Here is a 142,523-nt window from a genome sequence, read left to right as displayed (position 1 = left end):
ATTTTCAGAAGGGAGGGAGGGAGGGAAGCAGGAGGAGGAAGGGGAGGGACTAGATAAGAGGTGCTCTCACAGTTGGAGTCTAATGTTGTCTTGATCCTGTGGGAGACCCTGGTTGGAGAATTGCACCTCAGGAAAGATCAGAGGTAGAGAGCCTGGTCTTTTGCACCCCTTTGGTCAGCTAATTGGCTGATGTTTGCTCAAGTCTCCAGAGAAGGAGCAGCCAGGAGCCGTTGAAGCCAACACTCACAGCCAGTGGAGGGGATCTGGGTGGGGTGTCAGGGGCATCCACTCAGGGTGGAGCCTGAGAGGAGAACAAGCTGCCCTGGGCAAGCCCCAAGTCCTGACTGCTGTCCTTGTTTGGCAATCCAGTCCTCTTTCTACTCTCACTCTCGGCCTCAGCCTCAGTCTTTATCTGTCCTTGTCATGCCTAGTGTCTCCTTCCATCTGTCTCTATCCACCCCCAACACCTGTCCTTGGTTCCTGCCTGAGGCTGCCCTCTCTCTTTTATGGAGAGCTTTTTTTTTTTTTTTTTTTTTAAGATTTTATTTATTTATCCATGTGAGGCACATAGGCAGAGACACAGGCAGAGAGGGAAGCAGGCTCCCTGTGGGGAGCCTGATGTGGAACTCTACCCTACGACCTTGGGATCACGACCTGAGCCAAAGGCAGATGCTCAACCACTGAACCAAGCAGGCCCCCCTCTTTTCTGGAGATTTATCTGAAACTCAAGATGAAATGCTGAGTTTCTTCGAGGGCCTACAGGAAGCTGGGGCTACTGAGTCATCTCTGTTGGCCTCTTCCCTTACCACTGGGTCAGTTGAACTCTACTGCTCCCCTAGGCAGAAAGCTTTGGTGTGCCAGGGGATATTTGAAACACACCCCTTCTCTTGGGCCCTCCCTTTCCTGGGTGTGTCCATCCTCACCACTCCTGCAGAAAGGACAGTTCAGGAGAATTCATTCTCCAGGCTTGACTCCTACGTATACATCACAGGATACATTCTCTGGAAGGGAAGGGTGGGATCTGGGTTGGCTTCCTCAGAAACTTCAGAGCAGAAAAGAAGCCTTCTTTCTCTCCCCCCTCCCAAAGTCAAACAGGGGCTGACAGAGGAAGAGATGATTGTTTCTGCCCAAATGCTGGGAGGTGGATGGTCTGATCTCTGAAACTTCTTTTTCTTCGGCACAACCTGGTTTGTAGAGGTGCCAGAAATCTGAGGCAAAGAGCAAGAAGGGGAAAAAGAGCATTTTTTGAGGATATTTGGTGGCACTCTTACACCCAAAATGACAAAGAGAGGGTCCAGTATCAGGTCCTCCGCATCTCTGTGTGGTATGTCACACCACACACACACACACAAACACACACACACACCCTCATTGAAACCAGAGCTGGTGGCTCCAGGGAGGGGAGTGAGGAAGCAGCTGTGGACAGGTGTGGGTGGCCACATACTTCTTCTTTTGGGAGGTGACACTTCCACTACACCTCCACAGGTTTCATCTGAACCTCACCCTAGCCTTGGCTCTGTGTGGTCAGGGTGGGCACAAGGGATGGAGGAACAGAGCTGGCCTAAATGCCAAAGAGGAGAGCATCCTTAACAGGCCCTTGAAATGCCAGCAGATCAGTAGTCCCAAGAACCAAATCTGGAGGAAACCCAGCTTAAGGAACAGCAATAGGAACCAGGCCTAGATTGCTGGGTGAACTTGGGTGATGGTTGGGAGAAGCTCTAGGGAACACCCATCCTTTGGTATATTGTGTGAAGGCAGGGTGCGGAGCCAGGATAAAGTTGGGGGTCTGGACTGGAGGAAATGACCCTGCATTTGGCATCTTGGAATCAGGCCAAGGGACTGCCTGGCTGGAAGTGTCACCCCCATTAGGCTGGGGCTGGGGCTGTAATTGCTGTAATTCGTTGATGAATGCAATTTGCAGCTGGCTTCTCTCCCTGTGACAGGCCTCAATTAGAGCTGCCAGAAGGATCTGGGGTGGGAGGGGGAATTGGGCTGTTTCCAACGGCTTCTCCTGGTCCCCTCTCAGCCCTCTGCTCCACCCTAAAACAAGAGGGGATTCTTTAGGGTGGTATGTTATCACCCTCCCCTCACTCCTAAATTTGCCCCCAGAGATATAACTTCAGAATGAGTGGCATGGGAGTTGGGAGGGAGAAAGGCATAAATGAAGGACATCTTCCTGCAGGTTAGTCTGGGATGCTACGTGTCTTAAAACTATTTATTTATTTATTTATTTATTTATTTATTTATTTATTTATTTATTTATAAAGATTTTATTTATTTATTCATGAGAGACACACAGAGAGAGAGGCAGAGACACAGGCAGAGGGAGAAGTAGGCTCCTCACAGGGAGCCCGATGTGGGACTTGATTCCAGCATCCCAGGATCATGCCTTGGGCCAAAGGCAGGCGCCTAACCTCTGAGCCACCCAGGCATCCCCAAAACCTTTTTTTTTTTTTAAATTTTATTTATTTGTTCATGAGAGATACAGTGAGAGAGGCAGAGACTCAGGCAGAGGGAGAAGCAGGCTCCATGCAGGGAGCCCAATGAGTCTCAGGACCGTGGGATCACACCCTGAGTCGAAGGCAGGCATTCAACCACTGAGCCACCTAGGCATCCCGCGTCTTAAGACTTGACCATGTTTAATTAAGTTTAATATTTTCTCATTTATTTAATTATTTATTTTTAAAAAGATTTTATTTATTCATTCATGAGAGACACACAGAGAGAGGCAGAGACATAGGCAGAGAGAGAAGCAGACTCCATGCAAGGAGCCTGATGTAGGACTCGGTCTCAAGACTCCAGGATCACGCCCTGGGCCGAAGGCAGGCGCTCAACTGCTGAGCCACCCCGGGGGTCCCTATATTTTGTGATTTATTTTAGAGCTTCTAAAAGTCTTAAAGGAAGGGTTTTGAGCCATAATACTTATTTTATCTGGTAGTCCTCACTCCATTTCACCAAAGGTAAAAAATCCAAATCAGAATGATAGAAAGAAGAGAGAATAAAAAAAAATCAGATCCTCACAAATATATAATTTTAATTTAATTTTTAAAAAAGACTTTATAGGGATCCCTGGGTGGTGCAGCAGTTTGGCGCCTGCCTTTGGCCCAGGGCGTGATCCTGGAGACCCGGGATCGAATCCCACATCGGGCTCCCGGTGCATGGAGCCTGCTTCTCCCTCTGCCTGTGTCTCTGCCTCTCTCTCTCTCTCTGTGACTATAATAAATAAATAAAATTTAAAAAAAATAAATAAAAAAGACTTTATGTGTGTCAGAGAGACACACAGAAAGAAGCAATGACATAGGCAGAAAGAGGAGCAGGCTCCCTGTGGGGATCCTGATGTGAGACTCAATCCCAGGACCCCAGGATCACAACCTGAGCCAAAGGCAGATGCTCAACCACTGAGCCACCCAGGTGCTCCTATAATTTTAATTTTATTATTTATTTATTATTATTATTATTATTTTTTAAATATTTTATTTATTCATGAAAGACACAGAGAGAAGCAGAGACATAGAGGAAGAAGCAGGCTTCCTGCGGGGAGCCCGACGCGAGACTCGATCCCAGGACACCTGGGTCATGATCTGAGCCGAAGGCAGATGCTCAACCACTGAGACACCAAGGTGTCCCTATAATTTTAATTTTAAAGGACTGCAGAGACTCTAGTGATCATTTAGTCCAGTTGTTTTCAGACTTAAAAAAAACCCCACAAACAATGAGCAAACAAAATCTAACATAGAAGCTCAGTAGGAGGAAAAGTCATGGCTGATCCAGTTAAAGTGTAAATAGGGGCTCTGAGCCCTCTGGACTGAGCCTCCTTCTCCCCAAAACCTGCCCCCCCAACTTCCTGCCATCTTGTGATATCTGACTTTTGCAAGTCCTGCATCCCAAGAAATCCCTCAAACATGGGCAAACTGCAGCAGTCGGTTGCCCATATTTGGGAAATGGAGTAGAGTAAAAAAACCACTGATACAATCCTTTTGGTCTACTGAAGACACTGAGGCCAAGAGAGGTGATGTGGCTTGAAGTCTGGGTCATGGGTAGATTTCCCCATACCTTGTGGAATAAATCCTGACCTGTGCCCTGTGCCCCTGTGAGAGGTAAGATTGACTACCTTCAAATCTCTCTTCTCTTTCAAGACCCTTTCTTTTTTTTTTTTTTTAATTTTTATTTATTTATGATAGTCACACACACAGAGAGAGAGAGAGAGAGGCAGAGACTTAGGCAGAGGGAGAAGCAGGCTCCATGCACCGGGAGCCCAACGTGGGATTTGATCTTGGGTCTCCAGGATCGCGCCCTGGGCCAAAGGCAGGCGCTAAACCGCTGCGCCACCCAGGGATCCCTCAAGACCCTTTCTTATGCAGTCTTCCTTGATTCCTCTAAAAAGAGTTATGTCCTCTCTTCTAAGTCTTCTTTTAGAGCCCCTTCGGGTAGTCTCTTTTACTTTGGGTCCTTCTCCTCATTTGGACTTGAAGATCTTGATTCCATGTTGTATTTATTTCATGTTCCTCAGTGACTATTACAGTATAGTACAGCAGCAGGCATTCAAAAGATGTTTATAGATAGATAGATAGATAGATAGATGATAGATGTCTTGAGGGATAGATGAATGAATGGGTAGATGAACGGATGAATTGGAAGATGAATAGATGGAACAAATGAGTGGATAGAGAGATGGATGGATAGAAGGCTGGGTGTTGTGTTGAAGTCCTAGGGATGGAACAATTGGGCAGCTTCTAGGCAAGTTCCTCTTGCATCAATTCCCCTTAAATGGCCATTTGGCTTGAATTAGATTTTTGGAGTATCTAACACACCTATATTCAGATGCAAGGACCAAAGTAGCTTCCCCATCAGAAGTCATTTAAATTGATCATTTTTGGATTATTTGTGCCATTGCTTTCCTTTACAGAAAGTTATGGTTTAAGTACACAAATACAATATTTGATGAAAATACCTCAAATAGGCAGCTGATGGCAGTGACGAATACTGTCTGAAAATAAAACTGTTTAAAAATATCAGACAAGGGAGAGTGTAGGAGGCAAGGAGAGAGGGTGAGCAGTTGGTGAATACAGCGAGCAAGGCAATCAGGACTCAGGACTACAAAGGCTGGAAGACTGATAGGAGGGATTCGAGGTGGGCGTTCGCAGGACTTCCCAATTATCAGGATCAAGAGACAATAGGATAGAAAGTTTTGAAAGGAAAAGGGGAATGTTGTTGATCATGTTTGGAAGTGAAACATCAGGCTAAATAATTATCCAGGACTTTTTCTAGACCTACTATTCATTCAACTACAATTTTTTGAGCATCCATTCTGACCCATGTGTCAGACTTAGGTTATCTCAGCCCACTGTGCCTGTGGGCAGAAAAAGGATGTCTACACATTCTCAGACATGCGTATTCTCCTTGGCCATTTCATCCATATCCATGGTTTTAACCACAGCAGCTACACTGACTCCCGAGTGTTCATCTCTAGTCCAGACTCCTTGAGTCCCGTACTTTACTTCCACTGCATTGCCAAATCTCTCTCCTTGGATGTCTGCAGGTGCCTTAAACTTGAGAGACCTCATGCTGAACTCATCTGCTTCCTGTCCAAACCTCCTTCTTTGCCCATATTCCCCATCCCCATTATTTTGACCCACTCAATACCCAAGTCAAAATCTGGGCATCACCTTCTCCCTGTCCCCTACTCTGTCCCTTCATGCAGGTCACCTCGTCCAGCCATTCTAGTTCCCACATACCTCACAGATCTGTGTCTTCTTCTTCCTCTCATGGGAATGTCCCTAAGTTCAGATCACCATTTGTCACTGGGCTATCACCTTATCTATCCTCCTCAGTGGTCTCCTACTCTCCCAACTTGTGCCCTGGGGATCCATCCCCACTTAGTTGCCAGTGGGGAATTTTTTTTCCCCAAAATTCAAATCTGATCAACCACCTCTTCCTAAAGTCTAATGATAAAAGCCCAATTGTCTCTAATTTTTTTTTAAGTTTTATTTAAGTAATCTCTACCCCCCAACATGGGGCTGGGACTCACAACCCTGAGATGAAGAGTTGCATGCTCTTCCGAACTGAGCCATTGGGCGCAGATGTTCAACCACTGAGCCACCCAGATGCCTCAAGTCCCGCTGTCTATTTATTTATTTATTTATTTATTTATTTATTTATTTATTTATTTTTCCGGCTGTCTTTAAAATAACATCCCAACCCCTTCGCAATTGTGACCAAAGCCCCCATACTCTGACCACTCCTCTCCTTCGCCCTTCCCTAGGCTACACCAAATCATGGGTCCTGCTGGCACAGTTCTGTTAGCTTCATTCTGCTAGCTTCATGCTTCCTGCTGCTTCAGGGTGCCTCTCCTGTCTCCACTGATCTAATTCCTCCTCTTCTTCACGACTCAGTGTGTTGAATGCCACCTTCTAAGGGCAGACTCTCTGCCCGCCCTTCGCTCCTGAGTCTGGGTGAGGTGCTCCTCCTCCGATCTCTTACTATGTCTAAGGCTCCTCTCTCTCTTGCCACTGATTGTGCTACAGTCGCCTTATTGATGGGCCTGTCTCTCCCACTCCAGAGTGAGATTTCCCAGGAGCAGGTATGCTGTCTTTCACATCTGCCTTCCCTGGGCTGAGTGTGTTGCTTGGCACATAGTGTGCCCAGTAAATGTTTAAACGTTGGCTGAACGTGTGACCTCCTGTAGTTCTCTGTAGTGTGTTGCTTGGCACATAGTGTGCCCAGTAAATGTTAAACGTTGGCTGAACGTGTGACCTCCTGTAGTTCTCTGTCATGGGTAGACTTTTGATCTCGTCCTCTCTCTTGGGGAGGCCCACTGGGTACAGTTTAAGATAAGACTGTGAGATAGGGCTCAGGATGTGCTGTAGCAATCAGTACATTCTCTTTTTCTGCCTCCCATCTCTCTCGGATTTTGCTGGTGGCCACACCCTTGGCACGGACACAGACAGCTCAGTCTGCAGAACGTCAGCTGGCAGCAAACAGCTCTTCCCTTCCTCCCTGGCTCTGTCTTTGCTCAGCACAATCATTTTTTCCTTTTTGGGTGTTCAGAGCTCTGATAGCAGAGGGCTGGGTGGGAGGGTGGCAGCATCGGCTGTCTGCAGGGAGGCAGAAAAGGGGGTGCAGGAGAGCCAAGACGTGGGTGGATGCATGCTATTGGGCCCTTTCGAGGGAGAAAGAAAATTGAGTTCTTTGGGACTGACCTGGTTGAGCAGCTGGGATGCTCTTGTCCCCTTTTGCTCCCTGGGAGCTGAAATTGCCCTGTTGATATTTAGACTTCTAACTATTGGTGGGCTTTCTAAGGAAGGAGGGGGGGGGGAGAAAGAGAGACAGAGAGACAGAGAGGGAGACAGAGAGATTTTCAGAACTGGTCCCATACATTCCTTTGCCACCAAACCACAAGACAGAATCCTGAATCCTTGGTTTCTTTTTTTTTTTTTTAAGATTTTATTTATTTATTCGAGAGAGAGAGAGAGAGAGAGGCAGAGAGCCACAGGCAGAGGGAGAAGCAGGCTCCATGCAGGAAGCCCGATGTGGGACTCGATCCTGGGACCCCGGGATCACGCCTTGAGCCAAAGGCAGATGCTCAACCACTGAGCCACCCAGGCATCCCTGTTTTCTTGTTTTGAAGAACACAGGAAAAGAAAATTTGCCACCTACCTCATTCATTTTTTCACTTGTTTCCTGGTTGATGCCAGATGCTGGGGCACAGGGATAAGGTTCAGGGCTCCTGGGGGGTCACAGGTGAAGGGGATGGGCCTATAAATAGATATGTCATAACCCAGCATCCTAGTATAGCCTGGGATGGCTGTGAGAGTAAGGTCTTGGTGAGACGGGAGAACAGGTCACTGTCCACAGAAAGGCAATGGCCAAGAAGGTGACATCATCAGTCCACCAGGAGACATTTCTTGTTCTCACAACATCTCCAACTTCAACTCCTCAGAGGAGACAGTTGAACTCTGGCTGAGGACAGCAGTATTACATATGATAGAAACAGTGTCGGATTCAGAGAAGACAAAAGACATATTTCAGGTTCTGGTTCACCAACTCATCCATCCATCCATCCATCCATCCATCCATCCATTCATCCATCCATCCATCCATCCATCTGTCCAATATCCAAGGGTATTCAGTAAATACCCTTGATCAGCTGTGAGACCTTGAAAAATTGACATTAATTCTCTGAGCTTCAGCTTTCTCATTAATATAATTGGGATACTGCGACACCCACCTCATCATTCTTTCTGGAGGATTATACACACTGCTGTAAGTGACAAAGCTTTGTTAGCTGGAATGTGCTTTGCAATTGTGATCTGCTATTTATCCTTCCACTGATGCACTCATTCGGTGAGCCAGGGACTATGGAATGGCCTCTAGTAGGGTCTAACAAGCCCCTCCTTGAGGCAGGAGCCTGTTCTGCACATGTGGGTGTGTATGCGCGTGTGTGAGGGTCTGTAGTGTGCCTTCATCAGCAACAGCCATCTGTTCTGTCTGCAGGGAAGTCCTAGCTTTGCCAGCCCCCAGCCCTCACCCCCGGGGGTGCAGGCGGAAAGGGACATGTTCTCCTGCCTCTCCCTCTGCCACGGATGCTGGTGAGTGGAGGAGGCCAGCAGGGGCGCCTGACTCACCAGCCTTAGTCACGTTGCCGATGGGGCTTCCCTTCCTATAGGTTGAGGACCCAAAATAAAAGTGTGGCTGGAGAGCGAGGTAATGTTCCAGGCTATGTCTCTGCAGGGCATCTGAGCCACCAGGAGGGGAGCCGAATTCATAATTTTGCTCCTCCCTCAGCCTCCCCACCACTCACATCAGAGGCATCTGGAGGAACCCCAGGGTTGAAGGGTGGTGGAGGAAGAGGCGCTCTGGCTTCGTGGTGGGTGGGAGACTGGAAATTGCTTTCCCACCGCCTGTCACGGTCTCAGCAGATCTAGGTCAGCCACATCATCAGCTCCCATGTTTATAAAGCGATTTCACATACTTTCTCTCATTGGATTCCCACAAGAGGTTGTTACCGGAGAGACCAGAATAGCATAGAGGTGCAGCGTGTGGCCTCCTGGAGTCAAGCTGCCGCATCTGAGTCTGGCTCTGCTGCTTTCCAACTGTGAGACTGAGCAACCCCCTTGACCTCTCTATGCCTCAGATTCTTCATTAAAAAAAATATATATTTATTTATTTACTTATTTATTTGAGAGAGAGAGCACAAGAGAGCGTTCATGAGCAAGCAGCTGGCGGGGTGGAGGGAAAGTGAGAATCCTCAAGCAGACTCCTCACTGAGTGCAGAGCCCAATGCAGGGCTCGATTTGAGGAACCTGAGACTGTGATCTCAGCTGAAATCGAGAATCAGATGCTCAACTGTCTGAGTGCCACACAGACACTCCTTAGGTTCCATTAATTAATTAATTAATTAATTAATTAATTAATATTTTAAATTTGTAAAAAAAGATTTTTAAAAAGATTTAAAAAAATTTTTAAATTCATTTATTTGAGAGACAGAGAGAGAGAGCACAAACAGGGTGATGGGCAGAGGGAGAAGCAGACTCCCTGCTGATCAAGAAGCTGGACACAATGCTCATGGTCTGGGATCATGACCTGAGCTGAAGGCAGATGCTTAACTGACTGAGCCACCCAGGCATCCTATTTTATTTTACCTTTCTTTTCTTTCTTTCTTTCTTTCTTTCTTTTTTTCTTTCTTTCTTTCTTTCTTCTTTCTTTCTTTCTTTCTTCTTTCTTTCTTTCTTTTTTTCTTTCTTTCTTCCTTTCCTTTCCTTTCCTTTCCTTTCCTTTCCTTTCCTTTCCTTTCCTTTCCTTTCCTTTCCTTTCCTTTCTCTTTTCTTTTCTTTTCTTTTCTTTTCTTTTCTTTTCTTTTCTTTTCTTTTCTTTCTTTCTTTTCTTTCTTTTTATTCATGGGAAAGAGAGAGAGAGGCAGAGACATAGGCAGAGGGAGAAGCAGGCTCCCTGTGGGGAGGCCGATGTGGGATTTGATCAACCCACGCATCCCATATTTTTATTTATTTTTAACTAGGTTCCACACAGGAAGCCAACATGGGGCTTAAACTCACAACCCTGAGATAGAGACCTGAACGGAGTTGAGTTGGATGATCAACTGACTGAGCCACCCAGGCTCCTATAGATTCATCATTTTAAAAATGGGGATCATTGGGCACTTGGCTAGCCCTGTCAGTAGAGCATGGGACTCTTGATCTTAAGGTTGTAAATTTGAGGCCAATGTTTGGTATAAAGATTACTTAAAAATAAAATCTTAAAAAAATTAAAAAAATAAAGAAACATATATTGGGGATCAAAAGGGGCACCTAGCTGGCTTAGTGGGTACAGCATGAGACTCTTGCTCTTCGGGTTGTGAGTTTGAGCTGTGAGTTGGGTGTAGAGATTATTTTTACAAAAATTAAAAGTGGGGATCATGTCAGTACTTACTCTATACAGTTTTTTGTTTTTGTTTTTTACTCTATACAGTTTTTGTCAAGATTACAGTTTACTTGTTTATTGTCCCTGTCTCTCCAAATTAGAGCACACATTTTAGAAAGAAGGGATCTTTGTCTTGTTTGCTGAGTGTCTGGAGTGTTTAGGATAGTGCCGGACACAGAGAGGTTCACAAAAGATACTTGTAGAATGAATGAACGAGCCCAGTGCATGGTATGTCCTACATGTCAGCTATTGCAATCAGTTTAGGCTGCCATGACAAAAATGACATAGACTGGGTGGCTTCAATACGAAAATTTATCCTTCACAGTTCTGAAGGTTGGTGAGTCTAAGACCAAGTTGCCCACTGATTCAGTTCCTGGTGAGATCCTTCTTCCAGATGGCAGAGGGGCGCCTTCTTGCTGTCTGCTCAGGAGGCAAAGAAAGAGCTCTTGTGTTTTCCTTTTTATAGGGGCCTTAATCTCATCGTGGGGGCTCCACCCTCATGACCTCATCCAACCCTAATTAATTCTTGTAGGCCTTCAGATACCCTTACACTGGGGACTGAGTTTGGACATTTGAATTTGGCCTGGAGGACATGAACATTCAGTCCACAGCAGCTACTGTAATAGGATTTTCCCTGTTTGGAGGCTGTCGAAACAGACTTTTTTTTTTTTTTTTTTTTAAGATTCTATTTATTTATTCATGAGAGGCACAGAGAGCAAAGCAGAGACATAGGCAGAGGGAGAAGCAGGCTTCCTGAGGGGAGCCTGATGTGGGACTCAATCCCAGGACTCTGGGATCACAACTTGAACTGAAGGCAGATGCTCAACCACTGAGCCACCCAGGTGCTCCAAAATGGACCTTTAGAGCATTGAAGTGAGTTGCCCAAAGTCACAAAGCTAAAACACAGGGGAGCTGGAGCTCAAAGTGGGGCTGGCTACTCCAAACTTAGGGTCTTTTCTCTTCCATGGTCACTGCTTCAACTTCTCCTCCTCCTCCTGCGAGAGGTCTCTTACCTCTCCTCTTGCCCTCCCCAGGCAAAAGCTCATCAAAGTTGGGTTGCTTGAGTTAACCCAGTTCCTTTTTTATTTCTGTATTTCTTTCTTTTTTTTTTTTTTTTAAATTTTTGTTTATTTATGATAGTTACAGAGAGAGAGAGAGGGAGGCAGAGACACAGGTAGAGGGAGAAGCAGGCTCCATGCACCGGGAGCCTGATGTGGGATTCGATCCTGGGTCTCCAGGATCGCGCCCTGGGCCAAAGGCAGGCGCCAAACCGCTGCGCCACCCAGGGATCCCTTATTTCTGTATTTCTAAGCAATCTCTATGTTCTCACCCCATTTCTTTTCTGCAGAGAGCTGTAGAACTTGCAGCCAGTCACTTAACTTCTGTGAAAACAGTTTATTTCTTCAAAGGACAGCATAATAGGACCTACCGATCTCTTCTCTGTCTATTGGCTAAGATCAAGCGCATCATAGAACTCACCTCGTCAGTTCCAGTTTTGTGAGGATTAAATGACAATGTACAGACAGTGACAGGCGCATAGTAATAGCTTGTACATATCAACTGTTTATAATTGTTTTCATTATCTTTTGAGGGCCACTAGGCAGGATTTAAAATATATCTGAGATTTAGACTCATAGAATGTTGGAGCTGCAAGGGATCTTAAGAATAGTCCAATCTTTTTATTTCATATGTGAAAAAATAAAAACCTAGAATCATTTGACTTGCCCAAGGATAAATACTTCTTTAAGAAAAATCTCCCCAAGGGGCACCTGGGTGGCTTTGTCAGCTGAGCATCCAACTCTTGAATTTGGCTCAGGTCATGATCTCCGGGTCATGAGATCAAGCCCTTAGTTGGGCTCTGTGGTCAGCAGGGAGTCTGCTTGTCACTCTCCCTCTGCTCACCTCCTCCCCCTGCGCACTTTCTCTTTCTCTCTCAGATAAATAAACAAAATCTTAAAAAAAGAAATCTCCCCTAGAGGAAACAGGGTAGAGGGACTCTTTTTATTGTTATAATTTTACAACTTTTTTGTAAATCTAAAAATATTTAAAATAAAAACAACAGCAACAAAAAAGCCATTGCAACAACTTCTGAAACATAATCATGGAAATCATAAGGTTGGGAGAGGACGGAGGGTGGGTAGAGGTTGGGAGAGAAGAGGTGGGGAGGCATTTAAGAATATTGTTCTTCAATTGCCTTATTTCGCCCCAAAGAGACTGTGATTGTATTTTAGTGCACTTATCCCATCTCTGCTGTAGCCCATCTGTTAAACTCATCCACTGCTTTCTTATTTTCAGGGTCAATTTGAATTTTTCTTATAAAATAACTGTTTGATTTTTTGTTCTTATTCTGTTGAAGTTCTCCATTTTCATCCATTTTGTAATCTTTTCCTCTATTGCCGGAACAGATATATATGTATATGTTCAGAATATATAATATATATATATTTTTGAAAGGAAAGTGGGGAGGGGCGCGCGCGGGAGTGGGGAGGGCAGAGAGAGAGAGATTGAGAGAGAAAATCTTAAGCAGTCTTCATATCCAGTGAGAAGCCAAACTCGGGCTCGGTCTCACAACCCTGAGATCGTGACCTGAGCCAAATTCAAGAGTTGGATGCTTAACCGACTGAGCCACCTAGGCACCCCTATTTTCTGAACATATTCGTAATAATTATTTAAAAGGCTGTCTTAGGAGCACCCGTCTGACTTAGTCAGAAGAGTGTGAGACTCTAGATCTCGGGGTCATGAGTTTGAGCCCCGTGATGGGTAGAGATTACTTAAATAAATAAAACTTAAACAAAACAAAACAAACAAAAAAACCAAAGGAAGACCTTCAGGAAGATCATTCACAAGGAAATGCCAACCAAAATCATTTATGGGGATGACCAGTATCTTGCTTCCCATGACATTTCCCCTGAAGCTCCAAGACATTTTCTGGTGATACCCAAGAAACATATATCCCAGATTTCTGTAGCAGAAGATGAAGTGAAAGTCTTCTTGGACATTTAATGATTGTTGGCAAGAAACATGGTGCTGATCTGGGCCTGAAAAAGGGTTATCAAATGGGGGTAAATGAAGGTTCAGATGGAGGACAGTCTGTCTATCATGTTTTTTTTTTTTTTTTTAAGATTTTTAAAAATTTATTCATGAGAGATACACACAGAGAGAGAGGCAGAGACACAGGCAAAGGGAGAAGCAGGCTCCATGCAGGAAGCCTGATGTGGGACTCCATTCCGGGTCTCTAGGATCATGCCCTGGGCCGAAGGCAGGCACTAAACTGCTGAGCCACCCAGGGATCCCTATCATGTTCATTTCCATGTTCTTAGAGGACAGCAGATGAATTGACCTCCTGGCTAAGCATATTTTAGGGATAATTTTTCTCTTTTCTAGGCAATGAGCAACATTTGAAGTTCCAATATGTTAAACAATATGCTTATTTTTGCCTGTATGGAGAAATTGAAATACTTAAAAAAACCCATGCATAATAAGGGAATGTTGCATGATTAAAAAGTAAGTAAGTAAATAAATAAATAAAATAAAACTTCTTATTTTATAACTCCAGTGTCTATATCACCTATGGACCTATTTACAGCACATATTTTTATCACTGGATTATTGCTCATACATTCCTGTCTCTCCACATTCTTAATAATTTTTTTTTAAACTAAGCTTTATGCCCAACATGGGGCTTGAACTCACAACCCTGAGATCAAGAGTCACATGCTCCACTGACAGAGCCATCCAGGGTCCTCATACTTAGTAATTTTTGATTGAATGTTAGAAATTATATATGAAAGCATTGTAGAGTCTCCATGAGATGGTTATTTCCCACCAGAAGCAGTTCATGCTGCCTTCCGAAAGACTTGTGGCTGATCCTCTTAATCCAATCAAGATCTCAGCTGGGTCCAGGCTGTATCACAGGTTGGGTGAGCCTTAATATGTAAGAAATTTCTCAGATAGAGTGCTGGAAAGGCTCATGGACTGAATCGCATTAAATAGGATTACAGTTTTTCTTGTCTCTTCTTTCTTTTTTTAAATTTTTTTTGTTTAAGATTTTATTTTTTAAGTAACCTCTTCCTGCAGTTTGAGGCTCAAACCTACAACCCTGAAACCAAGAGTTGCGTGCTCTACCAACTGAGCCAGTCAGGAGTCCTAGGATGACAGTTTTCAAGGTTTATTTGTATACAGTTTTATTTTAATTTTTAATTTTTAAAAAATATTTTATTTATTTATTCATGAGACACAGAGAGAGGGAGGCAGAGATATAGATAGAAGGAGAAGTGGGCTCCTCACAGGGAGCCCGATGTGGGACTCGATCCCCAAACCCGGGATCACGCCTTGAGCCAAAGGCAGATGCTCAACCTCTGAGCCACCCAGGTGTTCCTGTTTACAGTTTTAAATGCTAGTTCACCAAACAATTCTACAAAGACTAGATTGATGATAAAATAACTATTCTTTTGCCTTATATTATCATTTAAATGTTCATAAATGTTTCATGGCTCAGAAAGGCTATCCTGTTTTCTGTCAACTTTTCTAGCTCAACATTACTCAGTGTGGGTCCCTCAGACCGACAGGATCGTTATCAACTTGGAGCTTGTTAGGCCAATTCTTGGGCCAGTCCAGAGACCTAGCAAATAAGAATGTTCGAAGATAAGCCTCCTGGAATCTGTATTTTAATTAGCTCTCTAGGTAATTCTGATTGTCTCTAAGTTTAAGAAACACTGATCTAGGGGCGCCTGGCTGATTCAGTTGGTAGAGCATGTGACTCTAGATCTTGGGGTTGTGAGTTTGAGCCTCATGTTGGGTGTAGAGATTACTCAAAAATAACATCTTAAAAAAAAAAAAAAAAAAAAAAAAAAGCAGTGGGGCGGCCGGGATGGTTTAGTGGTTTAGTGCCGCCTTCGGCCCAGGGTGTCATGCTGGAGGCTCGGGATCGAGTCCCACCTCAGGCTCCCTGCATGGAGTCTGCTTCTCCCTCTGCCTATGTCTCTGCCTCTCTCTCTCTGTTTCTAATAAATAAATAAAATCCTAAAAAAAAAAAAAAAGCACTGACCTAGCTAATACACTGTCCTTATATTTACATAGTTGTCTATTTCTTTAGACCACCATTATGAAGTTCTACAGTTTTTTTTTTCTTTTTGTTCTACAGTTTTTGTATATAAAACTGCCAGTTTTCACGTTGTTAAAGAATTGTTAAAGCATTTTTACCTTGAGACAGTAATTTCAACACATAGGGGTACCTGGCTGGCTCCGTTGGAAGAGTGTGCAACTCTTGATCTTAGGGTCTTGAGTTTGAGCTCCAACTGGGGTAGAAATTACTTAAAATCTGGTGGGGGGGTGCTTGGGTGGCTGAGTTGGTTAAGCCTCTGACTTTGGCTTGGGTCGCGGTTGGGGTTCCTGGGATTGAGGCCCCCCCTACTCAGCGGGGAACGAGTCCCAACTCAGGCTCCCTGCATGGAGCCTGCTTCTCCCTCTGCCTGTGTCTCTGCCTCTTTCTTTCTGTGTCTCTCATGAATAAATAAATAAAATCTTAAAAAAAAATCTTTGGGGGAACCTAGGTGGTTTAGTCAAGTGACCGACTCTTTTTTTTTAATGTTATATTTATTTATTCATGAGAGACACACAGAGAGAGGCAGAGACACAGGCAGAGGGAGAAGCAGGCTCCCTGTGGGGAACCCGACACGAGACTTGATCCCAGGACCCCAGGATCACAACCTGAGCCAAAGGCAGACGCTCAACCACTGAGCCACTCAGGCGTCCCAAGTGACCGACTCTTGATCTTAGCTCGGGTCTTAATCTCAGGATTGTGAGTTCAACTCCTGTATTGGACTCCACATTGGGTGTGGAGCCTACTGTAAAACAAAACAAAACTTAAAAAAAATAATTCCAACACATAGAACACAGAAAGAGATTTTCACTCCAAGTTACACTGGGAATACTTGACTGCATAGAAATGGAATTTTCACACGTATCAATAAATTGGAATGACATGCCCTGCTTGTATTACTGATGGTGTTGTACTGGGAAGATATGATGGCAAAATATGTGGCCACATGATGTCCAATCACATACAAGTTCAAAAATGCCATTGAAGGAGACATTTCACAGTTCAGTCTTCCAAAGGCCAAGAATGTAGCTGAAGCAGAATAGCAATTTTGGTCCTATATTGAGATCAAAGCAGAACTTTGAGGCATCCTAGTAGCTATTATTAACTAACAAGGTGACATCATGCTATTCAGGGGACTGGAGGGGGTTCAGTATTTTCAGCACACCCACCCCTGCCCCGCCAACTCCAGCTCCCAGGGAAGTTGGAGCTCTTCATCTCTAAGTGGCACTTCCATCTATTTAGGTGCCTGAGCCAGAAACTTCTAATTTGACACTGAATTCTGTGAACTTCATGTCTTAACTTTCTTTTTGCTGCATCCATTTCTCTCCCTGAGCCCAGCCCCGGTTATTTCTTACAGCTTTCACTCTTCCCATCCTATAATCTACTTTTCACACAGCAGCCAAAGCCAAAGTCTATATATAAACCAGATCCTGTTATTGCCCTGCTTAAAACTCTCCATTGGCTTCCCATACTTTGAATATGAACTTCAATCTATGTACTCTAGCTTATCAGGCTCTCCTAGCAACTGCCTACCTTGTCCATCTCCCTTGGGACCACTCTCCCTCTGAATCAGAGGCTGAACAGGACTCTTCTGTTCTATGAACACTTCCGAGTGCTCTCCTGCTCTGAGACTATGCTCCCCTCTACTTGAAGGCTCCTCTCTGCTACTCTTCTCTTTGCTGAGTCTTCTTGCTGACTCCTTGCTGACAGGATGGGCCAACATGACATCCTTTTCATCCTTCAACTCTTTGTTAAATGTCACTCCCAGGGTGCCTGGGTGGCTCAGTCAGTTAAGGGTCTGCCTTCATCTCAGGCCATGATCCTGAAGTCCCAGGATCGAGGCCCATGTCCTGCTCTATGCTCAGTGGGGAGACTGCTTCTCCCTCTCCCTAGGCCTCTCCCCACTCATGCTCTGTCTCAAATAAATAAATAAAATCTTAAAAAAAAGTCATTCCCTTCGGGAGGTCTTTTCCTTTTCTGATAATCCACTGTCTCCCCACTTAGGCAATAAGTGCCACGAGGAAAGAAACCACTTCTCTTTTGAGCTTTACTGTGCCTCCAGTACCCAGCCCATAGCAGGTGTTCAATAGATACTTGCTGAATGTTGGAGGAGCCCCTGTCTCCAGCCTGGAGCATTGTGGGTGGTATCAGGCTCTCTGTGGAGACAGTGCCTCTGCTTCTGAGCAGGTCTTCTTTGGGTCTTGGAGCAACATCCCACACTGTTTCAGGTCAAATGCCCCTTCCTCTGAGAGGCCTTCTTCATTATTCTCTGTGATAGTACCTGTTTTTTGAAAGCCTTTACCATAATCTGAAATGATCTTGTTCATTGATTTGTTTATCTAACTTGCTGTCTTTCTTCCCTGACTGGAAGGAAAAGTTTGGCTCAACTTTGTACCCTAAGCAACTAAAATGTAGTACGTGCACATAAGTATCTGATTGTTTCTACATCATCTGACCTTCCTAGATTTTTCTAGGTATATGTAGGCTTAGGGAGAACTACTTTTATTATACTAAAAGTCAACAAAGCCATTCCACTCAGCAAAAGAGGAAGGATACAAAATTGTACACGATAACATACTGTTAACCATGTAACAAACACATAAAAAAAGACTGGAAGGAAATATGCTAAAATGTTAATAGGGATGTTCTCTGAGGGGTAGGTTATGGGTGATTGCTGCCTTTTATTGTTGTTAATTATTTTCTCTGCTTATTCAAATGGTTGAGGTTTATAAGAAAAAAAATCTGAAAAAAATTGAAGTGGATAAATAAAATTAAAAAGAAAGTGGACCCAGCAACAAGTGCGGAGACCTACAGCTATTTCTGCCCTGAGAGGCTTGGGTATTAAGAATCTATTGCTCCACCATCTCAGTGGTGCTTAGGTTGACTCTACTGCCCCAAGTGGGAGTGTCTCCAGGGAGGATGTGCCAACATGACATCAGGAAGCTTGAGGCCAGATATAGGCTCTATTCTGAATGTCTGGTCAATTGGGGCTGGGAATAAAGAAACCTAGGCAAAGCATTTGGTTGGCCCGAGGATAGGTTCAAACTCTATACCCAGCAGCTTTGCTTCTCTTTGGGATGTGTAGTGTTTTTAGAGGAGAAGATGGCTTTGCTAAATGGAAGTAGTGTGTTAAGGGAAGCAGAGGATATTCAGAGAGGCAAGGGAGTAAAGTGGAGGGAGGGTTGGGCTTGGCTCAGGGTCCAGTCATAGATTTTTATTTACTTGTTGTGCAAACATAAGTAGGCATTTTGTTCCTTTGAGCTAGTTTGTTTGAGTTTTTGTTTTTTAAATCTGTAAAATGGGAAAAGTAATCCCTGTTGCAGGATTAATTCATCACAAATGGGAAGGGGATTCTCTGTCTTGATTACATCCCTGACAAAGGGAGGAAGTTCCTTACTGAATCTGTTTAGGATTTCATTTGGTTTATTTCCTCTTGTTTCCTGACCTATCAAGGTGATTCGGAATATTGCATGTGATACCAGGTGTGAAGCGACTTTGTAATCCAAAGGGGATGGGGGCGGGGAGGGCAACCAGTTACCTTTCTATCAGAAGGCATGATCCCAGTGGCACACCATCCACACCTCCCCTTGACCCAAGGACACATGGTGGTTCCTGAAGAAATGCCCTTGGTGGAGTGTTTTGTGGTCAGAATATATTCTCTACACCTTCTCATTCTTTAATTCACTTGTTTGTTTGTTCACATGGCCAACACACCTTAAGTATAACTCTATGTTAGTCCCCATCCTGCGCACTGGGCAGAGTAGTATGAAAAAAGGCAAATGTGCTCCTTACCCTCAGGCAGCAAACAGTCTATGAGACAGAGAATCTCAGAGGATTCCAATGCTGTGTGATTGGTGCCAGGGTAGAAGGACACATTGGGGCTCTAGGATCACAGAATCTTCGTATCAGTCCTTCTCAAATTACGGGTGGGGGTCTGGTCAGCACTGCCTGCCCTAGACAACCCAAGATATCCCTTTGCTCTAGATCATGGGTCCAGAGTGAACAGCAGATGAGGAAGCTCTAGGAAGGCCCCACAATAGGAACCCAAGCTGGGCACATTCCTGCTATAACCCTCCTGCTCAGACACCTGTATTTCCCCCAAGATGTCAGAAAGCAGAGCCAGTCACATCTTTGCCTTCTGCAATTAAGCATTGCGGAGGCTGGGAGATTTGGAGTGCAGCCTGGCCAAGGGATTATTTATTTCATCACTTGAATCACAATACATCTCCAAATTTCCCTTGATTTGGCTAATTCAAGAGATTAAGGCCCAGATGTGATGGGGGCAGGGTTGCCACTAAGTGTCACAAACCCTTCATTTTGTACCAGCTGATGGGAGACCATAATTGCCCAGATGGTAGGAGAGCATGATTTAGTCTTTCTTTTATGCCAAGTCCCAAGGGAAATGGAAATTAATCATGGAGCCAGGGTGGAAGGAGCTCTACTATCTCACTCTCTCTCTCAAGCTGGCAAGAAGGTCCCTAATGAATATGCAGGAGAGGAAGCTGGTCAAGTCTTCCTGCTTAGCTCCAGTCAGGTCTGGCTATATCGCTCAGGATTTTAGCGACTCTGTGCTCAATATAGCTTTTCCCTCCAAGGTTTTTCCCTCTGGCTACATATTTTGTTTCTTCCATTTGCCTGCACACTTCACTTCTTTACCTCCCACTCACCCCTTTCAATATGTTTTTATGTTCTTGGCAACACTCTTACCAAGGTCAAGAGTGACCTCCTACTCACCAAGACTAATGGCCTCCAGGATTGTCCTTAACTATTTGACCTCTCTATAATGTTTGAAGCTGTTGGCCACTTCCTCCTGGGAACTCTCTTTTCTTGGCCCCTGGAACTCCTGCCTCCTGCTTCTCTGATCTTTTCTCCTCCATCTCTACCTTTCCACCCCCATCCTGAAAATGTTGACAAGTTCCCAGTTCTCTGTCTTTGGCCTTTGTCTATTCTCTTGGCTCCTTCAGGGAGAGGCAGATACTGTTGGAGGCCCATTCCACATTATCTTTTCTTCTTGTTCAGGGAGGAAGACCCCTCCTCTCTGCCAGAGGATGAATCATGATTGGCCCCAAAAAAATCACAATGAAAAATTTATCTTTGCACGTGATGTGTTTAAGGGTGACACATGACATAGCCCTGGACAATGGCTCATGAGTAGGAGTTTGGATGGGAGGGATTTCAGGAGACCAACGTGCAAGGAGAAGCAGCCCTTCCTGCTTTTAATCAAGAGATGAAGAAAGGGGCACCTGGTTGGCTCATTCGGTGGAGCATGCAGCTCTTGATCTCAAGACTGAGTTTGAGCCCCATGCTGGGTATACTATTACTTTAAAAAAAATCTAAAAAAAGAAAGATACGAGGGTATAGTGCCTGAAGCTGCAGCATCTATCTTTTGAACTGTGGAGAAGACCCACAGTATCAATCACAGCCATGCTGCCCTGGAGCTGTGATCTAGTTAAGGCAATGAATGCCCCAGTCCTGGCCTGGCCCTGCTAGTCTCGTTTTCAAGCTGCCAAATTATCCTTGACTTATATACTGAGAAATGCTAACATCTCCCATGATGTCAACTACTGGCTTTCCACTGATACCTCCCAAGTTTGTATGTTTAATTCAGACCTCTTGCCCACAGCATCACAGACATCCTCACCTGGATATTCCTTGAAGCTAATGTCTAAAACAAAATGCCATCTATATATCCTTTTATTCTCAGACCAAGACTTTGCCTTCTGTCATCTTGCAGTACTTTATTCTTACTTCTGCTAGAGCACTTCTTCTGTGGGTCTATTTTTTTTTTCTGTTTGTTTTGCCTGTCTGTCTTTCCATCTAAAATTTATGCTCCCAGAGGGCTGATAACTCATTCATCTTTAAATCCCTGGTATCGGGGATCTCCGGGTGGCTCAGCAGTTTGGCTCCTGCATTCGGCCCAGGGCGTGATCCTGGAGACCCGGGATCAAGTCCCACATCGGGCTCCCTGCATGGAGCCTGCTTCTCCCTCTGCCTGTGTCTCTGCCTCTCTCTCTGTGTGTCTCTCATGAAAAAATAAATAAAATCTTTAAAATATAAAATAAAATTCTGCAAATAGGGATGCCTGGGTGGCTCAGTGGTTGTGCATTTGCTTTCCGCTCATGATCATGATCCTGGGGTTCTGGGGTCCTGGGAGTCTCACATCGGGCTCCCTGCATGGAGCCTGCTTCTCCCTCTGCCTATGTCTCTGCCTCTCTTTGTGTGTCTCTCATGAATACATAAATATAATCTTAAATAAAATAAAATATTACAAATATCACTGCAAGTAGTATCTGTGCGCCTTTGATTCCCCACCCCTGCCTCGGGATAAATTCCTAGACGTGTGATTGCTGTGGCATTGGGATTTGCCTAATTTTTAGAGCTTGTGACACAACCTGTCCAGTTGCCCTCCAAGAAGTACAGCAGAAGAGTGGGCTGCCTACTTCTTGCATTCTTGCCAACCCTGGGTGTTAGAATTCCTCTTAATTTTGGTCAGTTTGATAGATTTTTTTTAAAAGACTTTTTTTTTTTTTTTTTTAACTGCAACTGTAATTCCATCGTGTCTCCACTTAATGGTTTGTTTCCACCTCAAAACCAATGTTTGCAGGTCATGGTGTAGAGATACACTGTGGTTTACCAGTCCTTTGTCTCCCAGGCTGTTGCTTCTGACACACTGTAAACCTGCAGTGTGGACAGTTAGATAAACAAATGACTTGATCTGGGTTGTGAGTCCTCAGATTCCTGCTCACAAATTGAGAGTGAAGTATTTGGTGGAGAGTAAGGTAGGAAGATTGCTAGAAGTCTGAAGTTAAATATCCTCTCACTCCTCCTCCAATAAAGGGAGGAAATATTTTGGAACTTACATAAAAACATCTTTGTGATTTTGCCTAAACAAACAAACCCGATTCCCAATTTTAAGTCCAGGACCTGGTGATCCACCCCCAGGGTAGATGTCCTGTCCTTTCACACAGGAAATGGTGCCTTTGTGTGGCTTCCAGGCTCGGCTGGCGATTTGGGAGTTTGATTTGGCAAAGACAGGAACAAAAGACTTAAATTGCTGCCCTTCTATCCCCAGGCTGAATGGCTACGTGATGATGCTGATGAACAATTTGCATCTAAGAGGCGGTTTGGGAGTTTGGTGAATAGCCTATGATTGCAGATAAACACCACCTGCCATGCTGGCCCCCACAGCCCCCCTTCTCCTTGGGAGAGAGAGTTTTCTTCTGGGCAGAAAAGCTCTGCTCCTTTTCCTCCACTTTCCAGTGCTTATATGCTAATGATTTGGAGATCTTGGAGAAAACTGGATTTACAGGAAGTCTAGCCGGTTTGTCTGGGGAGAAGGAAGAGCCGTTTCCAATGGAGGTTTGTCTACATTTTTATTCAGTTGCAAAAGTGGTGGTTGTGAGACCTTTTCCCAGTCCCCAAAGGCCACCTTTGTGTGCTCTGTGGACTGCATGCCTGTAGGGATGCACATCCCGTGGTCCTACACCAAGCCCCAGGTAGGCAGGGGGAGGGGCAGAGGGAGAAGCAGACTCCACTGAGCAGGGAACCTCATGTGGGGCCCAATCCCAGGACTCTGGGATCTTGACCTGAGCCAAAGACAGATGCTTAACCAACTGAGCATCCAGGCGCCCTAAAGCAATGGGTTCTAAATTTAGGTGAGCCTCATAATTACCTGGAGGAGTTAAAAACCCTAGCTCCTCAGGCCCTAACCCTTGAAGATTCTGATTCCATAGACCAGGAATCTGTGTTTGGAAAGTGGGAAGTTTTCTCCCAAGGGATTTTGGGAAGCAGCCAGGTCTGGGAATCACAATCCTAAGGAATATATCAGAAGTGAAATACTGGAGCAGCTCCATCATTCTATAGTATTTGGAGCCAAAAGGCAGGAGAGGAGCCTGAGGTGCTCGGATCCCCTGTGGTGGCTCTTTGCCTACCCTACCTCTTTGACCTGAGCTGATTACTCGGAGTGAGATAGTTGATAACTCCAGAGCCTCAGAGGCCCTCTGCACCAGCGCCTTATGTATTCTTGGGTGGGAACTACGTTCTACAAGCTGGTTTTAGCACTGAGCATATCTGAGCAGGGGGAGGCTATGGGGTGGGCTGAAAAGAGCACTGAACTAAACAGGTAGAAAACTTTCCTTCTAAGTTTGATCAACGCCATGAACTTGGGCAACTTTAGCTCACCTCTCTAGTGGAGTTTTCACGTTTAAAATGAAGATAATAATTACCATTCTATTTTTAAAAAGATTTTATTTATTGATTCATGAGAGACACATAGAGAGAGGCAGAGATATAGGCAGAGACAGAAGCAGGCTCCCTGTGGGGATCCCAATGGGGGACTTGATCCCAGGACCCTGAGATCACGACCTGAGCCTAAGGCAGACTCACACCACTGGATGCCACCCAGGCGTCCAATATTTACCATTCTACACACTGTGCACAATTATTAATATAAGGAGGAATGCAATAATAAGCAGCAGCCAGAAAATGCATGAAATTACAGAAATTTAAGCCAACTTAAGATACCACCACTTCACATATGTGGACAATTTTTTTTTTTAAGATTTTACTTATTTGACAGAGAGAGGGCACAGCAGGGCGAGTGGTAGGAGTGGTAGGCAGAAGGAGAGGGAGAAATAGGCACCCCACTGACCTGGGAGCCTGATGTGGGGCTCCATCCCAGGACCCTGGGATCATGACCTGAGCCGAAAGCAGATGCTTAACCAACTGAGCCACCCATGTACCTCGACAATTATTTTTTTAAATGAAGAGTCCTTGGGGCATCCCAGGGGCTCAGTTGGTTAAGTGGCTGACTCTTAATATTAGCTCAGGTCATGATCTCAGGGTTGTGGGATCGAGCCCCACAGGGACTCCGCTCTCAGCATGGAGTCGGCTTGAGATTCTCTCTCTCTCCCCTGCTCATAGTCTCTCTCTGTCTCTCAAATAAATAAATAAATCTTGGGGGACAAAAAGAAGAGTCCTTAATACTGGTAAAGTTGTGAAATTAGTGCACTCATAGACAGTCAGGAAACAATGTAAATTGGTGCTTATTTTTTGGAAAGTGATAGGGAATTTTGTTCTAAAAGCCATAAAGATGTCCACACACACTGCCTCAATAATCCCATTTCTGGAAATTATCTGAGTAATTAAAGCAGAAACAGAGTTATGTGCATAAAAATGTGTATTGCACATTGCTGATAAAGCAAAACACCAAAACCCAATAAACCTGGAAATTAGCTAAACATTTAGCACTTGGAAGTTTGCTTAAAATTAAAGTAGATCCTTTAAAAATGCTGAAAAAAGATGTTGCTAAGGACCAAAATCATCATGATCAAAGTAGATCAGTGTGATGGAACACTATGCAGAAGACCATGTAGCAACATGGAAACCATTTATAAATTTCAGCTGAAAACAACAGAAGCCCAGATGGTTGCTCTTTGACTATAACCTGTACACTGTGAGAGGGAGTGTGGATAGCGAATGGATGTAACATGCAAAACAGAGTATTTTTTTTAAAGATTTTATCTATTCATTCATGAGAGAGAGAGGGAGAGAGAGAGGCAGAGACAGGAGAAACAGGCTCCATGCAGGGAGCCTGATGCGGAAGTCGATCCTGGGACCCCGGGATCACGCCCTGAATTGAAGGCAGACACTCAACCTCTGAGCCACCCAGGCGTCCCCAAACTGAGTAGTTATTCAGGGAGTAGGATTACGAATATTTTTCGCTTTCCCAAAATTAAAAAAAATAATTTTTTTACTTACTTTTTTCATAATAGAAATGACTAATTTATGAATTGTGAAAGCTGTTGTATGTTTGTGAAGGGCTGTTGGAGGTGAATCTACCATGTATGACTTATATTTTCATCCCTATTACTTTAGGTTGATAAGACTGGACACCTTCATTCATTCAATGCTCAGCCATATCCTGGAGGTGAGGACGGTAGGCACCTTCAGGCTCTAGGCACAATGCATGCTCTACGCTGTGGAGTTAGTACATACACAGATCCTTGGGCCAGTTGCTAGGGGAGGAGGAAAGGAAGACACATGGATTTTAGGTCTCAAGGGGCTCACAAAATAGAGAGGTAGACACCTTTTGGGGGTGTCTATTCCAGTGGTTCTCTACTGAGGTTGGTACTCTCTTCTGGGAGCATTTTGATTGTCACAATGATTGGAATGATTAATACTGGCATTTAGCAAATAGAGTTGAGGAAGCCCAGTACAATAAATTATCTGACCCTCAATCCCCATAGTGCCCCTGTTGAGAAACATTGGTTTAGTCCTATTCCACAGGCAGGCCTACTATATATGGATATACAGGTTGCCCACTGCACAATTCTTTTTTTTTTTTTTTTAATATTTTATTTATTTATTCGAGAGAGAGAGAGAGAGAGACACAGGCAGAGGGAGAAGCAGGCTCCATGCACCGGGAGCCCGACGTGGGATTCGATCCCAGGTCTCCAGGATCGCGCCCTGGGCCAAAGGCAGGCGCCAAACCGCTGCGCCACCCAGGGATCCCTGCACAGTTCTTTAAAAGCTTCATTCATGGGCAGCTCTCAGGGCTTAGCGGTTTAGCGCCGCCTTCAGTCCAGGGCCTGATCCTGGAGACCCGGGATGGAGTCCCACGTCTAGCTCCCTGCATGGAGCCTGCTTCTCCCTCTGCCTGTGCCTTTACCTCTCTTTCTCTGTGTGTCTCATGAATAAATAAATAATCTTTAAAGGGGGGGGGAGCATCATTCACATGGTGGTTAAATATGTGGATTCTGAAACCAAACTGCCTGAGTTTATTATTTTTTATTTTTTTACTGCCTGAGTTTAAATGCAGGAAGTTTCAAAGGTTGGAAGACTTTGGACATCTTCTGTGTATCTTAGTTTCTTCATTTGTGAAATGGCAACAGTAATAGTAATGTACCTCATATTAATAATGATGATGATGATGATGATGATGAAATAATAAACTCATTGGATTAACATGCAGGATTTAGAACAGTGGCTGGCACATGGCAAATATCCAATTAGCATTAGGTGATTATTATTCTCTGAGTTCTAACTTCCCCATCCACTAGGGTGGAGCCCCAGTTTCTACTCCCTGATCTTATATTCCCGGATTCTGCTCTCCTCAAGGTTTACCTTTTCCTAGTCCCATCTGCAATCTTATTGTAAACTCCCTCGTTGCTTAATCCTTGAGTTGGTTTTTGCAATCTGCAACCAAAAGTCTTAATAACTAAAACAGGGAGAGAAGACTCACCTGCATCAAACAACAGTGGATAATACAAAAGTGCCTTCAATTAAGTGTGGGATTACTTCCCCAATAAAGTCCATAAATACCACAGACAATAGCTAATCATAACTGAAATTTCAGTTCAAACCAGTCATTAAGCGATTGGAAGGCTGCTAGCTACGATCTCATTCTCTGTTCTGATCCTGGAAAACAGGATCCAAATGATCAGGACCTGTACAGACACATGCCTGAAAAGTCAAGGGAAAGAGACCCTCTTCTCCCAAACCACCCTTATTAGCATCTGAAATTCTATCCTTAGCCATTCATGTTTTTGTTTGACATCTGGTCTTCTTTGAAAATGTGACTGTCCCTCGGAAGGATGATGAACAAAGCTTGCTACATCCTACTGAGAATGGGTTTATTAAGTGGTTCCTCCCCTCCTCCACATTCTCGTCCCCAACTACCATTGGGGGCAGTGAGAGAGCCTGAGCAGGATGGAGGAGGCATGGCACTGCAGAACATATTCTCCTTGAATTGTTGATGGTCTTATCAACCACATGTTTGTGGAGAGAGCAGTGGCCCTTAAGGAACTGGAAGGAATGTTCTAATTTGTTTCTGTCCAGCTTGTGAACAGAATGGTCTTCCAACTGAGCCAGCCAGGCACCCCCCTAGCAGGAATGATTGCATTTGTTCTTTTGGCCAAGGACAAATCCGATCTGACTTCTCTGAAGTGAATTGAGGGAGAGGACTGACTTTTGGCTCCCTGGAATGATTGTTCATCAAATATTTGCTAAGCCAGTGGTTCTCAAAATTTTTAAAAAGATTTTATTAATTCATTCATGAGAGACACACAGAGAGAGGCAGAGACACAGGCAGAAGGAGAAGCAGGCTCCATGCAGGGAGCCCGAAGCGGGACTCGATACCCGGTCTCCAGGATCACGCCCTGGGCTGAAGGCAGCGCTAGACCGCTGAGCCACCCGGGCTTCCTGGTTCTCAAATTTTGCTACATGTTAGATCACCCTGGAATCTTTCAAAACTCTCAGTACCCACCTTGCACCCCAGATCAATTAAATCACAATGTCTGGAGATGGTTGCCAGACATCAGAAGTTTATAAAGACCTTCAAGTGGTTCCAATGTGTAGCTACTTGGGCAACACTCTCCTAAGCATTTAGTGTGTGAGAAACAAAACAGGCGAGAGCTTGGTTCCCTCCCTGCAAACACAAATGCTACTTTTATTAAATTTAATTAAAAATGTTTTCTGTTGGGCACCTGGGTGGCTCAGTGGTTGAGCATTTGCCTTTGGCTCAGGTCGTGATCCTGGGGTCCTGGGATTGGGTCCTGCATCGGGCTCCCCACAAGGAGCCTGCTTCTCCCTCTGCCTGTCTCTGCTTTTCTCTGTGTGTCTCTCTTTTTTTTTTAATTTTTTAAATTAAAAAAAATTTTTTTTCTGTGTCTCTCTTGAATAAATAAAATCTTAAAACAGTGTTTTCTGTTGGTGTACATACAGTTCTATGAATATTTTTGTCCATATAATTCACATACTATGAAATTCACTCTTTTATGGGGAAGAGGCGGAGAGAGAGAAAGAGAGATAATCTCAAACAGGCTCCATACCCAGCACGTGAGCCTGATGTGGGTCTCGATCTCACAACCCTGAGATCACAACCTGAGCTGAAATCAAGAGTCAGATGCTTAGCTGACTGGGTCACCCAGGTGCCCCTTACCCTTTTAAAAAAAAGATTATTATTTTTAAGTAATCTCTCCACTCAAAGTAGGGCTCAAATTCACAACCTCAAGATTGAGAGTCATGTATGCCACTGACTGAGCCAGCCAGGAAGTCCAATTCACCCTTGTAAAGTACATAATTCAATGACTTTTAATATGTTTGCAAAGTTGTGTAATCACTGCCGCTAATTCCAGAACATTTTCATCATTCCCAAAAGAAACTTTGTACCCTTTAGTATTTACTCCCCATTTATCCCTCCCCACAATCCCTGGCAAATATGAGTCTATTCTCTGTCTCTATGGATTTGCCTGTTCTGGACATTTCATATAAATGGAATTGCACCACATGTGATCTTCTGCGTTGGGTTTATTTCACTTAGCATGTTTTCAAGACTCATCCATGTTATAGCATGTATCAGCACTTCATTCCTTTTTATTGTCAAACAATATTTCATTGTATGGGCATACCACATTTTGTTTATCCATTCATCGGTTAATGGACACTTGGGTTGTTTCCACTTTTTGACTATTATAAATAATGCTGCTATGAACATTTGTAAGCAAGTTTTTGTGTGAACATATTTTAATTTTCTTGGGCATATATCGAAGAGTGGAATGATGGGGTCATATGTTAACTCCATATTTAACTTTTTGGGGAACTGCCACATTATTTTCCAAAGTGGCTGCATCATTTTACATTCCCTCCCTCCCTCCATGTATCAGGGTTCCAATTTCTGTACATCCTTGTCAACACTTGTAATTCTCTTTCTTTTTGCTTATAGCCATCCTAATGGGTAGTTCTTTCTTTTTTTTATTTGAAGGATTTTATTTATTCATTTGATAGAGAGGGTGTGCAAGTAGGGGGAGCGACAGAGAGAGAGGGAGAAGCAGGCTCTCCACTGAGCAGGGAATCAGAGGTGGGGCTGGATCCCAGGACCCTGGGATCATGCCCTGAGAGGAAGGCAGATGCCTAACTAACTGAGCCACCCAGGTGCTCCAGGAAGTTTCTTTCTTTCTTTTCTTCTTCGTCTTCTTTTTTTTTAAGTTTTATTTCTTTAAGTAAGCTCCCCAACATGGGGTTTGAACTTACAACCCCAAGATCAAGAGTTGAATGCTCTTCCAACTGAGCCAGCCAGGCACCCCCCTAGTGGGTAGTTCTATAAATTTTGACACATATATAGATTTATATAACCACTACCAAAATCAGGATACAGGATTGTTTCATTGTCCCCCCAAACTCCCTTGTGTTATCCCTTTATTGCTGCTCCTCCCCTACCTCTATCCCTTGGCATCTCCTGATCTTTTCTCCAGCCCTCTAGTTTCACTATTTGAGAATGACATGCAAATGGCATCATACAGCATGTAACCTTTTGAGGCTTGCCTCTTTTCCTCAGCATAAATGCCTTTGAGATTCATCCAAGTTGTGTGTACCAAAAGTTTGTTCCTTTCTATTGCTGAGTAGTATTCTATTGTTTGGATGTTCTACAGGGTTTTAAAATCCATTCAACCACTAAAAGACATTTGAGTCTTGTTGTCAGTTTTTGGCAATTATACATAAAGATGCTATAAATATATGTTTACAGGTTTTTGTGTGGACATAAATATTCATTTCTTCAGTGTAAATGCCCAAGATTGGGAATATTGGGTTGCAGGGTAAATGTATGTATGCTTAACTTTATAGGAACTGCGAAACTATATTCCATTTTGCATTCTCACCAGCAATGGAGGAGAGAGCTCCATATCATTGCCAGACTTGGTTTTATCTGTAGTTTTTATTTTAGTCATTCTAATAGTTGTCATGGTTTTAATTTGCATTTCCCTAGTGACTAATGATATTGAAAATATTTTCATGTGCTTGTTTCCCATCTTTATAATATCCTCTTTGGTAAAGGATTCATGTCTTTTGCTTGTTAAAAAACAGATTTATTTATATGTATATATTTTTAAGATTTTATTTATTTATTCATGAGAGACAGAGTGGCAGAGACAGAGGCAGAGGGAGAAGCAGCCTCCACGTAGGGATGGGACTCGATCCCGGGTCTCCAGGATCAGACCCTGGACTGAAGGCGGCGCTAAACCGCGGAGCCACCGAGGCTGCCCGATTTATTTATATTTTAGAGAGAGAGAGAGAGTGTGTGAGTGGGGGAGAGGGGCAGAGGGAGAGGGAGAGAGAGAAAGAATCCTCAAGCTGACTCTTTGCTAAGCATGGAGCCCAATGAGGGGCTTGATCCTACCACCCTGAGATCATGACCTGAGTGGAAATCAAGAGTCTGCCACTTAACCAATGGAGCCACCCATGCACCCTTATCTTTTGCTAAATTTTATTTTATTTATTTATTTTTTTCTTTTGCTTAATTAAAAAAAAAAGATTTTATTTATTTATTTTGAGAAAGAGCATAAGCAGAGAGAGGGAGAAGCAGGTTCCCCACTGAGCAGGGAGCCTGATGAGGGACTCAATCCTAGGACCCTGAGATCATGACCTGAGCTGAAGACAGACACTTAACCAGTTGAGCCACCCAGGCACTCCTCTTTTGCTAATTTTTATTTATTTTTTTAAATTTTTTACTTATTTATGATAGTCACAGAGAGAGAGAGAGGCAGAGACATAGGCAGAGGGAGAAGCAGGCTCCATGCACCAGGAGCCTGATGTGGGATTCGATCCTGGGTCTCCAGGATCGCGTCCTGGGCCAAAGGCAGGCGCCAAACCGCTGCGCCACCCAGGGATCCCTCTTTTGCTAATTTTTAAATTGAGTTGCCCTGTTTGTTCAGTTATGAGAACTCTTTATATATTCTGGATACAAATCCTGTGTTGGGTATGTGACTTGTAAATAATTTTCCCCGATCTGTAGCTGAGACACAATCTTCTTTGTACATATGTCTGAGTGAAGAAAGGAATGGTGTTAATATTTATTGAGCACCTACCACTTACTAGACTTTGTACTGGGTTGCTGGAGAAATGGAGGTATGAGTAAGTCCTGGGCTCAAGGGACCTTTCTCAGGTGTGGGGGCGGAGAGGTGATGCTGGGACACCACCAGCCATACCACAGGTACAAATGTCTGAGCCACCTGAGAGCACAAAGTGAAGCAGAAAAAAGAAATGGGAGTGCCTAATGGCTCAAAGCGAGGGCTCCAGATTCAGGCTGGTCCCAACTGCACACTTGTCCCCTGTGTGACCTTGGGCAGGTTACTAAACTTTCTGTACCTCGGTTTCCTCCTTTGCAAAACTAGGGCAAGTAATAACGCCCACCTGGAAGGGCTGGAGGCACTAAACGAGATGATGCAGGTGGCATGTGGGAAATTCTCCACCAATGTTAGCTATTCTTTCTTTTCTTCTTTTTTATTTTTTTAGAGAGGGAAAGAAAGAGAGAGGGAAAGAGAGGGAGAGAGAATCCTAAGCAGGCTCCATACCCAGCACAGAGTCCGACTCAGGGCTTGATCTCACCACCCTGAGGTCCTCACCTGATCCAAAATTAAGAGATGCTTAACCACTGAGCCACCCAGGCACCCCGCTGTTATTTCTTCTTGTAGCAACACGGTTCTGTAGCAATCAGTGAAGTCTTCCTGGAGGAAATCCTTCCCTCAGCAGCCTCAAGGACAGGAAGGACTTCCAGAAACGGGGATGGGATTGGTGAAATGTGAAAGCTGCATCTTGAAACCACATATTTTGTCCCAAAGCTTCTATATCTTCTCTTGGTCGATCCTCTCCCCTCCCTCCTTTGCCTACCTCTACCCCCTTCTCCTTCTTCCCCACTGACAGCCTCTGTGGGCCACGCGCTGGTGTCCTTGGCCTCATGAGGTCGCCAATCACTGGACTGCTGCTCTGAGGCTGCAGGGGCGCCTTTGACCTCTTGATGGGGACCCTGCACCCCCACTGCAAAAGGAGGCTGGACACTTTTGTCCCTGTAGCCAGGGGCTGGCACTCAAGGAGACATGGATTTAGCCCTGGGTCCGGTCCAGTACAAATCGTTGAGCAGTTTTCCATGTGGACGTCAGGCCGATGTTGGAACAACAGCTGTACCAGCTCAAGCTTGTTCTGTTAATAATTTACTGCTGGGGAAATGGGAGTTAAATGAGCCAGGAGACATATTTTGTGTGAACTTTGAAATACCTCTGACAGCAATTTGTGTAATTTTTCCAGGAAGATACTAAAGCTGTCTGAATCCTAATGTTCGGTCTGCCACACTGACCCTCTGGATCCATTTTATTAACATGGTTGGTTTTGATTTATGTTTATTTTATTGCTTTGGTTTCTCTTCTGAGCTCATGACCATGGCAGCAGTGAGCATGGAAAATGACTCTGTGAGGATGTATATTCCCAGGTGTCCTTGTTTGAGGAAACCTACTAACAGCCATGGGGTTTGTCTGCTTTGCAGGGCTGGCTGGCTGTCTTGTGGCAAAACCATCCCCTTCTTCCATGCTTGATTTAATGTTCCACAGCTACTCCTTTGAAATTCTTAATATTTTATGAATAAAGAGTCAACATTTTATACTGGGTCCTGAGAATCATGTATCTGGTCCTACTTGTGTACCATGTTTTTTTTTTTTTAATATTTTATTTACTTATTCACAGAAAGAGAGGCAGAGACATAGGCAGAGGGAGAAGTAGGCTCCATGTGGGAGCCCAATGCAGGACTCAATCCAAGGACCCTGGGATCATCGTCTGAACTGAAGGCAGCCGCTCAACCTCTGAGCCACTCAGGCTTCCCTGTTTGTTTGTTTGTTTGTTTGCTTATTTAAAAGATTTTATTTATTTGTTCATGAGAGACAGAGAGAGAGAGAGAGAGAGAGAGAGAGGCAGAGACATAGGCAGAGGGAGAAGCAGGCTCCATGCAGGAAGCCTGATGTGGGACTCCATCCTAGAACTCCAGAATCATGCCCTGAGCCCAAGGCAGACTCTCAGCTGCTGAGCCACCCAGGAGTTCCTGTTTTTTTATTTTTTTATTTTTAAGATTTTAAAATGTATTCATTTGAGAGAGAGAGAGAGACAGCGTGAATTGAGGGGGGTGGTGCAGAGGGAGAGGCCTGACTCCCCGCTGAGCAGGGTGATCATTGCAGGGCTCTATCCCAGGATCCCACCATCATGACCTGAGCCGAAGGCAGATGCTTAACTAAGTCACCCAGGTGCCCCTATGCCATGGTTCTTGATGTTGAACTCAAGTGACCCCCATCTCCTGCCTCTGGGAACATCCTGAAATCATGATTGTGGAAGACGCTCAGGGAGGCTATGGAGACTCTGTCCAAGAATCTTACAGCCCCAGGAGACAAGGTTTTTTTAACACACACACACACACACACACACACACACACACAATTTGTTTAAAAATAAGTAATGTATGGGGGCACCTGGGTCATGCAGTGGTTGAGCGTTTGCCTTTGGCTCAGGGTGTAATCCCAGGGTCCTGGAATTGAATCCCGCATTGGGCTCCCTGTGGGGAGCCTGCTTCTCCTTCTGCCTATGTCTCTGCCTCTTTCTCTGTGTCTCTCATGAATAAATAAATAAAATCTTAAGAAAAGAGTAAGTAATGTATGGGTAGATTTCAAAATGCAGAAGGTGCAGAAGGGTATACATTGTGGCACCCTTGTAATCCCCAATTTTCTTATACTCCTTCTGTAGAAACAAGCACCTTCCATGGACATATATGTACATATCTCTATATCTCTTTCTTTACCAGAAGGTGGGATCATTTGTACACTATTTCAAGCCTTCCTCTTTTCACCTAACTACGCATCTTGGAAGTAATTCCAAATCATAATATAGACCTACCTTATTATTTTTTTGGTAATAATTTCCTATGGCTTGGGTTTACCATAATTTATTTAAGTCCCCTGTTGATGGGCACTTAGGTTGTTTCTGAACTTTTTCTCTTACAAACAATGTTCTTTGAATTTTGTCAGAGAGCAAATTAAAATACAGCCTTCCCAGTTAAATTTGAACTTTAGATAAACAATGAATATATATTATTAAAAATTTATTTGTTTGTTTTATTTTAGAGAGAGAGAGAGAGAGAGCAAGAGAGAGAGAGCACGTGCATAAGAGCAAGCACGGGCCGAGGGAGGGCACAAACGAAGAGGGAGAGAAGCAGACTCCCAGATAAGTGAGGAGCCCAACCGGCCTTGATCCCATGACCCTGAGATCACGACCTGAGTCAAAATCAAAAGTTTTAACACTCAACTGACTGAGCCACCCAGACACCCAACAATGAATTTTTTAAAAATGTAAGTATCTCGGGGATCCCTGGGTGGCGCAGCAGTTTAGCGCCTGCCTTTGGCCCAGGGCGCGATCCTGGAGACCCGGGATTGAATCCCACGTTGGGCTCCCTGCATGGAGCCTGCTTCTCCCTCTGCCTGTGTCTCTGCCTCTCTCTCTCTCTCTCTGTGTGACTATCATAAATAAATAAAAAATTAAAAAAAAATGTAAGTATCTCCTATATTTATGCCCTAAGAAGATAGGACACTGGGACATAGTTATACTAAAAAAATATTGTGCTTATCTGATGTTCAAATTTAACTGGGCAGGGGCACCTGATTGGCTCAGGAGGAAAAGCATACGATTCTACATCTTGGGGTCATGAGTTTGAGTCCTTCTTTGGGTGTAGAGATTGCTTAAATGAATAAACAAATTAAAACTTAAAAAAATAATCAACTAGGCAGCCTGTAGTTTATCTGGCAATTCTCTCCTAGAACAATGCCTGGCACAGAGGAGGGGTCAGTAAAGATTCATTGGCAGGATGAATTAATGTTTTCCTCTCTAGGATGAAAGCTCATGAGGGCAGCTATTTTGGCCTGGTTCCTACCATATCCTCAGTGCTTAACAGATATTTGTTCATTAATAGATATTTGTAGCAATACAAATGCGATGATGACTGTCTTTGTGAATGTTTCCTTTGGCCCAGGAGAGAATATATTTGCAGGACAAATTCAATTCCTTTAAAAGTCTGGTAGATTCTGCCAAATTGCCCTCCACAGACCTCTGAGACTTCTCGGCTGAGTTGTCTCATTGTACTCCTGCTCATCACCTAAAGCCATTTAACCTTAGGAGAACTTCCCCCTTGAGGTTGCCCTAAATGGAGGTCAGAAAGGAGCTGAAAGTACCAACCTCGTTACATCACCCCTTTATGCTTCCTCCATCAATCCATGCCAAGAAATGAGGAATTTTAAATGTAAATGGCGGTAGATAACATCTGGCTCATCAGGGTCCCCGGGCTGTCGGGTCCCCAGAGACATTGGAGGAGTCCATCGGGCCCTGCCAGCAACTAGTGATGGATGACTCTCATTGGTTGGTCTGTCCCTGAGGCACTCTTGGGTTCACAGTCCACCTGCCTCCCAATCTTCCAATCTGTCACCAACACAGGACGATTTAATCATTGTAACAAGGCTGTCACTGAGGATGCATTGCCATTTCTCAAAGCCAGGTCCATATCTTCTGTGGCCAACCCAAGCACATGTGGTCTCTGTCTGCCATCCTCCAAGATCTGGGTGAATCTGAAGTTAATTGGAGCAGAGAGGACAAGGTGTTAAGATTTTGGAACTAGGAATCTGGATGCTTGGATCTGTGGCTCTATTTCACCACTTCCTGAATTAGCTGGGTGACCTTGGCCAAGTTACTAAACCCATCTGAGAATCAGTTTCCTCTGAAGTAAAAAAGGAGCCAATAATCCCTACCTATTACCTGATGGGTTTGTCATGAAATTCAAATCAGTAGTTTATGGGGGAAGGGGAGTGAAAATGATGATGCACTTTGTAAATATAAAATATTTTGAGGTTGGCAGTGTGGATGGCAAAGGGTCAGAGTGGTTTTTGAGTTATTATTATTATTATTATTATTACTATTATTATTATTTTAACCAGCATGGCTTCAAAATTTCTCTCCAAGAGGGATTAAAGGGCAACCACATGGACAGTGGGAGTAGGGGCTTGCCCTTTAGAAAAGACTAGAAAAACAGTCAATGTCAACATCCCCATCAAGACCAGGGAGCAGAGCAAATCGCTAACAGGGAATGGGTGAAGCCTCCCTAAGCTGCCCTTTGGGGTCCCCACTGTCTCCTCCTAGGACTGGGATCTGGGGTGCCTGTTCCTCTGGGTTCCCTGTTTCTCTATGTAGAAGACCGACTCAAGTTTGTTCATCAGGATAAACGACACTGACTCTGCCATACTCTAGCAACTTGCCACTTCCAGAAAGGCAACTGTCCAACCTCATCTCAGATGGAGCTTCTTCGAAGTTCCTACCTTGACACCTCTCAGTTCCTGGCGGCAGCTCTTGCAGGGCCAAGAAGCCAGTTTGTCAGCACTCTGAGGTTAGGAGAGTCTTCCCAGAAGTGACTGAGGAAGTGCTGAGCCCTGGGGCAAGGGAGGGTAGTTCATTCTTACCCCAGGAGGAGTGAAGTCCTGACCCTCCCCTCTCTGCCTGCCAGCTCTTGGTTTGTGTCTCTGAACTCGTTTTTTTTCCTCTGAAGTAAAAGGTGGCAAATCACAGTGCGTGTGTGTGTGTGTGTGTGTGTGTGTGTGTGTGTGAGAGAGAGAGAGAGAGAGAGAGAGAGATGCAAAAGGCATTACTGCTCTGGCCCCTTACCATGAGAATCAGCGACTTTTGTTACCGTGTGAAGTGCCAGTGAACTGCAAATTAAGAACGATTTCCCACATCTACTTCCAGTGCAAATTACCCCCCAAAGCACCATGTTACACCTCTGAGGCTGTCCTTGTAGGGATGCTTTTCTTTACCAGTTGTTGGGCCTGACAGCCTCACACCCTGAGGTGGGAAATCCACGAGAATGAAAGTGGGTTTGTCCAGGCCGCTTGGGGTGGGGGCGGGGGGATTTCCCCGGAGAAAGCAAACCCCGGAGCCGACCAAAGTGCCGCTTCATCTCACGTTCAGCACCTGGGGGCAGAAAATAGATTCTGCACTCTAACAAAACAGAGAAGTAAGAGGTGACTGGCACTTGGATGCTGGAAAAATCTAGTCTAACCATTATAGCACTTGTCCTGGTGCCTCCATTCCCTCCAGCAAGGGAGGTGTGCATCTGGCAGAGGGAGTCTCCCAAGTTTGGAGAGGGTGATTGGGTCCTGCCTGGTGGGTGGTGGCCCAGCAGTGTTTCCTCACCGGAACTCTTACTTCCTTGGGAGTTCAGATTAGAAGGCTGGATGAGTCCCTTTCAGGGTTGTGTTCCAGGCAGAGGGAAATGGGCAAACGGAAGAAAGAAGTGAAAACCTTCCCATCCTCCAAACCCGTTCCCATAGCCGGTGTCTCAGGGCTCTCCCGCCCACCTGTAGTTCTGAAGTTTGGAAACCTGTGGACTTTTCCAGAAAGTGTCAGTTCCCTCCTGCTTTGCTTCAGCTTCACTGACCTCCTTTCTCTTTCTGAAAGCTGCCTATCTGCCTCAGGGCCTTTACATCTGCCGTTCTCCTGCAAGGTTCTTGGAGAGACTTCCTTTTCAAATCAAAAGTCCCTTAAAGAGTCTTTCCCCTGACCATTGCTTCTAACAAAGGATCTCTCCTTTTATTCCCACACTCTTTATCCTCAGGAGCTGGAACTTAATGTCCGTTGGGTAGGGATCTCTGTCAGGTTTTGCTCATTGACATATCTCCAGCACCTAGCAGTGCCTGACCCATCCCACGTGCTCCTATGTCTTGTCTGAATTGAACACTAGATGAATTGATCCCCCTGCTTTATATTTCCCATAGCCCTTATTTCTATCAAACATCTTCCTGTTTACTTATTTATCTGTTTGCTTGTGTGTTGTCCACAGGCACTATTATTATCTCACTTCACAGATGACAAAGTTGAGGCTCAAAGGTGTTAGGAGAACACTTGCAGCAGCAAAGGAAGTAGCCGGCCTTTGGGAGGGAACGGGGATGTAGACCTATACCTTTTCTTGGCTCAAAATATTTTTCTTTTTTCTTTTTAAAAATTTTTAAAATATTTTATTTATTTATGAGAGAGAGAGAGAGAGAGAGAGAGAGAGAGTCAGAGACACATGCAGAGGGAGAAGCAGGCTCCATGCAGGTTGCCCAATGTGGGACTCGATCCTGGAACTCCAGAATCAGGCCCTGGGCTGAAGGCAGGCATTAAACCGCTGAGCCACCTGGGCTACCCTCAAAAGATTTTTCAAAATGTTTTCTCCTTATAATTTTTCTAGAATCTCTGAGGACAAAAGCATTTTTTCCAGACCTGTAGTCTACCCAGATTTGAACTGGAAATCAGGACAAGGACTGAGGAGCCAGCCTTCCCCTTTCACTCACCCAGCATCTTACTAGCCTGCAGTTAGTAAACCTGTCTTATATGCAGAACCTGCCACATGTCCCTGGTTTTCCTGAGTTAGCCAGAGTCAGGCATCTCTATGTGACAAGGTGAGGCAATTGGATGCTACCGAGTGACTGAGGAGCATAGGGATTACCTGCAGGAGTTGCTGCTGGGATGTTTCTGCTTACATCCTTCTGGGAGGGCTACTGTCTCATTTTAGGCATCTTGGTCCATTGTTCATCTGTCACCCTCAAGGGCTCCCGATTAATTTTCAACTGTCCTGATGCTTTACAAGAGGGTTACAAATGCCTCCCTTCCTGGTGTCCTGCAAAAATCTTTCCTTTTTAAAATAGTACCCTGTCATGGAGAAAACAGCTCTTTAGAGCCGAGTAATAGATGAAGGACTTTTTGTTTTGTTTTGAGGAGGGAGAGGGTCTAATTTACCAAAATTCCAATGGCTGTTATTGATTCTGCTTTCAGATTGAATGCCTTCCAAAGTGGGCATTTGTTTTTGTTTTATGTTCTTGTTACCATTTAAAAAATAAACTGTGGGAAGCCTGGGTGGCTCAGCGGTTGAGCACCTGCCTTCAGCCCAGGTCATGATCCTGGAGTACCGGGATGGAGTCCCACTGTTTCTCCCTCTGCCTACGTCTCTGCCTCTCTCTCTGTGTGTCTCTCATGAATAAATAAATAAAATCTTTTTAATAAATAAATAAAAATAAAAAATAAACCATGATCTGATGGCTGCGTGAAGCATAATTTAGTAACTTGTGGTTAAATGCACCTAGAATCAACCATCTTAACCATTTTGAAATGTAAGGATCAGCGGCAGTAAATATGTTCATTGTGCAACCAGCACCACCATCCACAGAACTCTTTTCACCTTGCAAAACTGAAACACTCTACCTGTTAAACAATAGCTCCCCATCCTACCCCCACCCTTTCTTTTGACAGTATGTTTTAAGATGGTCAGAAGGAGTATTAACAATGTGGATTTGTCCCCCTTAATTGGTTCAGGTCTCTTGTTTATCACTGTTTCTAGGAAGAAATGATTGTACAACCACATGAATCACCCACCTATAATGGGGTCAAATGATTGAACATTTTCCCCTTATAGATGTGGCCAGGGAAGGGACCTCGGAGTCACAATTCACAGAAGCCTATCAAGTTCAATGGCAAGCTCACTGGGAAATTAATGGTCCAGACAATGGTCAGGTGGGACAGATGCTGGGCTGACATCATTCTGAAAAAAAGACCGAGGAATAGAATATATTAAAAAAAAAAAAAAACAGTTAAAAAATTTAAAGATAATGGGAGGATGGGGTAACTGGGTGATGGGCATTAAGGAGGGCACAAGATAGAGCACCTGAGTGGCTCAGTGGTTAGGTATCTGCCTTTGACTCAGGTCGTGATCCTGGGGTCCTGGGATCAAGTCCTGCATAACGCACCCCATGGGGAGCCTGCTTCTCCCTTTGCCTGTGTCTCTGCTTCTCCCTTTGCCTGTGTCTCTGCCTCTCTCTCTGTGTCTCTCAATGAATAAATAAATTAAATCTTTTAAAAAAAAGAAAGGAGGACATGTGATGTGATGAGCACTGGGTATTATATGCAACGGAGTAACTGAACTCTGTATCTGAAACTAATGATGTACTATATGTTGGCAAATTGAATTTATTTTTTTTTAAAGATTTTATTTAGGGCAGCCTGGGTGGCTCAGCGGTTTAGCACCGCCTTCAGTCCAGGGCGTGATCCTGGATACCTAGGATCAAGTCCCATGTCAGGCTCCCTGCATGGAGCCTGCTTCTCCCTCTGCCTCTTTCTCTCTCTGTGTCTCTCATGAGTAAATAAATAAAATCTTAAAAAAAAAAGATTTTACTTATATATTCATGAGAATCACACAGAGAGAGGCAGAGACACAGGAAGGAGGAGAAACAGGCTCCCTGTAGGGAGCCCGATGTGGGACTTGATCCCACGACCCTGACATTATGCCCTGAGTCAAAGGCAGGCGCTCAACCACTGAGCCCCTCAGGTATCCCAGCAAATTGGATTCAAATTTAAAAAATTGGGGGTGCCTGGGTGGCTCAGTCAGTTAAACATCTACTTTCAGGTCATGATCTCAGGATCCTAGGATCAAGTTCCACATCGGGTTCCCTGCTCTACGGGAGCCTGCTTCTCCCTCTCCTTCTCCCTGCTGCTCCCCCTGCTTGTGCTCTCTCCCTCCCTCTCTGTCAGATAAATAAATAAAATCTTTAAAAAAATTAAAAATAATGCTCTAGTTTAAACTGAATACAAGGATATCGAAAAAATTAGTTGTCCTTTCTTAATTCTCTCTCCTGTTTCCTGTGCTTCTTTCTAGATTAGATATGTATAAAAACATATGTTTCTAAGTGTGTTTATATCCATCTGTATCATCTATTCTTTAAGAAAGAAAAAAAAATGATGGTATCATACCCCTCTGCCAATTCATGGCTACTCACCATATGGTTGTACTGCAACTCATTTAACCATTTCCCTGGTGATGGGCATTAGGGTTATTGGTAGCCTTTCACTATTCTAAGCAGTGGGGCCATGAATATCTTTTGCTTTTGGAAATGTAGCCTTGCATGCTTCTGTGCACATGTCTATAGGATATATTTGTAGAAACACGATTTAAAAATTATTTGGATATTGCCAAATACTGAAACAATAAAGTTTTTAAGAGAACCGCTGACCTTTTGAGAAGCATTCCTCAGGACCTCAGGACTCTATAAACCTAAGAGATCCTCACCCAGTAGGTCAGGACCATCCAACTGATACAGGTACCATGTGGTCCAGGCACCTGCATAATTTCAGACTGGAGTACTCCTAGCACTGGGAAGGTTCGTGCTCATTGTAGAGGGTCAACTCTGGCCTCATTAGGTCAGTCTCTTGGTGACTTCAGTGAGTATTTTTTTTTTTTTAAGATTTTATTCATTTATTTGAGAGAGAGAGAGAGAGAGTAGGAGTGGGTAAGAAGAGGAGCAGAGGGAGAGGGAGAAGAAGGGGCAGGCTCCTTGCTGAGCAGTGAGCCTGATGTGGGGCTCCATCCCAGGATGCTGGGATCATGACTTGAGCTGAAGGTAGATGCTTAAGCAACGGGGACACCCAGGCATCCTGATTTTGGTGAGTATTAATAAATTCTCTGGATGCTGTTCACCAACGTAGGTGGACCAATGCCATTTACAATCTCCTTCCTTCACTTGAGGTTTGAGGGGGTCAACCACAGGGTAGCTGCACTGCTAAAGCATTTATCCTGCAGCACTCAGTTGCTTTGCTGCATTGCTGGCTTGAATTATGCAGCGCCTGGAACTACCCTGGGACCTGTGATAAGTCTGAGTGCTCATTTTCTCCAGAGCCCAAGGGAATACCAAGTTGATTGTGGCTGACTGACCTCCAAAGAGGCTGCCTTAAGAAACAAATCATCTTCCTCTGGGATTTATTCTATTTATTTCCTCGGGATCGGGTCTAGTTGGAATCTAGCCAGGTACTCTGATTGTCCAAGACAGATTTGAGTTGGAGACTCACACCCAGCTGATCCTGGCTGCCCAGGGAACAGAAGCATCTGTTGGCGCCGGGGGAGTCAGTGACAGATGGCTCCCAGGGGGTGCAGGAAGAGATTCTGCAACTTCAGCTGGGGGAGACTCCCCAAGTGACAGCAACGCCTTCATCTGCATTTAAATTTTGATCTAATTTTTGCATGTGATTTCTGAACTGATATTCTTCTGGTGACAAGGGAATAAAGCAATGACAGGCCTCAATCATCTTCACGTGCTCAGCAGGAGAAATCACGTTTTCTGCTTCTGGGATTGCCTACCATAGAAGGGCAAGGTTTTCGCCTCCCTTTTAACACAACTTGGGCAATGGAATGTCCTTCTGCCTCCTCGAATTAGCTTCGCATGCCACTGAGAGTAGCAGAAAGGGAATTGGGACTGCATGCTGATCCATAAATCACTCACTAGCTCCTACAGTAATCGCTCTTTTTTTCTTGAGCATTTTTGTGCTGCAGTCTGAGGTTTCTGAAACAGTTTGCTTGGGAAGCAAGACCTTTCAATGCTAGGAGGTCTAATAATGTCTACTTTCTGTAGGGCTGGCCAGCCTGAGAAGTAACAAATGGCACTGCCTCTCTCATGCTAGTGGATAATTAAAGTCTCTGAACTCGCATTACATGAATTCATGAAGGGTGTAGAAATGCTCACTGCATCTTGTAGTCAGATGCAGAGCAAGGCAACCCAGGTTTCAGTGTCTCCTCTGCCCTTTATTAGCTGTGGCACATTGGACAAATGACTTCACGCCTTTGTGCTACATCTTTCATTCATCAAATGGTCACTGAATATCTGAACATCAGTAGCACATGAAGTGAAGGAATGAGTTTAATGAACACCTACTATGCTCCTGGCACAGGAGTACATATCTTTTCATAGTCTTCTTCTCTGTCAAGTGTAGGTTAATATGCGCCTGCTCTCTATCCCTCTTGGGTTGCCATGGGACCCAACACAAGATGATGCGTGGGAAGGGACTTTGGGAGCAGTAAAGCATATAACCATGGAGAGGCCTGTTATCTTTGCCTTTAGCTCACATTTTCTACTTTAAAAATATATTTTATTTATTTATTTGAGAGAGAGAATGAGAGAATATGAGCAAGGGGGAGAGGTAGAGGGAAGAGGGAGGAGGAGACTCCTCCTGGAGCAGGAAATCCCATGCGGTACTCGATCCCAAGACTCTGGGATCATGACTTGAGCTACCCAGGTACCCACCTTTTCTGCTTCCTTTATTTTCCCTTCCCATTCTTTCAAGCCTATATGAGTTTGTCTGGGTGTGGCTCCAGAGGGCTGATTATTCACCAAGCCACCCAAGTCCAGTGTAGACACATAGCTAGGAGTATAATATTTCCTTGTGAGCCATGCCCTTAGGTGAACCTGTCATTTTTAAAGGTACAACATCAGCGGGAATCAGTGTGGGCTTCCCCCACACTGTGGGAAACTGAAGTTGAATATGTGTACGAATCATGCAAAGCTGAAGGTCTGGGTTTGGTGCCTTTGTGCTGTTGATTCTCACATTGTTTAGGGACAAGATCTGAACAATCGAATGTACTTGATCTACTATAGCAAACAGAGCATGGGCTCAGGAGTCAATCTCTTTGTTACTCACTAGTTACCAGTTGCATAAAGATGACTTGACTCAGCTTAGGCAAAAAGGAGGAATTTAGTGGAAAGATCCCCAAGCATCTAGAAGGGGATAACTGGAACCAAGGACTTAAATGGCTCTAGGACACTCTCTCCCATGGATTTCTTTCTTCTTCTCCTTCTTCTTCTCCTTCTTCTTCTTCTTCTTCTTCTTCTTCTTCTTCTTCTTCTTCTTCTTCTTCTTCTTTCTTTTCACCCTCTCTAATGTGTTTGGCTTTATTCTAGTAGCTCTTGTGTCTCATGGATCATAACTTTACCATTAGAGCAGGCCTGGTCTCTTTTCCCTATTCCAATACCAAATATCCTAGAAAAGAAGTCTGATTGTCCTGGCATGGGTCAGGTGTCTGGTGCTAGACCAATCAAATGTGGCAAGGTTGGGGATGGAGGGTGTCAAGCAGCAGAGACAAAACCATTTCCAGAGATCTGGGAGATTCACCATGAGCCTGGCTGATAACTCAATGGTGCAGTTACTTCACCTCTGAGGCTCAGTTTGCTCATGATGTAAAATGAGACCTGTCATACCATCCAACACCACATTGACATTTTGATGCTTCCATCCTGCCCTTAGATCTAGCTAGGACTGGGAGCAGTAAAATAATGAGACAAACCAGAAAATGTATTAATATAAAGAAATCTGATGACATGCAATATTTACTTTCACAATCCAAAAGTATGCAAAGCAGTTACTTTAAAAAAAAAGATTAAAAAAATAAATAAAAAGATTTTATTTATTAATGAGAGAGAGCATAGAGGGAGAGGGAGAAACAGACTCTCCACTGAGCAGAGAGCCCAAGGAGGGGCCAAATCCCAAGACGCTGGGATTCCTGGGATCATGACTTGAGCTGAAGGCAGATGCTTAACTGACTGAGCCACCCAGGTGCCCCTCAAAGCAGTTACTTTTAAACAAATTATTTCCTGGGCAAGACCTAAATTCTAGAATTCAGTGATTCAGTGTCTAATTAAACAATACCTTTTAAAAATAGGGGATCCCTGGGTGGCTCAGGGGTTTGGTGCCTGCCTTTGGCCCAGGGCGTGATCCTGGAGTCCCGGAGTCGAGTCCCGCATTGGGCTCCCGGCATGGAGCCTGTTTCTCTCTCTGCCTGTGTCTCTGCCTCTCTCTCCCCGTGTGTCCATCATGAGTGGATGAATAAAATCTTTAAAAAAAAACAAAAACACAATACCTTTAAAAATGGTGGATGAAATTCTGTAACTATTAATAAATGCAAACTAATCTGAAGTGTATTATTACAGAATGGACAAAAAGACAAAAAGCACTGGTGTAGGTGTAAAAGAACATAACTGACTGAAAGTGAAATCTTTCTGTTTTATGTTAACCAGATTTAAAACGAGTAAAGGTGGGCGGGTGGCTCAGTGGTTTAGGGCTGCCTTCAGCTCAGGGTGTGATCCTGGACACCCGGGATCGAGTCCCTGCATGGAGCCTGCTTCTCCCTCTGCCTGTGTCTCTGCCTCTGTGTGTGTGTGTGTGTGTGTCTCTCATGAATAAATAAATAAAATCTTTAAAAAAACCAAACAAACACGAGTAAATGTTAAGGTAAAATGTAGAAAATTATAGGGAAGGGACGCCTGGGTAGCTCAGTGGTTGAGTGTCTGCTTTTGTCTCCAGAGTTCCAGGATTGAGTCCCACATGGGCTCCTGCACAGAGGCCTGCTTCTCCTCCATCTGCCTGTGTTTCTGCCTCTCTCACGAATAAATAAATAAAATCTTTAAAAAAAGAGAAAACTATAGGGAATAGTTTTTTAGTGAATCAGAAATTTAATTTTATATATGCAATTTAATTCATATATGCAATTTGTAATCTATAAGAATATGTGCCATTAATCAGTCTTTCTTTCATATTCATATAAATAGCTAGTGATACCCAAAGAGCATCTTCCCTTGTTCTCTGGAGGAAGAAAGGTCTCCTTGTGAGCTGGAGTGATAATAACATGAGCTCCGTCTCCTAAGTGGCCAAAGGGATAGTTTCTTGATCGCAAACTCAGCTGGAATTTACGTGTAGCTCTGAATGACTAGTCCAGACCAAGGCAATTGGGGCAAATGGCTTTTAGAAAGAGTTGGAAAATATAGTTCAAGGCTTAAACCAGCCATGCTTAAATCTGCTTCTAAAAAGCAGCGAAAATTGGAGGCTCCATCATTTGAAGCCTGGCCAAATGGCCCTGCTGCCTGCCTCCCCACTTTCTCATATCTTGCAGTCCCTACTTATCTCCCAGGGCTCTGATGATAACCACTGGAGCATTTAACCACATGCCTAAGTAGATACTCAATGAATACCAATTCTCTTTCTTTTTCTATAGCTCAAAAATCTTTAAAAAAAAAAAATCTTGGATACATAAACAAGGTTGGCTACAGCATTCAATTGTAAAAGCAGCCATATGGCTCAAATATTGATTTTGGTATCTTCTGATTTGCTTAAAATTGGCCTAGAGGATCCCACAATGATTCTTTTTTTAAAAAGATTTTATTTATTTATTCATGAGAGATACACACACAGAGAGGCAGAGACATAGGCAGAGGGAGAAGCAGGATACCTACAGGGAGCCTGATTTGAGACTTGACCCCAGGACCCTAGGATCGTGATCTGAGCCAAAGGCAGACACTTAACCACTGAGCCACCCATGTGCCCCCCATAATGATTCTTAATTTCAAAAATATCTCAGTATTCTAAATACTCCCTGGCCTACAAAGAATTAGGCAGGCTTGAGCATGTTTGGGTGAAGAGTCACATCTACTCCATGAAAATACATGAAATGCTTATATTGTATCTTGTATTACACAGACACACGAATATAATTATAGTGCATGGTATGCCAAAGGCTGAAATTGGCAGAACATTTATTTAAATTGTAGTTTAGAATTTCTCAAATCACTACCTTTTCCTAAGAAAGCCTGTGTCCTCATGACATTTTCAGCCCCATAAAAACCCAGGAAGTTGTCTATCATCTGAATGTGCAGTTTCTATCATACAGCAAAACATTTCTAACTAAATGTGTGGCTTTGGGCAAGCCACTTGATCCCTTCAACTTGAGAAACTTTTTTGTGCCTACCACATGCATGTCTTTGGGTTGGACTTCTGTGGGATGACTCAGATGTGCCTTTAAGATTTGGAGCCCAAGGGACGCCTGAGTGGCTCAGCCGTTGAGCCTCTGCCTTCAGCTCCAGGGGTGATCCCGGGGTCTGGGATCCAGTCATGCGTCGGGCTCCTTGTATGGAGCCCGCTTCATCCTCTGCCTATGTCTCTGCCTCTCTCTGTGTGTCTCTCATGAATAAATAAGTAAAATCTTAAAAAAAAAAAAAAAAAGATTTGGAGCCTCAGTAACTTGAAGAATGGGATGCCTTTTAAGCAGCACTAGCGAAAATAGCAGGACAAGTTAGTGAGAGGTTTAGATATATAAAGTTAAAGATCCTAGTTGGGTATCCAGCTGCTACTCCCTATAGATAACTGAAATGTGGACTCAGACCTTGGCAGAGTTGCAGTGGCTGGAGACAGATCTGAGAGTTGCTGGGAGTGATAGTTGAACTTGATTGAATCTGTTTTGATTAGGTTGCAGGTTCAGCTGATGTAATAGTGACACCCAAATAATGGTAGCTTAAGCCAGACAGAAGCGTATTTCATTTTTTTAAGATTTTATTTTCCAGTAATTTCTATGCTCAAAGTGGGACTCAACCTTACAACCTCAAGATCAAGAGTTGCATGCTCGAGAGTAGCCAGCTAGTCTCTTTAGAAGTGTATTTCTCTGTCACATAACAATTTAGGAGTAAGCAGTCTAGAGCTGGTATGATGGCTCTGGGAGGTCAGAGAGTTAGTCTTCTTCCATCTTTTTGCATCAGCAACCCTGGAGTCATGACCTTGTTCATATGATCCAAGAGGACTCAACACTGCCACATCTGCATATCCAGCCAGTGGAAAGGGGAGAAAGTGGAAAAAGACATGATCCAGTATTATAGTACTATAGGACCAGTCTTTAGCTAGACATGGCTGCCACAATGAAGGTCACATTTCTTATCTCCCTTGCAGATAATTGGTTAAGAGAGGTGAGCAAAAGACATGTGAGCAACTTCTATGTCCACTCTGTAAACATGTTTTGAATACAAATATGTCCTTATACTGAGTCAGAGGGCAACATTGAGAAAGCCAAATTAAGGAGAGTCTTCTTAGGGAGGGTTTTTACAATGCTACCCACCGGTCAAGGAGGGTAGGAGCTGAAGACATTAGGGGGGTGGCTCTTAACCAGACTGATTTTGCTCCCTAGATATTTGGCAATCTCTGGAGACATTTTTGATTTTTGTGAATGAGGGGCCGGGGATGATATTGGCATCTACTAGGTAGAGGCCAGAGATTCTGCTAACCATCCTACAATGTGTTGAAAAACCCAGCAACAAAGAATGGTCCTGGCCCTAAATATCAATAGTGCTGAAGTAGAAAAACCTTGCATTAGGAGATTAAGGCAGTGGTTCCCAAACTTTGCTATTTAGTAGATGCATCTGGGAACTTTTCACACTCAGACCAATTAACTCAGTATCTCAGAGTGAGTTTGATTACATTATTTCTTAAATCCCTTCCAACTCTAAAATTTCATGAGTAATACAAATGATTGAATACTGCATTTAAATCCAAATTTCTGACTAGCTGACCGGGTGACTCCAACTGCTCTTTGTCCCATTAGGTCCAAGTACATGGGGATAAAACAGAATGGGGATTTCTGCATGTGCTCAGTGGTGAGGATGACCAATCAATATCAGATCTCTATGTCTTTCAAAAAGGTTCATATAGGGCAGCCCCGGTGGCGCAGCGGTTTAGCACCGCCTGCAGCCCGGGGTGTGATCCTGGAGACTTGGGATCAAGTCCCACGTTGGGCTCCCTGCATGGAGCCTGCTTCTCCCTCTGCCTGTGTCTCTGCCTCTCTCTCTCTCTCTCTCTCTGTCTCTCATGAATAAATAAATAAAATCTTAAAAAAAAAGAAGCTTCATATAAATTCTACTCACACCAATATTTGACTTATTTTTTTTTTAAACTAGGCTTCACACCCAGCATGGAGCCCAACTCGGGGTTTGAAATCACAACCCTGAGATCAAGACCTGAACTATGATCACAAGTCAGACGCACAACCCACTGAGCCACCCAGGTGTCCCCCTCACACCAATATTGGAGTGTGGGCTGTGGAAGTTAAGGAAGATCAGTCTTTCTGGGTCATGTAAAGGCAAATATATGACTAAGAAGAAAAAATATCTTTGCCCCACACATACCCATGTGATAGAGGTTTATCCTTACTTCCCCCTTCCTCTCTCTCAGAGATTTGCAAGAAAAGAGGGTAAAACAGCTGTCCTGGAACAAATGACTTTGAAAGGTGGAACCACAGGCTTGTGTTTACAACAGGACTAGGGGCGCTATAGAGGGGCAAAGGGGATGCCTGTTAGGACTTGTGATCATTATTGAACCAGGCAGGGGAACCTGGACCCCTGAACTCTGTCCCGTTCTGCTGAGCTCTGAGAGCAGGAGCTCAGCTCTTTAATTGCCCCATATGCTCGTTTTATTTGGTGGCTCAGCTGGGTGGAGTGAACTCTAGGAAGAGATGCATTCATTTTTAGTTACCTCACCAGATTGCTAATTTTCACTCCAGAGGCATAAATCACCATAATTGCTATAAACCCCAAATGGAGAGGCAGCTCTTCTGACACCAGGGCAGCAGCTACTGCTCTCATCAAAGCTCTTTTACCAGAGGCTCAGCTTCTGGGGAGTCAGGGAAGGAGTCTTGTACGGCTTGCTCTGCCAAGCACTCCAGGTTTTGGATGGAAGCCATGCTAGAAACTCATCCTCCTTATTTTGGGGGAAGAAGTGGAGTTTCCAGAGGAGCAGTTCCTTTGAGTTAGTGGCAAGAACATGCAGATTAACCCAGAGTTTTGGTTCTGGACTAACTGGACAGCTGTTTACATGCTTGGCTTGCAAACGGAATGTCAACCCTTTTATTCTGGTCTCTTCTCATCAATACACTTCTTGGCTGTGCTTGTTTTTTCCATCTCTTCTGAGGAAAGCCTTTAAAGTTCCTAAAGAATTACCTCAAACAGAAACCAGAGGCTATAAAAATCACCAGAGAAAAAAGAAGTCTTTTTTTTTTAAAGATTATTTATTTATTCATAGAGACAGAGAGAGAGAGGCAGAGACACAGGCAGAGGGAGAAGCAGGCTCCGTGCAGGGAACCTGACGTGGGACTCGGTCCCGGGTCTCCAGGATCCGCCCTGAGCTGAATGCGGCGCTAAACCACTGCGCCACCCGGGCTGCCCGAGAAAAAAGAACTCTTAATGTAACTTGTCACTTTGTTGCCCATATTTGTAATATTCACTTATAAAAATTTCTTTTGGGGTGCCTGACTGGCTCAGTGGTTGAGCGTCTGCCTTTGACTAGGGTCATGATGCCGGGGTCGGTCCTTGCGTCAAGTCCCACGTTGGGCTCCCTGCATGGAGCCTGCTTCTCCCTCTGCCTGTGTCTCTGCCTCTCTCTCTCTCTGTTTCTCTCATGAATAAATAAATAAGACCTTAAAAAAATAAAAAATAAAAAAAAATTCTTTTTAGGGGCGCCTGGGTGGCTCAGATGATTAAGCATCTGCCTCTGGCTCAGGTCATGGTTCTGGGGTCCTGGAATCGAGCCCTGCGTTGGGCTCCCTGCTTGGCAGGACGTCTCCTTCTTCCTCTCCTTCTGCATGCCGCTCCACTTGCTTGTGTTCTCTCTTTCTCTGTCAAATAAATAAAATCTTAAAAGAAAAGAAAAGAAAACTGACCTAGGAGTGCCTGGCTGGCTCAGTCTGAAAAGCATGTGACTGTTAATCTTGGGGTCATGAGTTCGAACCCCAAATTGGGTGTAGAGATTGCTGAAAAATAAACAAACTTAAAAAAAATAAAGAAAACCAACCTAAATTAAGTTTAAGAAGCAGGGTCACTTAAAGGATGATTAACTCATAAATAAATATGTGAAAATTCCTTACCATTCTCACAGAAGATAAGGATGTGGAGATGGGAGAATTTTTTTTTTTTAACTAAGCTCACATTATAAGGGTGTTTGGGTGTCTGGTTTTTTTTTTTTTCTTTTTTCCTGATATTTTAAAGATAGCCCTGAAAGTGAGGAAGGAGGAAACCTGATTTTTTTTTTTTTTTTGGGAGGGGGAGAAGCCTGTTGAGAAGAAATATTTTTTGCCTAATACTATAAAGCTTTGGAGAATTTGTAGCCAAAGCATGCATTATTACTGATGGTAGGTTGATGGCCTAACAAGAGATGGAATTTCAGGTCAGGGGCATTTAGGGCAAAATTGAGGCTTTGCCTGGGCATAAAAAGATAAGGCTGACAAATAATAGATTGCAGCAGGAGAAACTGCCCTGTGAGATGGCTCTGGCCCTGGACAGCCACCTCCCCTCCCCCAGCAGCCCCCAGATGACAGGGAGCAGACCTGCTTTGTTTTTGTCTTCCAATCACCTGCCCTCATGTTTAGGCAGCAGAGAGCAGAGTTATAAACACAGCTCTGCCACCAGCTACGAGTGCAGCATTTTGAGTATTCTAGTTCTTTCCTGATAGGTTTCTACCACCTTCCAGATCCCTGAGGGTCCTTTCCAGAAACTACTAAAGTGTTGAGACCCAAAGTAGATGTTCCATATGCATTTGATGAATTGATTCAAATTTGGAGAAGAATTTGTGGGCAAAATCAAAGAGGTGTTTCACTACCTCGCTTTTTCTGGGGTCCTGTCCCTATCTGAGAGGACCTCAGATGAAAGGGTTTATTAGGCCATTTTCATCAATGTCTTTAGACTAGGTCAGGGCTCCAGTGGAGCAGTGAAGAAGGTGCCATTTTTTTCCCTAAAGTCCCCCTGCATTAATAACAATAATAGCGGGATCCCTGGGTGGCGCAGCGGTTTAGCGCCTGCCTTTGGCCCAGGGAGCGATCCTGGAGACCCGGGATCGAATCCCACGTCGGGCTCCTGGTGCATGGAGCCTGCTTCTCCCTCTGCCTATGTCTCTGCCTCTCTCTCTCTCTGTGTGTGACTATCATAAAAAAAAAAATAACAATAATAGCTGAGTTAATATGTTAATTGTTAAGCAGTTAATATGCTTAGAAGCAGGGACACCTGGGTGGGTCAGCGGTTGAGAGTCTACCTTTGGTTCAGGCCATGATCCCGGGATCCTGGAATGAAGTACTGTATCAGGCTTTCCACAAGGAAGCCTGTTTCTACCCCTGCCTATGTCTATGCCTCTGTGTGTCTCTCATGAACAAACAAATAAAATTAAAAAAATATATATATATTTTGCCTTCCAGAGCAGAGGTGCTTCCCCTAAGATTGGAGTTTTACCCCAGTAGAAACAGCTAGGACTGTCTTGATTGCAGCAATACCATTTTTGTGTGTGTGTGTGTGTGTGACAGGAAGTCCTGTGATTTTCTCTTCCCAACTTCCCAGAGGATGCCACCTTTCTGCTTCACACACTTAGGTGATTTCTGCCCTCCTCCATCCAATCTGGGGTTGCTAAGGGTTCAGTACTTTCTTCTCTGCTTCCTACCTTCCCCCACTTCTTATCCAAATGCCAGCAGCTGTGACCAGTTTGGGGACAGAGCAAAAATAATGTGGGGACTGCGGTTAGGGCCGGACACATACATCAGTCTAGGAATAGGCATCAAAGCAAAGTCCTTGTTACAACAAAGAAGGTGGTGGAAAATCGTTTCTTACCACAATGGGTGGTGTGGGTGGTCACTAAGCATAGACTATGTGTTTTAATATATTTTCTGGTGAAGGTAAATTATTTACTGGGAACTGTCAATGGCTGTGTTACAGGGGCCACATGGAAGCTATCCAAGGAAAGCAATAAAATAATTACAGGCAATTAATTGTATCTCATATAATATTAAAAAATATATATATTATAACTAAAAGACCATTAGAATGCATTCACTCTTGGTTCACTCTTGGTTATTCACTCTTGCATTCATCGGAGCCTGCATTTAATTCAGTGTCTCTTAAGGGGAGAAGAGGATTCCATGTGCATCCATGTTTGGGCTGTCAAATTATCCATTATCTATGCTTTTATTTCTTTTCCCTTGGCTTCAAAACATTCCTTGGTGTTATAGGAAATATGTGTATTATGTAACAAACTTGGACTCCTGAAAACATTTATGTGTAAATAAAATTTAATAAGTTTTGCTGTTAGTATTTACTATTAAGTTGTATGTTCAATATTTCCCCAAATAATACTAAGAGTGTTAAAAGTTAAACTTTATTTTTAATTTAATTTTTTTGAGAGAGAAAGCACGCTTGGGGGTGGGGGTACAGAAAGAGAGGGAGAACTTTTTTAAAAAAGATTTTATTTATTTTTTTAGAGAGATAGAAAGCACAAGTGGGGTGGAGACAGAGGGAGAGGGAGAAACAGAGCCCATACCCAATAGGGAGCCTGATATCCCAGGACCCCAGGATCAAGACCCGAGTCAAAGGTAGGCACTCAACAGACTGAGCAACCCAACCACCCGGATCCTAAGAGTTCTTACGGTACTTACTGCTACTACTACTACCACCACCAGTTGTAGTTCTAGAGCCTTTTCCCCGATAGCTTTTTTTTTTTTTCATAGCACTTTTAAGACAAAACAAACTCCATGTTTCCCTTCCCTTCCAGTTAAATACTGGAGAAAAGCAGAATATAAATGCAAAAATTTTATTTTATTTTATTTTTTATTTTTTTTGCAAAAATTTTAAAGGCAAAAAAGCACAGAGAAAGGAAGTGAAATGGGATACATCCCTAATATCCTAACTCCACACTCGCCAGTTGAGCACATTGAGTCAAGAGCAGGATTTTCCTTTCCATTCAGGAGGAAGAAGAATCAGTGCAGTACTGATTCCTTAGGAACCTGGAAACATGGAGCTCTTGGAGTCAGTGGGAACGACTGCTCAAGGGGTTTCTCTGTCATTTTTTGCAGTCCATGGGGAGATGAGGGAGGGACAGAGTCCAAAGGTGCAGCAGCGTAGCCTGAAGGTAAAAGCTAAAGGGTCTGATTTCCTCTCTTTTGCTAGATTGGAGGGCCACTCACTCTGGGGTGCCTTCGATTCCTTATTCATCACACAGCAGTGCAGCGTGGGAAAATTCCTCACCTCACCTTAGGGTTGTCGCAAAGGAGAAAGGAGATCAGAAGCGGAAGTTGGGAGACCCGAGCCTAGGGCCCTAGGTTCACAGCACCGGGGCTACTTGGCGGGCACAAGTTCTGAGGGTACTGGCACGGGAAAATCCGGAGTTGAGAAGCCGTCTTCACAAGAGATGAGCCACGTAGCTCCCTGGGATCTCAGACTGAGGGGATCTGTACCCGACAGACGAATTTTACAGTGATCATTGTCTCACCCTTAGGATGATAGTAACTGGCATTTATAGCATGTTTACTATCCCAAGGTTTCTTGCACAATTAAAAAAAAAAGATTTTATTTACTTATTCATGAGAGGCACACAGAGAGGCAGAGACGCAGGCAGAGGGAGAAGCAGGCTGCCTGCAGGGGAGCCCCATGTGGGACTCGATCTCAGGACCCCAGAACCACGACCTGAGCTGAAGGCAGATGCTCACCACTGAGCCACCCAGGTGCCCCAGATTCCTTGCACAGTTATCTTATTTAGTCATCACCTAAACCCAGTTACATTATCCCAATTTATAGATTAAAAAAACTAAGTCCCCCCCAAATTAATTTGCCCAATGTCACTTAGCTAGATAGCCGAAATGTCAGTTTCCTCACCTATACAATGAACTACTAACAGAACTAGACTATCGCCTGCTGGTTTGTCACAGAATCGCTCGAGATGGTCACGAGCCACGAAGAAGCAAAAAAACCCGGGGAACAGAGTGAACCGCTGTAAAGCCAGTTCTGCGTTTCCCAGGATTGAATGGAGAGTCCTTCTTCAAGGCGCAGGCGCAGGCGCGCCAGGGGTGGGGGGGTGGGGGCGTGGCCTCCCCGGCGCCCCTTGCGCAGGCCACGGTCGCCCTCTGCCGACGTCGGGCGGGAGAGCGCGAAGACGGAACGTTCCCGGGTCTGAGAATCGACAGAGAAGATTGCCGGCCAGTAGAGGACGCTGCCGGCGTGCAGCGTAAACCCCCTTGGCCGTCCCTTCCTTAAGCACTTCCTGTGTGATCTCTATGGTTCTTCGGTTGCGTCACGGGAAGTTCCTATAGTTTATAATGTACTGTAAACAGAAGGGGGCCTGCGCCGACCCGGAAGTGGAAACCGGAGCAGGCCCGGAATAGCTCCGAAGGCCGGCAGTCAAGTAGGGTGGCGGCGGCTGTAGCCATGGCGGTGGCGGTGGCCGTGGCGGGAGCCGTAACCGGCACAGAGCTGGGTCCCGCGGAAGAACTCGCCAAACTTGAGTATCTGTCTTTAGTGTCGAAAGTTTGCACCGAGCTGGACAATCACCTGGGGATCAACGACAAGGATCTGGGTAAGCCCGGAGAGGCCCCTGCGAGTGGAGGAAAGCGGAAGCAGAAATGGGGTTGATGGGCTGAGTACGTGTGTCCCTGTGAGTCTCTTTCTCTCTCTGTCGCAGACACACGGGCCCAGGGAACCCGCGGCCGTGGCCCCACATGAGGACTCTCCGGGCTGAACTGTTAGAAACCATTGCCCAGAGCTCTCGGTGAAACCGAGCGGCTATCGCTCTTGCGCTTTCCCCTGTCCCCGTCCCAACCTAGTTAAACAGCGCTAACAACAGCAGCCGCCGCCGCCGCCGCATCGTAATGATGATAATAATGGCCGACATTTGTTGACAGGGCAGATATTCTGCACAATGCTTTACTTATATTATCTTACTTGGTCATCACGCGACCCTATGAGATGGTTATTATCTTTTTTTTTTTTTTTCGGTGAAGAAAACAAGACTGATTAATCCCTCTCAAAATTACATCTCAAATGTGAGCCTGATCTGGAATCCAAGTCTTTTGAAGTCAGCCTTTAACTGTTCTCAACCACTTTTTAGGGGTCTGGGGACAGAAAGTTCATGTGGAGAACCCACGACGAGGAACTGAGAAAGGCTAGGGGCCCAGAGCTAAGGCCACAGGCAGGTGGAGTCCTTGTGAAAGCAAAGGGATAGATGGAATCAAGGGTATGAGTGGAGGGATTGACCTTTGATAGGTAAAGGGATGCTTGATCCATTTTAATAGGAAGGAGGACAGAGAATGTGGTTGTAGATGCAGATAGGTTTAGGAATTGGTGGTAGAAAAGGTGAGGGAGAGACTTCCATTTAATTGTTCTATTTTCTAAATGAAGATGAAATCATCAGCTGGAGGGATGGAAGGAAAGGGCTTGTGATGAAAGGGGTCAGGGAGGTTAGATGTGTGACCTTGAGTAATTTCTCTGAAGCTGTTTTTCTCATCTGTGGAATGGAAATGATGATTTTTTTTCTTGGGGTTACCATGTAGCATACAGAAAGATGCCCTGCTGCCGGTATGTTTTAGTTCATTCTTTTCTTGCTTCCCAGTCAAGATACGTTTGTCTTGTATCATTTTTCCTTATTCTCCTTCTCTTTTTATTTTAAAGATTTTTAAAATTTATTTATTCATGAGAGACATACGGAGAAGCAGAGACACAGGCAGAGGCAGAAGCGGGCTCCATGCGGGACTCGATCCTAGGTCTTCAGGATCATGCTCTGGGCCCAAGGCAGTGCTAAACTGCTGAGCCACCTGGGCTGCTCTTCTCCTTCTCTTTTAAATGGTGATAAGTGACACTCTTGTCGTTTGCTACCTAGGTTGTCTGTTCCTTCATTCAGCAAACACTTACCAAGCCAGTGTTAAATTGTTTTGATGTTAATCTCATTATATACAAAAATAAAGTGAGGTATAAACTCCAAAATTTTCTAGCTTGTGTATAAAGACTCCATTTAATTTGGAAGTAAACCACAAATAATGCTTTTTTCTGTTTGTAGTTCTGACACTATTTATTTATTTATTAAAAATATGTATTTAAGTAATCTCTTTTCTTTTTTTTTTTTAAGATTTTATTTATTTATTCATGATAGTCACACAGAGAGAGACAGAGAGGCAGAGACACAGGCAGAGGGAGAAGCAGGCTCCATGCTGGGAGCCCGACGTGGGATTCGATCCCGGGTCTCCAGGATCGCGCCCCGGGCCAAAGGCAGGCGCCAAACCGCTGCGCCACCCAGGGATCCCTGTATTTAAGTAATCTCTATGCCCAATGTGGATCTTGAACTCACGAACCTGAGATCAGGAGTCTCATGCTCTTCCGACTGAGCCAGCCAGGCACCCCTGACACCAGTTATGATGTGTTTTTTCCAGTATTGCTAAGCAGTGCTATGACACTAACTGGTACTACATTGAACTGTGGTTTGATACTGTCTTCCTGAAAATAGCATCAGATGCCCCAGGTTAAAGACTCAGACATGTAATACTGCCCCACCCCAAACTTCAGTTGCTATTTGCAAGATCAGGTTGTCAACTTGTGCTGACTCAAGTCACTGTAGATCAGAGGTTCCAATGACCCTCCCCCCTCCTTGGGTTTGATTAATTTGCTAGAGCAGCTAACATTTTACTTCCTAGATTACCGGCTTATTATAAAAGGATATAACTCAGGGACAACCAAATGGAAGAGAGACGTAGGGCAAAGTATGTGGGAAAGATTGAGGAGCTTCCATGCTCTCTGAATGCCCCACTATCCTCAAATCTCCATATGTTCACCTACCTAGAAGCTGACCAAACCCAGTCCTTTTGGGTGTTTGTGGAGGCTTTGTTATAATAGGGATAATTGAAAAAAAACTGGCATAGTTGATTAAATCCTTGGCCATTGGTCAGCGAACTCCATCTCCAGCCCCTTCCCCCTCTCCAGAGGTCAGGGGTAGGGCTGAAAGTTCCAGTCTGTAATCTGCTAGTTGGTTTCCCTGGCAGCCAGCCTCCAGCCTCACCCTTATATAGGGGCTTTCCTAAAGTCATCTCCTTAATGTAACAAAAGACCTTTTTCACTCTCTGCACTGCAGAAATTCCAAGTTTTAGGAGTGCTGTGCCTGGAAAGGGGATGAAGACCAAACACATATTTCTTCTTACAATAAATCACAATATCACAGTGTTGAACATAGAATTATAAAATCAGTAATGTTAAAATTACTAAAGTTGGAAAAATGTGATAGTATTGTTCTGTTGAAACGAAATTGCCAAAGTGGATTTAATAACAAAAAGGTATATATTTGCTACTTTTTTTTTTAAGATTTTATTTATTTATTCATGAAAGACACAGAGAGGCAGAGACATAGGCAGAGGGAGAAGCAGGCTCCATGCAGGGAGCCTGATGTGGGACTTGATCCTAGTACTCCAGGATCATGCCCTGGGCTGAAGGGAGGTGCTCAACCACTGAGCCACCCAGGCGTCCCTATATTTGCTACTTTTATATTTTATTTATTGACTTCATTCTTTTGATTTTGGTCTTAATATGTTATCTTTTTAAAATTAAATTTTTTTTTAAGGGAAATAAGAGGCAGAGGGGAGGGAGAAGAGACTAAAGAAGCAGGCTCCACACCCCCACGTGGAGCCTGACAGGGCTTGATCTCACCACCCTGAGATCATGACCTGAGCCAAAATCAGGAGTCAGATGGTTAACCCGAATGAGTCACCGAGGCACCCTGATGTATTATCATTTACATCGGTGTCATTATTGTCCCTGCTTTTCAGCATTGAACTTGTTTTTAATCACTAATTGATCTTTGGGGCACCTGGCTAGCTCAGTTGGTAGAGCTGTGTGACTCTTGATGTCCAGGTCATGATTTCTAGCCCCACGTTGGGTGTAGAGCTCGCTTAAAAAAAATCTGACTCACTAATTCATCTTTGATAGTTCAGTTAATTTAATGATGTCCCCTTATAATTCTGAAAATTTAAAAAAACCCTGATTAATGACAGCTGCAGTATGAATGTGCTGCTGATTGCTTTGGAATAGTCTCTTGAGGGGCACCTGGGTGGCTCAGTGGTTGAGTGTCTGCTTTTGGCACAGGGTGTGATCCCGGGGTCCTGGGATCGAGTCCTACATCAGGCTCTCCGCAAGGAGCCTGCTTCTCCCTCTGCCTATATCTCTGCCTGTCTCTCTGTATCTCTCATGAATAAATAAATAAAATCTTAAAAAAAAATAAAATCCAGATGAAATCAGTAACCATTTTCTTGTGGGGTTCACCATGTGAGGCTTATCTCAGCCCTCATAAAATGCACTTCTCTCCCAAAAGTCTCTTAATAAATAGCTCAAATATTAGAAATTTCAGACACTGGGCAGGTTTGTAGAGAAAAATCTGGGGGGCAAGTGAGTCTTTGATCCACTTGGAGATTGTACCATCCAGCAGCTGCCTGGCTCTCGTAGATGGATTGGGTCAGACCTACCTGAAACTGTAGAAAGCATCCTACTGTGTGCATCCATGGCAGTGGGAGGGAGAGGGCTCTTGCTTTTGGGCATTGATACCTCTGGAGTCTGTATGGCAATGCACACAGGTAGTAGTCTCATGAGAAGAGTACGATGATCTGGGACAGGGAGATATTTCTCCCTTAGATGCACTGAAGGGCCCACTGAGCCTTTCTGTATTAATATCTTTGCATTTCGAAAAATTAACTGGAACATACATAGATAATCTTGGTACTCTAAATTCTCTTATTTGACTCTCACTTGATGGGACTCTTTGGTTTTTATGACTGGTAGATAGGCTAATTGGTTTTGCTTTTAATGTACTTGAAAGTAATTTTTTGCTTGTCTTCACTCCAGTTTTAATTCCTTTTCTCCTCTGCAGCTGAATTCGTGATCAGTCTGGCTGAGAAAAATACCACCTTTGATACTTTTAAGGCTTCTCTGGTCAAAAATGGTGCTGAATTCACGGTATGTGTTCTTGGAGACCCCGGTTTCGTTTTAATGTCACTATTGAATTTAAATTTTGATAGGATTTCACATAGGATTTTGATGGAAAAGGGAGATAATTTGTACATACCAATCAAAGAAACCATTAAGTGTGTAATGTTTCATGCCACTGAGCAGTGGTAATATAACCGGATTTCCTGTGACACTTTTCTAGGAAAATGGGGCAGGATTTCCATCGTTAAGCCTTTTATGAGTGTTTATATTCTTGTTCTATGAAGTCAAAAACAAAAGAGTCTAGGTTTTGGAGGTAGTTCTAAATGGTGGAAAATAAAAACGGTTGACTGGAACTAAATTACTTTCCCCTCCCCCAAAGAGTCCTAAATATTAGCTTTCTCTGAAGCTACTTTGCTAGGTTCATGCCTATCAAGTTGAAACTCTGTGTTTCATTGTTTCAGTTGCCTCCATTCAGGTAACAATCACCTTTTCTTAGTTGGTTTTTTTTTTTTTTTTAAAGATGTATTTATTTTAGAGAGCACTTGAGCTGTGTGTGTGTTGGGGGTGGGGTGGGCAGGAGAGGGCCCCCAGGGTTAGAGAGAGAGAGAGTCTTAACCCTGTGTTGAGCATGGAGCCCAGCATGGGGCTCAGTCTCTCAACCTTGAGATCATGACCTGAGTGGAATCAAGAGTCAGGTACCACCCAGGTGCCCCTTTTTAAAGTGTTTTTAAGCACTGATTTAAGGGTTGATAATTTTTGTTCTGTTTCTTTTCAAAGGATTCTCTTATTAGTAACTTGCTGCGCCTCATACAAACCATGCGGCCTCCAGCAAAGCCTTCTACTAGCAAAGGTGAGTAGAACATCTGGCTGTGCCTAGCCTCCAGAATGGTTTAGAATGTGAGCATCCTGTAGACTGTGTTCCTTTTTTTTTTTTTTTTAAGATTATTTATTTATTCATGAGAGTCACAGAGAGAGGGCAGAGACAGAAGCAGAGGGAGAAGCAGGCCCCCCACAAGGAGCCTGATGCAGGACTTGATCGACCCCAGGATCACACCCTGAGCCGAAGGCAGACACTCAACTGCTGAGCCACCTAGGTGTCCCTGTAGATTGTGTTCTTTCTCTAGCAGCTGCTGGGCCAAGTATACAATCTAGTAAAATTTTCCAAATGATTTAAAATTAAACTCATGAATTCTGATGTATCCCCTCCACACCCCCCACCACATGTGCAGATAGTTTGTTGAGGGTTTTGTCATCAGTGTTATTTTTAGGAAATTAAATTATGTTTATAGTAATGTGTATGAATAATATGTAGAAAAATGTCATGTTCAGTTTTTAGTTGGATGCAAATCTGATATTGAGGTTCTTTGTTTAAAATATTAAATCTTTTTTTTTTTTTTTTAACTTCTTTATCTTTGATGAAAACAAGATCCAGTTGTTAAACCCAAAACCGGAAAAGAAAAGCTAAAGGAACTCTTCCCGGTCCTTTGCCAACCAGACAACCCTTCTGTCCGGGTACTGATCCCATTTTGAGAATCTCTGCTATCACTGGGTATTTCTCCTCCGTGTCCCTTTGCTTTGTCTCATTAGTTCCTAGTTTTAAGTTTATGTTCATTATATTTTTCAAACTAAAAGTGTTGGGCTGTTCTCTGAGCATGTACTATGTTCAGAGAATGATGTTTCAGGGAAGTGGTGTTGAGAATTGTGGGAAGCCATAATTAGGGATATGGAATAAGTATGAGACAGCTTAAGGTACTAGAACAGATACCTGATATGTGAAATTAGATTTTTTTTCTCTATTACATGTTAAAGGGTCTAATTTTTTAAGTGTTTTGATTTTTATTTAGCAAAATTATTTATTTATTTATTTGGCTAGTGTTCTTCTTTCATACCTGTGATGAGCAGAATTTCTTTTATCACTGGGGATTTTCACATATTATTTTTTAAGATTTTATTAATTTGAGAGAGAGCTAGTGCACTAGCCAGGGGAAGAGCAGAGGAAGAGGGAGAAACAGACTCCCTGCTGAGCAGGGAGCCCAATGTTGGGCTTGCTCCCGGGACCCTGAGTTCTGACCTGAGCTGAAGGCAGATGCTTTAACTGACTGAACCACCCAGGCACCCCTTAACATTTATTTTCAATTTATAATCATCACACAATGCTTTAACAGGAGAGGTGATAGCTAATTGCCCTCTGTGAGCTTGTATGAAGGCAAAGGGAAATTTGCTAAATGTAGCAGTGACTTCTAAGAGCCTTTGCGCATTCCTTCCGCCTCTCTCTCAAATTGTGTTGGAAATTTCCACCTGCTTCTGCTTCCTTCCCATACGTGGTTAGTGATATAGGGGCTGTCAGGTTTGTAGATGGACCTAGAGTGCAGATTCTCACATGATCATCTTCTCTCCTTCTAACTTTGCTGGCCTCTGCTGTTGTAGACCATGCTGGATGAAGATGATGTGAAAGTTGCTGTGGATGTCCTGAAAGAACTGGAGGCCTTAATGCCCAGTGCAGCGGGCCAGGAGAAGCAAAGAGATGCTGAGCACCGGTTTGTCCTTAGTGTCTTATCCTTTGGAGGTTTAGGGTACTGTAATAGTTGAATTTTGTGGACCAGCTAAGCAAAATTTTGGGCAAGTTTACAGAATCTAGGCTGGCCATGTACCACATAGTTAGATGTATTTCATTGTTCCCTGCAAAGAGTACTTAGGCAGGAGATGCCAAGTCATTCATAAGATAGAAATCTGGCTTGAAAGAGGCTGAATATGTTTGTGACCTCATCTTTTACTGGCCTGTGGGGGTTGTTGTAGTTAGGGAAACTCATTCAGTTCCACACTTAGTAGGTACCTGATGTGTGTGGCACTGTGCTAGGTGCTTGGGGATGCAGAAATGAAACTGCACTGGTGTCTTTTTCAAATAGTTGTTTGTTGATTTGTTAGGGACAAGGCAAAGAAGAAGAAGCGGAGCCGAAGCCGCGACCGTGACCGAGAGCGGGAGCGAGACCGTGATAGAGAACACAAGAGGAGACACCGGTCCCGCTCTCGGTCGCGTTCCAGGACCCGGGAAAGGAATAAAGGGAAGTCGAGGTATCGGTCCAGGAGCAGAAGTCAGAGTCCCCCCAAAGACAGGAAGGACCGGGACAAGTATGGGGAGAGGAACCTGGACAGATGGCGGGATAAGCATGTGGACCGTCCTCCCCCAGAAGAGCCTGCCATCGGGGACATTTACAATGGCAAAGTTACCAGCATAATGCAGTTTGGATGCTTTGTGCAGCTGGAGGGATTAAGGTAATGGCTGGTGCTCTTTCACACCTGTGATGGGCAGAATTGCTCTGATCACTGTGGATTTTCACATTATTATTATTATTTTTTAAGATTTTATTTATTTGAGAGAGTGAGATAGAGAGTGCACATGCACAAGCAAAGGGAGGCAGAGGGAAAGGGAGAAGCAGACTCCCTGCTGCACAGGGAGCCCAACATGGGGCTCAATCCAAGGACCCTGCCATCATGACCTGAGCTGAAGGCAGATGCTTAACCGACTGAGCCACCCTGCCTCTGGATTTTCGCATTCTAAAATGTTATGATTAATATTGCTTTAATCAAATCAACCATATCAGGTTGTTAGAATTTGACCTTTTTTTTTAAAATAAGATTTAATTTATTTTTATTTATTTTAGAGAGAAAGAGTATGTGTACAGGGTAGGAGGAGGATGAGGATGAGGGGATGAGCAGAGGGAGAGGGATAAGCAGACTCCATGCTCAGTGTGGAGCCCAACACAGGGCTTGATCTCACAACCCTGAGTTAAGAACCTAAGCCAAAATGAGTCAGATGCTTAACTGACTAAGCCACCCAGGTCACCCTGCTGTTTTATTTTTTGACCAGCTTTGGGTACTTTCCTCTCAAATTTTTGAGTTTAACACCATTTCCTTTTGTTGAGTTCCAACAAGGGTGAAAATCCATTGGGGAAAAGGTATTTTAGGCATGCTCTAGATGTGTGTGACTCTCCCTTAGGAAGCGGTGGGAAGGCCTGGTGCACATCTCTGAGCTCCGACGAGAAGGTCGTGTGGCCAATGTCGCTGATGTGGTAAGCAAAGGCCAGAGGGTGAAGGTCAAAGTACTGTCTTTCACTGGGACCAAGACCAGTCTGAGCATGAAGGTAGGTGAGATATGCAGTCTGTTTCTACATCTGTTGGCCAAAGAAACAAAAGAGGGCAGCAAGTGAGTTAGTTCCCTTGTTTATATATGTGCCTTAGGATGTGGATCAAGAAACTGGAGAAGATCTAAATCCCAACCGACGACGAAATCTTGTTGGGGAGACCAATGAGGAGACTTCAATGAGGAATCCTGATAGACCCACTCACCTCTCCCTCGTCAGTGCCCCTGAAGTAGAAGATGATTCACTGGAGCGCAAGCGCCTTACCCGCATTTCTGACCCAGAGAAGTGGGAGATCAAACAGGTTGGGGCCATTTGCCATGGTGTGCTAGGCACTGAGTAGATGCTAGGCTACTGAGGCAAATATATCAGGGTGCCTTACTCCTGAGGAACTGAGAGTCCAGTGAAGGAGAGGGATGGATACCTAATTGTCAAAGTTGGATATTATGTAATCTGGAATATGCACCATGCTGGGAAATTCTCTGGTGTCCTGGTAGCACTTCCTGGGGTGAAACCCTTGCCCTGAGTCCTGCTTGTAGGCACCATGTTGTGCCCCCTAAGAATGAGATGTGTGATGTTTGAGGCCCTGCAGTCCCAGGTTAGAAGACGACAAAACCTTGGTTTCCTATGTGGAACCTCTGTATTAACTCCTGTAAAACAAGGGTTTCTACCCTAGCAGGTTACAAATGCTGCCTTCTCTCTTTTCACTAGATGATTGCTGCCAATGTCCTTTCCAAAGAAGAGTTTCCAGACTTTGATGAAGAGACTGGCATTCTCCCTAAAGTGGATGATGAAGAAGGTAACTTACCACTTGGATCAGGCAGGATCATGGATTAGGACAGTGGACAAGTTGAGCAGTTGGATAGGGTGGTTTATTTTTTAATTTTTTAAACATTTTATTTATTTATTCACGAGACCCAGAGAGAGGCAGAGACACAGGCAGAAGGAGAAGCAGGCTCCATGCAGGGAACCTGATATGAGATGGGACTCGATTCCCGAACCCTGGGATCATACCCTGAGCCAAAGGCAGATGCTCAACCACTGAGCCACCCAGGCATCCCGGATAGGGTGGTTTAGATGTACTTTAACCTACATCTAAATCTGAGTGGTTAGATTTAGCTCATTTGTTCCTTAGGGCTTACCACTCATTATCTCTGAGAACCAGGGTTCTTCTGGGATGGAAGCAGAAAATGCATTTTCATTTCATAGACATTTGTATATTGTAATGCTTTTTGGTTATGATACTTAAAAAAAAAAGATTTTATTTATTTGGGAGAGAGAGAAAGCATGCACACACAAGTACGGGGAGAGGGAGATGGGGAGAGAGAATCTCAAGCAGATTCCCCCTGAGCATGGAGCCTGATGCAGGGCTCAATCCCAGGAGCCTTAGATCATGACCAGAGCTGAAACCAAGAGTTGGATACTTAACAAACTGAGCTACCCAGGCACCTCTGTGATACGTTTTCAGGTTATAAGAAGCTGTAATTGTATTTTGGGTAGTAAGTTTCATCTCATGTTCTTAGTAATTGTTCTGAAAACCTGGGATACAATTAGATTGCCTCTGAGTTGCCAAGGAAACCATTTTTAACTTGACCTATTAACAATTTCTAAAATAAATTGAACAATGAGACTTAATTATGTAACAGTAATAAATGAATGCTCATGTACCTACTACCTGGGTTACATATAATTTTATCTGTACATTGTTCATTGTTTTTTGTTTGTTTTTCTTTTTTTTTTTTAAGATTTATTTTTATTTATTTATGATAGACATAGAGAGAGAGAGAGGCAGAGACACAGGCAGAGGGAGAAGTAGGCTCCATGCCGGGAGCCCGACGCAGGACTCGATCCCGGGACTCCAGGATTACGCCCTGGGCCAAAGGCAGGCGTGAAACCACTGAGCCACCCAGAGATCCCCTTTGTTTGTTTTTTTAAAGTTTTATTTATTTATTCATGAGAGACAGAGAGAGAGGCAGGGACATAGAGGGAGAAGCAGGCTCCTCACAGGGAGCCCGATATGGGACTTCATCCTGGGACCCCAGGATCACGCTCTGAGCTGAATGTAGGCACTCAACTGCTGAGCCACCCAGGTGTCCCTTAATTCCTTTTTGTAAATCATTGTTTTGATATTTGTCTATGATGATTTTTATTGATTTTTGTTTTCACTGCTGTAGTGTTTTCTGTATATAAACTTCCTGTTATTTATCCATCTCACTTTTGATAGGCATATAAGATATTTCTATTTTGCAGATGTCTTTTTCTTTATTTTAAAAATTTGTTTATTTATTTTTTAAAGATTATATTTATTTATTCATTCATGAGAAACACACACACAGAGAGAGAGATAGAGAGAGGCAGAGACACAGGCAGAGGGAGAAGCAGGCTCTATGCAGGGAGCATGATGTGGGACTCGATCCTGGGTCCCCAGGATCATGCCCTGGGCTGAAGGCAGCGCTAAACCGCTGAGCTGGGATCCCTGGGTGGCGCAGCGGTTTGGCGCCTGCCTTTGGCCCAGGGCGCGATCCTGGAGACCCGGGATCGAATCCCACGTCGGGCTCCCGGTGCATGGAGCCTGCTTCTCCCTCTGCCTGTGTCTCTGCCTCTCTCTCTCTCTCTCTCTGTATGACTATCATAAATAAAATAAAAAAAAATTAAAAAAAAAAAAAAAAAAACCGCTGAGCTACCCGGGCTGCCCTATTTATTTTTTATTTTTAAAGATTTTATTTATTCATGAGAGACACAGAGAGGCAGAGACATAGGCAGAGGGAGAAGCAGGCTCCTTGCTGGGAACCTGATGTGGGACTTAATCCCTGGACCTGGGATCACATTCCAAGCCAAAGGCAGATGCTCAACTGCTGACCCACCCAGGCGTCCCTTTTTTCTTTATTTTTTATTTTTAAGATTTTTATTTATTTGAGAGAGAGAGCATGAGCAGGGGCAGGGACAGAGGGAGCCCAGACTCCCTGCTGAGCAAGGGCTTAATCCCAGGACCCTGAGATCATGACCTAAGCCTAAGGCAGACGCTTAACTAACTGAGCCATCCAGGCACCCCCCTTTTATTTTAAGATTTTATTTACTTAGAACGTGAGTGCCGGGAGGGATAGAGGGAGGAGGAGAATATTAAGCAGACGCCATACTGAGCACAGAGCCTGACAACAGGACTCAATCTCATGACCCTGAGATCATGATCTGAAACTAAATCAAGAGTCAGCTGCTTAACTGACTGAGCCACGTAGGTGCCCCTGTTTCTTGCTTTGTGTTTACCTTTATGGACAATATTATTAGGAAATTCCTATACCTGTCTCCTAATGCACACGTGCAAGACCTTCTCTTTTCCCTGTATGTATAAGAAAAGAATGGATAGTAGGAAATGTGTATTTTCAAACTTAGCAGGCAGTCCAAATTGCCTTATAACATTTTTATACCAATTTACACTTTAAGATTTTATTTTTAAGTAATCTTTATACCCAGCATGGGGCTTAAACTCACAACCCCCAGATTAAGAGTCTCATGCTTTACCAACTGAGCCAACCAGGCGCCCCTAATTTATATTTCTGTCATGAGTGTGAGCTCCTGTTGATCCACATCCTTGCTGATATTTGGTACTATCCAGTTGTCCAATTTAATTTTTTTGCCAGTCTGTTGTGGGTTAAGTTACACTATAATGAAGCTGATGGCAAATACCTTAGTACCATTTAGAATGTTAGACTACATTTTTCCACAGGCTTAACTTCTTTTGAAAGTAGCTCCCCCGGGATGCCTGGGTGACTCAGTTGGTTAAGCGTCTGCCTTTGGCTCAAGTCATGATCCCAGGGTCCTGGGATCGAGCCCCATATCAGGCTCCTAGCTCAGTGGGGAGCCTGCTTCTCCCTCTCTGCCTGCTGCTCCCCCTGCTTGTGCTCTCTCTCTGTCAAATAAATAAAATGTTTAAAAAAAAAAAAAAAAAAAAAGGAAAGAGGAAATAGCTCCTCTGATCAGTTATTGAGCTGGACCATAAATGCCCAGAAGCATCTAGAGGGCAGGGGAAACAGTCCTCTTCATTGGAGTTTCATTTGAATTGCTGTCTTTTTTTGACTTTGGAAGGTGTCTTTGTGTTTTTTTTTTTTTTTTAATATTGTTTATTCATGAGAGAGACCGAGAGAGAGAGAGAGGTAGAGACACAGGCAGAGGGAGAAGCAGGCTCCATGCAGGGTGCCTGATGTGGGACTTGATCCTGGGTTTCCAGGATCATGCCCTGGACTGAAGGCGGTGCTAAACCACTGAGCCACCGGGCTGCCCAGGAAGCTGTTTTTTTTTTTTTTTTTTAATTTTTATTTATTTATGATAGTCACAGGGATCCCTGGGTGGTGCAGCGGTTTGGCGCCTGCCTTGGGCCCAGGGATCATAATGATAGTCACAGAGAGAGAGAGAGAGGCAGAGACACAGGCAGAGGGAGAAGCAGGCTCCATGCACCGGGAGCCTGCTGTGGGATTCGATCCCGGGTCTCCAGGATCGCGCCCTGGGCCCAAGGCAGGCGCCAAACCGCTGCACCACCCAGGGATCCCTGGAAGCTGTCTTTGATAAGGATCGCTGGTGCCCATGGAAATCAGTTGTTTTGGTGAAAATGATTGCTTATTTCTCTCCTGTATTTTTGCTAATTCTTCTTTTGGGGGGACTTTTAGATGAAGATCTTGAGATCGAACTGGTTGAAGAAGAGCCTCCATTCCTAAGAGGGCACACCAAGCAAAGCATGGACATGAGCCCTATTAAAATTGTTAAGGTGAGAAATGCTGGGGCTCTAACCTGGATGTGTCAAGTGAATTTTTTTCCTTAAAGTAACTAGTTCAGCTAGTTTCTCTGAGTAGGTTATTACATCTGTGGAAGCAGAGCTCAGGCTAGAAGGTGTATTGACTGTTGGTCAGGGTCTAGAATATTTTTGTTTTAAAGGGTGATTGACTTGGCTTTGTTAATTTTTAATTCTTTTGTTCTCATTCTGCTGCATTTCGGGACAAAAGACGGAAATGGAGTGTTTGATATATTACCACTGCCTTTGCTCTTGTCTTAGGCTTGAATCATTCATTACCTTGCAGATTCAAAGGCAGTTTTGAAGGGTTCACTTCATCAGTTGGGACTGACCTTCACTAGAAAGCTGTAGCACTGGGTGCTCTGGAGGCCAGAGCTGTGAAGAGAAAAATTCATGGAAAATTAGGATAAATTATTAGGTTTGGAAAAGGGTATTTTAAAGGTCTCCCAGCCCAGCCACCCATCATCGCTTATAATTCACTCATGTGTCCTTCTGCAGCACTCTTTCCCTGTGGTTTTCTGTTTGTTTGACCTTGTTGGTAACAGTAATTCACCAGCCCTTAAGGAGACCCATTCCATCTTCACGGGGATCTGATCATAAGCTCTTCTGTAGTTGGAGCTAAAATCTCTCTTACTGAGGCAGCCATGTTAGTCTTAATTTTAGTTCTTGGGATCATCTAGAGGAAGTCTTACCCTTTTCTTGTGTGTCCCATCTCTCTTGGGGTTCTCATCTCCAAGCCAAACCCCTCCAATTCTTTTATAGTCTGGTACATGGAGATGAACATCCTTTTAGGTGGGTCTCATTTCTTAGATTCAAGAGGTTTAACCTCTGCATTTTATTTTCTGGACATTTAACACATGGTGAGATCTCATTCTGATGTTGCATGTCTTCTGTTGCACTAGAACCCGGATGGTTCCCTCTCCCAAGCAGCAATGATGCAGAGTGCCTTAGCCAAAGAAAGGCGGGAACTCAAGCAGGCCCAGCGGGAAGCTGAGATGGATTCTATTCCCATGGGGCTCAACAAACACTGGGTTGATCCTCTGCCTGATGGTAAGACCTTGGGTGGGGTGTGTGGACTTTTCAAAAACAATCTGAGCTTTCAGTGGTGTGTTAAGTGTCCGACTCTTGATCTCAGCCCCACATTGGGCATAGAGCTTACATAAAAGAAAAAAAGAATTATTATTTTTGTAATTTTAAATATTTTATTTTTAAGCAAGCTCCACACCCAACATGGGACTTGAACTCACAACCCTGAGATCAAATCGCACACTCTTCTGACTGAGCCAGCCAGTTGCCCCAAGAATTTTCTATGCTAAAGATAATACAACTTTGAAGCTTCTTTTTTCACATAATTCTTTGTGCAGTAAATGCTAAGTCAGTGCTAGATACAGTCATAACGAGTACTTAGTAATTTGGGTGAGGCAGCTGGGGAGCTTGAGGCATGCTGTGAATTAAGTAGATGTGATCCCTTCTCTTATGAGGCTTGTAATTTAGTAGGGAAAATGAAGATTAATGAAATAGTTACCAGCTAACTAACCACATCATTACCAGTGCAGTGTGAAGAAGTACAGGTAATGTGTGTCACTTCTCTGAGAAGTTGAAACCTGAAGCATAAATAGGACTTTGTCAGAGGGGATGGGGAGTCTGACAGGTTGTCCCAGACTGAGGAGTAGCCTGGAGTAGGGATGTGAGGTGGAAAGCAAGTCTGTATAGCTGGAATGGAGTGGTGGGCCGAGTGGTGGGCATGAGGTGTGGGGCACCCAGGTCTTAGGAATTGGAACTCCATTCTAGAGTTCACTCAGAGGTGTTGCCAGGTGCTAAATGGGAGGGGCACGATCAGAGTTGCATTTCCAAAGGATTGTTGAGCATGCCCTGCAGAATGGATTAGATGGGATGAGTGTAGACACGAGCTGACCTTGGAGGCTTTTCTGATATAGGAGAGAGGATGGTGACTTGAACACAGAGATAGCAGACAGGAGGGATCAGTTGGGGAGATGGGGTTTGTTGAATGTTGGGGGTGGGGCACTGAGGTAGCTGGAGGGTAATACTGTCCCCTGTTTCCCTTTGCAGCGGAAGGCAGGCAGATTGCTGCCAATATGAGAGGTATTGGGATGATGCCCAATGACATTCCCGAGTGGAAGAAGCATGCCTTTGGGGGCAACAAAGCTTCTTATGGGAAAAAGACCCAGATGTCAATCATTGAGCAGAGAGAGAGCCTGCCCATCTACAAACTGAAGGAGCAGCTGGTCCAGGTGAGAAGCCTCTTTATGATGTACTGGTATGGCAATAGTGGTGTTTTCTAAAAGAAAGATGATGGGCAGCCCAGGTGGCCCAGTGGTTTAGCGCTGCCTTCAGCCCAGGGCGTGATCCTGGAGATCCAGGATCGAGTCCCACGTCAGGCTCCCTGCATGGAGCCTGCTTCTCCCTCTGCCTTTGTCTCTGCCTCTCTCACTCTGTGTCTCTCATGAATAAATAAATAAAATACCTTTAAAAAAATAAAAGAAAGATGATATGTTTGAATTAAAATTAGCTGGACGGGTATGTGTACGTTTGAAGTGGCTTTTCCAAAGAGGATAGGAAAAAACAACATGTGCAAGTACTTTAAATAAATATATATATGTACACATATACATATGCACATATATATATGTTAGTATATACATTTTAAAAATTTATCTGAGTAATCTCTATACCAGTGTGGGGCTTGAACTCATGGCCTTGAGATCAAGAGTCCCATGTTCCACTGAGTGACTGAGCCAGCCAGGCACCTCTACATTTTTTTTTTTTTTCCAGTGAGGAAATAAATCTGAATGAGGAGCTCCTGGAGTGGTTCTGAGTGGGCAGGGGTGTTATGTTGCACAGAGCAGCATCTCCTGCCAGTAAGAGAAATGGGCATGCTTGGCCAGGGATCCCATATGGGCAAGATTTTGCTCTGGGTACTTATTTCCATTTTTTAGAGATCGGATTTGAAGACCAGCAAACTTTCCCTAGGCAACCGAGTTTACTAGTGCCTAGTGAATCTTTTCTGTGCGATCTCAACCATACGTAAGCAAGTACAAATACATATGTACACACATACATAAATGTCATGTCTTAGGTATACTGTATATTTCTAGATGGCAGCATATGATGCATATGTTCTGCATCTTGCTTTTCCCCTTAATGATTTAGCTCAGAAAATCTTCTCTTTTTTTTGATGGTGCTTCATTATGTGGATGTTTTCTGGCTTACTTAACTAGTCCCGTATTAATAGACATATAGATTATGTCAATCCTTTGCTATTATAAATGGTGTAGAAATAAGATGACTTTTGGGTAAAGTACTAGAGATTTGGCAGTGGAAGGGATTTATTTTATTTTTAAAAATTTTATTTATTCATGAGAGACACAGAAAGAGAGGCAAAGACATAGGCAGAGGGAGGAGAAGCAGGCTCCATACAAGGAGCCTGATGTGGGACTCAATCCCGGGAATCTGGGATCATGTCCTGAGCCAAAGGCAGGTGCTCAACTGCTGAGCCACCCAGGTGTCCCAAGGGAACACTTTATGTACCCTTTTTATTTACTGTTGAATTCTTTAACCACATGCATATAGTACTTAAAATATATATATACATAAAATCAGTGATAGCTGGGTGGTAGTTTATTTATTTTTAAAGATTTATTTATTTGAGAGAATGCACGCACACAAACAGGGGGAGGGGCAGAGAGAGAGGGAGAAGCAGACTCCCCACTGAGCAGGGAGCCTGATGCCCATCTTGATCCCAGGACCCTGGGATCATGACCTGAGTCGAAGGCGTCTGTTTAACTGACTGAGCCACCGAGGCGCCCTTGGGTGGTGGTTTATGCTTGTAGCATTACCTTTATGTTTTTATGAATGTGAGAAAACCAATAACATTTTAAAAAATTAAATTGAGTCAGTTAAAAAAAGAATACCTGTAAAATTTCAAGTTTTTGTTTTTTGTTTCTTTTTTTTTTTAAGATTTTATTTATTCATGAGAGAGAGAAAGGCAGGGACATAGGCAGAAGGAGAAGCAGACTCCCTGTGGGGAGCCTGTTGCAGGACTTGATTCCAGGACCCTGGGATCACAACCTGAGCCAAAGGCAGATGCTCAACCATTGAGCCACCCAGGCACCCCTCAAGTTTTTAAGTTATACTTGCAGTTCAAATAAGGAAGAGCATTGCCCATAGAAAATCACCAGTAGGGACGCCTGGGTGGCTCAGTGGTTGAGCATCTGCCTTCGGCTCAGGGTGTGATACCGGGGTCTCGGGATTGAGTTCTATGTTGGGTTCCCTGCAGGGAGCCTGCTTCTGCCTCTGCCTATGTCTCTGCCTCTCTCTCTGTGTCTCTCATGAATAAATAGATAAAATCTTAAAAAAAAAAAGGAAAAAGTTGCACAAATTAAAAAAAAAAATCATTAATATTTTTTCTTTGCATGATTAAAAATAACCTGGTTGTAATTTAGCATGTGTACATTATTATATCCCTTCTTTCTTCTTTATTTTTTTAAGTTTTTATTTTATTTATTCATGAGAGAGAGAGGCAGAGACACAGGCAGAGGGAAAAGCATGCTTCATTCAGGGAGCCCGATGTGGGACTCGATCCTGGAACTGGGATCACACCCTAAGCCGAAGGCAGATGCTCAACCGCTGAGCCGCCAAGGTGTCCCAGCCCTCTTTCTTCTTTAGCATTAGAACGTAAACATTATTTTCCTTTTGAGTAATGTGTGGGAAGTTTTAATGACTGTATTTACATTCTGTTGCTTTCAGGCTGTCCATGACAATCAAATCCTGATTGTTATTGGAGAGACAGGATCTGGGAAGACAACGCAGATCACCCAGTACCTGGCAGAGGCAGGCTATACTTCCCGGGGCAAGATTGGATGTACCCAGCCCAGAAGAGTAGCAGCCATGTCAGTGGCCAAAAGAGTGTCGGAGGAGTTTGGATGTTGCCTGGGCCAAGAGGTAAGTGAGTAGTGAAGCTGTTCTCGAAATACCTGCAGAGAGTGTAAAGGCTCAGATCTCTGTACAGTGGGAATAGGCTTGTCTTTCTTCAGGTTTCTCTTGAGGGGCAGAGGGTTCTCGTCATCAGTGATCCACTCAGGATCAAGCCCAAGGCAGATTCACTGTGAGGAAATCACTACGAATCTTGGTCAAATTCTTACCTCTTAAGATTACAGGTAACAGTCTGACCAGGCTGAAGTCTTGCCTGGTGATTGCAGAAGGAGAGGTTTGTGTCTAAGGTTTTCAGCTTCACCTCTGCTTTAGGTGGGCTACACCATTCGATTTGAGGACTGTACCAGCCCAGAGACCGTGATCAAGTACATGACAGATGGGATGTTGCTCCGCGAGTGCCTGATTGACCCCGACCTCACACAGTATGCGATCATCATGTTAGATGAGGCTCATGAGAGAACCATTCACACTGATGTGCTGTTTGGATTGTTGAAGAAGGTAACTATGTTCTCTTTGGTTGCCCTTCCACCTGTCGGGGACTGAATCCTGGGAATCAGATTTGAGGTTCCTGTGCCTTTTTGCTTAGTCCTTAGTGAACCACATTGCATTTCCCTTTAGACGGTTCAGAAACGGCAAGACATGAAGCTAATTGTCACCTCAGCCACATTGGATGCAGTGAAGTTTTCTCAGTACTTCTATGAAGCCCCCATCTTCACCATTCCAGGTCGAACATACCCAGTGGAAATACTATACACGAAGGAACCTGAGACAGATTATCTGGATGCCAGCTTGATCACTGTCATGCAGATCCACCTAACAGAACCACCAGGTAGGAAGAAGGAGCATTTTCCCCTCTTAGGCTGAAAGTCCTGATGGGGGTAGCTTTTCTCTCATCTTTTAAAAAATGCCTATTAAGGATCAGTCTCTCTGTAAGCCTAAGTCTTGTATGTTTGAAGCAGCAGTAGAGATATAAATAATGGTGTACAGGGTTTAATTGTACTCTATTTAAGCATGGAGACACACATGCAAATAAGAATGGACACAAACTTTTAAAAAATAAAAAAATATTAAAAATAACACTCTAAAAATGAAAAACCAGAATAAACATGGACAGATGAAAACCTCTTGATTTATTAAGGATTGGAATAGAGTATGTTTTCCATCATCTGGCATTCTTTTCAGGTCTCTGTGGCCTTTGTATAGAATGCGCACACAGGAAGTAAATGTTCTCTTCTTAGGTGATATCCTGGTCTTCCTCACTGGTCAGGAGGAGATTGATACTGCTTGTGAGATCCTATATGAAAGAATGAAATCCCTGGGACCGGATGTTCCAGAGCTGATCATCCTGCCAGTGTACTCTGCTCTTCCCAGTGAGATGCAGACCCGAATCTTTGACCCAGCTCCACCTGGCAGCAGAAAGGTAACAGTGGGCAGGGATGAAGCTCCCGTGTGCTCTGGAACCACACGATGTATGTACCTGGCCCTAACAGGGATTGCCTAAGGTGCACACACACACTGTGTTTTCTTATGTCTTAGAAAATAGTCCAATCAGTTTGTTAAGGAATAAGGATCTTGTATGTAGCCCCTGCTCCTCTTCCTCTCCTGTATTCGACAGATATTTTTTCAGCATCTCCCAGGCTTTGGGGTACACAAAGCTGCAGTGTGAGGCCAGGCCTCTCTCTGCTGTGGGGCATCCACCAGTAAATAGGCCGTGAACATATGGTATGAAAGAGCTGCTGGGACTGTGGATACCCAGGAGGGGAGCCCCATGCCCAGAATTCTCAGAGGAAGTAAGGATCTAAGCTTGTCCTAAAGAGCATGTGGCTGTTCCTCTGGTTAAGAAGGGCTGGAGGACAAGCATTCTGAGAGGACAGCATGTGATAACCTAGGGACAAGAGAGTGTGGCCATTTCAGGGAGCTGCCTACTTCTGTAGCTGGAGCTAACTGCATGGGTATGCATGTAAGACAGTGGGAGAGGAGACAGATGAATTTTTTTTTAAATAACGGCCTTACCAAGATACAATTTACATACCATACAATTCATTTTTTTTTAAATTTTTATTTATTTATGATAGTCACACAGAGAGAGAGAGAAAGAGAGGCAGAGACACAGGCAGAGGGAGAAGCAGGCTCCATGCACCGGGAGCCTGACGTGGGATTCGATCCTGGGTCTCCAGGATCGCGCCCTGGGCCAAAGACAGGCGCTAAACCGCTGCGCCACCCAGGGATCCCAATTCATCCCTTTAAAACATACAATTCAGGGGGCAGCCTGAGTGGCTCAGTGATTTAGTGCCACCTTCAACCCAGGGCATGATCCTGGAGTTGTGGGATCGAGTCCCATGTCAGGCTCCCTGCATGGAGCCTCTTTCTCCCTCTGCCTGTGTCTCTGCCTCTCTCTCTCTCTGTGTGTCTCATGAATAAATAAATAAAATCTTTAAAAAGTAAAATAAAATACACAATTCAGCGGCTTTTAGTATATTTACTGGATTGTTTGACCATTAATTGCCATTTTTCATGGGAATTAATCATTAACCATTAATCACTATGGTTAATTTTAGAATAATTTCATGACCTCTAAATGAAACCCCGTACCCTTTAACAGTGACACCCCCCCCCCCATTCAGCCCTGTGCTCAGTCCCTGGAAGCCGCTAAACTACTTTCTGTATTTCTGTATTTGCTTATTCCTGACAGTTCATATAAATGGAATCCTAACGTGATCCTAGGTGACTGGTTTCTTTCACTTAGCACATTCTCAGGTTTCATCATGTTGTAGCAGTTTTAGTGCTACTTTTTTTTTTTTAATTGCCGCATAATATTCTATCATAGAATGATATTCTATATCCAGAATGTGGATGTACCACATTTTGTTTATCTTTTCCCCAGTTGTTGGATATTCAGGTTGTTTCCATGTTTTAGCTATTATGAACAATGCTGCTATGGGCATTTGTTTACAAGTTTCTATGCGGACATGTCTTCATTTCTCTTGAGTATATATACCTAGGAATGGAAGACTTGGATTTGAATAACACTGAAGAGTTAGAATGGACAAGACATAGTGGGTAGTTGGAGGGGTAGGAAAGAAGGGCAGGGAGAAATCAGAGTGACTCCCTGCTTTCTGGCATGGACAGCTGGATGGAAGATAGTGCTGAGAACAGAAACATGGAGGAGGAGCAGGTTTTCGGGGGGCTGGAGGGAGAGATGGCAATTCCTCCTCTGTTTTGTTCCTGATGATTGGACTTCTTTTTAAGAGGGCTCTGCAGCTCTGTGGCAGGTGGAAGCCTTTCAGGGCCAGTGAGATGCTGGCATGATGCGAGATGTTCTGGTGCTTCCTCGCAATGATTTTTCCAAGCAATTGTGTTTTATTAGCTGAACCTCTGGGTGGAAGAACAGTGGTAGTGCCAAGCCGAGACCAATAATCTTCTAGATCACACATACTGCTACATACACACAAACTGTGAAATTCCTCTGCCGCCTCGTTCATTTTATGATCAGAAAAAAAAAAAAAAAAAAAAAACCACACAACAAAAACATCTCTCTCTTGTTCCACATACACTAACAGCCCATTTTGTAGTCCAGATGTCCCCATGGGGGAAGAAAAATCTCATTTTGCACTGGCACATGTGATGCCAGGAAATCTCTGCTTTCCCAGGGTGCAAGAAAATTAAAATTGTAGTAATCAACGTTGGATCTAGAAAATGAGATATGTGGCCATTAGCACCAAATGAAATTGGCTTTGATTGGCCTTTGCTTTTTCCTGTTCTCCTTCTCCTCTCAGGTACCGCTACCTTGTCCCCAATTTGACCTTTAAGATGAAGGCACTTCCCCTTCCACCCATTTGAGGCCAGATTAAGTGCTATCTAATCTAGAGAGGGAGAGAATGGCACAGTCCTTCGAGAAGATGTCTGAAGTCAGATGTCCTGATTCACACCTCAGGGCTGAGCCTGGGCAGCTTAATCCAGCAGTGTCCCTTTTGTCTGCAGGTCGTGATTGCCACCAACATCGCAGAGACCTCGCTGACTATTGACGGCATCTACTATGTGGTGGACCCTGGGTTTGTGAAACAGAAAGTTTACAATTCCAAGACTGGCATTGACCAGCTTGTGGTCACTCCGATTTCTCAGGTATGGTGGCTTCTACCCACAGCTGTCCTGAAAATCCTCGTTAGGGTGTCTAAATTTTTTATGGTTTGGTATTTTGAACTTCATTGTTTCTTTTATTTTTTTAAGAGATATTCTTTTTAAATATTATTTATTTGAGAGAGAGTGAGTATACAGGCAGGGGGAAGAGCAGAGGTAGAAGCAGAAGCAACACTCCCTGCTGAGCAGAGAACCTGATGTGGGGCTCGATCTCAGGACCCCAAGATCATAACCTGAGCCAAAGACAGACGCTTAACCAACTGAACCACCAAGGCACCCCTGAACTTTATTGTTTTCAAAGAGGATCCTTTAAGATAACTGGGTGCTTTTGTGAGATAAAGGACATTTTGTGTGTAGTTTGTGTTCAATCTTTTGGATAGTGTTTCAGCATTAAAAAGCTTGCTAAAACTGGAACTTAAAAAAGTTTCAATTCTAGCACCCTAGATTATAAAACTTATAAGGACATATTTTAAAAAATATTGTACTTATCCACAGACATCTGAGATAGTAATAATTCATGAGATGTTAATGGATTTCTTTTGTAATTGTGTAATAATTTCCTGCCCAAATTATATTTAAAAATGAATAACTTGATCAGCCTTTTTGAGGGCATTTTGGCTACAAGGCATCCAACATTTAAAAGTTCATTTTTTGAAGATAACAGTTCCACTTCCAGGAATACATCTGAAAGTTTAGCAAGCATACATCTGAAGGTAAGGGAAAAGGATGTTCGCCAAAGTATTATTTATATGAAAGGAAACCTGGGAAAATTCTAAATGAACTCCAAAAGGGAAGTCGTTTAATAAAATATGGTATATGCACGCCATAGAATGTTGTGTGGCATTAACATGGTGGTGGGCATCTATATTTAATGACATAAGCATATAATTGTGATATATTATTTGAAAAAAGTAAACCGAAGCATAGTATGAATAGTAGAGTCCAACTTTTGTTTAAAAATAAATGGTGCATGCTTGTGTACAGCATATGTGTGCATGCCTGAGACAGAAAGTGTAGTCGGCATGGTAGTTGGGGTTACTTGTCGGTGGAGCTGCTGGTTATTATGCTGAGGGGCGAAGTGCATTATTTTCTTTGGCTTTTACATATTATCTTAATATTTTATAAGAGGGATGTGTGATTTTCATAATCCATAAAAATCATAAGGCTGTTGTCATTTTGGGCCTTAAGAGATACCAGCTACCATTTGCAGAGTGCTTACTAAATGCCAGTCACTAGGTACTTGCACATACATGAACTCATTTGCATTCTCTCATTCATTCTTAGTGGTAGTAGATGTTGCTGTTTTCACAGATGAGAATGAGGCACAGAGAGGTTAAGAGACCTGCCTAAGGCTACACAGCTGGTGGAGCCAGGATTTGAAGCTGGGCAGTCTGGCCCCTGCCTGTGTGCTCTGTACCATTTCTTGGGGTGGTGCTTGCCACTTTCAGTGATTGAGAAATAAGCTACATTTGTTCTCCCTGATTTGGAGAGAGATGTCTGTAGAATGCTATATGTGATTGCTGCCTGCCTTAATGTGGTTAGTGACCTTTGATACTCTCTCCTTTGGTTTGGGACTGGAAGAGGAATTTGTAAAATCCTGATTTGTAAGACAGATGGTTTTGTCAGCAAATGGCCGTCTTCAGATTGCCATTCATGGTTTCCTAGCAATCTATGGCTAAACTACATGTATTTTTTTTTTTTTAATTTAAAAGTTAGTTGTATTTAACTAATTCAGAGTGCTTCCTGGTTTGTTGGAAGAGGGTACGACTCATGATCTCAGGGTCATGAGTTTGAGCTCCACTTTGGGTGTAGAGATTACTTAAATAAATAATTTAAGAAAGAAATTTATTCATCCCTGGGTGGCTCAGCGGTTTAGCGCCGCCTTCGGCCCAGGGCGTGATCCTGGAGACCTGGGATCGAGTCCCACATCGGGCTCTTTGCGGGGAGCCTGCTTCTCCCTCTGCCTCTCTTCTCTCTGTGTCTCTCATGAATAAATAAATAAAATCTTTAAAAAAAAAAGAAAGAAAGAAACACTTGAAAAATTAGCGTCCCTCTCCCCTACGTAGTGTAGAGAAGTATTATATTATTTTGGGGATAAAGAAGAAAAAAATTTAAATTGCTCATAATTCTATTGCCACCACTTTCTCATTTTGATGCTTTTCTTGCCCATCTTTTGTTTGTTTCTTTCTTGTTAGCAAGTCTAGTAGTCTTGCTAAGTGTGCAGTTTTGTGCATTTTTTTTGTTTAAACATTTAATTTTCTTGATTATTAAGGTATAATACATGTTCAACACCAGATATTTGATAAAAGTAAATAGAACTGATCCACAAGCCTACCATGAGAGTTAGTCACAGTTTTAGCGCTTTTTGTTCCCAGTTTTTCCTTCTGGTAGTTTTTTTGTTTTGTTTACAAAATTAGTATTGTTCTGTATCTTGCTTTTTCACCTATGTACATGAACATTTTCTTCTGTTATTGAGAGTTCCGAAGCTGATTTGGGAGGGGCGCCTGGATGGCTCAGTCCGACTCTGGCCTCGGATTAGGTCTTGATCTCAGGGTCTTGAGTTCATGTTCCACTTTAGTCTCCATGCTGGGCCCTGGAGTAAGTGGAGCCTCCTTAAAAACACACAAAAGAGCTGCAGAGTCATCACTGGTAGGATCAACACTACATTTCTTGGGTTCACTTACATTTTTTATCCCAACTGTGGGGATGGTGTTTCTCATTTTTTTCTTCTTTTTTAAGATTTTATTTATTCATGAGAGAGAGAGAGAGGCAGAGACACAGGCAGAGGGAGAAGCAGGCTCCCTGCAGGGAGCCCGACATGGGACTGGATCCCAGGTCTCTAGGGTCAGGCCCTGGCTGAAGGTGGTGCTAAACCGCTGAGCCACCTGGGCTGCCCATTTCTCATATTGTGTTACGCTTTTTCTCGTATATTGTGCCACACTATTTTTAAATGTGTATTTCTGCGATCTTTCAGTGTTTCTTCCATTCACATTGCTTGTATCTGCCTCACTTGAACAAACTTTCCTGAAATGCCGAGTTTTAGAGAGGGGATGATAAGAGCCTTGATAGTCTTGGAAATGGTCCTAAAGGAAGTGAAATAAACCCCATTTCGGGTTCTGCCAGCTGCTAAGCGCCCCCCTTTTAGCAGATTTCCTAAATCTGGTAAAGCTGTTATGCAATGTTCAACAGATATGTTACTTTTATATGCCCTCCCCTCCAGGCTCAGGCAAAGCAACGAGCTGGCAGAGCTGGGCGGACGGGCCCAGGGAAGTGTTACAGGCTGTACACTGAACGTGCCTACCGAGATGAAATGCTGACCACCAATGTGCCGGAAATCCAGAGGACCAACCTGGCGAGCACGGTGCTCTCGCTCAAGGTAGAGATCACTGTCTTGTTAGGATGGGCTGGTGGAACAGTTTAATCGTATGTCCATAGTAAAGGAGTATCGGTTTTATGAACCTTGTTAAATATTTTAGTAACCTCGTGGAACTAGTCCCTTTGAATGGAATGCAAATGGCTGTGATAACAGCCTCTCTGCTGCGGGGCTAGGGCTAAGTTGGCATGTCTACTGTGAGCACACGTTTTTTTTCTGACCATAATAACCAGCAGGATATTTGGTTATAAAAGATTTTGGTTAGGGGCATTTTCTAAAAGGATATTAGAAAAATCTAATTCATGCCAAACCGTGGACAGGCAGTCACACTTCCTTCAACCCTGATCCAAGTCTCTTTTAGAATGGAAGCGAAACCCCCAATCCAAAAAACGTTGCAAGGGAACTATCAGTACAGGTTTCAGACTGACCCTCAGGGGGGCTGGGTTTTCATTCTGAATCATTGCTCTTCCTCTCTAGGTCCCCAGTGAGGACCCTCATTCTCTTTTGGCAGGGGGAGCTGCATGAATAATTTCCCAGCTGATGGCATCCCCACCCCCTGACACTGATGCTGCCCTGGGGCCCTGGCACTCTCACTCTGCTGGTGCAGAGTGCTCTGTTGTAATTTATTATTCATTCTCTGTAAGAGAGGCTAACACAGAGCTTCAGAAAAAAAATCCTGCTTTAGTCTCTGGAGTGAGAACAGAGAGGCATCTGTGGCTCAAAGTTTTGCTCTGAGCTCTATGTCCTTGGCAAATTTATCTGCTCAACCGGCTTTTCTATATTCTCCTTTCTAGAAGTGGGCTATTAATAGTATCTATTTTGAAAATAAATGAGATAATACAGGTAAAGGCCCTTGGCACAGTACTCGCTGATTGCTAACATAATTCCTTGTAGTTATTATTCACACAATAAGCATTTATTGGACACCTGCTGTGTTTATAGTCACAATCACTTTAGGGAAAAGAAACAGAAGGCTTAAGTCCTACCACATCCCCCTTAAACATGCTTGGATAGTGCATCACTCATTTGTTTCTTCAATTCATCAAATTAGCCAACACATTGGCTATCGAATATCGAATGCCAACTCTTTGCCCGGCATACAGCCTGCACGGTGTTACTGGTGTTTTGTGTATCTCACCATTGTGAACTCTCTGGGAGCCAGGCTATGTCTTAGTCATCTTCCTATCCCTGCCACCTGATGCAATATGAGGCACTTCCTCAATGCAAGGTAGAAATTATGTGTGCAAGAGATAGGACAAGCTGGTATGTTGTCCTTTTTAAAAAATATGGTAAAAGACACAACCTATTATTCTTGTAACCTTTTTAAGATGTACAGTTCAGCAGCAATAAGTACTTTCCCAATATTGTGCAGCCATCACCACCATCTATTTCTGGAACTTTGTCATCATTCCATAGAGAAACTCATTACATGGCACCATCCTTTATCTCCACCACCACTACCCCAGCCCCCATGACCATTATTCCACTTTCTGGTCTCTCTGAGCTTGATTTCCATACCAATGGAATCATGCAGTGTTTGTCCTTTTGTGTCTGGCCTATTTTGCCCAGCATCGTGTTTTCATAGTTCATTGTGTTATATAGCATGTGTTAGAATTTCATTCCTTTTTAAGGGTGAATAATACTCCTGGTGTGCATATACTGCATTTTGTCTATCCCTTCATCTGTTGATGGATATTTGGGTGGTTTCTGTCTTTTGGCTTTTGTGAATAATGCTGCTATGAAAATTAGCGTACCAGTATCTGTGTCCTTCTTTTCAGTTCTCTTGGGCATATCTAGAAGTTGGAATTATTGGGTCATATGGTGATGTATGTTTAACTTAACAAGAAGTCACCATTTAACATTGCCACTGACATTGCATAAAGGTCCCTGTTTCTCCACATCCTGGCCAACCCTTGTTCTGTTCCTTTCCCTATTATAGCCATCCTAGTGGGTAGGCTATAATCTTGTGCTTTTGACTTGCATTTCCCTGATTACCAGTTCCGTTGAGCATATTTTCATGTGCTTTTTGGCCATTTTTATAACTTATTGGGAGAAATGCCTCTTAATGTCCTTTGCCCATTTTTGTTTACTTGTATTTATGTTGTTTTTTTTTAAAGATTTATTTGTTTATTCATGAGAGAGAGAGAGAGAGAGAGAGAGAGGCAGAGACACAGGCAGAGGGAGAAGCAGGCTCCATGCCAGGAGCCCTCCGCGGGACTCCATCCCGGGACTCCAGGATCGCGCCATGGGCTAAAGGCAGGCGCCAAACCACTGAGCCACCCAGGGATCCCCGTTGTGTATTTTTTTAATGATTTATTGATTGATTGATTGATTGATTGATTTGATTTGATTTTTTTTAAAGATTTTATTTATTTATTCATGATAGTCACACAGAGAGAGACAGAGAGGCAAAGACACAGGCAGAGGGAGAAGCAGGCTCCATGCACCGGGAGCCCGACATGGGATTCGATCCCGGGTCTCCAGGATCGCGCCCCGGGCCAAAGGCAGGCACCAAACCGCTGCGCCACCCAGGGATCCCTGATTTATTTATTTAAGTAATCTCTATACCCAATGTGGGGCTAGAACTCAACCTTGAGGTCAGAAGTTGCGAGGTCTTCCAACTAAGCCAGCCAGGTGCCCATTTGCCCATTTTTAAATTGTCATCTTTTTGTTGTTGAATTGTATCTGTATTTACTTTGAAGGCGCCATTTTTAAAGTTTCCTGAGAGAGTATATGCTTTCTACCAGTCTGAGTTTTGTGTGACTCAGCCCTGGAGATGACTGCTAATCTTGTTGATGACTTCCTCCTTGTAATAGAAGAAACAGGAAAGAAATGGACAGGTACACTCCCTCCATGTTAACACTAGCAGGGCTGACTGTCCAATCACATGCTTTCTTTCCTTCTGTTCTAGGCCATGGGCATCAATGACCTGCTGTCCTTTGACTTCATGGATGCCCCACCAATGGAAACCTTGATCACAGCCATGGAGCAGCTCTATACGCTGGGGGCCTTGGACGATGAGGGCCTGCTCACTCGTCTGGGCCGCAGGGTAGGAGCCAGACTGAATTTCCTGTTTTTTTAGTCCCTGGCTAGCCTTCCATTCTCTTTGTTCTGTGCACAATTAAACTCTGAGGCCCTCAGTAGGGGCCTACTCTACTTTGAGTAGAATTCTAGATGCCTGTTTTATTTTTTTTTATTTATTTATTTATTTATTTATTTATTTATTTATTTATTTATTTATTTATTTTTAGATGCCTGTTTTTTTTTTAGATGCCTGTTTTTATTTTATTTTTTTTTAAAGATTTTATTTATTTATTCATGATAGTCACAGAGAGAGAGTGAAAGAGAGAGAGGCAGAGACATAGGCAGAGGGAGAAGCAGGCTCCATGCAGGGAGCCCGACGTGGGATTCGATCCCGGGTCTCCAGGATCGTGCCCTGGGCCAAAGGCAGGTACTAAACCGCTGCGCCACCCAGGGATCCTAAGATGCCTGTTTTTAAACTGGGTTTTCCACTGTCGCTTAAAACTATTACTACTTTATTAGGAAAACAGATTTTATCCATAGTCAGTTTTATTTCAGGATGTATTATTGAGTCTAGCCTTAATTTTAAAAGATGTCTGCAAAATTCTCATCCACTCCTGGAGTAGTTAACGTTCTTGGTCACATACATTTTGTTGAGGTTGATTTGGGAAAATAAAAGACAACATTCTTGTGATAGAGACCGGCGCTCACGTTGTTGCGCTCAGGTGAACCGTCCTGTAGTGTGTTACCCACTCTGCTCAGTGTCACTGGCATACAGATGGGTCTTCTGAGGGCAGCAGCTGTAGTCTCCTCTTCTCCCTCTAGATGGCAGAATTTCCCCTGGAGCCAATGCTGTGCAAGATGCTGATCATGTCCGTGCACCTGGGCTGCAGTGAGGAGATGCTGACCATCGTGTCCATGCTGTCAGTGCAGAATGTCTTCTATAGGCCCAAGGTAAGGAGTTCAGACTTGTTCAGGTACAGGCGTGGCAAAGTTGGTAGAATCAGCCTCTTGCCACTGCAGTACTTCACATAACCACTCGACAGGGCCAGTTGGGACTCCCCGGAACTGCTAGGCTGTCACTTAGGAGCCACTGGACAGAGAGTGATCCTGTCCCACCTCTTGGCAGGATAAACAAGCCCTCGCAGATCAGAAGAAAGCCAAATTCCACCAGACCGAAGGGGACCACCTCACCCTGCTGGCCGTGTACAACTCCTGGAAGAACAACAAATTCTCCAACCCATGGTGCTATGAGAACTTCATCCAGGCGCGCTCCCTGCGCCGGGCCCAGGATATTCGCAAGCAGATGTTAGGCATAATGGACAGGTAATGTCTGGTGACTGGCCCCATGTTTGAGTTGAGTCTGCCTGACTATCCTGTCTGTTCCTCTTTTGGTGTACCTGAGAGGTTATAGGCTTCTCACATAAGCCTTTTCTGTCTTTGTTATAGCTCTCCCCAGGCAAGGGTGGAGCTGAGAGTCACTTCAGAAAGTTTCTAAGAAGTTTACTTATTAATAATAGAAAACTGCTTTGTTTATAAGCATCTGGAACATTACAGGTTGAATTGAATAAAATCTCTGGCTCTTCCTGCATCCATCCTGCCTGCGATGGAGCTGCCCCTGTGGTACATTTAGGGCTGGGAGAGGGGAACCCCAGTCAGTCTCTGGGGACCTGAAGTGGGGGTGTGGGGTACCATCATTCTGGAAGATAGAACCTCTGAATGCAGAGGTGTCTCATATATTTATCCTCTCTCAATCTGTTAGACACAAGCTGGATGTGGTCTCCTGTGGCAAGTCCACAGTGCGAGTGCAGAAGGCCATCTGCAGTGGATTCTTCCGAAACGCTGCCAAGAAAGACCCACAGGAGGGCTACCGGACACTGATCGACCAGCAGGTGGTCTACATTCACCCTTCCAGTGCTCTTTTCAACAGACAGCCCGAATGGTAGGTGGGCCGATTGAGGTCTGGGGGCAGTCGTGTACAGAAAGAACCTGTAACTCTCCTAGGCCTTAGCATTTGGGTCTTTGCCCAGCCCAGCACTTTCCTCCAACATTGCTTCCGTTTCTAGAGCAACAGAAGCCTGAAGTAGGCACAGTATCAGGCCCATTTGATAGAAATAAAGTCCTAGGGTTGGGAGCCAAGGAAGATCTTAGAGATCGTCTAGTGAGATGGTTTAAATGAGTTTTTTTTAAGTAGCACTTAAAAAAAAATTGCAATCTTACACACTGTAACACCAAACTGATCTAAAACCACACAGTGTTGTCATACTAGGAGGGGTTGGAGATGCAGAGCCTTGCTGGTTGGCCTTCCCCAGTGCCTTTGGCAGGCCCCAAAGCTCTTCTTTCAGAGCCCCAGAATTTTGTGGAGACAGCCTTAAAAACCACCCTCCCAGTCCACAGAGCAGGAAACCCAGATCCAGAGGTGTTACTGGCTTCATGTTACTTAACTAGTTAGAACCAAGACTAGTTAGAGCAAGGACTAGAATACATCCTGACAGCTTTCTTATAGTTAGAGGTGTGCATACTCCTCAGTATGGGAGTGTGGCTCATGAACAGAGACTGCAGCCTCCTGAATGGTCACACAGGGGAGGTAAGGGGGTAAAATGCAAGTTCCTGCGGCCCGCCAGGGACCATGGGGACTGTGAAGTGAGGCCTGCACAGGTGGCTTGAGCCTTATCTCTGTCCCCCACCTAGGGTAGTGTACCATGAGCTGGTGCTGACGACGAAGGAGTACATGCGTGAGGTCACCACTATTGACCCCAGGTGGCTTGTGGAGTTTGCTCCAGCCTTCTTCAAGGTCTCCGACCCGACCAAGCTAAGCAAGCAGAAGAAGCAACAGCGTCTAGAACCCTTGTACAACCGGTACGAGGAGCCCAACGCTTGGAGAATATCCCGGGCCTTCCGACGGCGCTGAGAGGCAAGACTTATCTGCCTGCCTCTCTCCTGCAGTGGTGGCCTAGGGCCTGGACTCAACTCTTAGCAAGGAAAAGCTGGTCCTGGGGATACAGCTGTCCAGTGACTAAATATCTTCACTGGCCATTTTCTAAACTTGCCTCTTAACTTCTTCCCTGGTGGTAAAATAGAAACAGGGATTTACGCCTGGTTTGACCAGAACCCGCAGCTCTGACCCCATCAAGACACTGTGGCCAGCTGGGGCTCACAGCTAGTGTGGGAGTACAGGGCATTGTCTCCACGAGACGGACAACTCATGTAGCCCTAGGACGGGAAGAGTCGTGAGCATCTGAACCCAGATGTAGTGAGGGCCTGATGCCCTAGCTGGGACTCTGGAGAAGGGAACCATGAAGCTCATTGACAGTTGGCCCCACCTCCTGCCCCTGTCCAGCCCCTGTGCTTTTGTTTAACCTCCTAGAAATATTTATTTTCCTATGGAAACATAAATGGTTTTCTGTGGCTGTTTCTTCTAACTGAAAGGTTAGGATATTGGCCTGGGCTCAGGGTGGGTGGGGAAATTGGTGGCTTTGGTGCACATGGTAGAGAGTCCCCTGTAATCAGAGCTCTGGGGCTCTTTGGTTTCGGGGGTGACGCATAGGCCAGGCCTGCAGTCCTATCTGTTGACACCCGCGTGAGCCCAGCTCTGCCGCATGGCCCCATGATTAACCACATCCACTGCCCCTGTCTGGGCACTTGAGTGGTAACAGATGCAGCATATTGAATACAGAACGCTTTCCCTAGCTCCCTCCTCTGCATGCCACACAGTGTGTAGCATGCCCCTTTTTCCTTTTGAAACATGCAAGGGTCATCACAGCTTTTGTTTTTATTCCTCCCACCCCCACCCCCACCCCCAGGTCTTCAATGGGCATCCACAGAGGGTTTTGTTTTTTTTTTTTTTAAGATTTTACTTATTTATTCATGACAGACACACTGAGAGAGTGGCACAAACACAGGCAGAGGGAGAAGCAGGCTCCCTGCATGGAGCCTGACGTGGGACTGGATCCTGGGTCTCCAGGATCACGCCCTCAGCTTAAGGCGGCCCTAAACCGCTGGGCCACCAGAGGGTTTTTATGGTCAAAGCCTCTTGTCCCCCACCACAAACGGAAAACCTATGGAACCCCTCTCAGCCAGTTGGTGCTGCTATTGCCAAGTGAGTTTCTCATAGCATATGGTTGGAGAATAGCCACCTCCCAGTGGCCCTCTCACAGTTCCTCAGGAAGTGCTCAACTCAAAAGAACACCAGACACATGCTGCCCGGCCAGGTTGTGAAGCCTCTGGAAAGTGGGTCTGGGTGTGGAGCTTCTAGAGAAGCCCCTGGGGGATTGGGCACATCAGATATAATGGCCTCCACTGCCTTTTTCATCCCAACTCTAGTAAGTTCTGGAATGATATAAATACTAGAACTATGGAATGGTACACCAGATGCTAAAAGATTCTAGGACATTCTAGGATGTAATAGAATGTAGGCGGTCTTTGGGCAGCAAACTGACCACCCTAAAGACAGTTCAGAGGATCCAGCCCAGAGGAATAAAGGCCAGGACATCTGCTGACTGAGGTCCCTGCCCCTTCCATGGGCTGATTTGTTCAAGTGTTCCTCAGGAAGCCAGGCCAGTAATTATGGGCAGGGGATCTTTGTGTGTTTACCTTTTAAGGCCTTATCAGGAGAGAGAGGCAGGGGCCTACAAAGGAAACCCAAAGTAAAGCAGAGGCTGGGCACACAGCTCCCCAGTCTCCACTTCAGGGACAAACTCAAGGCTTGGCAGCCACCTGCCCCAGCTGAGTGACCAGCCCTGGAGGCATCGGCCCGTAGGAGGTTGTTAAGGCAGTGGGGTGGAGAGGTTTGGGATTTGAGCTGAGGTTGAGAAGAGTGAGAGAGAGCAGGCCTAGTCATCTTTGGTGGATTAGTTGAGCAGAAAAAAGGACACTAGCTCTATGGGTGTTCCTTGAACATCTACCCCATGAGCTGGGGTCACTTCTCTGCGCTGTCAGTATGGCTAGGGTCTGACCTTGAGACTGTCCATCAGGAAACAGCATGTGGGCAGCATTATTGAGCCTGCTCAGAGGGAGAAAAGGCCTAGATTGGGAAGGAGGACTTGCCTGCTGCTCCCACACAATGGGGCCCTTGTTTCTCTTCCTTGAAACAATATTTCCCCGAGATTGAGTGACAGCCTAGGAGAGGATGTGGATCTCCTGCAGAGAGCTGGAATCTTCTAGGCCACTCACCACAGCCCTGCAGGAGCCTCGCTCAGGAGTTTCCTGCCCCTGTACATGTGCTGAGTGTGCTTGTGTATGTGGGGGAACCATCCCAGCAGGGCTTGTGTAAACTCTCCAGCTGCGTCAGGCTTCTCGGTCCAGGGTTCACCTTCATCCAGCCTGGAGCTTGACTGCCTCCTCCCAGTAGTGGCCCTCCAAGGTTAAGGATTTGAACAAAGAGCTGTGAGGAGTGGCGTGTTAAACACTTGAGAGGGTAGAGGTCATATGTCTCAAGCTGTGGATACTGCTTCTCATCCAAATCTCTGTCACCCCTTTATGCAAGACTCAGGACCTCAGGGTTTCCACTGACTTCTCCAGCTTCCCACTGAGATAGCCTGGCTTTAATGTGGAATTAAATTACGTATTTAAAAAATTTATGTATTTTTAAAAAACATGTATATTTTTGAAAACTTGCATTTTAAAATGTACTTGTTCCTTGCTCTGAATTTTAAAAGTAGGTTGATGTTTTCAGTTTCTAAGAAAACAATGTTGCCTTTTATTTGTGGGTAGTGGTTGACAGGCATCCCTTCCTTTGAAGGCTCGGACGCTAGGGATCCAAGCTGGTTAAGTCTTCATGAGGGCTGGGCCAGCGCAGCCTCCGCAGGGCTGCGGTTCTGTTAAGTGGAGTGCATTTTCACCGGAGCCTTCCATCCTGCCCCTCACACCTGAATCCCTTGTGAGGTCTATTGTCTCCCTAGGTGTTAACTGCTTTCTCAACCTTGCCTTTCCCACTCATCCACAGAGAAGGGCCCCAGCATTTAAATCTGGGGAAGCAGCACATGTTTTTCTACTCCCCTTTCCCTGAAGATCCAGTGCCCTCTTCCTTCATTGGCAGAACACAGGGCTTGCTCCAGCCTCTCCCTGCACCCCCTTGCCCGGGTGCCTTCTCCCCTCCATTCTCCAGACCATCTCCATTATAAACACTTGTTCCCAGTTTCAGCAAAAACAGAATCCTGGAGTCCCAGCAGAAGGGGGGGCAGGAGGGCAGCCCAGGTGGCTCAGCGGTTTAGCGGCCGCCTTCAGCCCAGGGTGTGATCCTGGAGACATGGGATCGAGTCCCACGTGGGCTCCCTGCAAGGATCCTGCTTCTCCCTCTGCCTGTGTCTGTTCCTCTCTGTCTCTCATAAATGAATAAATAAAGTCTTAAAAGGGGGAGGGTAGGACACACAGTTGGGGTGTAGACCTAGGTAGCTCAGTCGTGGGAACAGCAGCACAGAAACCACAGGCCAAACTCTGCCTGAGGGAGCCTCAGAGGGCCTCAAAGCTCAGTAGCCAGTGGCCTGGGAGCACCAGAGGGGGAAAGAACAGGTATCACTGAACCCATTTTTCAGAGGAAAAGTCCAAGGTTAAGTTAACTGGCTTCCCAGATCCATCTGGGAAGTGTCAGGGCCAGACCCCAACCCTGGTCATCTGTCCCAAGGCCAAAGCTCTTTCTGAACCTCCGGGTCCTTCTCCCATGGTAGTAAAAAGGACACAGAACAACTAAGAGGAGAAGCAGGGGCCTTTATTGGGGTCTGGCAGATGTGGTGGAGGTGGAGGTGGAATCCTAGGCAGAGAAAAGGCAAAGGGCCCTAGAAGCAGGAACCCAGCCCACCTGGCCTCCACCCTGCAGCCCCTCCCCTACCCCTAACCCCTGACTCCAGCCTCCTCCTGCCTCTCAGAACACGGAGCACCAAGAATGGACAAGCAGGACCCTCCAGGGCCACAGCTTGGAGCGGAGTGCAGGATGCAGGCTTCTGTCTGCCCACCATGGAGACTCTGGGAAGCTTAGTGCACCCCTTTCCACCATGATAAAGTGGAACGCTCCTTCTCTGTCACCCAGAACAGAGTGAACTCTCGTCCTCTGTGTTGGGGGAGAGGAGTGCAGCTTGGGCTTCTAAGCAGGGCCTGGGAAGAGGCTGGAGGCGACACCCCCAGAGGAGCTCCTGGACCCCACCTTTGCACTTGCAGCGTCTCCATTTTTCCTTCCCAACGACTCTGGTGAGCAGCTCAGAGTCTGGGCAGGGGCGGCAGGTGGGCCAGTGGGGATCTGCTCCAAAGACATCTGTGGGTTTCAGAGTGAGGGTTTCCCCAACACCAAACGCATCTATATGTACACAAGATAGCACCCACCGGTGGCAGGGGAGCAGCGGCCAGGCCTAGTAAGAGTAGCCACCCTTGGGGCCAAAGGGCTGGGTGGGGCCAGCTAGCTCTGGGAGGTAGGCAGGGCTCTCGTCCAAATGGGACAAAGGGACTGTGTCCTCCTCACTGACTGGCCGGTCAAACTCAGCCTTCAGGGCTGGACGCTGATTGTCCGGGAAAGCCAGAGAGAAGAGGGCCTCGGGCTCACACACAAACTTGTACACGTAGCGCTCGCCGGCCACCTGTGGGGAGAGAGGGGCTGGGTGGGCCTAGCTCACCCTGCGGGTCAGCATGGGGTGGGGGACACAGCACCGGGCCAGGGTGGGGCAGATGCGGCGGGGGGGGGGGGGGGGGGTGCAGTTCTCGTGCTCCCATCTCACTGCCTCCACGCTCAGGCCTTTCTGGTTACCGTGTGGCACTTTTTTGGGAGCAGGAAATCTTGTCCACTACTTCTTGTTCCCTCTGACAGGTTCATTACCTGCTCCCACAGACTTGCTGGGAAATGCTCCCCTGCCCCCCTGAGGCCCCCATCCCTGGGCCCGCAGCCCCCACCTTCTGCATGATGCCTTTCTCATAGTAGTATCGGAGTGAGCGGCTCAGCTTGTCGTAATTCATGGCCGGCCGGTTCTTCTGGATGCCCCAGAGCCTGGCGACCTGGAGACAGGACAGAGTTTTGGGACAGTGGTGCTAGCTTAGCAGGAAAAAAGATAGGGGCAGGGGAGGACAGGTCAGAAAGAGCACCTGAGTTACTTGGAACAAAATGGTGAGCTGGTCCTGCAGTAAGCAGCGGCCCAGAGACCCAGGTCTGACAGGAGTCAGGTCCTGGGAAAGAACTCCGATGGGAAGGCATCTGCCACGACCCCAGGTGCTAGTGTCTCCAGGCCCCGGAGATGCGGGGAAGAGAGGTACGGACATCTGAGAGGCCTACCTCCTCAGGCTCGATTAGTTTGAACTCCATCCCCCGGCCAGTCCAGGCAATGAAGTGGGCGTTGGTTGGGTCATCCAGCAGGGCCACCAGGAACTGCCACAGCTGCAAAGCCCCCCGGCGCTGGTAGGGCGGTCCCTCTCTGAACGCCCCAACCCCTTCCTGCTTAATGTCTCCTGGGGAATGCAGAAAACAGGACGTGTCAGGTTTGTGCCTTCTGGTCCCCTAAGCAAGCCCTTCTCTCCCCAGGGGTAACGGGATCCCAGGGCTGGGGGCAGGTGGAGGGACGTGACCACACAGAGGGCATGGCTACGACCCCGATCCTCTGATGAATAGTCCCTTCTCTGACCTTCGAATTTCTCCGGGACGACGCAGACATCATCTGGGAATGGTCTCAGAGGTTTCTCGTAGCCATAACCTTGAGGAGGAGGTTGGGGGCCACTCAGACCTGGGGTGGGGAAGCTCACTGCTATGAGCCCCCAGAGTCCAAAGGGACTTGTGGCCGAGAGACCCTCCCTGACAGCAGGACTTCCCCCATCCAACCTGGAGGGCTCGGTAGAGAGGAGGGGGTGGCCTTACCCACGGTCCTGTCCCCTGGAGAGTGCCCAGAGAAACCCTCTGTGTGAAGGTACATCGACGCACACCCGGGGACATCTGGGACCGGAGGGAAGAAGAAAAGATGGGGTTGCAGGTGGCTGCTATGGGGGTGGCAGTCCTGCCCACACTTAAGAACATCTTCCTGCCACCCGCATTCCGGTTCTTTCCCCAGCTGCCTGCCAACCACCAAATCCCAAGGCAAGTTCACCCAGAGGGAGCGCGAGGCTGGAACCGCGCAGCTTGTTGGGCCAGAGGGCACGGGCCGCAGCAGCTGGCTGGGCAAAGCTGTTGCACAAGGCCCAGGATTCCAGGCAACAGCTGTTTCCTGTGAGTTTAGGGAGGGGTTGGGGGAAGGATGAACCTCCGGGGAAAGAGTTCAGTGTCCACGCCTAAGACTCCCTTGGAATGGGCTAACCTCCGGTGGGCAGGTCAGGTTCCTAGCCTCCTAGCTGCGGGTGCACGCACGTGTGTGCGTGTGTGTATGTGTGTAGGGAGGGAGAAAACGGAGGTTGGGGGCTGGAGGAAGAGCACACCAGAATGTATCTGTATTTGGGGAAGAGGCAGTGGGCACTGGGCCGTGAGTCTTCAGATCTGACACCAGGGCGCCTTCGCTCCCTTTTCATTCGGTTCCAAGGGACTAAAATAGCCGCTCTCCACCTGGAGGGCCCGGGTCGGCGACGCGGCGCGTTCCAGTTCCAGCCCCTTCCCGCCCTACCCCCTCCACTCCCACCTATGAATGAGATGGTGAAACCCGACACCTCCGGGAGGAGGCGGGAGGGTGGGCTCATTCATGCCTCCATTTTGTGAATGGAATTCCTGACTCCATTGAGAGGAAGCCGAGGGGGGAGGGGGAGTTCAAGGGCATGTAACCAGATCTCCTCCGGTCTACAGCCTTTGAAGGTCAGCAGCAAGAGCGTTTCCCTCCTCTTTCCTCCACCTCGCTGCCAGGCTTGGCTCAGTTTAGGCCCCGGGTTGGAGAGGCGCACCCTTGTGGTTCTCACTTGGAGGTGGGGGGGGGTGGCTGTTCACCGCTGCTGCCCCCAAAAGACTGGACATCAGGAATGGGAAATCCGGAAGCTCTAGCCAGCTCTGCGCCTAGTCTTATCTAAGTATTTTTTCTCACACAAGCCTGCAGATAAACTCAAATTTCAGGATGGTAACAATGTAACTGAAGCCAAGGTTTTCTGGGTCCCTCTACCCTCTGCACTTCAGGCTTTGAATTATAGCTGTTCTAGAATATGGCTGAGCACACCTCACTCCTGTCAACAGGAAGGTGGAACTAGAATTTAAAAAGCAGTCTTACTTCCAAACCCAGTTCCAAATCAGCCTGGAGGCTGGAACAGAATGTGGAACCGTGCATTCCAGTTGGAAACCAGGAGCCTGGCTTGTTTCAAGTTTGTGTTTCTCTTCATTCAAATCTGATATTTTTTAAAGCTTCTGTGGGGACTGGGATCAATGACATATCCTATTCATCTTTGTGTCCTCCAACTCCACAAGACTCATGCTCTTAGGCCAGCACTTGGGTCTCAGTAGGTAACACTAACCTCAAACACTTGCTAAAGAGAAAAGGAAGAGATACTTCAACTTTCCTATTAAATCACAAGCTGCCTGAGGACACCCCCTCTCCTTATCTGCTGAGTTTGCTAACTGAAAAATGACAATTCTGGGGCACTTGGGTGGCTCAGTTGGTTAAGTGCCTGCCTTTGGCTCAGGTCATGATCTCAGGGTCCTGGGATGGAGCCCACATTGGGCTCCCTGCTCAGTGAGGAGCCTGTTTCTCCCTCTCCCTCTGCCCCCTACTTGTGCTTGCTCTGTCTAGTGCTCTGTCTCTCTCTCTAATAAATAAATATTTTTTTTAAAAGAAAGATGACAATTCTTTTGAATCTATGAAAAAAAGCCGAGTAGTTGGGTGGGTTGGATGTATGAACTGGTAAATGGGTAGGAACGTAAAAACCTTGTAGGTACTCATTCTCGATTTAATGGAATGGTTCATGTGAACACATGCCAGCCTCCCCAGCAATCCCACCAAAGATCCTCCAACCCGTTCTCCAGGAGCATTTCTTACCTGAGTCGTAGGCGAAGTCCGTCTGTTCCTGTTTGATCACCACCCCCGCCCCTGGGTACCTGTGCCCATTGGCTCCACCCTGGCCCACTCCTGGCTGGCTGGCCTGTTCGTACAGGGGATCAAGGTACTCCTGCTTGAAGCTCTGCTGGGGGTAGGGTGGGCAGGGCTCCGACAGCTGGTGTGGGTAGGGAGCTGTGAGGGGTTCCCGGCCCCCTCCCTGGGAGGATGTGAACGAGTGACAAATATCCAAGGGTTGCTGGAAGACGGAGCTGGATGTGGTTGGACAGAGAAAGAAGAGAAGATTAACTTAAGCCATCCCTGTGCCCACCACTCCCAGGCTTGCAGAGTGGGCTCTGGTGTGTGCGTGTGCATGTGTGTGTGGGGGGGTGTCAACGTCCCTTCTTCCCTACCTCCCCTCACACCAGGTCTCTTCAGGGACAGCTGGAGAACACTCAGGGATTGGGGAAGACCTGGGCCCACAGGTTCTGTGGATGTCCTTACCTCTGCTCCCCAAGGTACCCATGGCCAGGGTGGGGCTGGGAGGTGCCAGAGGATCTCAGGAAACTCCGTTGTTCTGCCCGGGGGAAGGGCTGCAGGGGCGACTGTCCAGGGGCACCGGGGGCAGGGGACTTGATGGCGATTTGTCTAGGGGGGTCATAGGCACTGGAGTTGAGGGGGAGACGGGGGTGAGGGGGCAGAGAAGCTGGGCGAGCATCTTTGAACCTTTTATCCTCAGAGAAGGAAGAACAGAGCGTGCAGGGAAGGGAACAGTAGGAGTGACAGGGCCCCAAGGGAATTTCTCCTTTCTTGTCAATCTGGAGAATGGTCGTGTAATCCTGAGAATGCCTCTCCCCAGCCCAGGGCAACTGGGCTGTGCTCTGTGGCCAGCAGGCCAGTGGCTTCCTCCCAGTGGGAGGCTCTACCCAGGCCTTCAACACACACCCCTTGAACCCACTGCTGTGGTCTCCCTCCCAACCACTCAGAGGGAAACCTGAGCTGTGCGGCAACCTTACAGGGGCTCAGAAACCCTTTTCGCTGTCTAACTTACGTCAAACTGCTGCTTTTGCCTGTCCTTCCTCCTCCACCCTCCCCTCCCCCAGGGCCGGGCTGGGGCTCACCTGGCATAAAGGCACTGCTCGCCATGGTGGTAGGGGAGTGGCAGCTTCCTGCTGCAGGACAGGGCCGGGTCTGTGCGGGGGCTCTGGGGCTCCTTCTTGATCCTGGTGGTGGGGCTGTGGAAAGCTACTGCAGGGTGGGAGGAGGCAGAGCAAGGCCAGAGGGGGTCACGGAAGAGGCAAGGAGAGCTCCCTGCCACCTTCTGCTCTTTGAGGACCAGCTGGGTGATTCCCTGGGTCTCAGTTCTCAGAGACTCAGGTGCAGACGCTTTTAAGGACAGTTTGGCTATTAACACACGTCTAGTTTTATGTCGGGCTAGTGTCAATGTCCAATATTAACCAAAGAAACTGTCTAAAATTCCACATTTACTACAACCCCAACACCTCCCCCCCAACACCTTTGTAGGAGAGTGAGCACCTCCAGCCTAGGGTCTGTGGTTTTCCTGAATTTCCTGTATTTCCAGGAATTTCCTGGAAAGTTCCAAGGGACAGACATGTTTTCTTCTTGGGTACTCTAAAGAATCTTTCTTTTTCTGGTTCAGGTTGGATATTAGCCCACTTGCACGTCAGCGGACTAACATTAAGCACATGCTCCTAATTATCTGTGAAGAACATGGGTCTTTCCTGTGGCCCCTGCTGGGTCCACAAACCCCAGTCACCAGACCAGAAGGAGCAACAGAGCTGGTTCCCAGCGAGTGTGAGATTCCCTCTTACTGCATTGAGTCCAACACCAACGACTAACTGTTCAGTTATCTGCTGTTTTCCATTATTTGTGCCCTATTTCATTTCAATGGTGAAGACAGTTGAGAACAGAGGATCTAACATTTAAAGCAGAGTTTCTCAACAGTGCACTGAGGACCTTTGGGCCAGATCATTTTTGTTGTTGTTGGCGGGGGTGACTGTCCTGAGCATTATAGGGGGTTTATAGCATCTCTGGCCTCTACCCACTAAATGCCTGTAGCATCCTCTCAGTGTGACAACCAAAAAGGTCTACAGACATTGTCACGTGTCTCCTGGGAGGCAAAATTGTCCCCTGCCCTTTAGTTTCATGAAAGTAACTTAGAAGGATAGAACTGGACCTTGCTGAACTGGTCCAAACCCCTCATTTCAGAAATCAGGAAATGAATTAAGTTAATAAAATAAAATAAAATAAAATAAAATAAAATAAATCAGGAAATGGAGGGCCAGGGAGAAGAAGCGTCCACTCGCAGGTGTGTCCACACAGAGAGGACGAGGCAGGCTCTGATTTGAACCAAGGTCTCCAGCTCCCGGTTACTGGCTTGGCCTTGGGAGTCCAAACCCAAGAACCGGGAGCCCCGGTTCTTCCCCCTTTTCTTTGGGAGAGAACAAGTTGATCTTTTGTGATTCTCTATCCTTATGACTCATTTCCTGCCCTCCCCCACTCCCCATTCCCTCTACCCAGGGCCCTCCACTCACAGTTTTCTGAATGGAAATCAGGAACAAAAGGCTCATCACTGTCGGGTACCTGGGCTGTGGAGAGAGTTCAGAGGTGAGTCTGGGTGGGAGCCCTGGACAGCAGCCCCCGGGAGACACCGGTATTACAGCCCTGCAGATTAGCACCAGCCCAAAGGGAAAACTAGTCTTCCAAGGACCGATAGCAACCCCACCCAGGTCTTAGCGCCCTCCATCTCAGGGCTCTGAAGACCCTCGAGGGAACACTCCAAGTTCCCAGAACCTGTCTGAGCAGATTCCAGCATCTTTTCCTAGATGCTTTGTCTTTACTCCCTCTGTTTTCGGAAGTGAAGGCAGCCCTGCCCCTCAGAATTCACAAAGCTCCCTCTGAGAGCTCCCAGCAGTCACATCTGGGATTGGCAGGAATGACAGAGACATCCTATGGACCTAGAATAACATAGGGAGGAGATTTTGAATGCAGGCTGGGCCCAGGAATCCGTGTTTTATACAACTTCCTGGGTGAAATCCAGAACACGGGAAAGAAGATGGAATGGAGAAAAGAGGGTGGCTCAAGGGAGGTGAATAGGATGACAGTAGGAGAGGATGTGGCTGGGGACAGGGACAGGTCACCCTGCCTCATGTCTTCAGCATGTAGCTAGGAGAGAGGGGAGAGAGGGGAGAGAGATTCCCAAACTTGGAGGTCTGAGAAACACTCCCAGGGCGCCAGAGGGGGCGGGGCTGGGTTTGGGGGTTAGGCTGGATTATCAGTTCATCCGTGGCCTCCAACCTGGACATTCAGGCTTTATTTCTAGTGTTTTTCATGAAGAGGGGCACGTGCAGAGGGTGAGGGAGAAGCAGACACCCCACTGAGCAGGGAGCCCAACACAATGTAGGGCTCTGGCTGGATCCCAGGACCCTGAGATCACGACCTGAGACAAAGCAGACGCTTAACCAACTGAGTCACCCAGGAGCCCCTTATTTCTAGTTCCTACCCTGCCCTCTCTAACTCCTTCAGGTGGGCATATAGCTAAGTATCTCCCCTGACTCCAGGAACTTTGGCCACTATTGCCCCTCTCTCAAGAATAGATCAAAGCAGGAATGGGAAGGGTAGACAGCAAGAACTTCGGGATAGTCCAGGAAGAGAGTGGCTTGAAGCCAAGGAGACTGATCTCGGAGTGGACAATGGGGAAACTGATGGATAAAACAACCAGAGTTGAGAAAGGCGGTAAGTATGAAGGACACAAGGAGATGGCTGGGGAACACCTCCACTCATAGCTCTGCACACACACACCCTAGCCTTGACAGGTTCCCCAGAGTCTCCAAAGTTTCTTCCTGCGATTTCAGCCAGAGCCTCTGTTGGAACTCCCTCCTTCCAGGCTCACCTCCTACAGCAGGTGCTGCACACAGCTGTCAGAGTGGTCTTTCTGTAAGAGAGGTCCACTCCCTTCTCTCCTTGCTTAAAGCACGAACCCCAAATTCTTCCTCTTGGCTGGCCTCTGAGACCCCACATGGTCTGGCCTGCCTCTCCATGCCTTTCCTCTCCAGAGCTCTTGCTTCCTCTTCCCCACACTTTTGCCTGCCTGTTTTTCTGGCCACTTTGTCACTTTCACAGATGTCTTCTCTGACCACCCACACCAAAGTGGTCCCTCCTGGCTCCTATCTCAACCCATGTTTATTTTTGCCCTAGTATGTGTATTTTACCTGGATGCATTTTTTTTTTAAGATTTTATTTAGTTATTCATAGAGACACACACAGAGAGAGAGAGAGAGAGAGGCAGAGACACAGGTAGAGGGAGGAGCAGGCTCCATGCAGGGAGCCCAACGTGGGACTCGATCCTGGGTCTCCAGGATCACACCTCAGGCTGCAGGCAGCGCTAAACCACTGCGCCATGGAGGCTGCCCTGGATGCATCTTTTAAAAAAACATTTTATTTATTTATTTGAGAGAGAGTGAGAGTGAGAGAATGAGGAAGGTGGAGAGGCGGAGGGAGAAGCAGAGTCCTCATTGAGCAGAGAGCCTTATGTGGGGCTCAGTCCCAGGACTCTGGGATCCCAACGTGAGCCAAAGGCAGATGCTTAACTGACTGAGCCACCCAGGCACCCTTGGATGCATCTTATTTATTTAAGCATCTTATTTTTTTTATTTAAGCATCTTATTAATATGTTTTCATTTATGTGTTTGCTGTCTACCTTCTTTACATGAAAGTTAAGCTCCCTGAGGGCAGGGGCTTTATCTGTCTGGATTCCCTAGCACAAGGAAGTAGGGTCTACCTCCTGGGAGTCCTCTCTGGTGGACTTGGGAAAAGAGTGAAAGAGATCCTAACCAATCAGCTCTTCCCTCTCCCTGGGGGCTTTCCCCCTCCCACACACAGGGTCACCATAGAGCAGTTACTCCCTCCAGAGAAACCACATCTCATGAGAGATACTTTAGGCTGTGATCAATTGCTTGGCAGGATTCTTCATCAACTTGCTTTGAATAACAGAGGTATCAAGTGCTTTAAATACACATTCATAGGTAGCTGACTTCTTGACAGAGGGATTGGACTTAGGGGTTTAAGAATCAGAAGCCACCAGCAGCTAAAGAACTCACGAAAAGTCAGCAGAAAACTATTCTAAAGTGATTGAAAAATGAGTAGGACACGAAGTCCCTTGGCAAATACACACAGGCAGCTCTGTTCGGAGCACGACCAAAGCACAAAGGCAACCATTCCCAAACTGACCCAAATCAAGAATCCCTAGGATGTTGTTAAAAAGACACATTCCTGGGGCATCTGGCTGGCTCAGACAGTAGGTGGAACATATGACTCTTGATCTTGGGGTCATGAATTCGGGCCCCCCACTGGGCATAGAATTTACTCAAATAGAACACACACGTTCCCAGTCCCCACCCCTGGAAGTCTTATTCCATAAGCCTGGGTTGGGGCCCAGGTATCTATACTTTTAACAAGCACCCCGTGTGGCTCTTAAGAAGAGGCAGGTTTGGGAGACACTGGATAAAGCAAAGGAGCAAAATCTGCTCAGGGGCACAAAGGCCAAACTCATCCCTGATGTGCCCTCTGACCCAGCCACAGGCGATACCCCCTAAGTTAGCAGGATGGGGGTGATGGGAGCAGGATGAGCAACATTTCCATTGCTGCTACCTAGGCAAGGAGGGTCCCGAGGGCAGGGGAGGTGTAGAACATGGGGGAGGCTGACGCATTCTGGGCCCCCTTTGGGGCTTCATTAACCGCCAGTTTCCATTGAGGTAATGGGCTGGGGGCATCTCCTGCTGGCGTCACAGGCCAGTCATAGGCCAGTTCACATGATGCTACAGAGCCCTAGGGGTCAGCTTCCCTTTCTTCCCACCTCAGGCCTGAAGGTTTGACCAGAACCCCCACACCCCAGCAGTCCCAGAGGAGGCTATCCCCAGCACACAGATCATACCCTGTAAGAGGGTCCATCCTCTTCCCAGGGCCAGGAGAAATCAGCCAAGACAAAAATGGGCTGTGGTGTGAACTCCAATCACTGCTTGGCCCCTCCCCAGAACACACTGGCTTCTCAAACCAAAGGGACAGGATAGGGCCTCACTCAGAGACTGCCAACAAGAATAGAGATGGGAACAGTAACACCAAGCCCCAAGTTCCTGGAGAGCAGGAGAATTTCTAATTACCATGTTCGGTCTTGAGAATATGCCACTCTATTTATTTGTTGACTTGGCTAAGTTCTGGCTGCCAAGCTAGTGTGCCAGGGTCTGCCCCCGACTCCATCCTGGCACTGAGGTGGAGCTTATCTGCCTGGGGACATGGCAGATGATTTAGGAGATGGGGAAAGGGCCACGCCAGCATAATGCTCAGAGAGAGCATTTTAGGGAGCCTCCCAAGCTGGGCTTCAAAAAAAAAATGAGAGGTTAAAACAGCCAAGCAGCTCAGCCCACCCCAGGCTGGCCATCTATCTACACCATATATGCCTCATCACCTTCTCCCCTTCCTGGGGTCCAATCACACGGTGAAGGGGCCTCTTTAGGAGTCCACTGGAAGCGGCGGGGGAGGCATTCTCCAGAGCTTCTGCTCCATTGTGTCACCACTGGCCTTGTCTCTCACCCTTACCCTGCCCCCACCCTGGCAGTCTCTGTACTGGAAGGAACCAGTTCTCTATCTATGGAGGGACATTTGTCCCCAAGAGCCTTCTGGAAGGGGAGGAGACAGAAAGATGTAGAAGGAGGCATTGTAGCTAGGAAAAACTGGGGGAGGGGATTAACCCCATCTCGTCCCACAGACATGCTGAGGCACCAGCGTGCATACACACGGATCCACACACACCTACTTGCTTTTTACTCTATGGCAGCACACGGGTAAAACATATCCTCCGTGAACACCCTTCACACACCAGCTCTCTCTTTGGACTTGTAGATGTGATGGGGGTGGGAGTGGGGGAGACCAAAGGGCAAAGGGACTGGAGACCTTGGAGGAAGATTTGGGAGCAGTAAACCTTCTGAAAGGGGGAACACAGACCCACTCCTTTAAGAATCTCATAAAACCTATGGATCTTCTCTTCCTCAAAAAAAAAAACACATTCCTTTGTGTATGGTGCACCCCTAACAATTTCCACACAATATCGGAGGGCGGGCATAAGGACCCCTGCAACCTACCCACAGAGCTTCTGTGAATCCAGACTCTACGTTATAGACCCCAGCCTCATACAAAGGACGTACATGGCCCAGACTCAATGTTCCTTACTACCAAATAGATCAAAGTCATTGTCCCTGAGGGTTCCCAAGGGCTCCCAACAAGCCAGAAGAAGCAGCACATTTTTGACTCTAACCAGACACAGCTTGAGCTCAGCCAGCCTGAGCTCCGGTCTCCCTACAGCAGACTGATCCTTTCTGTAGCAACTCAACAGATCCCAGGCACCCGAAACAGACACACCCTCTTAGCCTTATTTATACCCCCCCCCCAACTATCTAGAAAAACCTCAAACCCAAAGATGTCTAAGCTGTCTACAAAGCCCCACCGACACTCACCCCTAAATAAGTCTAGGCACCAGACTGAACCTACAACCCCATCCTTGTGGATCCAAACTGGCACTTCCCAAATTCTTCACAGCCCCACCCACACTACAAGAATCCACTGCTTCTCTCCAAACTGGGGCTTTTAAAAAGATAAAAATCAAACCTGCGGTGGGGAGGTTGGGTTCCGGCCCCCATTCCTCCTGATGCACCCCACCACTGGCAAGTTTCCAAAAGAACTAGTCCCCTCCCCACCACCCCAAAGCTCCCTCTGGGCCGTGGGGATCACTGACCTGGTGGGAAGAGGCAGGAGAGGAGGCTGGGGTGGTGCTGGGATGGTGCAGGGGGACAGGGCCCCGGCAGCTGCATCTGTCTCCGCAGAGAGAGTGAGAAGGAGCGAGTGGCCTCAGCATCCCCCTCTCAGGCCTGGCCATCCATCGCCAGCTGGGAACCTGAGCTGCTCCCTCAGAAGGAAGGAGAGGGAACCAAGGAGATCCCCACCCCCACCTCCCCACCCACTGGATTTAAATGTACAGGGACTCCCAGGGCAGCAGCATGAAACACACACACACACACACACACACACACACACACACACACACACACTTGCCCTCACACCCCTCACACTGACACATGCGGATAGACACACGTACAATCTCCAGACCCCCACCGCCAAGGGGTGGGGCTTCCAAGGTGGAGAGAACGTTTTTCACCCCCTTCCCATTCCAGACCCAGGCAAAAATGGACCAGCTGCTGCCAACATGCCAACCTCAGCCCACCCCTACATCACAGCCCTGGGAGCTGCCCACTGTGGGAAGCACAGGGACCCTCCGCTGACAGACAAGAAGCCTGGCAAGCCGGAGAGAAATCAGGCATTGGGAAAGGAAGTCTTTGAGAGACCGTGGAAATTGACACCTCTGCGTTCTTCAGCTCCAGCCCGGTCCGGAACCTCGGGAGGAGGATGGGCAGACTGGGTATATACTCTGTACCTAACTCAGAGCTGGACGCCCAGGGCTTGCAGAGTCGGGGAAGGCGTGTGCAATACCCCCCGGATCCCCAGATCCCTCCGGTACCCATATAGCCAGCCATTTGGTCACGAATTTCACAACATGTCTTGAGCTTTTGCTCTATGCTAAATAGTCATTCTGCTTATATACATATTTTGGGGTTACCACGGTAGTCAAGACAGATGGTCTTACTCTAAGGATCTAGTCAGGGGTCTTTGCCTTCTACCTCCTGCTTTTAAATTTTAAAGATGGTTCCAGAGGAGCTGGGTTTGAGCTTTAAAAAATGACCAATGATACCCAGGTGGAGGGATATCCTTTACGGAAATCCTAAAGAAAAGCCCTTAGAAGGGGGTTCCTAGTATAGTGGTTTCTAGGTTTTCATAGTGTTTAAATAAAGGGATCCTAAGATGGGGGTATTAACCCTTCCCTCGCAGACTGTCTAAACATAAGCCTTCTACCTGCCACCCCACCAGCGACACCCTGAGGCCCCACCAAAACGCACCAAGGGATCCAACCAGAAGACCCTCAGAACACAGCTCCCTATCCAGAGGAGGCCCCACTCCAGACTCCACCTCAGCCAGCTCATGGCTAACCCCCCAGCAAATACCCTAAGCCAAAGTAGGGGGAATTTGCCTGGGGCAGAGGTATTCGGGAGAGAAGGAGGGAGGATCACTTGCCATCAGAATTACAATCAAGGATATGTGGGGGGGGGGGGGGCGAGGGGTGAGCCCAGGGCCCTCTCTGCCAAAGCGCTGCAAAAAAGAATTATTTAAACTTTTGTTGTGCTTTTGGCTCAGACAGTAAATTGTTTAGCCCTGGGGGTTGAGAAGAAGAGAAACCAAGGGGGTGAAAATCAATGTTTTGGCAGCTCCTGAAGATAGGTTACAAATTAATTGCTCTTTCTCCTCATCCTCCTGTCCCTTATCCGCCCCCCTCCCCAACCCAACACACCAACACACACCTCGGCCTGGCGGCTGCAGCCAAACAAACTTTGCAAATGAAAATTTCAACCAGGAAAACCAGGAAAACGGGCCTGGGGCCAAGTTCCATTCAAATAAGCAAATACCCCACACAATGGTCTGATTCATCCCCAGGCCTAGTTACACAAGCCTGGCTCAGGGCAGAGAAAATAAATATCAATATAAGTGTCCACATTGGGCGCTGGGGAGAGAGGGGAGTAAGGGGGCTGGGGGGGGTCCTTGGAGAGCTCCTTTGGGCAGAGACAGAGAAGTGGGTTAGGTTGGAACATCAGGGGTAGAGAGCATCCCCCACCCCAATAATAGAAAAGGTCACAAAACTACTCACCTTCAGCAAGCCACGTCTCCTGGAAGTGACTGAGATCCTGGAAGAGATCTGAGGAGTGAATAATGGAATTGGAGGTGAGATGAAGGAGATGGTGAGAGGGAGGGAGCCCTAGAGAGCCGGGTGACCCTCCCACACACACTCCTTGAGGGTAGGGGCCCAAGAATAATCAAGAGTCCCTTGGAGGGGAGTCTTTTGGGGAACAGGGCGGTGGCTCCAGGATCGGCCCTCGGGGCGTGTGAAGTGAGGAGGGTCACGGTTTTCTCTCCGGCTCTTTACCTTCGGAGTCGGGGGGCGGCAGGGAGCCCGGGTCCATGAGCTTCCCCTGCGGGACCATCAGCGCTTCGCGCAAGCTCCCATTTCCGGGCGATTTCTGCGGGGAAGGGGAAGAATGCCCCCGGGTCACCCTGAGGCCCCCCGGCCTGGGGGGCGGGGCTGGGGTCCCGGGGTGACACAGAGGCCGGGCAGCGCTGGGCCCCGTTGGGGCCGCAGGGCAGGGCTGGGGGGGCGGGGTGCAGGGCGGGGGCGGGCGTGGAGGCCGGCGCGGAGCTCACGCTGCAGAAGGTGTAGGGCACTTGCTGGTCCAAGTATCCGCCTTTCATCCTCCGCTCCATCCGGCCGCTCCCTCCGGCCGCACCGCCCGGGCCCCGCGCGGGGGCAGAGACCTGGGGAGGGGGGGCTGCGTTCGCACACCGTCCAGGGAAGGCAGCGGGGTGGGGGCGGGTAAGGGCAGCGGGGAGGGGCAGTCCGGGGCTCCGGGTCCGACAGCAAAACTTCTCCGACTCACTCAGGCGCTGGGGAGGTTTCCGCCTGCCGAGCTGAGCGCCGTCACCACTCCCCTCCCGCCAAAGGAGGTCCCACCTGCTCCTGGGCGCCGGGCTTGCCGATTCGGCTGCTTTCTGCAGCCCTGCTCTGCCCAGGCTCGGTTACATAAGACGTGTGTGTGTGTGTGTGTGTGTGTGTGTGTGTGCGCGTGTGTGTGTGTGCGCTCGCGCGCGGAGCGGGTAAGGCGCGCACCATTCGCACGCCCACAACTCCCGCGCCCCCTCCAACCCCGAATCCCAGCGCCTCCCACACCCCCCCCGCCCGCCCTAGAATCTGCGGAGGCGGCGGTTAGAGAGCGCAGCGTGTGTCGGCGGCGAGGCGAGGAGTCTCGGACGCTCTCCCTCCCTCCCCCTCCCGCAGCCTCACCTGAGGCCGGGGCGTCTGAGCTGGAGCGGCGGGGGGTCGCGAGCTGGCCCCGGGGCCTCACCGAGGGCCGCGGGGCTAGGCCGGAGCGAGGCGGCCCCGGCCCCGGGTCCCCCGCGCACCGGCTTGTTTTCCGGGCGCCGCCGACAGTTGTGAGCCCGGGGGAGCCGCTGATTGGTGCATTTCCTTGCCTCCCTCGGCTCCCTTACCTCCCCCCCACCACCCCGTTCCCTTTGTTTCATTGACTTTTGTGAATGAAACCCTAGGGCCGGGCACGCCCGCCAATCCGGAGACTCGCCCGACCGGGCCGTGGGGGGGCGGAGTTTCCCAGAGGCGGGGGCCAATCAGAACGCAGGGGCTGGCTCCCGGCTTCATTCACGGCTCGGGCTCCCATTCATAAAAAAATAAACTCCTCCGCGGCCTGAGTTCATTCATAAAGAGCTGAGAGAAAAGGAGCGAAGCCGAGGGCCCGACGGCTTCCTCGCGGGGCTCCGCCGTGTCCCTGTGCGAAGCTCGGCGAGCTCCTCGGGCTGGCCCGGCTGGCGTCTGCACACGTCTCTGCATCTGCGTGTACGTGGGAGTGTGAACATGTCTGTGTGTGCGCCCTGCGGGGAGGCGAGCGGACTTGTGCCCAGAGGAACAATAATAACTAGCATTTATGAAGCGCTCCGCTTCCACGTGCTCATTTCATTCCCATAACCTGGCGAAGTGATTCTATTGTTTCCATTTTACAGAGATTGAGAAGGAAAACTCAGGGAAGGGTGGTGACTTGGCTGCGGTAACTCAGCGCAGCTGGAGTTTACAGCCCCCAATCTCCCACATCCCCCCGTACAGCTCTTTGAGGCCACAGCTAAATGAATTAAGGCTTTGTGACAACAACTGATACACAGTAGGCCCTCAATAAATGTAAGTTAGCACGGAATCCAGGCTTTTCCTCAAGGGTCTGCTCTGCGGAGCTGTTCTGTGACCCACTTTCTGTTGATTGCCGCAGAAACCGGAGGGCCCCGCATGGACCTCTGAAAGCGCAATTCCCGCTCAGCCATCTTTCCTCTTAATCTTCAGAGCAAACATAAGATCTTAGGGAGAAAAGCCCCAAGGCATCTGATGACCTGGGGGTGGGACTCAGTTAAAGAGCTGGTCACAGGGACTCCTGGGTGGCTCAGCGGTTGAGCGTCTGCCTTCAGCTCAGGGCGTGTGATCCCGGCCCAGGGCATGATCCCGGTCCGGGGATCGAGTCCCACATCGGGCTCCCTGCGAGGAGCCTGTTTCTCTCTCTGCCTGTGTCTCTGCCTCTCTCCTTGTGGGTCTCTCATGAATAAATAAATAAAACCTTAAAAAAAAAAAAAAAAAAAAAAAAAAGAGCTGGTCATAGGCTCTGGTCCCTCAGTCATTCACCAGTTTGGTCAATAAACATTTATTGTGCCAGACACAGTGCTGGGTACCCCCAGGAGGCAGCTGTGACCAAGGCAGACACCTGATAAGAGCTGGGCTGTTTAGGCTGTAGTCATGCGGGCACACAGGACATGAAGTACCCCCCAGGCCTTCTTTCTGAGATGCTCTCTGGATCTACAGTGCATACACTCCTTTGAGGAGAGCCTGAATTTGTCCCCTGCTTACTTGTGGTGCACACTAGACACTAGCTGAACCCCAGGCCAGTTGGGGTTGCTTTCAAAAATCATCTAATCTGGGGCGCCTGGCTAGCTCAGTCTGGTAGAGTGGGGCTCTTGATCTTGAGGTTGTGACTTTGGACCCTATGTTGGCTGGAGAGTTTATATAAAACAAGGCACAAAATTTGTCCAATCTAACACCTCCTCTTTACAGATGAGGCAGCAGGGTTTCAGAGAAGGATATTATACTGGTAAGCTCTTTTGGGTGCTGAAGATTAGAAGTGAGACTAGAACACCAAACCTCTAGCTAGCACCTAGGGCTATTTATTTTATTTAGTGCTCATTCCAGATCATCGTGGGCTGATGAAAATAAACTTCTCTGAGGAATTATTCTTTGAGGCTCATGTCTATTATCCCTCTGCTCCAGGAAGCCTTCCAGATAACCTGAGTCAGTTCCTTAAGAACCACACAACATTCTTGCCTGTATCTCTGTTGTAGGTGTCTTTCATGCTGCCTCAAGGTATAGTCATCCCTAAGTATGGAGAATTCTCCCGGTCCTGAGGGGGGTCTCATTTGTCTCTTAAAATCTTACCCAGCTGTTTCAAGCTTAGGAGGGTCCTGTGAAATACTAGTTCAGTGAATAGGTGCAATAAAGACCAAGCTAATCGAGCTTAGCAGGAACCCTGCCCAGAAAAGGAGAGACAAGCCCCAGCAAATCCCAGCTTTGGGCTGGATGGCACCAGTTTAGGGAGGAGCTTGTGTCTCAGGGCCCAAAGAAGTGGGGGAGGAGGACAGAAGATTCTTCAGGAAGGCCACTCCTTTGCAGTCTCCATGACGATGAAGAAGATTCCTGTGGGTCCCAGAGCGGGCACTCCAGGTGGGGGCTCTCTTAGGGGTGTCCTCGGGTTCTGAGCTTTAGCATTTCTCTGGAAGGCCTCTGGCTCTCTGAGGAGTAAGTGTTCCGTTTCTATTCCCCATCCGGGGTCCCAGCTGAAAGCCCTGCCCCTCGTCTTCCTCTGGCTCAGCAAGCTGACTGAGAGAAAATGCCACTTGCTGCCGTGGGCTCTGCTATCACTTGGCCTCTGATTCAACACCCAGGCTGGACCCAGGAGCAGCGACATCTCCAGCGGGAACATTCCAGCCTCTTCCAAGCCTTGAGATTGTTAGGGAAAGGAAGGAATAGAGGGGCCAGAGGTTTCTGTTGGAAATCACATCATGATAAGCAACATTTCCTGAGCATGTCCAGTGCTTGACTTGGAATTAACTTTCACAGTGGTCCTGTGAGGTGTCTTCTCCACTTTACAAATGAGGAAATTGAAGACTTGCAAGCACACATCTTTTAAAAATAATTTTTAAAGTCTTTTTTTCTTATGACTTTATTTATTCATGAGAGCCACAGAGAGAGAGAGAGAGGCAGAGACACAGGCAGAGGGAGAAGCAGGCTTGATGCAGGGAACCCGATGTGGGACTCGATCTTGGGACCCCAGGATCACGACCTGGGCTGAAGGCAGGTGCTAAACCGCTGAGGCATCCAGGCGTCCCTTTTTCAATTTTTTTTCCTTTTTAAATTTTTTTAAAATTTAAATTAAATTTGCCAACATATAACACCCAGTGCTCATCCCATCAAGTGCCCTCCTTAGTGCCCATCACCCAGTTACCACATTCCCCCACCTACCTCCCCTTCTGCAACCCTTTGTTTCCCAGAATTAGGAGTCTCTCATGGGCAAACACACATCTACTCCAGGGGTCCACTCAACAGACTGAGGACATCCCCAACAGACTCTTTGTCACAGAGACTATACATTGAGGGAACACAAAACAGGTTGGTTTGAGGACTCTCCTAACCCGGACAAGGACACGTGGACACACCCAGATTAAGGATATTTACAGTCATCTCTTGGACACATAGGTGGTTGACGAAGCACAACATAGTTCCTGGTGCTCCCCCAACACACCTTGGGAAGGGGTTGCCCAGGTAAATGCTTCTTTCTAGTATATTGGGGCTGGACTCTGACCTGTTTCCCAGGAGTCTAAGTTATAAAATGTCAATGTGGGTTTTAGATATGCAAATATTCATATAAAAGCACCCTGGGGCTTGGTCAGAGAGCTACACTAAGCTGCAAAGAGAAGGGAGAGGATCAGATAAGGAGGCCTAGGAACAATCAGAGTGTAGTGGTGGGGCACTGGGTGACCTGTCCAACCTGTGAGGGGAGGAAAGAAATGTCTTCAAAAGTCTGGCTTCCTCAGTGTCTGGAAGAGCTTAGAGTCCCAATGGCATAAAGGGTAGAACCTAGAAGGTAACCCAGGGAGACAGCTCCATAAGGCCAGATGGATGAGATAAACAAGGTCAAGTGGTGTCCTCTGTCCCTTTAGTGTCTCTTAGACTAGATCTGTCACCAGGGTTACTGAATCAGATCAGGGTCAGGCAGTAGGGGTGGGAAGTCATGGAGTCATCCTCATGGGATTGGTGGGTCAAGATTACCACCAACAAAGTGCCACTCGTGGGCTTCCTTTTGTCCTTTACTCCCAGGCCCACTTTCACATTGCTGCCTCAAAGCATAGGAGTTCTGAAGCCAGGGTTTATGACTGTGTTCGCCTCTGAAGCCAGCTGCCTGAATCTCTGTGTGCATGCATGTATGTGCTTTGCTGAGGAGAGGGGCCATGGCTTTTTGGGGGTCATCCCAGAGCAGGTCTGTGATCTCCCCACCTCCTCCACCTTTTAAGTCAAGAACCACTGTGCTGGAATGCCTGGGTGGCTCAGTGGTTAAGCGTTTGCCTTTGGCTCAGGGCATGATCCAAGAGTCCCAGGATCGAGTTCCGCATCAGGCTCTCTGCATGGAGCCTGATTCTCCCTCTGCCTCTCTCTCTCTGTGTCTCTCATGAATAAATAAATGAAATCGGGATCCCTGGGTGGCGCAGCGGTTTAGCGCCTGCCTTTGGCCCAGGGCGCGATCTGACTGCGATCCTGGAGAACCGGGATCGAGTCCCACGTCGGGCTCCTGGTGCATGGAGCCTGCTTCTCCCTCTGCCTATGTCTCTGCCTCTCTCTCTCTCTCTCTCTCTCTCTCTGTGTGTGTGACTATCATAAATAAATAAAAAAAAATAAAATAAAATAAATGAAATCTTAAAAAAAAAAAAAAAAAGAACCATTGTGCTAATTGCCTTCATCATAGATGGTGTCTACAAATATCTTGCCAGGGCACCTGGGTGGCTCAGTGGGTTGAGTGTCTGCCTTTGGCTCAGGTCATGATCCTGGGATCCTGGGATCAAGTCCTGCATCAGGCTCCTCACGGGGAGCCTGCTTCTCCCTCTGCCTATGTCTCTGCCTCTCTCTGTGTCTCTCATGAATAAATAAATAAGGTCTTAAAAAAAAAAACATCTTGTCACTATATATTACCTTAAAAATGGTTGGAAGGATTTTTGGAGGATATATTTGGGGGGTGGTGTGTGTGCAATTGCTTCCCTTGTTCATATCTACCTTCCACTTAGCCTGAGACCTTTCTTGAGACTCCACAGAAGAGGGAGCCCTACTTCTAATCATCTGGCTGGGAGCATGTCGGGCTAAAGAGGAAAGGTACAGGTAAAGCTGATGTCTTAATTCCAGAGGGCACCCTGGTAGAAGAGAGCTGTCTCAGGAGAAATTCCAAAAGATGAAGTCTTAGAAGGGTGTTTTGGGTGGTATAGTTGGCTAAGCCTCCAGCTCTTAGTTTCAGCTCAGGTCCTGATCTCAGGGTTGTGAGATCAAGCTCCGCATCCAGCACTGTGCTCAGTAAGGAGTCTGCTTGGGATTCTTGCTCCCTCTGTCTCTCCCACTGCTCACACTTTCTCTCTAAAATAAATAAAATAAATAAATAAATAAATAAATAAATATCTTTTTTTTTTTTTTTTTTTTTTTTTAAATGAGAACTTGGAGACCAGGCCTCTCTTTCTCTTGGGTATTGTAGAGTGGGTTATACTCAAGAACCTTGGGAAAAATAGAAGGTGATCACACCAGCCTGACTGCCAGTGTTGGGGCATGGGAGTTGGAGGGGGGAGATGGAGCTGGCAGTCAGGAATTTGAGGTGGGAGATTCCAGTTTCCAGGAGAGAATTTTATCTCAGTGTAGCAGCTGTGATATTCTCAAGGGTAGAGAGATGGACACAGTGACTTCCATGAGGCCAAGCCAATTCCTGGGAAGGGCTGATTTTAGGATTCCTCCTGGGGAGCCATCTTTTGGGGAGCTGTATAAGAAGTTGTCAGAAATCCAGTGAAGAGCATTTCAATTTTATTTTTAAGTGTTTTTAAGTAATCTCTACACCCACTTTGGGGCTCAAACTCATGACTCTGAGATCAAGAGCCGCATGCTGTACCAACTGAACCATCCTGGTGCCCCACCCTGGCTTGGTTTGGTTTTTTTGTTGGTTAGATATATATAATATATAATTATAAGGATCACCACCAACAAAGTGCCACTTGTGGGCTTTCTTTTGTCCTTTACTCCCAGGCCCACTTTCACATTGCTGCCTCAAAGCATAGGAGTTCTGAAGCCAGGGTTTATGACTGTGTTTGCCTCTGAAGCCAGCTGCCTGAATCTCTGTATGCATGCATGTATGTGCTTTGCTGAGGAGAGGGGCCATGGCTTAGTATTTTATTAATATATTTTATTTTATTAATATATGATATAGAATTAATATTATATAATATATTTATATATATATATAATATATATTTTTAAAGTAAGCTCTCTCTATATATTTTTTATTTTTTTAGCTCTCTGTATTTTTAAGTAAGTTCTCTCTCTCTCTCTATATATATATATATTTTTTTTTTTAATTTTTAAATTAAAATTAAGAGTAAGCTCTACACCCACCATGGGGCTCAAACTCATGACCTTGAGAGCAAGAGTCACATGCTCTACTGACTGAGCCAGGCAAGTGCCTCTAACATCTTTTTTTTTTTTTTTTTTTAAGATTTTATTTATTAGAGACACAGAAAGAGAGACACAGGCAGAGGGAAAAGCAGGCTCCATGCAGGGAGCCTGACGTGGGACTCGATCCAGGGTCTCCAGGATCATGCCCTGAGCTGAAGGTGGCGCTAAACCGCTCAGCCACCAGGGCTGCCCTCATCTTATTATTATTATTTTTTTCATCTTATTATTTTTAAACAAGGCTGAATACATGTGTCTTCCTTTCATCTAGAATACTGTCCCAGGAAGAAAGGTTGAGCCTGATGCTGGGAAGAATCTGGAAGGCCAAAGAGAGACCCACCGGGCTCTGAGGAGAGTAGTTTTTATTTTTAGAAGGTGCTGGTGCCTTCAGCTTTTCATACTTGCTGCCTGCAGCCACTTGGGGCTTCCCCAAAATGCAAAACCTTCCTTGACCTATTTTGTCTCTTCCCCTATTAATTTAGCTTTCAACCCTCTAGTTACAGACCAAGTGCCCCAGCTCAAGTTCAGACCCTGTCTGAAAGCAGCAGGGTAGAAGACTGTTTTTCTCTTTTGATTCCCCCCTGCCTTTCTGTCAAAGAGAGACAAACAGACAAATGTCAGCAGCCTAAAGGATTAGAATGGAACTGGTGCCAGTTGAGCAGAGTCCAGGATGCTCCCCTTTTTAATTAAGTGCAGACTTGAATTATGAGGGGCCGCAGCTCCTACTGGGCAGGGCTCTACCCAGGAAAGGCAATTTCTCTCTTTAAAGACTAAACCCCCTTATTTCCCTTAGTCTCTCCTCAGTTCGATGCAAGTGTCTCTATTTGCTCTTGTCATCACGAATAATGGGCACCTGGGGGGGATGCCCCGACTGGCTGCGGCTGCGGCAGGGAATGCCCCAGCTGGCAGAGGCCTAGGCACTTGACTCACTCTGGACTGTTTGGTGGGGGGGAAGAGTGGTGGCGGTGGGGATTCCTGATTTTATTTCTGAGTGTTTTTGGTTTTCAAAACAAATTCCTCTGTCACCCCCAGCCCCTGACTGCCCTCCCACACCCCCGCAGGCATCCAAGGGCTCCCTGTGACTCAGGGAGCCCTTGCTGAAGATTTAATTCTGTTGATGCTCATCTATCCTGCTGGTGACCCCAGCCCAGAGTTATCTGGTAATTTACAACCATATTTGTTAATTTATGGTCCCCCAGACTGTGGAGCCCAGAGCCCAGGAAATGACACTCCCCCCCACTGGGTGAAGCTCAGCTTTCTTCTCTCTCTCCGTGGGGATCAAGAGCCTGGGTGGAGAAAGTGCGTGGCGGGGAGGAAGGCTGGTAGAGCATGCCGAGAGGATGTGGTATCTAACCAGAGGGCACCAGGCATTCTGGATCCCAATTTGAGTTTCCAAAATACAGTTTTTGCACACACGCTTTACACTTTATCACTTTCCTAAGTGTTTTAGGATATATTCTCCTACGTTTGCCCAGCACTCCCTGAAGTTGATTTTTTTTTAAGATTTTATTTATTCATGAGACACACACACACACAGAGAGAGAGAGAGAGAGAGAGAGGGAGAGAGGCAGAGACACAGGCAGAGGGAGAAGCAGGCTCCACGCAGGGAGCCTGACGAGGGACTCTATCCCAGGTCTCCAGGATCAGGCCCTAGGCTGAAGGCGGCGCTAAACTGCTGAGCCACCCGGGCTGGCCCTGAAGTTGATGTTTTTAGGTCCCTGTAATAGTTGAGCACTCTAAAATTCAGAGAGCGATTGGCCAAATGTCACTGGGGCTGAGGACCAAACACTCCCGGCTCTGGAGTCCCCATGCAAGCTCCACTCAGTTCCCAGGGCTAGCTACTACTTCTGAGGGGAGAGAGGAGACAAAACCAAGTTGTCCCTAGCCGCTGATTTCTAGTCCTTCGTACCCTGACCCACTTGACCCTCCCTCCCTGACATTTCCTTTTTATGTTCTTTTTTTTCTCCCTACAAGTCCCACTTTCCTGATAAGAAATACCTGTTAGGGGCTTGTTAATCGTGGATCTTCTTAGGGGGTGTTTCAGCATTTTCTTAAATTGTGCATCAGACATGAATGTCTCCCATGAAGGGAAAACTGATAGGGGGGTTGCATTTTGCTCCCTAGAAATTGAGAATGTAAAGTATATTTAATTAAAATGATAAATCTGATTTTCAGTTTTGTTTTTACTACTGCTTAAAACTAATCTATTTTATGCACGTTTGCAGAAGGCTGCAGCCATCAAATCAGAGAATATTAGAGCTGTGAGGCACCTGGAGATCTTTCTGGGCCAAACCCTTCATTTTATAGACAAAGAAACCAAGTCTCAGATTGGCGAAGGGTCCCCTGAAGTTCCAGTGATGTGCGAGGGGCTGGTTCTCCATGGCTCCACCTTCTTCCCCTGTTTCGACTTCCTGGTGTATCTCAAGGGCAGGAATCACCGGCTGGGCTCCTCTCTCTTTAAATGTCTCCCCCCCCTTCCCTCCCCCACCCCCACTGCCAACTTACACTGGGAGGGGCTTGGCCTCCAGAGCCCCCTCCCCCGCCTCCCTACTTGGTACCAGATCTCTTCTCTGCCCAGTTCCCTCCCTCTCGCTTTCCTGGCTTCCCCCTCTGGATCCTCATTCTGCACAAATCTCATTTGCTGAGCCTTAAATTGTATTGGGTGCTCTGTATTTTTCTCTCTGCATTGCTACGAGACAGTTACCAGATTTTTGTTTTTGTTTTGTCCCAGGTATGTCGGGAGAGTTGAACACAGAAGCTACTGGATTCACATTTTATGTTGTTTTTCCTTAAAACGAGGTTGTAAACATTGCAAAGCACTTATTTATTTATTTATTTGAATAGGTAAGACATCTCCATGGTACAAAATTCCAAAGTCATATAATATTATCTGGTGAGATTTTATAATCGCTTCCCTGGCAACCCATTTGGCCTTCCTAGAGGCAGCCAAGATGTTTAGTTTCTTGGGTGCTCTGGGTGGCGTGGACCATGCGTATCTATATACAACAAACACAGACCTCACACACGTGCATTCATCTCCTCTCCTTTGTTTACACAAATGGTGTGGGACTGTGAGCACAGGAGGCCTGAATGTATCACGAGCCAAATAAACTTCATCCCTGACAGAGCCTGGCACAACCAGGGAACAGGTAGTTCAAGAAGCAATTTGTGCAGCTGGACTAGAATTTCTGGAGATTGTTCTGTGTATCGTTAAGATGGTTGTGCCCGGTGTCCCACCTGCCATACAATTAAAAATACAAACAATAGAAACCATAAAATAACTTAGAGGAAGTCCAGAGTTGATTTTTTTTTATCCTGACTACCACTACCATAGTATTTTTTTATTATTTTTTAAAGATTTCTTTATTTATGAGAGAGCATGCATGCACGTGCACATACGCAGGTGCACGAGTGGGAGGAGCGGCAAAGGGAGAGGGAGAGAAAGAACTTCAAGCTGACTCCCAGCTGAACCAGGTGCCTGATATGGAGCTCCATCCCAGGATCCTGGGATCACAACCCCAGCTGAAACCAAGAGTCTGCAGCCCAACTGACTGAGCCACCCTGGCACCCCAATACCTAAGTATTTAAAAGAAAAAAAATTGGTGTCTCTGCTTAGGCCCATGGGTTTTGAGATAGGCCCAGATCCAACTCCTGGTTGTGCCTCTGATTGGCTTTGTGATCTGGGTGAGTCAAACAATCTCTTTGAACATCAATTTCTTCATCTGTACAATGGGGATAATAAGATCTCCCTTGGCTCTTGAGGTCAATGACCTTATGTAGGAGCGAGAGCATTAGAGATAATGTGTTGTGATGCCAAGTTAACAGGAACAAGCCAGTCTTTGTATGTTTGTGCATATATATGCATGTGGCTGTCCCCTTTTCCTTGTACACCCTCACTTCACTGCCTCCTCCACTTCAGGCTCCCAGTGTATGTATGGGCTGATTTTTGGAGAGGCAGCATGACCTGTGGGCAGTGGTGGGCTAGCTTTGGGGTCAAGGCACCCAGGGTGGGAGGGGCTGAGTTCTAGTCACCTGAGAACTCCTCTCAAGGAGGCCCGTTGGCCTTGGCAGGTCTCTTTTCAGCCCATCCTGACTATTCCTCCCAGTTCTGCATGCTGTTTGGGAATACACCAGTAGCTGCTCAGCCATGGTTCTGGTTTGCTGGCTTTGAGGGAGTGACCTGTCTCATTCACTGGGTGTTGGTGGCCAGGCTTATTTGGATTCTAGGAAAGTTGGCTTTGAGGCCCCCAGAACCCAGTGTGCTATGGCTATTGGGATATCTAAGGGACTCTACCTTTTTTGACAGAGAAGTGGAGGGCCCAGTTAAGAGGTGAGAGGTGATTGTCAGAGAAGGAAGGATTATGGATCCTCATGTATGTGCATGTGTGTACACACACAGCGATTATAATAGTTGCTGCTTCCCTTCTCATTTTCAAGACATTGGAAGGCTGCGGGCAGCCCGGGTGGCTCAGCAGTTTAGCGCTGCCTTCAGCCTAGGGTTTGATCCTGGAGACCTGGGATCGAGTCTGACGTCGGGCTCCCTGCATGGAGACTGCTTCTCCTTCTGCCTGTGTCTCTGCCTCTCTCTCTCTCTGTGTATGTCTCTCATTAATAAATAAATAAAATCTTAAAAAAAAAGAAGAAGAAGACATTGGATGGAAGGCTGCAATAATTCTTCCAGAATGAGGAGACTCCTTTGAGACTTTTCGGTTGTGCCCAAGACAGTTGGCCTGTTCCCTAGGAAATGCCTTCCTGGGGTCTGGGGCTCTGGAGGAAATAGAAGGAAAAACACAACCTAGTTGGCTCAATTTCCATCCAATCTGTCAGCCTCGGGGTGCCTGGGTGGCTCAGTTGGTTAAGTATTGGAGTCTTGATTTCTGTTCAGGTCATGATTTCAGGGTCTCCATGCAGTGGGGAGTCCGCTTGAGGATTCTCTCCCTCTCTCTCTGATCCTCCCCCGACTCACACACGTGCGTGCTCTCTCTCTCAAATAAATAGATAGATAAATAAATCTTAGGGATGCCTGGGTGGCTCAGTGGTTGAGCGGGTGCCCCGGGAGTCCTGGGATCGAGTCCCACATCGGGCTTCCTTCATGGAGCCTGCTTCTCCCTCTGCCTGTGTCTCTGCCTCTCTCTCTCTCTGTGTCTTTCATGAATAAATAAATAAATAAATATATTAAAAAAAGATAAATCTTAGAAAAAAAATCTAGGGCACAGTCAGTTAAGCATCCGACTCTTGGTTTTGGCTCAGGTCACGATCTCGGGGTTGTGAGATTGAGCCCTGCTTATTGGTTTACATATTGACCGATTGCTTTCATGCTACAACAGAAGGGTGGAATAATTGTAGGGAAGATGGCATGTATGACACTCAAAGCCATATCTACTCTCTGTTCCTTGACAGAATAAAGTCACCGAGCCTTGCTCTAAAGTGTAGATGGGAAAAAAATAAATAAATAAAAAAATAAAGTGTAGATGGAGGACTAATTCAGAGAGCAAGAGTCCATATTGACAGTTGGGCAGCCCAAAGGAGGGGGCCAAGCATCTCTGCGCAAGTCAGGGGCAAAAATACCCCATGATCCATCTTCCCAGCAGGAACCCTGCCCAGGGGATTGAGAAGGACCCTTGCAGGTGTATCTTCCCTAGGTCAGGAAAGCTGAGCTGAGCAAGGGGTGGGGGCTGGGGAGAGTTAGGTGACAGGCGCAGGAGCTTTGGCCAGTTCTCAGCTTCTCCCCAGAGCCCCTCACCCTCTCCCGTGAGTATGGAGGAATGGGGAACCTGCACAAGGTGAAGAAAGGGCTCCAAATAACACCATGTTCTTACTTTCCTAAAATCTGACATGCAGATGAGATGAAGAAGCAAATTTGAGAATCCTCAGGGAAGAGCGCTGCCCATCACCAGAAGCTGGATTCTGAGGCCACAGGATGAGAAATGACAGCTTCCCTCAGGGTAGGACTCAGCCACCATGTCACTGGAGTCAGGGCCGGCCTGCCCTCCGCCACCTACAAAGAAGGGGTTCAAGCAGGGTGCTCAGTGCTCCCCTCCTCATTCCTGCACCCACATGGGGGAGGCCAGGCATCCGGAGACACTTGAAACACTGGCCTTCAAGAACTGCCAACGGGCACAGTTGGTTAAGTATCTGCCTTCAGCTCAGGTTCTGATCCCAGGGTCCTGGGATCCAGTCCTGCCTAGAGCTTCCTGCTCAGCAGGGAGCCTGCTTCTCTCTCTCCCTCTCCTGCTCCTCCTGCTTGTGCAACTGTGCTCTCTCTGTCAAATAAATAAATAAAATCTTTTTTAAAAAATAAAAGAACAGGCCAAGAGTCAGAGAGATGAGCAGAAGACCCTGTGCCTGAGTGACACTTCCTCGGGACCCGCAGTGGTCACTGTTTGGCTCAGCCCCGGCAGATCACCTTGAGCAGTGCTGGCAGCAACTCTCTGGAACCCTCTCACCTGTACTGTCAGCCTGTCCTTCCCCATTTGTTCATATGTTCATTCAACACACATTCATGCAGTTCCTTCTGTGGGTTGAGTTTACCCTCTGGCAGGGAAGATCGACAATCTCCACTAAGGGGAGGGATGTTATAAGTAAAATAGAAACAGCTCACATTTAGTGAGAGCTTACTAGGTGCCAGACATTACTCTATGCTGTATAGAATAATTTAATCCTCGGGAAAGCTCTGTAGGGGAAGAGGAGGGTCTGTCATTATCCGCTTATTACAGATGGGAACACACAGGCTCTGTGAGGAGAGGGAACTTGCCTGAGGTCGCCCAGCTGGGAAGGGGCAGAGCCGGCCTATTAACCCAGGCTTGTCTGATTTCAGAAGCCAATAAATATTTGTGAGCGAAGGAAGGAAGAAGTGAGTGGGTGCTGGGGGAAGGGGTTTGTCCGTGGAGATGTAAAACAAGCCTCTACCTGCCAGAGGCTTCCTGTCTGGTCGGGGAGGTGGGTGGGGAGTGGCAGCATAATGTTATAATAATAACATTTTTCATAACTCAAGTTTGAGGCATGAAAGGCAATCCAGGCAACTATATGTCAACATGAGGGTGGGGAGCCACTCTCAGAGGGGGCATCTCCAATTCTAGCCCGAAGAGGATCTGAGCCCCCTGTTCTGCTCAATAGTGGCCTTTCCTGGAGGTCCTTCAGGGGCCACACTGGGACCCTCCACCCATATTTTGGGGTGTCAGGCCCCATTTGGTCTTTGCTGCACTCAGCTGAGGAGGGAGTAACTTTAGAGCCACACTGATCTGTATGTCTGTCCTCCCTGGGGAGAAAGGAGGGGGCTTTGAGATGTTGGGGCCCCCATGTTCCTTCTCTAGGAGTTGTTCAGACAGTACCGGAGAAGGAAGTTGTGCCTTTTGTTCAAACCCAATTCCGGCAAATGCATTGGACAGGGAAGTGTGGCAGCCCAGAGCCACACTTACGGTGCCTTGTCACATAGGTCCCCCTGGTAGGACAGTGTCTGTCCATGCCCTCCAAGTCACCCACCTCTCCAAGGCCAGGGTAATGGTGGTGGCTCTGTATCCCACCCCTCTTCTCTGGTCCCCTCAGTATCTCAAACCCCGGAGACCCCAAGGTATTTAGCTCTGGCCCCGCCCTACCCAGTCTCCCAGGGCAGGCAGCTGTCACAGGGAAGGGGAACCATCAGAATAATCTCTGTGTGGCTTTACATTGCTGAGTCTCACCCATCAGTATCATACCACAACCTGGGGATTCAGAGAGGGTGAGTGACTTACCCAATGTCACACAGCCAGGAATGGTAATTGGAGCCAGAACCTCTCTGATTTTATCTAGCCCTTTTTCCCTTATGTGAATGGACTCAACAGACGGAGAACAGGAAATATGCAGCCTGAACCAGACACCTCCATCCTGAGGAGCAGGGCAAGGAAGCAGAGTGCTGATCATAACCAGAGCCAGAGAAAGGAAAGTGAACAGGAAAGGATGGCTGGTGGCAAAGCGGCAAAGCTCTGGGTTCTCCAAATCTGGAGGCAGGACATCCTGGACAGTGGCCCATGCCTGTGGCTCCTGGCTCAGGATGCCCTCTGCTGCCTGGTTTATGGAGTAGAGGAGGAGTGGGGACTTGATGTTAATTTATGTGGAACCCTGAAGGCCCTGCCCCCTCCCAGAGGAAATACCAGGCTAATGGAAACAGTGAAGAGATCCACCGTTGGGGTCCCAAACTTGGATGCACAGCAGCATTTCTGGGGCTGGACGGAGGGGAGAGAGTAAGGGGGTAATTAATTAATTAGATATTTTACCCATTTTATTTATTTATTAAGCAACTACTGCAGGACAGGTAGTGTGCCAGGAGATGGGAATCCATGGATCACGACAGCCAAAAATACAGCCAATCTTTCTTTTGGTGCTCACCCTGTGCCAGGCTAGACATTTCATGTGTGCTGCTCACTTGTTGCCCATCACACATGTGGGGTTCAGAGAAATCAGGTTTCTGAGGTCACAGAGCTAGTAAGTAGCAAGGGGAGACAAAGGAGTAAGCTCATGCCAAGAATACAGCAGCAGGGTCAGGCGTTCTTCCCAGAGAAGTGTGTCCCCAGTGTCCTAGGAGGTCTGGGGGAATGGAGAGGCAGCCCTTGAGCTGGGCCTTGTGAAATTGCATCCAGAAAGGAGGGAGAATGGTTCAAGGTCGAAGAAACAGCATTGACAAAGCAGTAGAAGCCCGAAAAGAAGTTTGTGTCCCAGGGTAATGGAGTTTGGGGCATTAAAGATGGGGCTGGGGAGTGTGAACATTCCAGAAACTTTGTTAAGGACCTTGTATCCTTTTTTTTTTAAAAGATTTTATTTATTTATTTGACACAGAGAGCACAAGCAGGGGGAGTGGCGGGCAGGAGAGGGAGAGGGAGAAGCAAGTTCCCTGCAGACCAAGGATCCTGACTCGGGGCTCGATCCCAGGACCCAGGGATCATGACCTGAGCTGAAGGCAGATGCCTAACTGACTGAGCCACCCCAGCGCCCCAAGGACCTCATATCCTATAGACAACATGGCATCACGGGGCAGTGGGGGTGTGGAAATGTGGGGGATATTAAAGCGATTCTGAGGATCAGACCTTGGGCAAGAGGGGCAGAGGGAGAGCACTGCGTTGGAACCTTCCAGAGTAGCTCATCCCTAATCCTGTCCTCAGAGGCCTCTACCTCTCCCATCTTGCCACATAAGCCATGATGTCATCATTCCACTCAGCCGGTGGAGGCATTACCACGGGGCAGATGAAAGCGTAGACTTTGGAGGCCGACTCTTCTTGCTCTGCCACCAACAGGCTATGAGGACCTGAGCAAGTGAATGCCTCTTTGCCTCAGTTTCCTCATCTGTTAAAGACTGGTTAGTAATAGTACTAACTTCAGAGAGTTGGGTGTGAAGACAAAATTTGATGACCTAGGGGAACCCAGTGTCAGGCTGTCAGTAAGCGTTCAATAAATGCTGGTTCTTTTTAGCAGATGTCGCCTCCCCACCCTGCCCTGGTCCAGTCAGCTTCTTGGGGTCCTGACTGTCAGGAATGTGTCAGGTCTGATCTAAATCCCTCTCGCTGGAGATGGATTCCAGCTTCCCTGACAGCCCTCAGAACCGGGAACATTCTGTGTTCAGTGCTCCTTTACCTCATCCCGCCCCTCTAATCTCGGCTCTTCCCCTCTCCCCTCCCCTGTGATTATCACAAACCCCCTGGAGCTAGCTAGCAGGCAGGCTTGGCTGGGCCCCATGCCCCTTTGAAGTCCGAAGCCAGGTTCCCAGTCCCACACACTGACTTCTGAGAAAGCTGCTTCCCATCAAATCGTACCGCCAAAAAGACTCCCCCCTTAGGTATTCCTGCCAACTCCGTTTTATAATCTCAGTGCTGGGGAGGGAGGACAGACAGTACAGGCACTTTGTGCGCAGGAAGGAAGCAATTAAATTATTAGCACTTTGAGAAATTAAACGACATAACTTATGGCGGAATAAGTTTAGCAAAAAAAAAAAAAAAACCCTTGTAATGTGAGAAAACAATTAAAAAGAATTATATAAGGTTGGGCTCGCTCCTTTATTGCAATAGAGTTAGCAGTTCATTGATTATCGTCTTGTTATAATGCAGGAGGATGGTGCGGGCTGCCACGCAGGCAGCGACATTCAGGAAGCAAGGCGCTTAACTGGGTCCTGCAAGAGGACACAGAGGAGGAGCTGAAAGGTTTTCTACAAGGGAAGGGGGAGGGAGCCTGGGGTCAGGGGAAGACCAGGACAGCCACTCTTCCTTCTCCTAGCTTCTGCTTCGGTAGAACCTGTCCGTTTCAGCCCGCCCAGATCCTGGGCCTGGGTAATTCTGCTCCTGGGTATTCCTCTGGGGGAAGCGTACACACAGCTCCATAAGGGGAGGTGGAAGAGGAGGGTCGTGGGGGCATCCCGTGTTGTCCCTTGCTGGCAGAATGGGAAGGTAAAGTGGATATGCCATGGAGCAGCAGTGAGAAGCAACAGACAGGACGCACACAGAGCTGCGTGGCTAGATCTTAAAAACTAAGTGCCACACGGCAGTTAAAAAGAGCAAACCACTGCTACCCACACCACAGGTAGGTATCTCCCAGACAAGTGGAGCGAAAGAAGGACAGGAAAGAAGACCCACCAAAGGATTCCATGTAGATAAAGTTCAAGAACAACCTGAACTACTGGGTGGGGACAGAGGTTGGAAGAGTGGTTATCTCTGGCAGCAGATGGGGGAAAGGGTAACCAGGGAAACTTCTAGCTGGAAAAATGTCTTATTTTGGTGTAGATGGTGATTATACAGGTATATTCATGGATAAAAAAAATCGAGTTTTATACTTAAGACCATTACACATTTTACCTTATGCATGTTATACCTGGGCAGGAGAGTAGAGAGCAAAGTGTATTGCCAAGGGAAAAAGAAGACACAAGAAGAAATGACATATCATTTAAATAAATAAAAAAACCAGACACATAAAAAAACACGACTCATTCTGTAAGAACGCAGCAAGCAGAACGATAGACACTATCATATGGACTTGAGCTATGGGGATAAAATAGAATGAATGAATGAATGAATGAATGAGGCCAAGAGCATGGCCCTGCAAAAACTTATTATGATAATGGGCCAAGAACAGAGAATGGTTAACGCAAATCAGAAGGTCTTTAGGCTGGATGTGGTATGTGTAGCATGTTGGGGCGTTTTCATCTGAGAGATGTGTGTAGATTCAGACACTGATGACTGCCAGGAGGCTAGGGAGGCAGCCATCTCACGTTCCCCTCCTCTGCTGTTGGCCAAGCAATGCCATCATGCCCACTGCCTTCAAGGGTCTGGCATATGGCAGGTAACTCCCTGGAGTGGGTAGATTGGAGCCAGGTGCCTACACTTAGCTTGGACCTCCTGCTCTCAGCTGGGCCCCTGGTAGTTTTCTTAACTGTTCTGTATCTCAGGTTCCTTATCAGTTACGTGGGGACGATCAAAAAGAGTGCCCAAGGTGAGGGTGGTTTGGAGTAGGGGTCAGCAAGCTTTGCGTATAGAGAGACAGATAGTAAATATTTTCAGCTTCGTGGGTCATGAGGTCTTTGTTACAGCTGCTCTGGAAACAGTCATAGATGTAAGTGAATGTGCATGGCTGTATGTCAATAACACTTTATTTATGGACACTAAAATTTGAATATCATAGTTTTCAAGTGTCACTAAATATCATCCTTTTGATTTTTTTTCAAGCCATTTAAAAATGTGAGAATAGTTCTTAGCTTGTTGGCTGTATACCACTAGCCGAGGGGCCAGATTTGGCCCACGGGCCACAGTTTGCTGACCCCTTGTCTAGAAGATTAAGTAGGTTGGGGCAGTGCTTGGCACCCAGCAAGTGCTCATGAAAGTGTAATTATTATTATTCTTACCCCTTCCTGCACAGGGGAGAAAACAGACGTGCAGAGAGACAAACTGGCTTGCCCAGGGTCACCAGAGACTTAGGGGCAGAGCTGGGACTCTGGCCCAGATTTCCTGAGTCTGCATTCCTGTGTAGTGGTTTCAACCCATTTTGAAAAATGTCCAAGGAGGGATAGATCTGGTTGTACCTCGTGTCTTTTTTTCTAGGGCCCGTGTCTTACAGCAGATCTGACTTTACTCTGAGCAGCTAGTTTTGCCTGATCGGTCAAAGAACCCCTTGCATCAGTGGATTGCATTTTTACTTTTCAAAACCTTTCCTAATTCCTTTTTTAAGTGGTTTGACAAATGCTACTCTGTATACCTGTTTCCTAATCTTCTTTTGTCCTATTGTATCAATGTTATGATTTTTTTTTAATTTTTAAATTTTTTAAAAACAGATTTTATTTATTTATTCATGAGAGACACACACACAGAGAGAGAGGCAGAGACACAGGCAGAGGGAGAAGCAGGCTCCAGGCAGGGAGCCTGAAGTGGGGCTCGATCCCGGGTCTCCAGGATCACACCCTGGGCCGAAGGCAGGCACTAAACTGCTGAGCCACCAGGCATCTCTAATTTTTAAATTTTTATTTAAACTTTACTTATACATTTTTATGTATGTGCATATGTATGTATGTATTTAAAGTAGGCTCAACGCCCAACGTGAGACTTGAACTCACAACCCTGAGATTAAGAATCAGATGCTCTACCAACTGGGCCAGCCACGGGCCCCCTGAATCTCTTGATGTGGTTGTCATGATGGAGTGTCAAAGTGAACTTCTGATTTCATTTATATAAAGTTCAAAACCAGGAAAAAAAAAGTTCAAAACCAGGCAAAGCTAATCTAGGCTGTTAGGAGTCAAGAGAGCGGTTATCCTAGTGGAAGAAGGGATATGGGGGCCTCTGGGATCAGGAAATGTTCTGCCTCTCTCTCTCTCTCTTTTTTTTTTTTTTTTTATGTTCTGCCTCTTGATCCAAGATTGGTCTTAGGGCAAAGGCATCAAACCTACACTTGTGATCTGTGCATATTTCTGTGTAGCTGTTCTACTCCAATAAACTGCACATAAAATAGCTCCAGTGGCATCTTGGGACAAAGAACGAGCTTTGGTGAGTCTAGCTGTGGGAGCAGGAAGGCAATGCTCCCATTACCCAAGCCCTATCCAGAGGACAGATACTACTGAGCAGACTGGAAGTTCACCGGCTCGTACACACCTTTCCCTCTGACGTATGAGGTGCTAGTGTTGTTTCCCTGGAACACAGACAATGCGTGAGCGTATGTGCGCACGTGTATATGTGTTGGCATGTGTGGCTGTGTATATGTGTGAGTGGGTGTGATTGTGCTTATCAGCGTGTGTATGAGGATCTGTGTGGTGTGAGATGTGTGTGTATGTGCACGGGGTCACGTGGTTTGTGAATGCATGCGCAGAAGGTGCGTGTGTGTGAGATGCATGTGTATGGGAATGCATGCATGTGTGGTGTGAGATGTGTGTATGTACAAGTGTTTGTGATTGTGTATGAGCAAGTGTGTATGTTGAGTATGTGTTGTTACGTGTGAGATGTGTGTGAATGTGTGTACCTGGATGTGATTGTGCATAAGAGATGTGGTGTGAGTGTGTACCTGTGCATGGCTGTGATTGCCGGTATGTGTGTATGGTAGACATGTGAGATGTGTGTATGTGTGAGTGAGCATGATTTTTGAGCGTCAGTGTGTGAGAAGTGTGTGTGTGAGTGTGTGAGCACCACCTTAAAACAAGGCCCAGAAGCCGTCCTCTCTTCGGAGTGTGGCTCTGGGACTTAGCAGGTGCCTGTGTGAACACACGCGTGTGGCATGTGCCATACGTGGAGGGGCTAGAACTCATCTCTGCGGCGGGAGTGCCTGGCAGGCGCCCACTGCTGCCCCCCTGGGGAACAGCCTTTATGTGTTTTTGTAAGGCACGTCCCTTGATTGCTGCAGATTTATGCGGACCAAAATGAGTTCTGGTAACCGGCCGACCCTTTTAGCTGTTGCTCATTTGGGTGGATCTCAAGCTCTCTATTTGTTTCTGGAGGGTTTGCTGGAATTCTTTCTGAAGTGTGCCAAGCTTCCTGCCTAGGAGCAGAAATCTGTTTAATTTATTAAATTCAGACGACTTAATTTTTTCATCACAGAGAGTAAAACACAGATTCTGGGGCACCTGGGTGGCTCAGTAGTGGAGTGTCTGCCTTTGGCTCAGGACAGGATCCCGGGGTCCTAGGATTGAGTCCCGTGTTGGTCACCCCGCAGGGAGCCTGCTTCTCCCTCTGCCTGGGTCTCTGCCCCTCTCTCTGTGTCTCTCATGAATAAATATATAAAATATTTGAAAATATTAAAAAAAATAAACCCCAGATTCTGCAAGATAGGGGTCTGAAGGAGAGAGAGGGATGAAGAGGATTGAACACAGTGATTCTAAAGCTGAGGAGAACTTCTCTCCATCAGAAGGAGCTTCACAGACATAACGGCCTGTCGTTGGGATCTTTCTGTAAAAAGAGCTGATCTTGTTGGCCAGATTTGAGGAATAACATTCTTGTCCTTCCACCCAATGTGCCCCTTCTGTTCCCCCTGCTGGCAGAGCTTCCCTGGTCCCCACCTGCCATCCGTAGCAGTCCCTGCCCTCTGCCATCCAACCCTGCCCACCTCTCTCCCTCCCTTGAACCTGACTGTTCTGGTTCCAAGAGCACCAACCATGCCCCTGCATGTTTCTCTCTACCGCCTGGAACATCCTCCTTCACCCTTGGCCCACTCAGTGAATGCTTATTTGTCCAGAACTCTGCTCAGAGGCTGTGTTTTACCAGACACTTCCCTGTCTCCTCTCCCTTGCAAACATCTTGACCGTGAGGCTCACCACCGCGGCTCTAATTCTTAGCACATGTGTTTTTCTCCCGCATTCCACCATGGATGTCTCCTGGGTAGAGACAGTGCCTGTTCATCTCTGAATCACCGGATCCCAGGACAATGTTTGCCACAGAGAAGATGCTGGGGGAATAGAAACTTCCCGAATGACAGAATGAGCACACAAGTAGGGGAATGGACAGGAATAATTCCATGGGCCTCAAACACAGACACACAAACACGTTCACGGTCCCTTGTGTGCTGAGGCTGTCACTCAAATGGTTACCCATGCAAATACGTGCTCCCCCCCACCTGACTCGTGGCTTTGCAGTTGGATCTAATTGATCAATTCTTGTTCTGCTCATCTTGGCCTTTTACTTTCAGAAAGACTCTGGGTAGCAGCCGCTGTCCTTCCAGACAAGGTCTGTCTGATTCCAGGACAGGACAAGCTAAGAGTGAGAGATGGCACTGGAGGGGCATTTTGATTGGGACCAAGATCAAACTGGGGGATTTGGTGCTTTGGGGTTCTGGCTGGAGAGGGGCTGCTCCAAATGGGGCCACAGGCTGGGGTGGGAAGGCCTATGCAGGGGGGAGAAAAGGTTAGGCCAGTGACCCAGAAGAGAGAAGGCATCTCTTATCTGCCTGGATAGATGCCATCCCCACATGAATGAGGATTACCACAGGTGAGTGGCTCTTCCTTTGCACTCAGGTACTTGCTCACCACATAAGCTCTCATGAGAACACACACTAGTGCCTGACATGGAAAATGAATGAATGAAAGACTTTATTGTGTGGATTGGGCATGATCCTATATCCCTGGGACTTGTTCTTCTTTACCTGTCAGTTGCGGGGTTTGAACCAGATGCCTGCTGGAGCTTTTTCAGTCCTGTTCCTTTGTGCTCCACCCCCTACTTTGTCTGTTAGTGACACATGCACTGCACATACATAAATAATCTTATACTTACATTAAATATTAACTTCGCCTTATACCTTTGGGTATCCTCTTGGGCTCTTTGCATAGAAGGATGGAGACTCTGGAGTCAGACAACCGAAGGCTTAGTTCTGAGTTTGCCACTAGCCAATTGTGTGATTTAGGGCAGGTTTCTTTGGCCTCTGGTGCTTTATCCCTGAAGTAGGGGTAATAATCATCTTACTTATGGCTCAGATTGGTGAGCATCAAGTGAGATAATAAATCCAAAAAAGTTTTGCAACCTGTAAATGTTATGAAGGCATTATTTATGATTAGCACACATAGCAGGTACTCAGTAAATGCTCAGTAAATGAACTGATGACTTTCTGGATTTGGTTCTATCTTTATTCAAGCCCTTGCTAACACTAATTCCTGTGTGTGTGTGCGCGTGTGTGTGTGATCCTTATCTTAATGCCTCAGAGATCTTGAGGCAGTACAGCCAGAAATTCCCTGTTACTGCATAAAGCTCACTACCCTAGTGCTCCAACTTTGTCCCTCTGTCCCTCTCCTAAGTCAACAGAACAAGTGGGGGCTGGGAGGGGAAACAAAGGAGCTGTTAGCAGGTAGGAGCAAGCTGGCTCATCTCTGTGCAAGTCACCACCAATAAAACCTAATCAATGCAGCCCCTTTTAAGTTGGTTGGATCAGTGACCCAGAAGATAGCTCCCCTGCAGAAAAGGAAGTGATAGTCAATAAAGTGAGCCGTCAATGGGAAAAATCTATTAAAGTGAGTGAGATATCAGGAAACCTCTGGTGTTAACGGAGACCTTTTGGAACAGAGCCATGGAGGAGAGTGGGTTTTTTAACCCTCTGGAGGCTGGAGTCGCCTCTGCCCCAATTCAGGCAGCAGCAGAGCTGGGGGCTTCTGCAGGTTGGCCTGGCCCTGGGTCTCCCCAAAGGGCGAGTTTTGAGGAGTCCATGCTATGCTGAGCTCTTGGTGCTGCTGGCTCTTTGGGGGCCTGTGTGTCAGTTGGTGGGGAGGATGCTGCTCTGAGGCTCTGTCTGGCATGCTGCCCTTAGAGATGACACCTCTCTGGCCTTCCAGGGGAAAGAGCTGGAGGGGTGGGTCTCTGCTCCCTGAATCATAAAAGCTGCTCCGACCTGGACATGGGGAGTCAGGGGGCAGCACTTCACCCCGACACCATCACCACTTCACCAGTTAATCAGAGCTTGCTGGGCTGGCTGACACCACCCCGCCAATTAGCAGGGCTTCGCGCCTCTCCAGTTTACAAGCAAAAGAAAGCTATCCCCAAGAAAGTGTTTAGTGATGAGGTAAAGCCTTCCCCTGGCTTGTGCACGGTTTTCCATGGCTCTCCAAGCTTCCTGTGATCAAGTAGGGCAGGGGAGGAGGGACATTGTGGTGTGCTGGCAGAGTTTCAGCGTGAAACTGAAACCCTGTGTTGAACCCAGAAAAAAGTAGGAACTCACAGGTAGGAGAGGAATCTCTCAGAACGGGGTGTCCTGGTTCCGGAGATGCTGCACAGCCTACCCGTGACCCATAATGATCCACACTGCTAGCACCAAACTGCATACACTGGGTTGTATGTGGGCTCCTGGGCTCATCTCATGGAGTGATAGCTGCTGTTAAGGAGCTTCACCATTGTATCATACTTTTTTTTTTAAGATTTATTTATTTATTTATTTATTCATGAAAGACGCAGAGAGAGAGAGAGACAGAGAGAGAGGCAGAGACACAGGCAGAGGGAGAAGCAGGCTCCATGCAGGGAGCTCCATGTGGGACTCGATCCCTGGTCTCCAGGATCACACCCTGTGCATGAAGGCAGGCTCTAAACCACTGAGCCACCCAGGGATTCCCCTGTATCACACTCAATAGACAGTGACAACGTCTCAGATAAAGGACATTTGGGTGTGCTCATGTAGTGTGCATAAATGTGAAAGTGATAGAGTAAGTTTAAAGTGGGGGGCACGTGGAACTGGGGTGAGCTAGCTAGGGACAGGCTTAGGGGCAGAGGGTTGCATGGAGTGAGACCTTGGCTGTACTCTTCCCTTTCCATTTGTTTTCAGACAGAGCCTTTTCCTGGTTAGCTCTGCATCCAGTGAACTACACGCATCCTTTATGTTATTATTCTTATTGCTACTGTTTAATCTTTGAGTCCTACAGGCTTATTTTGGAAGAGGTAAAGTCCTGGAGCCATCGTGTTTATGGCATCCTGGTGTCGGTGGGCTCCAGAGGAGATACTGGCAGCGTCTTGGTCCGTTTGGTACATTTCCAGGGCCTTTGGGTGAAAGCCCAGAAGAATAAGATAAGATTACGGGATGAGACAATTACAAACAAATATCTCCAGCCTGGGGGGAAAGGTCATCACTGCAGCTCTCCATCCATCTCTCCTCATGACACCCATGTTGTTTGTGGGGTGTTGGCTGTTACGGGGGTTGGGGTGGTTACACTGGTGGCGATTGTACAAGATGTTCTGATGGGTTCGAGGAGGTAACTGATAAGGAACTGTGAAAATACAAACTTTGGAATTGGGCCTGTCTTGTTTGCAGTAAATGTGTCAGGAAGAGAATCACTTTCAGAATGTTCCCTGAGATGCCAGGAAGAAACCTCCACATCATAAAGAAGGCATGAACCTATGACTTGGAGGAACCAGAAATTCAATTCATGTGTCTGTGGCATGTTTGTGAATTTATTCTGTCGCCACTGGTGGCAACCTTCCTACCACCTCCCAGAGGCTGTGATCAACCTATGGGGGAGAATGAAGAAAGAAAGTCATATGGTTCTCGTATTCTTAGGAAAAGTGCCCCAAGTCAGCCTAGTGAGCTGAGAGCCTTCGGTGAGATTCCATTGATTCCCATCCCAGGAGCAGGGTGAGGGTGTTCAGAGACCTTGATCCTTTGTCCTCTCAACTCCCCAGCTTTTTTTTTGTTTTTTAAAGATTTATTTATTTATTCATGATAGACATAGAGAGAGAGAGGGGCAGAGACACAGGCAGAAGGAGAAGCAAGCTCCACGCAGGGAGCCCAACATGGGACTCAATCCCGGGTCTCCAGGATCACATCCCAGGGCAAAGGCAGGCACTTGAACCGCTGAGCCACCCGGGGATCCTCTCAACTCCCCAGCTTAAGAGGCTTGTGAAGATGGATTCTGAGAGACCTGAAAAAAAAAAAAAGCTATTATTCCTGGTGAGGCAGTGGAGTCTGGTGATCTTCCTCTCTGAGTTTCAGGGTAATATATATATCTTTTTAAGATTTTATTTATTTATTTGAGAGAGAGAGAGAGAGAGAGAGAGAGAGAACAACAGCTGGGGGCAGGGAGAGGGAGAAGCAGACTCCCCCCTGAGCAGAGAGCCAGATGTGGGGCTTGATCCCAGGACTCTGGGATCATGACCTGAACCAAAGGCAGCCACTTAGCTCACTGAGCCACCAGGTGCCCCAGTTTCAGGGTAATCTTGTTCTAATCTTTACCTCTTGGACCCCTAATCTCCTCATCTGTACAACAAAGGCCAATTATATCTTCCTCACAGCATTGTTTTCAGGATCAAGAGAGAATATGTGTATACCATATTCACCATTGTAACTGGCACATAGTAGGAGCTTGGAAATGGTAATCCTCTTCCTTTTCCAAGACAGAATCATATTTGCAACAATGAGTGTCCTATGTTACAGACTCTAGGAGAGAGATTTTTCAAAACAGAGCTACTGTTTTTTTTTTTGTTGTTGTTGTTTTTGTTTTTTGTGAGCTCTATGCCCAATGTGGATCTTGAACTCATGATCAAGAGTTGCATGCTCTACTGACTGAGCGAGCCAGGTACCTTAAAACAGAGCCACTGTTGAGAAGAATGAGTCTTTGCTATGGGGTGTGGGTGGGGAGATGGGTTGAGGGGACCCGGTGAACTTTGGTGGCTTTGACCAGGCTGAGGAATGGAGGCCTCAAGAGGGAATTGTGTGTTCCTGCCACTGGGTGGCAGTGTTGGCAAACACCACAACCCCACACGCTGCAGAGAGCCCCAAATCAGAAGAATTTTACCTCCAATTTAAATTATTTTTAGAATGGGAATGCTCTCCGAGATCACCTAATCCTGTGAGTCTATATCTCGGTAAATGGAGGCTGGGAGAGGTGAAGATCCTTCTTCAAGAGCACAGAGCAAGTCAGTGGCAGAGCTGGGTTCATCACTGTTGTAAAACTTCAGACTTGATTCATTTGGTTAACATCCATTTGTCATCTGCGCTTTCCCATCATATTGCTCATCTCAGGACTGGGGTTGGAGGGAATTATGTGGGCTTGAGAGCCCTTGTTTTCAGTCTTAGCATCCCTGTATTCTGAGGTACCCAGAGTCTCAGAGATCTTAATTCTATATTTTGTACCTCACTTACTGCTAATTCCTATCCAGTGAGAAACAATGAGAAAACCATTTTTTCCCCTCCTCTCTCCATGCAATAGTCTGGTATTTTCTTAAATCGGGGGTGAATGGGTGGCTTAGCTCTGGTTTACCTGCTCTTTTACAGGATTAGAAGGACTCTGGTCTGTCTGTGTGAAGGCTTGGCCTGCAGTACATCTGGCTTCTGCTCCATTAGGAGCTAGGTAAATGCTAATGGCCTGACCTTCTTCAGGTGATATTGAGAGATGATGAGTACAAGGCAACTCAAGCTGAGAAAGCTGAGGCTCAGAGAGGAATGGTAACTCACCCAGGTCACACAGGATTTCCAGATTCTGAGTTTCAGCTTTTTCTGGGCTGGCCCAGTAGGGTGAGGGAGGACTGAGATGGCTCACCCTTATGATCTGTGTCCTTGGGCCAGGGGTTTTGTGCTGCCAGGGCAAGTCACTGAGCAGAACGTTCTTTACACAGACTCCTTCCCTCCTCCTACCTTGCCCCCTCCTCACTGTAGCTTCCTTTCCAGAGCAGTCACTTGCCGAATTGGTTGCTAGTGGAAATGTGGTTTTCAAATTTGGGAAATCTCCATTAAGTCCTTTTATTTAAGGAGGATGTCATTATCGCGCCTCCCTGAGGACTATTACGGTTCTATTAGGCAAGGCCGCAGACTTCCTAGGTACTGTCTGGGGTCTGATTCCTGGGCAGGAAAATGTGAGACAGGAAGAAGGGGAGGGGGGAGGTGAGAGAGTAGCGGGGATGGAGGAGAAGGAAGAGAGGCAGAGAAAGAATGGAAGAATAGGAGGGAACAAGAAAAAGGAGAGAAAGGAGTGTGGAGTGGAGAAGGGAGGCAGAGGGCACAGACCTTTAGCTCCCAGGGCGGGGAAGGAGGGCAGAGACCCCTGCTCCGTGGCCACCTGCTAGTCCAGACCATTTAGGGTTAAACTAGAGGGAGATGCTAGTCCTTCCTTCCCCCTTCTGAGCAGGCCTTGGGGGAGTCCAGATGACACAGGCCTTCGTGCCCCCAGCTGCCAGTCCAGCCCCGGGCCTCTCTGAGGGACTGAGGAAGAGGGTGCCCAGGGTGTGTAGTTCTGGGAACTGGGTCTGGGCCGAGGGCTTTGGCTTTCCTGACCACTCCAGTGAACATACTGCTTTCCTATTCTCTGCCGCTCTCTCTAGAAGGTGAGTTGCAGGAGAACAGAACCTTCTCTCTGCTTTCTGCTGTCTCCCAGGCAGCTCAAATCATGCCAGGCCCGTGGTAGATGCTCTGTGAGTGTTCGCAGAACGAATGATGAGCAGAGGACGAAGAAGCAGTTCCACGGCCTCCCATCCTCTCCCTGGTCGAGTTAAACAGTCTATGGTTCGAATGGATCTTCTCTCTATTCTCAGCAAAGCCTGGTGACCATTGATGGTTTCAGAGTATCCTCTGATACATGTGAGCGTGCACACACACACACACACACACACCCTGGATGGGGTTTAGGGAGGGTCAGGAACCGCCTGGCAAGCAGCTGACACTGGCTTGGCCAAATGAGAAAGAAAAAAAAAATATGCTTCTCCTGGGACCTGCCTGTTAGGGGGTTACCAGCCGCAGGCTGGAAGCGGTTTTTAACCTCCGGGCAGGAAGACTGCCGCTGGCTCTTCGGACAAACATCCTGGCTGGGAAATCCCCTGGCCTGCGGGGGTCCCTAGGGCCTGGCAGCTTCGATCAGTGCCATCCTGGCCTCTTTAGGCCTTCCCCTGGCTCTGGGCCGGAGGCCAGCAACTGCCCCCACCCCGCCCTCGGGGAGCCCCGGGTGAGCCTGAGCCCCTGGGGTGCCCCTCCCTCGAGCTCCTGTGCAGAAGTGATTAATGAGGCAGACGGGGCCTGTCTTCCCAGCTGTGTCAACACGCCCCTGCCCACCTCAGAGTGGCCCCGCTAGCTGCGGGTATGGGAAACAGCTGGGGCCCAGGGCTGCGGGCTCCTCCACGCCTGTTGTCCCCCACCAGGGGCTCCCTTTGCGGGCCTGGGCCTCCTGCTGGGCCCTCAGAGTCTGATGGTGATGATGATGATGATGGTGATGATGACTTTATGGTGCTGACAGCACTTGCTATTTGCAGAGAGCATGGCCCTCCTGTTTCTCAGCTCCTTCCTGCGGCTTTGAGCCAGAGGGTTGGCTGTGGCTAGCTGTGGGTCACAGGGAGCAACCCAGCTGTAGTCGTGAGAGCTTATACCACCTCCTCTGCGAAGCCTTCCTTGGTCACCCCAGTAGGCACATCCCCATAGGCCAGTCACTGCCAGGTATTGTCACCGTGTGGGGAGCACATCTGTTTCCCTCACAGCTTCCTCAGGGGAGGAGACTGTACTTCTCTAGGTCTTACTCATCTTTGTACCCGTGGCCCTCTTCCCCCTACGTTCGCCTTCTCACAGCAGCCTAGTACGACCCTTGGCGCGTGCTATGATAAATACTTACTAAGTGAACAAATGACCTGTAGATCTGGAATGATCTGGAATTCCAGGGCTTTGGTCTGACTGTGGTTCTGCAGACTGATTCCCTTGTGTTCAAGCTGGCTCAGATCTGCCCATGACCACACATCCTGCCTCTGGTCCTAGCTTATCCTTGTGAGGCTCCTAGCGGTTACCACCCAAGGCTCCCTGATGAAGCCAATAGTGAACTTGTGAGGCCTGGAGTTTGGGGGGTCGGGGGCGGGGGAAGGAAGCCAGAAGCCATCACAGGTTTAAAAATTTTTTTTAACTAAATTTTCTGTTTTGGAATAATTTTAGATTAATAAGAAAGTTGCAATAATAGCACAGAGTTCCCATGTGAACATCCTATAGAACCATGTTACTTTCATCAAAACTGAGACGTTAACCCTGGTGCCTTACCAACAATTAAACTCCAGTGTTTACTTGTCTTCCTCTGGTGTTTCCATTCATGTCCTTTCTCTGTACCAAGATCTAATTGTGGGCACCATGTTATATTTCCGGCAACGTGATGTTGAAGGCAGTATTTTAAAAACTCATGCAAATCAGGCACCTGAGTGGCTCAGTGGTTGAGGGACTGCCTTTGGCTCTGGTCGTGATCCCAGGGTTCTGGGATCGAGTCCTCCATCGGGTTCCCTGCAGAAGAGTTCTGCTTCTCCCTTTGCCTATGTCTTTGCCTCTCTCTGTGTGTCTCTCATGAATAAATAAATAAAATCTTAAAAAAAAAATTCATGGGACCCCTGAGTGGCTCAGTGGTTTAGTGCCTACCTTTGGCCCAGGGTGCGATCCTGGAGTCCCAGGATTGAGTCCCACATTCAGCTTCCTGTGGGGAGCCTGCTTCTCCCTCTGCCTGTGTCTCTGCCCCTCTCTCTGTGTGTCTCTCATGAATAAATAAATAAAATATATTTTTTAAAATAAATAAAATCTTTAAAAAAATTCATGCAAATCTTGCCTTCTTCCTCATAATCTATCTGCGTTGATATGATGTGAGAACAAAGGTTCTCCCTGCCAAATATTCCAGTAAATGACTATCACCATGCTTGCGCCTTGTGGCTTCCCAGGCTCTTCTACACTGTGCCGCATGCCTGTGGGAAGCGGAGTGCCACTCAGAGGGGACAGTCTCAGGTCATCTTCTGGGTTCACACTATTCAGATCTGCTGACTGCAAGTCTGCTTTGAGCAAGAAATAGGAATTGTTGAGCCAGTATAGGACTGGGAACAGCATGGAAGGGGGAGGATGTATGTGTGTTTGGGGGGTTTTTGGAGGAGGTGAGCTCTCAGGGTACCAGAGTGGGGTCTCCGGGGAGGCAGAGACACGATGCTTGGGCTTCCCTGGTTCCTTGATCCTCAGCCTTTGCCTCTCTCTCCTATCTTTTCATAAGTGGATCTGTTTACTGCATCCCAGTTGGCCTTGGCTTTGCTTGCATTCCTGGTCAGCAGGTGGAATAATTAGAGTTCAGTTTTCAATTAAAATGTTACCGGATGTTCTGTTAATAGCAGAGGCGAACATTCCGCCTGCTTGAAGGAAGACAGGATCTTCCTGTGCAGCTAAAGCTTTGGAGGCCCGAAGGGCTGGGGAGAAAGAAGCCGGAATGCAGGCAGGGTGATGGGTCAGCTAAGGTCCTACTCTTTGGCCCCCTCCACAGACCAGCTCCCCTTCTGGTGTGAAGGTCTCTAACCAACATCCGATGATGTCATTTTCTGTGCTTGCTAGGTCTGTCTTTGCTCCAAACAGGGACAGGCTGGTGGGGCTGTGGGACGATGGGGAGGTAAAACATTTGGAGTTTGCTTTGGGGATTCTTTCTACTTTTAAAGGGATAGCCAGTGACTTCAGGGAGAGGCCTCCGCAGGCTGTGTGTGTGGTCAGGGGCTGGATGGGGTGGGAGGTGCAGAGGGAGGAGGGGCTGAGAATGGAGAGAAACCTCAGTGACCTCTCCCTCCTGCTGGGGACAGGGTGCCCTGCTGGGTGGGCCTCCTGCCAGAGGCCGAGGACACACCCTCAGGCCTCCACCCCAAGTCTCCCAGGGCCTGACCCTTGTTGGAAGGAAGGGCCTCCAGAAGGGCAGCACCAAGTCAGCTGGCAGGAGAGGGCTGAGAGCAGGGATTCCCAGATCCCTGGTGCATTAAAGGGGCAACTCCTCTACCTCTGGGTGGAGGGAGCCATGATGTGTGTAGTGGAAGCAAGGGATACTGTTTTGGACAAGGACCCCATCTTAGTCCATTCAGGCTATTAGAACAAAAATACTATAGGCTGGGTGGCTTATAAATAACAAAAATTAATTTCACAGTTCTGGAGGCTGGGAGGTTCAAGATTGAGGAGCCAGCAGTTTTGACTGCTGGTAAGAGCCTACTTCCTTGTTCATAAATGTCCATCTGTGTCTTTTTGCCATGTTCTTACATGGCAGAATGGGTGAAGGAGTTCTCTGGGATCTCATTTTATAAGGACATCGATCTCATTCATGAGGGCTCTGACCTCATAACCTACTCATCTCCCAAAGGCCCTACCCCTACACACTATCAAACTGGGGATTAGGATGTTATCTTTTTCTATTTCTTTTTTTTTAAGATTTTATTTATTTATTTATTTATTTATTTATTTATTTATTTATTTATTTATTTATTTATGAGAAACACACACAAAGAGAGAGAGAGAGAGAGAGAGAAAGGCAGAGACCCAGGCAGAGGGAGAAGCAGGCTCCATGCAGGGAGCCCGACGCGAGACTCGATCCCAGGTCTCCAGGATCACACCCTGGGCTGAAAGGCGGCACTAAACCTCTGAGCCACCGGGCTGCCCTCTTTTTCTATTTCTTATCTTTTTTAAAAAAATTATTTATTTATTCATTCGTGAGAGACACAGAGAGAGAGGCAGAGACATAGGCAGAGGAAGAAGCAGGCTCCCTGTGGGGAGCCTGATTTAGGACTCGATCCCAGAACCCTGGGATCACGACCTGCACCAAAGGCAGACACTCAACCGCTGAGCCACCCAGGTCTCCCAGGGATTAGAATTTTAACAGGATTTTTTGGGGGGATACAAATAGCAGATCTGCATGTGCTATGGCAGGATGTGAAAGAAGCAGCATGATTAGAGATTGGGAGAAGCATGGAATCTGGTCAAAGCATGCAAAGAGCAAGTGGTGGCAGAGGGAGTGATAAGACCAGCTCAACATTGCCCATGAAAGGCCCCGTATGCTAAAATAAAAATTTGGATTTTATTCTATTGGCAATGGGGAGCTATTGGAAGCTCTTAGGCAGAATATGGCACTTTTGATCTGTTTTTAGAAAGAAGAATGCTGGTGGCCATGGAGAGGAAGATGGAAGCTGGAAGTACCTGGAAGTAGAAAAGTAGTTGGGATATTTTGCAATAATCCAAGGGGAAAATGCTAAAGGCTTGAACCAAGACAGTCATGGTAGGGATGGAGAGCAAGGATTGGGGTTAGGAGATTTCTTCACGTATTTGCATGTCATCCTTGCGCAGGGGCCATGCTAATCTTCTCTGTATCATTCCAATTTTAGTATATGTGCTGCCGAAGCGAGCATGGGGTTAGGGAGATTTCTGATAAGAGGCTAAACAACTCAATGACTAAGGAGATATGGAACATGAGGAAGAGGGAGGAGTTGAAATTGATTTCCAGGGTTCTAAACTGGACAATTGTGTGTAGTGGTCACAGACAGCAAACAGGGAAATATGAGAGGAGGGGCAGGCTGGGGAGCAGAGGATAGGCTCAGTTTAGGACTCATTGATTCTGAGCGAATGAAAGGTATTCAGATGAAATGACCAGATGAGACAGGATAGGCTCAAGTCTTAGTGAAGAGTTTAGGCTGGAGGTGCTCCAGTGCAAGCCAGGGGCATTTGGGCTCAGACTAACTGAACCAGAGAAAGGGTATAGAGGGAGAAGAGAGCTGAAAATGAGAGGCCGGCAGAGGAAGGGGTGAGGGACATCAGAGGCTGGCAGGAAAAGAGTGATATCCATGGGACCAGGAGAGTGGAGGCACTAAAGGAGAAAGGGTTCCACGCAGCTGGAAGGGCTTGGAGTGGTAAGGGCATGAAGACAGGAACCAAACAATAGTTTAAAGACAAGGAGGTCATTGGTGACTTTAGCCAGAGAAATCTCAAAATCAGCCAAAGGCTGTATCTCCATTCAACCCATGGACTGGCATCTGTTTGCATGGAATGGAGGGAAGAGGGTTGAGAAGTCCACAGGAGTTGAGGAAGTGGAGGTGGTGAGTGTGGCTGGCTCCTTCAGGAAGCTCTGGGGAAGGAGAGAGAGGGTGGTGTCTATGGGACTGGCAGGGTCTTCCCGGAGGTAGTGAGAAAGTGAGTCTGTCTAAAACCTTACTCTAGTGTCTCTCCTTCAAGAAGTTCTGGGGAAGGAGAGAGAAGGTGGTGTATGTAAGGTTTTAGGATCAAGAGGAAAGAGGCAACAGAGGGAGACATGAGATCTCAACTGGGCTGCACAGCGCACCATGCTCAGGCCCCAACTCTTCATCAAACTGGTTGTTTCAAAGTCAACACTCATTTTCCCACATAACACTTAGGTTCCCCAACTAGAGCCTCAAAGCTACTTCATCTGTAATCCACCAGAAGTGGAGGACAAATTATACATGGGAAGTGTATTTCTCGCTCCAGCTCAGAGCTCTGGAATATCTCACCACTTTAAAGATGCTGAAAGGAGGAAACTGGTCTCCCAGGAGTGGGCGAGATGGACCTATTCTGATCTGGTTCATGTATCTGCGAGGCCCAGCGTCTTGCTTGAGTCATGCCAAGGAAAGGGGAATTTATGGCAGGGACACAAAGCCTTGGAGAAGCTGGCAGTGTTTGGCCCCTGTCTGGTGGTTGCTCCTTTCTCTCTGGGCATCTCTGGCCCCCCAGGCTATGGTCTTTGCCTTCTAGCAGTCTGCATGGACTAAGACAAGTTCCTTGTCCCGCACAATTCTATGTGAATGGAATTCAAGGTCCTGCTCTGCAACACCTCCCCCTACTCTCTAAATCCCCTTGTTCCTTGGCCTCTAAAGAGCACACCTCATTCTGCATCACAGTTATTTTTCTATGTCTGCCCAACTCTGCTAGTTTGTAAGGGTCTTAAGGCCAAGGATCGCATCTGATGCAAACAATGCCTGGCAGCAACTGGCATAGATAGCTATTCAGCAGATGTCTGTTATTGAATGAATGAATGAACAAATGAATGAATGATTTTGGTCTCTGGGCCTAGCTCTTCGAAATCTGTGCATATAAACTGTAGTGGCAGGTAGAGGATTGGGAATACATTTCTCACCATGCTGTTTATCACCATCTCCCCAGGACAGTGCCTGACACATGGCATGGGTTTGTTGTTGGTGGACTGCTTGTACAAAAATTCCTGGGTTTGAGTCCTGGCCTAGGGCTGACTTAGATACCTTTGAAGTGAAAAGCAACAAAAATCATTCCTCTCTCCATTACAGAGGAGGCAACTGAGCTTAGAAAGTTTGCACAACCAGGGCGCCTGGGTGGTTCAGGTCATGATCCCAGGGTCCTGGGATCTTGAGCCCCACATCAAGCTCTCTGCTCAGTGGGGAGCCTGCTTCTCCCTCTGCCTTTTCCCCACTTGCCCCCTTCATGCTCGCTCTCTCTCTCTTTCTTCTTCTTCTTCTTTTTTTTTTTTTTTAAGATTTTATTTATTTATTCATGAGAGACACACAGAGAGAGAGGCAGACACATAGGCAGAGAGAAGCAGGCTCCATGCAGGGAGCCTAACGTGGGACTTGATCCCAGGTATCCAGGATCACACCCTGAGCCAAAGGCAGGTGCTCAAACGCTGAGCCACCCAGGCATCCCCCCCCTTTTTTTTTTAAGATTTTATGTATTTATTCATGAGAGACACAGAGACATAGGCAGAGGGAGAAGCAGGCTTCCTGTGGGGATCTTGATGTAGGACTCTATCCCAGGACTCCAGGGTCACGACCTGAGCCAAAGGCAGATGCGCAACCACTGAGCCACCCAGGTACCCCTCTCTCTCACTTTCTATCTCCCTCAAATAAATAAAATAAAATATTAAAAAAAAAGAAAGAAAGAAAGTTTGCATAACCCTTCCCAGGTGCATGGTAGCATCAGATTTTCCAAGCGATGGGGTGCCATGTCCTGTAGGGCCTCTTGGTTCTGAGTTGCTGGTCAGCGTGGAGCCCTCAGGACACATGAGCTCAGAGAGATCTCAAACAGAATTCAAGCGGGCATTTTATTCTCTGCAGGCTGGAGGTTCCTTGCTGGGGCTTGTATTCCAGGAAGGGGCTCTCTTTGGCAATCCCAGATCTAGGGTGAGGGGAATGAGGCATTTGTCACAGGCTCAAAATGCAGTAGGGCACCAAAAAACGCAGTAATCAAGAGCAATACAATTTAACAGAAAATTTTAAGAAAATCAGGGCAGCCTGGGTGGCTCAGCGGTTTAGCGTTGCCTTCAGCCCAGGGCGTGATCCTGGAGACCCCGGATCCAGTCCCATGTCGGGCTCCCTGCATGGAGCCTGCTTCTCCCTTTGCCTGTGTCTCTGCCTCTCTCTCTGTGTCTCTCATGAATAAATAAATAAAATCTTTAAAAAAAAAGAAAAAAAGAAAGAAAATCAGTCCGGCTGCCTGTTTTTTTTTTTTTTTAATTTATTTTATTAAAAACATTTTACTGATTTTTTTAAAGTAATCCCTACACCCAATGTGGGGCTCAAACTCATGACCCCGAGATCAAGTGTCATCAGAAGCTCTATCAGCTGAGCCGTCTAGGCCACCCTGGCTGCCTGTTTTTTAAAATAAAGATTTTGTTTGGAACCAGAGTTGGGATTAGGGTGAGGTAGATGAGGCAAAAGACTGGATGTGAGGTTGGATCTTTATTTAAAAATTTCATATTTTTTTCTATTGTAAGTTTTTGCATTAAGTTTGGTTTAAAAAGTACTTCATTAAAATAGGATCTATCTTGATTTCTTAGTTTGGAGCATCTCCTTAAACTCCGTGCCCCAGGAAAACACCTCATTGGAAACCCTGGATTCCAGGACAGGTCAGGGCCAGGCCACTGAGGTTCACTTCCCCTGGGTCCCTGGCTGCCTGTACGAAGCAGGCATGGGTCTAGGTGCTTTCTGTCCTTCAGACATTATGGCATGAGGTTTTGCTTTGGATTCTCTAGGAAGTTAGGTCTCCCCTTGCCCACTGATGTTTGATTGCTGAACTCCCATCTGCCAACCACCATGGGTATTCTAATCCCAATTAGATTCCTTTTTTGTTTTTTAAAGATTGTATTTATTTATGCGAGAGACAGACAGCATGTGGTAGGGGGCATGCGTGGAGGGGTGGGCAGAGGGAGAAGCTGACTACCCGCTGAGCAGGGAGCTCGATGTGGGGCTTGATTACAGGACCCCAAGATCATGACCTAAGCTGAAGGCAGATGCTTAACTGACTGAGCCACGCAGGCCTCCCTCTAATTGGGATTCTAAATGTCCTTTAAACCCTG

At 46.5% G+C, this 142,523-nt stretch overlaps 2 protein-coding genes, 1 long non-coding RNA gene and 1 other non-coding gene across 11 annotated transcripts; 2 read left to right on the top strand and 2 right to left on the bottom strand.

Annotated features, from left to right (window-relative positions):
- Window positions 1–55,121: 55,121 nt before the first annotated feature.
- Window positions 55,122–87,532, top strand: DHX8 (DEAH-box helicase 8). Of its 2 annotated transcripts, XM_049114034.1 has the most exons (24): window positions 55,122–55,348; window positions 59,672–59,757; window positions 60,508–60,580; window positions 61,157–61,242; window positions 62,158–62,267; window positions 62,656–63,003; window positions 63,728–63,872; window positions 63,970–64,173; window positions 64,581–64,668; window positions 68,531–68,628; window positions 69,555–69,702; window positions 70,723–70,904; window positions 73,420–73,614; window positions 73,918–74,103; window positions 74,224–74,434; window positions 74,844–75,025; window positions 77,587–77,727; window positions 80,963–81,118; window positions 84,027–84,164; window positions 84,441–84,566; window positions 84,962–85,090; window positions 85,266–85,462; window positions 85,899–86,078; window positions 86,828–87,532. In XM_049114034.1, the coding sequence occupies exons 1-24, from the start codon at window positions 55,201–55,203 to the stop codon at window positions 87,045–87,047; spliced, it is 3,777 nt and encodes a 1,258-aa protein (XP_048969991.1). In that variant the 5' UTR covers window positions 55,122–55,200; the 3' UTR covers window positions 87,048–87,532. The 2 variants fall into 2 exon arrangements, with proteins under 2 accessions (XP_048969991.1, XP_025295811.1); XM_025440026.3 differs by lacking the exon at window positions 84,441–84,566.
- Window positions 87,533–90,821: 3,289 nt separating this feature from the next.
- ETV4 (ETS variant transcription factor 4) lies at window positions 90,822–106,236 on the bottom strand. 7 transcript variants are annotated; one of them, XM_025440141.3, is made up of 13 exons: window positions 106,058–106,236; window positions 105,421–105,531; window positions 105,146–105,239; window positions 104,870–104,917; window positions 97,599–97,652; window positions 96,165–96,291; window positions 95,548–95,709; window positions 95,047–95,315; window positions 92,964–93,038; window positions 92,734–92,802; window positions 92,388–92,560; window positions 92,012–92,113; window positions 90,822–91,701 (listed from the first exon to the last, which is right to left on the bottom strand). In XM_025440141.3, exons 2-13 carry the CDS (start codon window positions 105,478–105,480, stop codon window positions 91,477–91,479), a joined length of 1,458 nt encoding a protein of 485 aa, XP_025295926.1. In that variant the 5' UTR covers window positions 105,481–105,531; window positions 106,058–106,236; the 3' UTR covers window positions 90,822–91,476. The 7 variants fall into 7 exon arrangements, with proteins under 7 accessions (XP_025295926.1, XP_048969992.1, XP_025295924.1 ...); XM_049114035.1 differs by having other exon boundaries at window positions 95,548–95,691; window positions 106,058–106,234; XM_025440139.3 differs by lacking the exon at window positions 106,058–106,236 and adding an exon at window positions 105,654–105,851.
- Window positions 104,741–118,876, top strand: LOC112655182 (uncharacterized). The gene is made up of 3 exons (XR_003133573.3): window positions 104,741–104,943; window positions 115,299–115,411; window positions 118,409–118,876. It is a non-coding gene; the product is annotated as an uncharacterized LOC112655182 (long non-coding RNA).
- Window positions 118,877–138,490: 19,614 nt separating this feature from the next.
- Window positions 138,491–138,597, bottom strand: LOC112655725 (U6 spliceosomal RNA). The gene has a single exon (XR_003133854.1). It is a non-coding gene; the product is annotated as a U6 spliceosomal RNA (small nuclear RNA).
- Window positions 138,598–142,523: the final 3,926 nt, after the last annotated feature.

Source organism: Canis lupus, chromosome 9 (assembly GCF_003254725.2).
Source record: "Canis lupus dingo isolate Sandy chromosome 9, ASM325472v2, whole genome shotgun sequence".
Lineage (NCBI taxonomy): Eukaryota > Metazoa > Chordata > Mammalia > Carnivora > Canidae > Canis > Canis lupus.
The sequence above is the reverse complement of the archived record's forward strand: the minus strand, read 5'-3'. Positions and strand labels throughout refer to the sequence as shown.

Excerpts from the sequence above, each read along its gene's own strand:
- DHX8 (XM_049114034.1), top strand. The coding sequence starts at position 55,201 with ATGGCGGTGGCGGTGGCCGTGGCGGGAGCCGTAACCGGCACAGAGCTG. Across the intron at positions 84,165-84,440 it reads TCACTCGTCTGGGCCGCAGG|TCACAGAGAGAGAGTGAAAG; the intron begins GTAGGAGCCAGA and ends TATTCATGATAG. Across the intron at positions 85,091-85,265 it reads ATGTCTTCTATAGGCCCAAG|GATAAACAAGCCCTCGCAGA; the intron begins GTAAGGAGTTCA and ends ACCTCTTGGCAG.
- ETV4 (XM_025440141.3), bottom strand. The coding sequence starts at position 105,480 with ATGGAGCGGAGGATGAAAGGCGGATACTTGGACCAGCAAGTGCCCTAC. Across the intron at positions 92,803-92,963 it reads TCCAGGGGACAGGACCGTGG|GTTATGGCTACGAGAAACCT; the intron begins GTAAGGCCACCC and ends CTCCTCCTCAAG. Across the intron at positions 92,561-92,733 it reads CGTCCCGGAGAAATTCGAAG|GAGACATTAAGCAGGAAGGG; the intron begins GTCAGAGAAGGG and ends TGCATTCCCCAG.